General features: G+C 33.1%; 13 protein-coding genes across 14 annotated transcripts in view; 10 read left to right on the top strand and 3 right to left on the bottom strand.

Annotated features, from left to right (window-relative positions):
* Positions 1–2,611: 2,611 nt before the first annotated feature.
* LOC111709508 (histone-lysine N-methyltransferase setd3) lies at positions 2,612–5,519 on the top strand (the record flags this gene model as incomplete). Its single annotated transcript, XM_023483191.1, is given in 4 exon segments — positions 2,612–2,827; positions 3,073–3,999; positions 4,535–4,651; positions 4,958–5,519. Coding segments are annotated over 4 exon segments (1,371 nt in total), but the record flags the coding sequence as incomplete, so codon positions are not given.
* Positions 5,520–12,093: 6,574 nt separating this feature from the next.
* Positions 12,094–22,942, bottom strand: LOC111709512 (pre-mRNA-processing factor 40 homolog B-like). Its single transcript, XM_023483195.1, has 15 exons — positions 22,752–22,942; positions 22,121–22,189; positions 21,072–21,134; positions 19,746–19,901; positions 19,398–19,609; positions 18,663–18,891; positions 18,319–18,419; positions 17,797–17,871; positions 17,154–17,255; positions 16,663–16,849; positions 16,115–16,245; positions 15,555–15,674; positions 14,537–14,685; positions 12,921–13,041; positions 12,094–12,596 (listed from the first exon to the last, which is right to left on the bottom strand). Exons 1-15 carry the CDS (start codon positions 22,923–22,925, stop codon positions 12,413–12,415), a joined length of 2,073 nt encoding a protein of 690 aa, XP_023338963.1. The 5' UTR covers positions 22,926–22,942; the 3' UTR covers positions 12,094–12,412.
* Positions 22,928–26,314, bottom strand: LOC111709513 (prefoldin subunit 1-like). The gene is made up of 4 exons (XM_023483196.1): positions 26,198–26,314; positions 24,017–24,118; positions 23,643–23,803; positions 22,928–23,149 (listed from the first exon to the last, which is right to left on the bottom strand). The coding sequence occupies exons 1-4, from the start codon at positions 26,267–26,269 to the stop codon at positions 23,116–23,118; spliced, it is 369 nt and encodes a 122-aa protein (XP_023338964.1). The 5' UTR covers positions 26,270–26,314; the 3' UTR covers positions 22,928–23,115.
* Positions 26,315–27,334: 1,020 nt separating this feature from the next.
* Positions 27,335–34,092, top strand: LOC111709510 (uncharacterized). Its single transcript, XM_023483193.1, has 10 exons — positions 27,335–27,631; positions 28,194–28,314; positions 28,597–28,677; positions 29,650–29,747; positions 30,316–30,653; positions 31,003–31,539; positions 31,772–31,865; positions 32,660–32,814; positions 33,415–33,506; positions 33,754–34,092. The coding sequence occupies exons 1-10, from the start codon at positions 27,522–27,524 to the stop codon at positions 34,075–34,077; spliced, it is 1,950 nt and encodes a 649-aa protein (XP_023338961.1). The 5' UTR covers positions 27,335–27,521; the 3' UTR covers positions 34,078–34,092.
* On the top strand, positions 34,082–43,003 carry LOC111709511 (queuosine salvage protein). The gene is made up of 14 exons (XM_023483194.1): positions 34,082–34,159; positions 34,455–34,665; positions 34,940–34,993; positions 35,212–35,544; positions 36,188–36,281; positions 36,784–36,793; positions 36,874–36,941; positions 37,133–37,227; positions 39,068–39,187; positions 40,579–40,635; positions 41,165–41,204; positions 41,466–41,710; positions 42,172–42,297; positions 42,470–43,003. The coding sequence occupies exons 1-14, from the start codon at positions 34,100–34,102 to the stop codon at positions 42,556–42,558; spliced, it is 1,602 nt and encodes a 533-aa protein (XP_023338962.1). The 5' UTR covers positions 34,082–34,099; the 3' UTR covers positions 42,559–43,003.
* Positions 42,706–49,153, top strand: LOC111709502 (cytoplasmic tRNA 2-thiolation protein 2). Its single transcript, XM_023483184.1, has 9 exons — positions 42,706–42,813; positions 43,329–43,439; positions 44,776–44,885; positions 46,015–46,138; positions 47,153–47,235; positions 47,915–48,177; positions 48,430–48,542; positions 48,661–48,790; positions 48,847–49,153. Exons 1-9 carry the CDS (start codon positions 42,706–42,708, stop codon positions 49,140–49,142), a joined length of 1,338 nt encoding a protein of 445 aa, XP_023338952.1. The 3' UTR covers positions 49,143–49,153.
* Positions 49,154–49,320: 167 nt separating this feature from the next.
* LOC111709506 (leucine-zipper-like transcriptional regulator 1) lies at positions 49,321–53,849 on the top strand. The gene is made up of 4 exons (XM_023483189.1): positions 49,321–49,894; positions 50,183–51,668; positions 51,951–52,092; positions 52,597–53,849. Exons 1-4 carry the CDS (start codon positions 49,327–49,329, stop codon positions 52,729–52,731), a joined length of 2,331 nt encoding a protein of 776 aa, XP_023338957.1. The 5' UTR covers positions 49,321–49,326; the 3' UTR covers positions 52,732–53,849.
* Positions 53,850–54,085: 236 nt separating this feature from the next.
* LOC111709507 (thioredoxin-related transmembrane protein 2 homolog) lies at positions 54,086–65,633 on the top strand. 2 transcript variants are annotated; one of them, XR_002766874.1, is made up of 10 exons: positions 54,086–54,189; positions 55,151–55,230; positions 55,829–55,924; positions 60,262–60,335; positions 60,971–61,007; positions 61,972–62,067; positions 62,547–62,674; positions 63,486–63,564; positions 64,451–64,691; positions 65,507–65,633. XR_002766874.1 is itself a non-coding variant. In XM_023483190.1 (9 exons), the coding sequence occupies exons 1-9, from the start codon at positions 54,111–54,113 to the stop codon at positions 64,619–64,621; spliced, it is 840 nt and encodes a 279-aa protein (XP_023338958.1). In that variant the 5' UTR covers positions 54,086–54,110; the 3' UTR covers positions 64,622–64,899. The 2 variants fall into 2 exon arrangements, 1 of the variants encoding a protein (XP_023338958.1); XM_023483190.1 differs by lacking the exon at positions 65,507–65,633 and having other exon boundaries at positions 64,451–64,899.
* Positions 65,634–67,667: 2,034 nt separating this feature from the next.
* On the top strand, positions 67,668–88,285 carry LOC111709500 (transmembrane protein 62-like). Its single transcript, XM_023483182.1, has 9 exons — positions 67,668–68,167; positions 68,934–69,030; positions 69,333–69,408; positions 71,387–71,463; positions 72,091–72,171; positions 75,268–75,324; positions 84,005–84,057; positions 87,014–87,074; positions 88,180–88,285. Exons 1-9 carry the CDS (start codon positions 68,116–68,118, stop codon positions 88,283–88,285), a joined length of 660 nt encoding a protein of 219 aa, XP_023338950.1. The 5' UTR covers positions 67,668–68,115.
* Positions 88,267–105,767, top strand: LOC111709505 (transmembrane protein 62-like). The gene is made up of 16 exons (XM_023483188.1): positions 88,267–88,333; positions 88,799–88,845; positions 92,625–92,743; positions 93,866–93,965; positions 94,274–94,317; positions 94,741–94,790; positions 96,269–96,348; positions 97,281–97,437; positions 97,677–97,757; positions 97,860–97,931; positions 99,406–99,478; positions 99,772–99,868; positions 102,009–102,122; positions 102,641–102,686; positions 103,946–103,995; positions 105,049–105,767. The coding sequence occupies exons 2-16, from the start codon at positions 88,800–88,802 to the stop codon at positions 105,141–105,143; spliced, it is 1,224 nt and encodes a 407-aa protein (XP_023338956.1). The 5' UTR covers positions 88,267–88,333; position 88,799; the 3' UTR covers positions 105,144–105,767.
* Positions 105,768–111,088: 5,321 nt separating this feature from the next.
* Positions 111,089–114,303, top strand: LOC111709504 (nose resistant to fluoxetine protein 6). The gene is made up of 3 exons (XM_023483186.1): positions 111,089–111,328; positions 111,437–111,528; positions 112,174–114,303. The coding sequence occupies exons 1-3, from the start codon at positions 111,251–111,253 to the stop codon at positions 114,206–114,208; spliced, it is 2,205 nt and encodes a 734-aa protein (XP_023338954.1). The 5' UTR covers positions 111,089–111,250; the 3' UTR covers positions 114,209–114,303.
* Positions 114,304–118,886: 4,583 nt separating this feature from the next.
* Positions 118,887–121,305, top strand: LOC111709503 (L-threonine 3-dehydrogenase). Its single transcript, XM_023483185.1, has 2 exons — positions 118,887–119,028; positions 120,204–121,305. The coding sequence occupies exons 1-2, from the start codon at positions 118,935–118,937 to the stop codon at positions 121,166–121,168; spliced, it is 1,059 nt and encodes a 352-aa protein (XP_023338953.1). The 5' UTR covers positions 118,887–118,934; the 3' UTR covers positions 121,169–121,305.
* Positions 121,306–130,475: 9,170 nt separating this feature from the next.
* LOC111709509 (uncharacterized) overlaps positions 130,476–131,675 on the bottom strand; it is a gene marked incomplete at its 5' end in the record, with an annotated part of 4,258 nt that continues 3,058 nt past the window's right edge. Inside the window, 2 exon segments of the mRNA XM_023483192.1 lie at positions 130,476–130,688; positions 131,166–131,305. Of these exon segments, the coding sequence (XP_023338960.1) occupies positions 130,523–130,688; positions 131,166–131,305 (306 nt within the window).

The raw sequence follows: 131,675 nt of genomic DNA, 5'->3' as shown, positions 1-131,675 counted from the left end.
AACCAGGTTTGGGATCTGCTCCAGATATTACAGGAGCGGGTTGACCAGCGAACCTGTAATAATAAAGATATTAAACTGATTGACGGACTGAAGGCTTTATCAGTCATGCATGCCCGACTTGGTAAACTAACTAAAAAGGCACATAAACGTTAAGTTGGGAAACCTTGATAATAAAGGGATTCTGACTAACAATTATGTCAACAGTTTATCTTTAAGTAATATGATGTATGCATTTATAATTTTGTAAATAAATGTGTTAACATTGTATTGAATGGATTAATTACTTTGGGTGTTAATAATTGCACGAGCATATAATTGTATAAGGCTTACTCTGATAGAGATAGTCGAAGTATAATAATGCCAGGTTGCAAATATATATCAACAGCGCATGAGGGTTAGGCCCGAGTGATGGAAATAACCCGAGCTGCAATGTTGTCAGGTTGCCAAGATAATAGATTTAAAACAAGTAGAATAACTTGAATTATAATCTTATCAAAGTTTGCTAATTAAGTTTGCCAATTCATTGCACATTTTAGTAGTAAGAGAATACTACATTAACATTTTTTATCAGTCTTCGATATCTGTAAAGGGAAGTTGCAGACTTGTTTGGGTTCAGTGGCGTACCCGGGGGGGGGGCAGTAGTGCTCTCCCCCCCCCCCCCTGGAAAATACAAGATTAAGAGGAAACAAATTTAAAAAGTAACACCTGACAATGACAAAGGCTAAGGATTTGTCTAAATTCAATGTTAATACAAAATTTTAAGATACTTCAAACCAAAATTTTTGCATAAACGAGACCTCGACATATTAGATGCTTATAACATGATGGAAGATTTAATAAAGGTATTCTATTTTTCTATTTTTTCTTACATTCAATTAATAAAGGAATTGAGTCTTTGCCACAAACTCAAATATTCAAACCTTTGGAACCTGATGTTGTAAACCTTTGATATTTCAAATTCAGAATATTTGATCCAACAGAATTCATAGTTTGAGATATCTAAGGTCTACAACATTTGGTTCCAAAGATATAGTGATTAGAAAATCAGAGTTTGTGGCAAAGACTCAATTCCTTTATTTCCACAAAGAGATATTAAGCGTAATTTCAAGTTCCCCTTTATGCAATGATGACAATAACATCGAAAGAAGGAAAGAGAAGTTTTAGCCTTCATTACACAAGATGTACTATGACGGAGAGCAGACTGTAGTAAACCCCGAGATTTATTTGATTTAACTAACAGAACTCTTTCCTTTCTTATGTAATAAATTGCAATAATTAACTCTCTTTATCCCGTTTATTGATCTAAGCTTATTAATTCTTGTTTATTCAGGAGATCACTTTCGGTCTCAAGCTCCACCTTCTGTACTCCAGCAGGTCTCTTTCTATGCTGAAGAGGCGGTCTGGTACTCCCATAGGTTCCTTAACTGTTCCATGATCTTCATGAGATCCCTAAGTTGATACTGTATCTGCAGGAATCCATACACCAGGATCATCAGGGTTATCCTCGGAGGATGAGATGGTTATAACCTCCATTGCAGCTAAAGTAACTTCTGTGGTATTGTTAGAGATATTTCTAGCTTTTAGTATACTTAGATAATGAATACCTATTTATCCTTTTAGTTATAAAGAGTTAGTATCCTTTACATAGCTTTACGGAGCTATCTGTTTTATTTAGCTTTGCGGAGCTAGGTATCATATTTAGCTTTGCGGAGCTATTTACTTTATCTAGCTTTACAAGCTATTTGTCTTTTTTAGCTTTGTGTAGCTAGATATCCTATTTAGCTTTGCGTAGCTATTTACTTTATTTAGCGTTGTAAGCTATTTATCTTATTTAGCTTTGCGTAGCTAGGTATCTTATTTAGCTTTACGGAGCTATTTACTTTATTTAGCGTTGCAAGCTATTTTTCTCATTTAGCTTTGCAGAGCTATGTTTTGTATTTACCTTTGCAGAACTTTATATTCTTGTCTGTCTATACTGAGCTAGATATCTATAACTAGCTATACAGAGTTAGATCTTAGTTAGATTAATCTTATTTATCAATGAGTAAATGTTGGGAGCTGCACTGACCTCTATAAAGATAAGATTATGTTATATCTTCCTACTACTTAGGTTTTGTGTGCACTGAGGTTCCCTTTTGCTTTGATTCGTTTATATAGAGAGCGGCAGCATGTTCTATATATATATATACATATATATACGTAAATACTAAAGTATTCCTAATCCGTTCTAGATTACAACAAGACTTAACGATCTTGCACTAATGGCTCTCTACTGAGAAAATCATTGAAATGTTTGTGCAAGCAAATCCCAGAAAGATCCATGTTAAAATTGATAAGAGGGGGGGGGGGGTCCAAAAATCGTTCTCTAGGAAATTACCGGTTCAATAATTCTTTAGTTTAAAATTTAATTTTCATTTTTGTGTTTAGTATTTGACTAACTTCATATGATGCTAATGTGTTTTCAAATTTAATATATTACATCCACATGAAAACGAAGTAATCCTATCGAAATTAGAGAGTGGGGTATGGAAATTTTAGACATATCTTTTCTTAAATTTTCATTTCTTATTTCTCTGGGAATGAGAGTGATTTGTATATAGAAACATCTTAGGTTGTGGATAAGCTGTTTCAAGTTTCTAGTAATTTTGCCTCGGATCCTATTACTCCAGCTAAACAATGGGAGGAGTTCCAGGAGATTTCTGGTTTGGTGGAACGGGTTCGGGAGATCGAATCAGGGCATTCCATGTGTCGAACCCTTCCTGATAGAAGATCTGCTGTTAAACCCTTCACGGCCTGGCTAGAAGGTCTAGGAGCGGATATTAAGAAGGTTTGTAAAGTTTTTCGTAAAGTTATCGCTCATCAATGTCTCCTTCTGATGCCTCTAGATATTACAGGAAGAAACCAGGATTTGGTCATTTCGGTCAATCAAAAATTATGAACCTGGCACTGCCTAATGCATTATATTGTTTACCGTCTAATGAGTTAAACTCCTATCTTTATAGTTTATTTAGATTAACTCCATCTTATCAAGCAGTTAATTTTTTCAGAATACATTAAGTTACTCAATTACAGGTTGAGATAGCAGATTACGGAGTTCAAGGATTAGGTCTGCGTGTTACTGAAGACATGGTTGAAGGAGAAGAGGTGATCAAGATCCCCCAAAAAGCCATGATGTCCGTTGAAACAGCTAAATCTTCCTCTATCGGATCCCTCATTGAGAGAGATCCTTTACTGCAAACCATGCCAAATGTAGTTCTAGCAGTTCACCTGTTGATAGAACGGAATTCTCCTGCTTCTATCTGGGAACCTTATATCAATATCCTTCCACACTCCTACTCCACGGTTCTCTACTACTCTCCCAAACAACTGGAAGGATTAAAAGGATCTCCTGCTATGGAGGATGCTCTAAAACAATACAAGTTTGTTGCGCGTCAATATGCGTATTTTTATCGTCTGTTTGCAAACACCATGTTGAAAGATTATCTGACCTTTGACGAGTATAGGTGGGCGGTATCAACTGTGATGACGAGACAGAATGTTGTTCCCCTTAAGGAAGGTCCTGGAGAGTGTAATGCTTTAATTCCGTTCTGGGATATGGCGAACCATGACGAAGGTCAGGTCTCAACAGATTATGATATTGAAAACCATTATTCTATCTGCTACGCACAACGTAAGTTTACTAAAGGAGAACAGCTGACCATCTTCTACGGAGTTCGTGCAAACTGTGATCTTCTTATACACAACGGTTTTGTGTTTCCAGATAATCAGGAGGACTGTCTCACTCTCCGTCTTGGTGTCGCAAAAACTGACGCACTAGCCGCCGCCCGCCTCGCCTTATTGGAGAAGGTTGGGGTTGTTAGTCAGAAGTTTTATCTGAACAGGACTGAGGAACCTTTGGACGGAAAGCTAGTCGCTTTTCTCCGGGTTCTACAGATGGATCAAACCCAGCTGACAGAGTGGCAGGATAAGGAGCAGGCGGAGAATATTCTAGACTTAAAGGTATTTTTAATTCTTAGTGTAATCCGGTATTATTAATCTCCATTTTTACATAAACTAGACATTTATTAATTTGAAAGTCCCAAGCTCTCTACCCCTCCTCATTTTTATAAGAAAAATTTTAATACTTTTATGAAAATAAATGTAAATAAATATAGAAAAATAATTAAAGGCCTTCTTTATCAACAAATTTAAATATCACAAATTGTAAAACCAAGCTTTAGATTTGATCTATTATTTTCACTTCAATTCTAAAAAAATAGGGTTTTAGGGTGATTTAAACTTTTCATTTTTACTCTTTGATTCAATGATTTTTTTTCGTGGATTTTTAAAAATTGAAATTTGTTGATGCAAATTTTTTTCAATTCTAACCATTCATAAGCCTTCACTGGGATCGTGTGAGGTTAAAACATTGCTAATATTGTAGATTGAGTTAGATTTATTCAGTATATGATAAAACATTGCTAAAATTGGAGATTGAGTTAGATGTAGATAGTAAAGCTATGCAGTATATGATTAAACATTGTTAATATTGTAGATTGAGTTAGATGTAGATAGTAAAGCTATGCAGTATATGATAACTCGGTGTGCCCTTCTCCTCAGAGCTTACCCAACCACACGCGAGCAAGACGAGCTAATTATGAAGGAATTAAAGGTATATTTGAAATTTTTCACTATGCATTAGAAATTCCGATGTAGTGAGGGCCCATATATTCAGAGATGGTTGTTTTATAAGGCATTGACCCTACTAAAAAGCTATAAACTAAATTTATATATATATATCAAAATAATATTTGAAGGAAAACAATTACAGGAGATTAACAGAAAAGACTATTACCAGTGGGGTATCTAAGACAGGAGAGATTATAATACTATTTTTCTTGCAATTAAATAGGACCTGTTTTAATATGGTAAATAATGAAAGTTGACAAAATTCTGATGAAGTTTAATTTTGTTTAAGGATGATAAGGACCGATCAACCTGCCAGCTGCGTATGTGTGAGAAGGATATTCTGATTAACTGTGTGAAGTACTGCGAACAGAAACTGAAAGCTCTCAACAACAAACAATAAATCAAGATAGATTTAAGCACACAGTAAAATCAGTGGAAAGACATCTCATCGTTGAATTTGTAACTCAAAGAAAAATAGCTGATTTTGAGAAATTAATTTAAGTTTTGGATAAAAAGTATTAATAAGAAATACTGAAATAGTTTTGTCCAGGTTTACAACACCAGCAATTAACTAAAAATACTACGATGAGAATCAGAAAACTGTGGAAGCGAAAGACGACTTTAAGACTCAAGTTATGACTTGAAATAATCCATTTGACATGGGCACAGCAATTATGCAGTGTGCACAGTACACTAACATTGTTACAATGTCGTCTTCCTATTCCACAGTTTTCTGGTTCTCCTTGTACAAAATTCAAGCCCTTAAACACCTTTCTATCCTTGCAGTCAATAATTAACTAAGTTGTATATATGAAAATGAAAAAGAATTAATTCCATCCATTTAAAATCTATTTATTATTTGTATTTATAGTTTTATACTGTTTGTACATTTGTCCTACTGCTTATGTATTATGGAGCATCTTCTTTACTTCTAGTTTACAAATAAATTTTGCAATCCTTTAATGTTGTATTTCGGATTGCCCTTAATATGAGTGAACAGTCCCTTGAATTCAACGGGATGCCAGAGATCAGTACAACCCAAGCCGTAGCAGAAGACACACACAAGTCTCCTGCACTATACCGCTCCGGGTCCTGTGCTATATACACGCACAGACAGCATACAGAGGGAACTTAACAGGATGAGCTACTTAGAAGAAGATGAATCCAGCTTACATCAATGAAGCTGCTTAGATGTAGATGAAGTGGATCCTGCAGATCTTGCTCCTCTTGTCAGTGGGAATGCTTCCATTGTCACTGCTCCAGCCTCAGAGGATGAAGACGTAGCTGAGGACGCTGTAGAGGACAGGGATGATGATGAGGGGATGGAAGATGTCTCACAGATACTCCGGGACGTCGTCAGTGATCTGGAGGAACTTAATACAGAGCTGAGAAGCATTTTGTCCCCTGCTCTTGGGGACACCGGCTCCCATCAGTCTGCTGATGTCCCACAAGTTGATGTTTGGGACACAGGGAAGACTTGGGAGCAAGAATACAGACTGCACCCTGATCCGAGTATAGATGAGATCAGTAGCAGGCTGTTTAACCAGGTTTGGGATCTGCTCCAGATATTACAGGAGCGGGTTGACCAGCGAACCTGCAATAATAAAGATATTAAACTGATTGACGGACTGAAGGCTTTATCAGTCATGCATGCCCGACTTGGTAAACTAACTAAAAAGGCACATAAACGTTAAGTTGGGAAACCTTGATAATAAAGGGATTCTGACTAACAATTATGTCAACAGTTTATCTTTAAGTAATATGATGTATGCATTTATAATTTTGTAAATAAATGTGTTAACATTGTATTGAATGGATTAATTACTTTGGGTGTTAATAATTGCACGAGCATATAATTGTATAAGGCTTACTCTGATAGAGATAGTCGAAGTATAATAATGCCAGGTTGCAAATATATATCAACAGCGCATGAGGGTTAGGCCCGAGTGATGGAAATAACCCGAGCTGCAATGTTGTCAGGTTGCCAAGATAATAGATTTAAAACAAGTAGAATAACTTGAATTATAATCTTATCAAAGTTTGCTAATTAAGTTTGCCAATTCATTGCACATTTTAGTAGTAAGAGAATACTACATTAACATTTTTTATCAGTCTTCGATATCTGTAAAGGGAAGTTGCAGACTTGTTTGGGTTCAGTGGCGTACCCGGGGGGGGGGCAGTAGTGCTCTCCCCCCCCCCCCCTGGAAAATACAAGATTAAGAGGAAACAAATTTAAAAAGTAACACCTGACAATGACAAAGGCTAAGGATTTGTCTAAATTCAATGTTAATACAAAATTTTAAGATACTTCAAACCAAAATTTTTGCATAAACGAGACCTCGACATATTAGATGCTTATAACATGATGGAAGATTTAATAAAGGTATTCTATTTTTCTATTTTTTCTTACATTCAATTAATAAAGGAATTGAGTCTTTGCCACAAACTCAAATATTCAAACCTTTGGAACCTGATGTTGTAAACCTTTGATATTTCAAATTCAGAATATTTGATCCAACAGAATTCATAGTTTGAGATATCTAAGGTCTACAACATTTGGTTCCAAAGATATAGTGATTAGAAAATCAGAGTTTGTGGCAAAGACTCAATTCCTTTATTTCCACAAAGAGATATTAAGCGTAATTTCAAGTTCCCCTTTATGCAATGATGACAATAACATCGAAAGAAGGAAAGAGAAGTTTTAGCCTTCATTACACAAGATGTACTATGACGGAGAGCAGACTGTAGTAAACCCCGAGATTTATTTGATTTAACTAACAGAACTCTTTCCTTTCTTATGTAATAAATTGCAATAATTAACTCTCTTTATCCCGTTTATTGATCTAAGCTTATTAATTCTTGTTTATTCAGGAGATCACTTTCGGTCTCAAGCTCCACCTTCTGTACTCCAGCAGGTCTCTTTCTATGCTGAAGAGGCGGTCTGGTACTCCCATAGGTTCCTTAACTGTTCCATGATCTTCATGAGATCCCTAAGTTGATACTGTATCTGCAGGAATCCATACACCAGGATCATCAGGGTTATCCTCGGAGGATGAGATGGTTATAACCTCCATTGCAGCTAAAGTAACTTCTGTGGTATTGTTAGAGATATTTCTAGCTTTTAGTATACTTAGATAATGAATACCTATTTATCCTTTTAGTTATAAAGAGTTAGTATCCTTTACATAGCTTTACGGAGCTATCTGTTTTATTTAGCTTTGCGGAGCTAGGTATCATATTTAGCTTTGCGGAGCTATTTACTTTATCTAGCTTTACAAGCTATTTGTCTTTTTTAGCTTTGTGTAGCTAGATATCCTATTTAGCTTTGCGTAGCTATTTACTTTATTTAGCGTTGTAAGCTATTTATCTTATTTAGCTTTGCGTAGCTAGGTATCTTATTTAGCTTTACGGAGCTATTTACTTTATTTAGCGTTGCAAGCTATTTTTCTCATTTAGCTTTGCAGAGCTATGTTTTGTATTTACCTTTGCAGAACTTTATATTCTTGTCTGTCTATACTGAGCTAGATATCTATAACTAGCTATACAGAGTTAGATCTTAGTTAGATTAATCTTATTTATCAATGAGTAAATGTTGGGAGCTGCACTGACCTCTATAAAGATAAGATTATGTTATATCTTCCTACTACTTAGGTTTTGTGTGCACTGAGGTTCCCTTTTGCTTTGATTCGTTTATATAGAGAGCGGCAGCATGTTCTATATATATATATACATATATATACGTAAATACTAAAGTATTCCTAATCCGTTCTAGATTACAACAAGACTTAACGATCTTGCACTAATGGCTCTCTACTGAGAAAATCATTGAAATGTTTGTGCAAGCAAATCCCAGAAAGTTGAAGCTTAAAAGAGTTGGTGAATATGTAGATTGAGTAAATTCTATCTAAAAATTTCAGAAGAAATTTCGTTTATTAGTGAAAATAAAATTTTTAATGATGCTGTGATTATTGATTTAGTTAGCTGTGATGGAGTTAAGTGATAAATTCAAGTTAAAAAGTTTAAGTTGGTTTTCCGAGAAAAGGAATAATTTTTATATTCTATAAGGTTGGTAACGCCCTTGTCCCCCCCCCCCTGTCTAAAATCCTGTGTACGCGCCTGTATTGTGTTGCTTGATTTTGACAATTGAATGAAGTCTTAGACACACATTCAAATGTTCTAATCCCTATATGTGTGTGACCTAATGTTCTAAACCTTCGAACTTACATTACCTGATCTATCGCAATACATAGTTTGAGATATCTAAAGGGTCCACGACTTGGGGTTGCAAATATATGGGGATTAGAAAATCAGATTTTATGACAAAAACGCAATTTTTTATTAGCAAAAAGGTTCATTCCAAAATTGTATTGCTCGTACGTAAGGACGGGAAAATATATTTATAGTACTTTTCAACTTTCTTTCTAATTTTATATTTGTTTTCATTAATTGTGAAGTTACGGGGTGTCTAAAAAAGACAGGAACTACGGAACGAATTTAGAGACTGATAATACCAACAACTCTCCAAATTTCTAAATGTACATAATAAAATGTTATGTACCTTTAAAATTGAAAAAGTTAATTATCATGGCACAATACAACCTCAATCTACTAAATTTAGAACCTTTAACCCAAACTAAAAACATTCTATGATGCTGAGACGTCAGGAGTTTAGGAAACGTTTAGGAAAGGGTTTCATCATTCCTATTAAATGAGATTGGTTCTATAGCATTGCATAGCAGGTTTTCCAGCAGGGGAGTGCTAGACACTCCTGTATGCCGTGTCCATTGGCACCTGGTCCAATCAATGTTCAGTCATGTGTTTGTTGTCTATTCTGAACCAATAGAAATAGTATGGCGGTAACATATATCTTTCTATCTCATTAACCAATCAGAGATATGAATCCTTTAATCGGCGCTATCATGGTAAATGGAATTATTTACTTCTACTGAAACTATAGTGGAACTGGAAACTTTTCAATACATTGAATAAGATGAGCTCAGTATGCAAATATTTTTACCAAGTGTATAATCACAAACATCCCGACCTTCTAAAGCTAAATATTTAGAAGCATGATTAGTATCTATCAACCGAATCATATGAACATGTAAACATTAAACATATCTAGAATTATAAAAATATTGTAAAAGTATGATCTATTAAAGGGAGTGACTGGCAATGTATGGGAGTTGAACTGAGAACGTAATATTGTAGAGAAATTTTTTAGGATTCATTGAGACATATTCTATTTATTCGTACACAATTATAATGGTACAATTTGAAATCAACGAAGAATGAGATCTATAAAATATAAATATATAATTAATGTATAGTCGAAAACAATAAAAAATTAATTCTGTCTAAAACATTTTGATTTGACAGTGGAATTCTCCACGCATTTTCAGCCGGATTCGCGTAAATCATGTTTGACTTTACTAGAGACTTGTTCAAGGACAGTTTATCTACATAGGGTTCATTTGCAATATTAGATAAATTCTTACATAATTTTGTTCTTTGGTCATTTTTGCATAAATCAAACATTAGTTGGATGCTGAGCTTGGGACTTTTACAAATAGATTCGCAAAATGATACAAATCGGCTACACAACATAGTTTTTAAATTCGTAAATTTCATGAAAAATGCGGTACATAAAAGTCCAAATTTGGGAATCAAGATGTCTTCCAATCAAAAAACGCCTTTATTAAATTGTTCTTAGAATTAAATTTTACATAAGATGATAGGAAGCCTTTATATGATATTCATATGTTTCATACCATTTTCACTGTACCCTAATATACATTGAGACAATAACTGTTAAGCTGTTTTCACATATTTTAAATTAGGTTTAAAATTACACCAAAAATAAGCCTCGAAAATTTTATTTATTATATTATTATCAAGTTTACATATCTCCTGGACCCAGTAGATAGGTAGGATCAGGCTTATATATCTCCTGGCCCCGGTAGATAGGTAGGATCAGGTTTATATATCTCCTAAACCCAGTATGATAGATAGGATCAGGTTTATATCTCTTCTAGACCCAGTAGATAGGTAGGATCAGGTTTATATATCTCCCGGACCTATTAGATAGGTAGGATCAGGTTTAAATATCTCCTGGACCTAGAAGATCGGTAGGATCAGGTTTACATATCTCCTGTACCCAGTAGATAGGTAGGATCAGGTTTATATATCTCCTGAACCCAGTAGAGTGGAAGGATCAGGTTTAGATATCTCCTGGACCCAGTAGATAGGTAGGATCAGGTTTATATATCTCCTGGACTCTGTAGATAGGTAGGATCAGGTTTATATATCGCCAGTACCCAGAAGATAGGTAGGATCAGATTTATATATCTCCAAAACCCAGAAGATAGGTAGGATCATGTTTATATATCTCCTAGGACCCAGAAGATAGGTAGGATCAGGTTTATACATCTCCAGGACCCAGAAGAGAGGTAGGATCAGGTTTATATATCTCCAGGACCCAGAAGATAGGTAGGATAAGGTTTATATATCTCCTGGACCCAGGAGATAGGTAGGATCAGGTTTATATATCTCCAGGACCCAAAAGATCACGTTTATATATCTCCTGTACCCAGTATGATAGATAGGATCAGGTTTATATATCTCTAGGACCCAGTAGATAGGTGGGATCAGGTTTAAATATCTCCAGGACCCAGTAAATAGTTAGGATCAGGTTTATATATCTCCAGGACCCAAGAAAGGTAGGATCAAGGTTATGAACTAAATTAAAAATAATCTGAATACTTTTACAAGTGTTTAATGTTAAAGGTCTATAATTTATAAAATTATGGATTTAGAAAAATGGAAACAATCATTAAATTCAATTTTTATGTTACAACCATGATTTGATTATTTTAAGACTTAAAATTTAATTTCCGAAAAAAACTTATTTTCGAAACATTGTAGATTTTCGTTGTAGTGAAATTTTAGGATTCAAATTCAGAAAGCTAAAGGGGATGGTGGAGTTGGCATGCTTGATATAGGGGGGGCCTTCATTTTTGGTTCAAATCTTCAAATTTTTTGGCTGCACGCCTAATTAGTGTTCAAAATTCCTCAAATAAAATAAAATTTAATTTTAATGACCTCTAATGACCTCTAATGACCTCTATTGACCTCAACAAATAGAAAATATTTCAACTATGGCTTAATGTCTATCAAACGAAAGCTAGGAACCCAGGGAATACAGTAGCAGCAACAAATACAGTGTTTGACCTTCTAATGACCTCTTACGACCTCTAATGACCTAAATGACCTACAAAAATGAAAATGTTTTAACTATGGCTTTATGCATATCAAACGAAAGCTAGGAACCCCAGGGAATACAGTAGCAGCAACAAATCCAATGTTTGTCCTTTTCGATTAAGTGATTATGATGCTAAGGTTTCCATTTAGGGTTTACAAAAGAAATCGTTTTCTTGAATATCTTTATTCAATAATTAAACAATAACAAAAATAATAAAGCCTGTCAATAGTTCATTTACGGAGTAGAAGAAAATGATTTTAAACATTTTTCTAGGATCTTGAACAAACATTGCACCTAAACAATCTTAGGTTACATTTTATGCATTTTTGACAGAAATGAGAACTAATTTTGAATTGGTAACATTATTTTGAAGGTAAAATGCAGTTGTTAATATGTAACTTCTACATTGTCTGGTGGACTGCTGCCGTTATTAAAATAAGCAGCTGATCTAGTCGTCCTCCAGGAGCTGCAGAAGCAGCTGATCTAGTCATCGTCTTGTTCGAGCTGCTTCAAGAGCTGCATTCTCTTCCTCTCCAGCTCCTCCTCACTTAGCTCTCCCTCCTCCGCGCTGTCATGAGTACGGGAGCGCTTCTCACGTTTAGGAGGCGGGGACGGGGAGTCCCGCCTCCCACTGGGAGATCGAGAGGGGGTCCTTCGCTTCTTTTTCCTGGAAAAAAACATAGATTTACTAGACTTTCAAGGCGGCGTTTAACTCTTTCAATAACAACAATACATGTACTTCGTCTATCTTCTTTATCTTTTAAACCATATTTAAAGAAATGATAATGGAGTTAAATCTTTTCGGTAGAAATAAACGAGTTAATATTAATGTTCAGATAATAAAAACGACGAAGATATAACTGTCATCGTTCCTTATAATAGGGTTGAAGGGTCCCCGTCCCGTTTTCATTTTTAAATGAGGGAGAATTAAACATCGTGATGACAGTTCTAAGGAAATTATTCAAATATTTGATTGTGTTAAATGACCCACCTGGAGCGTGACTCCTCTTCACTAGACGGAGATCTGCTCTCACTCCTAGATCTAGCTCTCTTCTTCTTCTTCCTCTTCTTCTTACGTTCCTGCTCACTCTCACTTTCACTCTCACTCGAGTCTAAACATAAACAATTTAAATAATTGAACTAAAATGCGTTAAATTCACAATATTATCTATATATGTAAAGCAGTAATCTTTGTTTGTTGTTTGTTTGTATGACCTATCATAACTTAGGAACCTATTGACCGGTTTGCCTCAAATTTTGGTTGGGGAACTCGGCAGAACCACGGGAATGTTCTCAGTTTGGTTTTAAAATTCTAGGTTGAATGAGTTAACTTGTATAAAGAAATTTCAGTTTTCAGGTGATATGTTGGGTTCCAAAGCTAGTTATTAAGTAAGACAATAAATAAAAAAAAGATTAGAAGTGGAGAACAATATGAAAACCTTGAACGATCTACGTATTTTCATTTATTCGAATCTCAAAGAGGCTAACAATTTGTCAGGCTAATTTACAGGAGTTCATTTAGAGATTTTGTGGCAGATTATATGAACTACGATACTACATGTGGAAGATATTATGAACTAAGATACTAATTGTTGCAGATGTTATGGACTAATATACTATTTGTAGGAGATATTATGAACTAAGATACTAATTGTGGGAGATGTTATGGACTAATATACTATTTTTAGCAGATATTATGAACTAAGATACTAATTGTGGGAGATGTTATGGACTAATATACTATTTTTAGCAGATATTATGAACTAAGATACTAATTGTGGGAGATGTTATGGACTAATATACTATTTTTAGCAGATATTATGAACTAAGATACTAATTGTGGGAGATGTTATGGACTAATATACTATTTTTAGCAGATATTATGAACTAAGATACTAATTGTGGGAGATGTTATGGACTAATATACTATTTTTAGCAGATATTATGAACTAAGATACTAATTGTGGGAGATGTTATGGACTAATATACTATTTTTAGCAGATATTATGAACTAAGATACTAATTGTGGGAGATGTTATGGACTAATATACTATTTTTAGCAGATATTATGAACTAAGATACTAATTGTGGGAGATGTTATGGACTAATATACTATTTGTAGGAGATATTATGAACTAAGATACTAATTGTGGGAGATGTTATGGACTAATATACTATTTGTAGGAGATATTATGAACTAAGATACTAATTGTGGGAGATGTTATGGACTAATATACTATTTGTAGGAGATATTATGAACTAAGATACTAATTGTGGGAGATGTTATGGACTAATATACTATTTGTAGGAGATATTATGAACTAAGATACTAATTGTGGGAGATGTTATGGACTAATATACTATTTGTAGGAGATATTATGAACTAAGATACTAATTGTGGGAGATGTTATGGACTAATATACTATTTGTAGCAGATATTATGGACTGTTTCTTAAAAGGTTATTCAATGGCTTTTTTTGGGTGTAATGACTATGAGTATGTAATGTTCACCCAGATTTAGATAGTTAGATTTGACATAAAACCCTCCGTTACTATTTTCAGAAAGTGAATACTGGAGACTTGGATAATTTGTTTAACGAAACCGACCTGAACGTCTGTGTTTCTTTTTCCTTGAAGTTCTTCTGTCTTCGCTTTCACTGCTGCTTTCACTTGCTTTCTTCTTCTTCTTATTCTTCTTCTTAGCTTTCTTCCCGTGATTATGTTGACAAGTTTCTTCCACGTCACGGATATAATCCCTGAAGAAATTTTTTTTTTTGGAATGTTAATATTTTTTCCTTTAAACTTTTAAACGAAGTATATCAGAAGACGTTTCGAAAAACGCTTCATTATTATTATTAGATAAAAAAGAGAAAGGATCCATGCATTTTCTTGATTAATTCAGGGGTGTATATTTTAAAGAATTACATCCCCCAGGCGGGGAGGGGCTCTGGGAAGAATGGTTTTTGGTGATCTGGGGAAAAAAATGAAAAATTGGACATACGGTTTTTTCATTCTTTTATACTTTAAGTTACTTCTAGGCAAAATAAGTGATCTTTCGATAAAATATAATTAATTATTTTAAAATAACCACAGCAAAGTTAATAAATCCAATGTTTCAGTAAATAAAGAATTTAGTGAAAGAGCCAGTCACTGTGATAACAATTACGTGGCAACGACATTAATTGTTCAGGATTTGTGGATCACAATTTAATAGTTCTTTCCATAGAAACAGGTTTAAAATAAAAACAGTCAGAGCTGAAAACTTTAGAATGGGATATCCTTAATCCTGATCGGATAATTAATCTGGAGATTAAAAATGAGAGGACTGATGCATTATTATATAACTATTTTTATAACGACAACTATCTTCAGGGGTGTTTATTTTTCATAATTACAGAAATAATTTTTAATAGGGAAAAAATGATTTTTTATTCTTTTTGTGACTATTTAGCCATAATTTCATTAATTTCCCCCTAAAATCATTCATTTCCCCCAATTCAGCGAATAAACCCTTAATAAATGTTTATGAAAAAAAATTATTTAAAAAAAGGGGGGGGGGGGTGAGAAAAATTATATTCAGAGAAAATATACATCCCTGACTCTTTTAAAGTATAAATTTTCTTACTTGAAAATGGATTCTGCTTTAGCCTCGGACAATGAGTTACAAATAGATTTATCTTTAATCTTGTTCCAAACATCATCCCAGGAATTCATGTCATCTATATTCATGTCCACCAGCAGGGATCTAAAATTTATTTATTTAAATTTTAAAATTAAGTTTTCTACGTGATTTTGTTACAATCCAAGAAGAACCTTTCGATTCCATAAATTAGGCTTTATTGGTAATTCGGGCCTGATTTAGCAATCCCAATGTACAATATACAATGAGTTCAAAACTGTAGAAACGGTTGTACCATAGTTTTGCGTATTATTTTAGTGTTACTTGTTTTGCTAGAAATAGTTACTCATATGAGAAGGCAAATCAAGATTTTATATTACCAATTAGGACGCACTTATGCGGAAGCACTTAACTTCAAACCCAGTAATATTGAAGCACATGAGGACGCACAAAAAATGTGACATACATACATATTAAATACATGCATACATCATAGTTTAATATAAAAAGATATAGTTCTAAATTTCCACGAATTTTTAATCAAAGTTTGTAATCTTCCAACTGACCTTATTTCCGACTCAATTTTCTTAAATCTTTTTGCTTCCTCCTTCAACCTCTCCTTCTCCCTAGACTCGGCCTTCTCCAGCAGGGCGTTGTAGGTCAGCTTCACATTCCCGGCGTCCAGGGTAGCCGACCTCTACATTAAATCAAAGTTTGTCAACTTTTTTTACAATAGAAAATTTTCTCAATATCAATTCTTCAAGCGTATAAAATGTGAAAATTCCTAAGAAATCCAATTGTAAGCGTTTAACATAATTTAATTCCCCACATCAGCAGCATAAAAAATATTTTATTTATTGACACACCCTTCTCTTACTCTGCAATCTACTACATGGTTAAAATTGTAAATTCATAAGTTTTTAACTTTATACATTAAAGAGTTAAGTCGCCAGTGGGACTATTGAGTGCATTCAGGAATATCAAGAAATAAATCTGAAAGCCCAACTAGTTGATATACCAGATCGCCATTAGAGAAGCAATTCAACAAGCCATACCTAGTTCAACAACTTTTCCCTATTTATCAAATCTGACCTCAGTTTTACTATGCACTAACCTTATCTTCGCAGACTATTGTCGCAAAATCCTCGAAGGACGTATCCGCCGTCATATCGAAGTCCTTCTCCTTCAGAATATCCTTGATGATCTTCTTCTCGTCGTGGAACCTGGCCTTGAGGTCCTCCACGTAGAACTTAAAAAGGTCCAGGGGGGTGGAGCCAGGCTGACCAAGTAGAGAATGAAATCTGTAATAAGAAATTGTAAATCTTAACATAAGATTAGTCACTAGTCAGCTTTAGTCTTCCCAAATATTATTTTGGTATTCTAACAGAATCCATAGGAATTTGATTTTCGAACACAAAATGGGATTTGCAATTTTCCTCATTTTGATAAGTTTATCTAAACTCTGGTGAGGGGTTTGTAATGTTTCAAATATACCGCTGCACGTATTTTATTTTACAGCACACTAAACTTTGAGAAACGAAAAAGTAAAATCAAATAAGAACTTACAGAATTATAAATACCAGTCAAATATTTGCTGACACTAACCTAGAGTCCTGAGATATAACAGAGTAAAGTTCAACCCAGAGAGACATGCTGGTCAGTTTACCCTGCTCATGTAGCTCGTCAAGCAGGGATATCATTGCATCTCTAACAACCAATCATAATCAAACATTTAGAAGATAAAAAAAAAAATTAATTTGATATTCCATTTTTACTTCGTTAGCCAGAGCTGAAAACTTTAGAATGGGTTCTCCTTAATCCCGATCGGTTAATTAATCTGGAGATTAATAACAAGAGGAGAACAAGCATTATTTAATCTGGAGATTAATAACAAGAGGAGAACAAGCATTATTTAATCTGGAGATTATTAACAAGAGGAGAACAAGCATTATTTAATCTTGAGATTAAGAAAAAGTGTGGATCAAGCATTGATCCCTATATCAACCATTCAAAAGTTCCCAGCTTTTAAGCTTTAAGGAAATAAAAAAAGATTATAGACCCTCTTTTAACACTCTTGTAAATATGTCAAAAAGATTTTTTCTTCCAATTTTCATACAAGATCTATTATTCAAGCTTTCAGCGATCAAAATCAATAAAATTTTGTCAAACCATTTTGGAGGAATACATCTTTTTTGAAGTAGGAATGTATAAAAAAATGGACGACTTAATAAAAGATGATCTGTTTTTCCTGTTCTTTCTCTGCTGTCTCTTCACTCTCTTCTTTTCTTTTTCTTTCTCCAAATCCTCTTCCTTCTCCAGTTCCCTGAATCAAATAAAGATTTCAAAAATAGCTTCAAATATAGTTTTGAAATTCAAGCATAATTATCAGTATTTTAAGTGACAGGTGTAATTTTAACTACATTCGTAAAGTGCCCGATTCACAACAACTGTACCATTAATACTTTTATCTAATCAATAATTTGGAAGATTGCGTATTTTTCTAGCTTTGGAAGTGTTTAATTCTGATAATTCATTGTTTTCCGTCAACACAAATCCGCAAGTCACTCTTAAAGAGAAATCACAATTGAAAAAAACTCATTTTTCCAAATTATGACCATCGCTATATAATTCATACTTGGATCAGAAAAAGCTTTAAAGGGTACTGTTGTGAATCGATCATGCCACTCCACAAATAAAGGGCCACTTAAACTTACGCCCACAGCCCCTTCAGAGAAAGAGAACAAAATCAATAAATTAATAAATTCCAAACCTGATGTGATCTTCAAATGTTATAAGAGCATCCTCTTTGTCCATGGCAAGAAGCTCGTCGTCGTCGGCGAAAGCGGGGTTATCCAGGAGCATTTGCTGAGCCTAGATCAATCAATCAATCAATCAACTCGTGAGCTCTCAATCCAATACGAGCTATGCGAGACGTTATTTTAAAGAAATCCTATCTTGAGAAAGCATGTGAAGAAGAACAAATCCAGCACCGAAATTGAAATTGGCAAGGTAAGATAGAATTAAATAGGAAGTGATTAAGATTAAATGCTATTGCTTTGAATATAAAACTGATTTGTCTTTTGTCAAACGGTTGCTAAAAATAACTTATCCAACCTGCTCCCATGTTGACTGGAAATCGATTTTCGTCATTTTATCCAGAATATCGGCCAGACGGGTCATATTCTTTTTCCGTAGATTCTTCGCCTCCTCCTTCTCCTTCTTCGCCAGGTTGTGAACCACGTCGGAGAATATTTCTCGACGTTCAACCTCCGGCACAGATTTCCACAGAGGGAGATCGGAGAAAATTTCTTCACACTTGTAATATTTAATTGTCGAGGACATCCTAAATTAATGATTATATTGGAAAGATTCTTTAATAAGAAAATCTACGGTGGAAAATATTAGAGAAGACCGATATCACACACGGTGGTAGGCGATTATATCAATAAAACGAAAACCACTTTCAATTTTCATTTATATCAAGCTTTTAAACAGCATGGATCGTCAATTAAAAAAGCTTCTTTATGATTACATGTAAACTTGTAATTCTCAGAAAGCATGTTAACAGTTAAAACTTAAATAAAAAGTCGTTTTCTTTATATAGATATAATAGCCTTCCAGTATACAAAATTTCCAATCTGTAATTGTTGCATAAAACGTGCTGGTTAGTCTAGAATGATCGGTACGAGCGAATGCAAAAACAATACAGCTACAGCTACAGCTAGAATTGTAAGTCCTTGTGTCGGTTCGGATCATTCAACGATTGCAGCTATGTGATATAATCGTTATATTGTCGAACTATATCTCTGTTTAGACCCATTTCCGATTATAAACATTAAACATACATACCTGTCAGTTCCAAAGAGAAATCTTTCCAAGTCCTCTCGGTTCTTGATCGAGGTGAGCCTCGCCTCTTCCTTTTCGTCCTTCTGCTTCTGTATCTTATAGGAGTTGAAGGCCTGCTTTTTCTCCGAGAGTTTACTCAGGGTCTCCCAGCGGGGATCCTTCTTGATCAGGTTCAAGGCAACCTCCCAGTTCGCGGAGCTAGGTACGTTCTTATCCTACCGAACATTCAAATATTAACAACTAATTTGGGAAAACTAAATGTCTATTAACAAATTTGATCAAGAAATCAATCGATCAATTATTGAAGAAGAAAAATTAAACTTATTATTAAAATATCTTCTCAAGACTAACCTTTAATAGATCTTTCAGTGCCTCCATGGCTTCTCGTTTGTCCCTGTAAACCTGAGGTCTAGGAATATCCGGAATAGAAGGGGGGAGACGGGGTTCAGACGGTTTATAGGCAGCCAGGGTGGCGGCCATAGCTGCATCCAGTGCAGAGGATTTGTTCTAAACATATTTTAACTATTTTAATTAAATATTTTAATCAGAAAGACCCGGAATCAATCTATAATTTTTCAGATGACTTTACAATCTAATTTTACAATTATGATTGATAAAACAATAACCACAAAACAGCCCTAGTTGATCCGGCCATTACCTAAATGTGATCTGTCTTTTTGGAGCATTAAAAATTGCCAGAGATATATGTAAAATCGTCTGATAAACTTTTAATTAATTCCGGGTCTTTCGGATTATGACTGCATCATTCAGACGTTCTATATTTTTGTTTAATTAAATGGGTGAAAAATTTCCTTTCTATTTACCAGTAAAGTTGTATGATGTTTGTTAAGTTCAATTTCGTAATATCAAGAATTTTTTTTTAAACGTTTTTAACGATTTTCAAGAGAACCTATGACATGAAACTAAACTAAAAGGGGATGGTGGAGTTGGCACATTTGATGTAGGGGGGGGGGGGCCCTGCCTTCATTTTTGGTTCAAATCTTCCAATTTTTTGGATGCACGCCTAATTAGGGTTCGAAATTCCTATAATAAAATCAAATTGAACTTTAATGACCTCTAATGACCTCTAAAGACCTCTAAGACCTCCACAAATAGAAAATATTTCAACTATGGCTTAATGCANGGAAAAGGTTGAAAGGTTGAACTCGTGAAATCAATTTAAATTTCTCATTTTTAAGTTTAATTTATTGATTTTTTTAAATAAATGAAAATAAAAATACCTTGTAAGAACCATCTCGCATTTTAGCAATCAGAACAGCAGACTTCCTAGATACCAGAGGTAGAGGTAAACATATTTAAATGTTTTAAACTTATGTCCGAAAAAAGTTTTCATTTGAAATTGGATAGTGAGCAGAAAAAGCGCAGGATTGGATACTTAAGGACGTAAAGCTTGGATAAATATATGAATAAGATACCGTTGTTTATAATGTATCTATATATATAAATGAATATTCGTGTATTTTTATCGTTACTATATATTTTTTCTCATTTCTGTAGCGTTCGCAGGGCCCCCCCCCCCTACATCAAATGTGCCAACTCCACCATCCCCTTTACCTAACTGTCCCGTGCAAAAGAATCAAATAATATGATAAGCCAATGTATTATATGAAGGGGTTCCACGTCTTCGGTTAAATATTCCATGTCTCGATGTTTTACCTGCGCAGGACTATCCAAGCCAGCTGGACCACTTCCATTACTTTGCTCTTCCAGTATACGATCCTAAAATAACATCAAAATAACTCAGAGTTTTGAATTTACTAATTTATCTATTACTCCTCCTTCTTTTCGTTGATCTTTTAATATTTAACTTTTCCAAATTTTCTTCTTGCTCTTTCTCAAGATCAATATTTACATATTTCACATTTTGATCATTTTCCTTAATTATTTCCCTTTACAGTGATTTTTATTATTTCTCTTAATCACTTTACATTTCAGTGATTTCCCTTGATTTATTACACATTTTTATTATTTCTCTAATTAATTCCCATTTTAGTGATTTCTCTTGATTTATTACAAATTTTTATTATTTCTCTAATTAATTCCCATTTTAGTGATTTTTCTTGATTTATTACACATTTTAATTATTTCTCTAATTAATTCCCATTTTAGTGATTTCTCTTGATTTATTACACATTTTTATTATTTCTCTAATTAATTCCCATTTTAGTGATTTTTCTTGATTTATTACACATTTTAATTATTTCTCTAATTAATTCCCATTTTAGTGATTTCTCTTGATTTATTACACATTTTTATTATTTCTCTAATTAATTCCCATTTCAGTGATTTCTCTTGATTTATTACACATCTTTATTATTTCTCTAATTAATTCCCATTTAAGTGATCTCTTGATTTATTACACATTTTTATTATTTCTCTAATTAATTCCCATTTCAGTGATTTCTCTTGATTTATTACACATCTTTATTATTTCTCTAATTAATTCCCATTTAAGTGATTTCTCTTGATTTATTACACATTTTTCATTATTTCTCTTAATTATTTCCCATTTCAGTGATTTCTCTAGATTTATTTCACATTTTTTATTATTTCTCTTAATTATTTCCCATTTCAGTGAATTTCACTTTAATAATTTACCGTTATATATTTCCAATTTTCTTAAATATTTCCCATCTAAATATTTTGATTTGATTAAATCCCATCTGTATTATTTACCTTGAATATTTCCCATCTGTATTATTTACCTTGATATCCTGAAGTTCTCTGGGACAGGTCCATGTTGATTCCTTGGTATCGTTGTTGTGGAAGTAGGTCTAAATGGCGAGATGTTAAATTAAGTCTGTTCACATAAGCAAGTGGTGGTAGTGGTGGTGTTAGGAGGGGAAATCATATCCTAAATACCCTCTGGGGACTTTCAGATCCAAAATAAATGCAGAGGTTGGAATTTTTGTGTGAAGTTCTGTTTATCTTAAAATCTTGATCTCGACTTTATAATTTAAGGATTTCTTTTCAAGTTATCAAGTTATCAAGTTATGGTATGATCACCACGGGATAACGAAAAGGAATAAAATTAATCCGTAGATCTGCATGAGATTGAGATCAATGCTTGATCCAGAGATTCACAAAAAAAAGAGTTCCGACGTCTATTATGGTAAACAAACAACATCATTTTTACGGAACCCCGTCCCCCGGCCCCCCCCTCTTCATGCTCTTTCTAGTTCCACCCCTCCGACCCACGACGGGTGTGTACACTGTATATATTAGAAATGACAGCTTAAAAATAAATGTACAATAGAATATTAAAAAATAAAAAGAAACCGTAATAATCTATTTACACTTTTTGTTAACAGCAAGAAGCTGAAGCCGAAGGAATACCTTTCCGTTCTCCGCTTTAAACTCCTTCCAGGGACACTGAGCCAGCAACATCTCTATACTAGACTTTAAACAGTCAGGTTTCTCCCAACTACTCGCTTTGGTGGAGCTGTTGTAGAAATACGTCCGACCGTCCGGAGCTTTGTGCTCCGTCCAGTTGGTCGGCTCATCGGCCATACTTTCTGAAATTTAGAGGTTAAGACAGGAATTAATTTATTTGTTTAAAAGGATGAGTAGTTATTAATGGACTTAGTTAAGCTATCCGGCTGTTTGAACGGATTGATGGATATTTTCTTATTCCTTCATACAAGCAAACACCTCAAGAGCTGTATTAGGAACCAGAGCAAAGATCTTGAAGTTTGAAGGTTTAGTTTGAACTTTTCTTCTGGGAGATTAATTCTCTGAAAACAAAGATATTTAAAGATACTATTTAATATGATAATTATGACACCTTAAAAACCCTAAAAACACCGCGGGGGGTGAGGGGGAGGGAAGGCGGGCGCGCGTTCTTTATTTTGAAAATGTATGTCGAAACATGTTTCACATCAAGATATTTGTTTATAACAATAAAATAATTTTTTTTACAAGTTTACCCTTTTTGGGCATTTTTTAACCCTCCCTAGAGCCCAAACTATTAAAGTTATCGGTCTAATTTTTTCAATGACCTGGGCCATGAAAATGCATTTCAATCCTATTCCTATACTGTAAGGCCTTTCTCTAGGGTGTGTGGGGGGGGGGGCTTTACATAGATTCAGACCCCCCAGCCCTTATAGGGTTAACTAAGAAGCTCATATCTTAATCTTCAAAATCCTATTTACAATTTAAGAAAATTCAAGAAGGTAACAAACGTGCATAATTTTGGTAAAAAATAATTTAAACATCAAAAATGCAGACCTAAGATTATTCTCCGACTCTTTAACACTTCTCTCAAGATATTCCTTGCTGGTCTCTAGAACCTTGATCTTATCCTTGCAGACGGTTTGCTTGTTCTCCAACCCTGTCCTAACCTCAGCGATATCACTCAGCAGGAACATACGCCCTGCACTTTCATAAACCTAGATAAAATACTTCAATTGAGATGTTGACCTCTTCACAATACTCTTTGACATTTATTTTTCGGATTTTGTAACGTCAAATAATTCAATTATTTTAATCTGAAAAAAAAATCGGAGAATTTACGTTAAAAATGAAGGTTTACGGAATATTCAGGAAATACACTAAAACAGGTAAAAACGTTTAAACTCTAGGTATATGTAATGTTTACCTACCTTAGTTCCTTGGGGCAGAGTTGCAATCTCTTGATCCGTGAGCATAGAGTGAGCAATAGATCGTTTCAGGCTTTCAACTTGCATATCATTCAACTTGATCTTCTACACAAACAAAAAAGGATCAAAACGCGAGCTTGAATACATATCAAATATAACTTGCATAATACTTATTTTGCTTAATTTCTACATAATCGGAAAAAGATATTTTGAGCATCCAACTTGCATATCATTATACTTGATCTTCTACAAAAACAAAACGATAAAAATCAAAGCTTGAGACCTGATCAATTATATATATATTTTACGTAAACTAAAATATATCTGAAAAATCTATACTATTCAGGGAAGACGACTTGGTTACACGGGAGAAGTTGAAGAAGGACGCAAGATAAATCCTGGAGGACGCACAATCCTTCTATATATAATTATTAATGTCCATTCTTTTAACATAAGGTTACTTAAATATATAATCCTATTTTAACCAAAAAACCTTATTGAGCTTTATGTATAATGATTAAAAGCAAAGAATTCTTTTTTAAAATAAACACATTCCAAGTATTGTTTTCAAAAAATAATTAAAAGCAAAGAATTCTTTTTAAAAAAAACACATTCCAAGTATTGTTTTGAGCTTCAGTATTGTTTTCAAAAAAAAATAAAAGCAAAGAATTCTTTTAAAAAAAACACATTCCAAGTATTGTTTTGAGCTTTAAGTATTGTTTTAAAAAAATTATTAAAAGCACCGAATTCTTTTTATAAAAAAAAACACATTCCAAGTACTGTTTGGAATTCTTAAACATTTTAATTTCAAACCAATTTAATTTCCATGCTCGGAAATTTAAATGATAAACTTTTTATATTAAATATCTGAAGGTTTCAGATATTATGCATGGCGCGTTTAAGTACTGTAGAAACTGCGGATAGGGTGTTAACCTTCTGCAATGTTTGATCCTTAGTAAACGTAGGTACATTTTTAAACATATATGAAAAAATTGTAAAGAAGCTTGCATTATAAAAAATTAACAATTTGTAAATCTAGATCTGAAGTTATAGCAACTACTGACGATCTACACCTCTACCTGTACGTCCTTGCAGTCTTTGTGGCACTTTTAGGTGAATAAACAAATTGCCTAAAAAACACTATAAAATGAGCATAAATGAACAATGCACTTTTTATAGCGACTGAAGGAGCCTGTAGAGTGTGACCGGCTGATCGAGCTCTCAGCTTTAAGTATATAGGTATATACATATACTTTAAAATGCATTCATCTAACATTTTTCACACCTTTCAGTTAAAAGAAAAAAGACTTTAAAACCTTTTTTCTAGAACCTGAATTGCACGGAGACGAGTTTTCCCTGCAGACTCAAGTCGTACTAAACTTCGCTCAACGGATCCTGTTTATTGTGAGTCCAATACAGGTATATATCTCTCATAAGAAACATTTGAACATTTAAAGAGAGTATGTAACCTAAGCATGAAAAGAATCAGTATCTATTTAATGACTTATCAAAGTTTAATCGAGTTTTAAACTTTAGATCGCTGGGTGTGAGCGATCCTGATCTCTATAGGTTGTCATGCTAGAAAATGATCCTATAGGTAAATAATATTTATCATTCTCTAAAACTCTGTTAGATATAACTATTAATTTGTTATGTGTACTGTTGATTGATTGATTGATCATCTAAACGTCAATATTTTTAAACGTCGACAATAAACCATGAAGCAAGCTTTAAACCTGTAAACATTGACTATCTCTCTTGTAATTAAATAATGTTCGTAATGTAAGTACTCATTTATTTACCATTCATAAGCCGCGCCTTATAAATAGCTGATTTTATCTTTAAATACTTTACCTATTTTTATATATATTTACAATAATTTATACCAATCTAATTGTGATTTGTTATTATACCACGGTACAATCAAAATCTTCAGCACGTCCCTGAGACACGTGCGACCCACGAAGTGAGAGAAAATGGTCATTTAAAGATACACTTTGAAACCCTATAAACTATAAACCCTGAAGTCTCACAATATATCGGTTCAAAGGTAAAAGAGGATATCATCATTCATTTTACNGGCAATGAGGAACCCCCAGATTACCTTAGCTAGATGGTTGCAAACTTTAAATCTAAATATTAATAATCTGTCTCGTACTAAAATTTGCATATTTAAAATTAAACCTGTTTGCTCTCAACCATTTTCATCTGTAATTCCCCGAAGGCTTTCTTCAACTCTAGATCTGGCGCAGACATTTTAATTTTAAATATGGTATACCTGAAATTGAAACAAATTTAAGAAAAAATGTATCGCTTTAATAAAGATTTCATTCCAAATATCTGTCTTTAAAACGCTTTAACAATGATTCTTGAAAATCCTCGGTAATTTCCTGGAGAACGATTGGTGACCCTCCCCCCCCCATCCTATCAATTTTGTACATGCATCTCATATTGAACAGATGGATAAAGTTGGTTTAGTGCCCACAGCGCCCAGCACTCTAGCCGCAGTGCTCGGCCACCTAGTCTATCCTAGCCGCAGCGCTCGGCCCAGAAAGTGGCTTTACCTAACCTAACCCTAAATATATACTAGTTTTGTTGAAAATTGTTGAAATTTTGTCCTGAAGTAAATAATTGATGGGAGAATGTTTTAAAATTTTGCATTTGGTATTTAAATTTGCAACATCCATTACTGAATTAAATACTTTTACTCGTCTGAATTCCATACCTTAGAGAGTCAACTGCGAGAAGCATTTTATATATATAAATATATCTATATATATAAATGAATATTCGTGTATTTTTATCGTTACTATATATTTTTTCTCATTTCTGTAGCGTTCTTGTTTTAAATAAAAAGTTTGAAAGAGAGAGAGAGAATTAAATACAAGATACAACCAGAATGAAAAATAACGCAGATCCGTTTTTTATCTCCTGTCTTGAAAGGGAAATGCAACAAAATCACCTTAGAAATTTTTACTTATAAGAATTAATTTAACTTTGCATATGACGATTATCCATGAAAGCATTTATATTTTTCCAATTTTAATCGCAACCGGTAAATGCAGCTTGCGGCATTTTCCTCACAGTGGTTCAGAATAATATTTTGTCATCGAAATCAAGTTACATTCATTAGTTCTTTCTCATTAGGATTTGATCATTTCAGTGAAATAAGTGTTTTTCACATGCAATCTTTGTGATTTAAAAAAAAAAAACTGTGATCTTGTTTTTATTATAAAATGCCAATTTTTTGCCCGCTGTGGATAAATGCCGCTGTTAATTTTCAGATTTCTGGAACAATTTAGAAAATTAAATCAATTAATCAAACATTTTCTGCAGTCTGCATTCTGCTATGCAGTCTACATTTCCTACCCTTCATCAGTTTAATTGCTTACGTTTCATTGGATAGCGAAATTGTATGATTTAATTGCGAAAATTAAAGATTTTATATTGCACAAAATAAAGAATTTATAGATACTGTGAACATGTTAAATTGTTAATATGAATTAAAATGAACCTGGCACGGATATATCTTCCTTACGGACTGCGTCAAAATAAATTATATTTTCCAATAAGATCTTTTTCACACCATAATTCCGATGAGAGGTTTAATGCTATCAGGTATTGTAGATATTCAATATTATATTTGAAAAGAGGGAGGCGTTTGAGAAATATGGATAACACATGGATATAATTGTTCATGGGGCTTAGCCTGTCCTAGCCGCAGCGCTCGGCCCAGAAATTGTCTTAACCTAACCTAACCTAACCTAAAATAAAAAAATATTAATATTTTGCTGACTATAAAAAGTGGTCANGACCCCGTTTTTTGACCCTCTCATACCAATTTTATGCAACACATGGGCTTAGTGAGGCATGTGGCCGTAGGGCCTAGACCCATAGCCTGTTCTATCCGCGGTGCTCATCCCCCTAGCCTGTTCCATAGTCACAGCAATCGGCCCCCTAGCCTATTTAGGCCGCAGCGATCGTCCCAGATATTGTCTTAACCTAACTCCAAAAGAATGCAATTAACATTATTTTTTTAACAATGTTGAAATCCATTTACAAAAGTGGACTAGGGGGTGGGGGGGGGGGGGGAAAAAGTTTTCTCCAGGATAAAACCCGAGGACTAAAGTTTTTACAATATTTACTAAAACTGTATTTGACTGACGAGGTTGTTTATTAGTGAGCTGCGAATTCGGGTGTCGAAGGACCGTGATGTATGGGGGTATATGATAGAGAGCTTTATAACTAATATTAGCCTGGCAGAGAGAGCGGTGGAGAAGGATGTTGTCGACATGATGAAGGTTAATATATGAAAGAAGTTATGGATAGGATATAAAAAAAAAATTAAAAATGGTTAATCATTTTATATACATGTACAAGTTCGGCTGGTCTGTTTGTATCCAATAAACGTCAAAACTCCTTAACCAATTGAACCTAATCCAATTTTTTTGGACCTCGCATGACTACAAGGATTATTTCTGGATTATTAGAATTAAAAAATATCAGTTTAAAACAATTAGAAATCTATGTTAAGAGCGAATTTTAAAACGAGCATCTGTTTTTATAATTAATCATAATTTCAGGCGTGTAAACGAGATATCGTCGATTTATATCCAAAAGATCAAAAGATAATTACAGAAACTGCCTGGAAAACAATTAAACAGGTATAAATGGTGGACGGTTGGATCAAACCAGATAAATAATTCAAGATTTTTCTCATTTTAGTAAATAAAATATAAATCAATGAAAAAAATTCAGAAGAAGTAAAGATGAACAAAATGCACAATTTTAACAGATTGGGTAAAATTTTATGGCCCGCGCAAACTTTTAAGCATTTCTAATACTGTTTTTTTTTCTCTCTTCCCCCTTTTCCCTTCCCTCGTGCCCTTTTTCCCTTCCCTCTTCCCATTTTTTCCTTCCCTCTTCCTCTTTTCCCTCCCCTCTTCCCCTTTTCCCTTCCCTCTTTTTTCTTCCCTTTTTCCCTTCCCTCTTGCCCTTTTTCCCTTCCCTCTTCCCATTTTTTCCTTTCCTCTTCCTCTTTTCCCTCCCCTCTTCCACTTTTCCCTTCCCACTTTTCTGTTCCCTTTTTCCCTTCCCTCTTGCCCTTTTTCCCTTCCCTCTTCCCATTTTTTCCTTCCCTCTTCCTCTTTTCCCTTCCCACCTTTCTCTTCCCTTTTCCCCTTTTTCCCTTCCCTCTTCTCCCTTTTTCCCTTCCCTCATCTCCCTTTTTCCCTTCCCTCTTCTCCCATTTTCCCTTCCCTTTTCCCCTTTTCCCTTCCCTCATCCCACTTTTCTCTCCCCTTTTCCCTTTCCTCCCACCTTTTTGCTATTAACCTTTCCTTTCTCCTTTTTCCTTTTTTATTCTATTTTTCCCCAAATTCAATGTAAACTCATATTTTTTGCGTTGGTTAAAAAAGTTTCCCTTTACAGTTGTTCTAAAATCTAGTCAATAACATTTCGGATTTTTTAAATTACAACATGTTTTGATTTATTTAGTATCAAACGACACTATCCTAATGTGCTCTAATCCCTAGTGGAAATTTTTTATTTAGCGATTAAGCCTTAGAGTTTGAACTACAATAGACACGGATTAGTGCTTTCTGATCAAATTAACAATAAAAAAGTTTTGACTTTAGGTTCAGTTGGAGGAGTCTAGAGATCCATTTATTTACAACTTAGCCTTGGAGGCTTACATCTACCAGGACATGGACTTCGACCAGGAGGAGTTCCTCAGGAATATTCAAAATTTTATTCCATAATTACAATTTTAAATCTATTTAAAAATAATGTTTTGATCCTTTTTTCTAGCTCGAATTTGCAATTATAATTTCATTCGCTGAATTAGTGAAAATCAATTAAATGTATGGATAAAAAGTATAAATTAGAATGAAAAAAAGTTGTTTGATGTCCAATTTTTCATTCCTACCTCCCCCCTTTAAATTGTCATAAATCATTCAATTTTTAGTTTGGAAAGACGAAAGACGAAAATCATGAACCACCGTATTGTGTATTTGATCAGAGTCTGTGCCTAGATAACAATTTTAATTTTAAAACCAATCTATGTCTGAAATGGATCGGGACTGTTTCTAAGATGAGTTCGGTTCCGTAGCCGGCACCAAATGATGAGATCTGAATCTTTAGCATTGAATACGGAATTAAATCCGACTCCTCTGTATCTAGACTGAATACAAATATATTCTGAATTATATCCTTACGAAATAATCCGCAGCCGAAACTCATCTATTTCTGGATTATTCATAACAATTAAATAATCTGATTTGAATTTTGAATATGAATTGTAGTGATATGAAAGCGCACAAAACAGGTCCCAACTCAAGAACTCATGAGAATTTCCTGACGCAGTACGCAAAGCGCGGAGACATCGAGAGTGCGTTAAAGATGATTGAGGAGCGCAATTCTGCTGGTGTTGTTCTCAACGAGGTTGTAGCCTCGAGGTTAATCCTCTGCTACCTGGCCAGGGGGGAGGACAAGGAGGCCGAGGATATTGTTTCACTCCTGGATAAACGTCAGATTTATTACGGGAAATCCATCCCGAACTCATTTATTCTCGGTGTAGCAAAGAGAGGGGATGGAGAGAAGTTGGAACAATTAATTAAACGCTATTCTCCGGGAGAACAAGGAACAAAAACATAAAATTAAACTTCAACATAAAAATTTTAAATTTGATTTTTTTTAACTGATCAACGAGAACTGGAACCAGACTCCATTTTTCATCCGTCAACACTTAAAAAAGTGCAGGGTTATTCGTTAAAGAACAGCAATTTCAAAAAAATTTCCGCGACAGTTTTGTCGTTAAAGCTTATATTATTTGACTAAACATTGTTATTAAGAATATGAGAAAAAAATACGTAAAAAAGAACCAAAAAACTGATAAAATGCAAAAAAAAGTCCATAAAGGCATTTACTCAGCGTATTTTACTATAGAAGAAAAACCAAAATGAATTATATAATTATATGTATTTGTTAAGTTTTGGTCCAGGCTCTAGTCGAACTCTGCAAGGTTTCTCCTGATCAAGCTCCCCTCATTCTCAATCGTCTTCCAGTAAACAAACCCTTTCTTTCATCAATATGCCGGCGTCCAGTTAAACAATTGCTGGAAATGAACCTGGTGGATATAGCGGAGAAGCTGGTTTTGTGCACTGAGCTTACCCCAGAGAATAGTTCTGTTAAAGAGAATGCAATCTGTATTAGTCCTTCTGTTATTGTACTATCCCGGATACTTAGACAAGGAACCGATCTTGTGAAATCTATCGCAGCTATAAATTTAATGAAATCCGCAGACCCACAAATAATATCCCGATCAATTGTCATCTGTTTTGATCTGTGTTTTGAGTACCCGGAGAAGAAAGACTTTTATGAATCTGTGATAAAAGAATTGCTCCGAGAAAATCGGACAGCTTTAAAAGCTACAGAGGAGTTGATAAGTCAGAATATAACTAGGAAGATTCAGAAGACAAGGACGGATAATGATGTTCTTTTCATTCTAAAAACCAGTTCAGATTTAGGTTAGATATTTAATAGGAATAGCCCTCGTTTACAATTAAAATGAAAAGGTTGGGCATTAAAAGGCAAGTTTTTTCATTCATTTTGATACTTTTTACCCAACTCAACAAATAAATTATTTTACATTTAAAATTATTTATTTTCCCCATTTCAGATAAAAAAACCTTTAAAAATTGGTTTTTGAGGAGAATATATATTCTCGATGATTATTTTATTTTTATAATTATATCCTAGGTATAAAGTTGACCCATTTAAAGGAGTGGAATGCCGCTCTGTTCCGTTTGATTCCTGGTAACCAGGAATACCATACAAGAGATCTAGTTGAAAGGTTTGTTATATAAGATACTAGCTTGAATAATGCTAAGGTTAATACAAATTACTTCCGCCGTTTATCCGCAGTTGAACGATTTTACCGCGAAACAAAATTTTCGCTTTTAAAGTCGACCCACTCAAGAATCTCAAAACCAAGCTTAAGAACATTCCCGTGGGTCTCCCAGAGTTCCCCATTCAAAATTTGAGGCAAATTGAACAGGGGTTCTTGAGTTATGATCGGACAAACAAACAGACAGAGATTGCAACTTTATATATGTAGATATGTCAACATTTTAGTTTGCAATTTCTAAGCTCTGACAAATATAAAATTTCCTCGAAAATCTTCAAAACACTTCACCAATTAAAGGAATTGAGTCTTTGACACAAACCCTAATTATCTTATTTCTTTTATCTTATATCTTTGCAACCTGATAGTCCAAACCTTTGATATTTCAAACTTGTATTATTTGGATCAAACAGAATTCAAAGTTCAAAGCATCTAAGGTCCACGACGAATTAGAAAATCAAAGCATTATTTCTTCATTTTCAAACAAAAACTATCTGAAATATTATTTTGTTTTCATTTTCAAATTAAAACTATTTGAAATATTATTTTGTTTATTTTCAAATTAAAACTATTTAAAATATAATTTTTTTTTTTCAAATTAAAACTATTTGACATATTATTTTGTTTATTTTTAAATAAAAAAACTATCTGAAATATTATTTTGTTTATTTTCAAATAAAAACTATTTAAAATATAATTTTTTTTATTTTCGAATAAAAACTATTTAAGATATTAATTTGAAGGATTAAAAGTGTGAGGAACTGTTTGGATTGTATGACGGTAGGATCTGGCGGAGTATATTCAAATTCTGTTCTCTGGTCCCAGATCATGAAATATCTTCTTGTTGTTAAATCAGAAACTTTCTTCAAAGCAAGCGCCACACTAACTAAGGATTTAGGTATGTTGGTAGTTTTTTTCCTTCTCTGTTTTTAAAGATTTTTCTCTTGTTGGGGTTAAACCGTATAGGATTATGACGGTCCGGCGGAAAAAAAGCCAATTCCTTCTGGATGTCTTTAAAAAGTCTTAAAGGGACTTTAGCCAAAATTTTAAATTCACAACGGTACTTTTAAAAGCTTTGTCTGATCAAGTATGAATTAGATATCAATGTTTATCTAATTTTTCTCCTTGCTGGTTTTCTCTGCAAAATTGACTTTTGCATTTCTACTTTCCGAATTAATCAAGGAAATCAAGCTTTCACATTATTGATTATATAAAGGTTTGAAGGGAATCGTCAATTGCCCTCTTTGCATGAAGAGTCTCTTTAAGACCAATGAAAGCTTTCATCTGTTAAAAATTAATATAGAATCTGTTCTCGGTCAATGGAAGATCGCAGAAATTACAGATGTTTTCCTGGATAAAGCCATTATTCACTTTTAATTTATTCTTATTTTAATTTTAAGTTCGGTATTGGTTTCAAGTTAAGGTGCAACAAGTTTTAGAAAATTATGAAGAACTCTGGAAGGATTTTTTTTAATTGTTCTTAATTATTACTTTTTAGGGGTTGCCTACGGTCCTAAACGGTGGTTTGATAATCTTGGATATAACCTGGTTTTTCTCAAGGATGTGAACTCCTACGTGGATATCTTACAGGTTCGATTACATATGAAAACATTTAAAAGTGGTAAACGTTTATATCATTCCAATGAAGACGACTTTTCTACATTAGTTTTGATTTCTAACAAACCTTTTTTCAAATTACAAGTTTACAATTAAAAGATTTTTCATGTTTATGTGTATCCATGTTGTTTCAAAGCTTCCGTAGAAATGGAAAATTTAAATCAAAAGTCGTCTTTATTGTATTATATACGACGACAACTGTAGTAAATAAATGGTTTAGGTCGCATTTAAAAACTGCGAGAAGAGGGGCGACGGGGAGGATTACCGACAAATCTGTTTATCCCTTCTTGTCGCGCTGAACACTGCGAAGAAGAACGAGGAGAATATCGACAAACTCCTAGAGGACGTATTCGACAAGATGTGGGAGAAGAACCTCCTGCTTCACCAGGATGTAAAGGACAGAATCGTGTTTACCCTTGAGGGTGAGACAATCGGAGAAATTGCTAAAGGTTTACCCGTTCTGGAAGCCGAGAATTTTCGTAGCGCTAGACCATCGACACTCAATTATAAGAGAAAAACGAGACGGCGTTTAATTGAAGATTAAAAGGGACATTTCAGATTCTAAGATGGGACCTGATGTAGCAGAGTCAGCTGTATTTATAACAAATAATGCTAAATATATCAAGGTAAGTGCAAAGTTTTGCCATTTCTCTTTTGATCTCATTTACCTGAAATAGTGTTGATTTATTTCTTGAGAAAGATAACTGTCCAAAGTCCTTAAAATTTCTTGTTATTGCATGTAATGTTAAGATACGTTGGGTTCCCTCTCAGATTTAAACATGATTATTGACAGAGAAGGGGAAGAGAGATGTACTTTGGATTTTAACATAGTTAAAATCAGGAATAAAATTTCCAGATATCTGAGGAAGAGAGATGTACTTTGGATTTTAACATAGTTAAAATCAGGAATAATATTTCCAGATATCTGAGGAAGGGTTGGACCGATGTACTGAGGATATATCCCAGCAGGTTCTCTCCGGTCAGCTGGACCTCAAGTCCATGTTTGTCAAGACAGAGGTCCACCCCCAGGAGGCCGACGAGGCCGGATTGGACTGGGTTGTGTTCGCGGACACCTTAAACTTCTCCTTCTGGCAGCCGGAGACTGGACCTCAGTATCTTGTTACATACAATGGTAGGAACAATCTTATCTTTTACTAATGTTTCGTGTCAAATACTTCTAATTCGTCCAATCTATAATGTTGATCAATGAGGGGTCATTCATTAGAAACAAGTTACATTTAATCCCTTCACGTAAAGCTTTGGTAAAAAGTACCTAGGTTTGGTTTGGTAGCTAATTGTGTTCTTTCTAAGTTGCTAGCGGTTTAGAGATCTGCGCTCCTTGCCGTCGTGGATTTTCACTGAGAAAAATTTGTCAAATATACAATACATATATATTATTTATACAGGAACGACCTACACTGGATACTTAGCTATGTGTGCAGCTATCAATAGAGCTTTAGGTATGTTCATTGTTCAAATAATAGTGGTTAATGTAGACGTTATGGTCAGACATTTATTCGTGAAAATTGGGGCTTTCTCTTTTATCGCTCTTGGGATTCTATACGGAAAAAAATGACCTGGAAGATATTTTGACGGAAAGTGGTTGGTTTTTTTATTTTTAAAGTAAAGGTGTGGAAACAAATTACTTAGTCCGCTGAAAGTACTTTATTTCTGTCAGATGCTGGTTCTAAGCTAACATCACCAGAATTCTACCAGAGTATAGATGAGAAAACCCTCGGAGATTTACTCGTCGGAGACGACGGAGTACCAATCCCTCTTCTCCAGGATAGGGTTCGATGCCTCCAAGAGGTTGGACATGTTCTCATGGATAAATATTCCGGTAGGTTCAGCAACTTAATGAAGGAATCCGACAACTCCGCCGTCCGCCTGCTGGACCTGGTCCTGGAGAACTTCAAGTGTTTCAGGGACTGGGTGGAGTTCAAGGGGAGAGAGGTTTCGTTTAACAAGAGAGCGCAGATACTAGTCGCAGATATCTGGTGTCTTTACGAAGGTATTTCTGAAACATTTTTTTAATATTTTTGTAGAAAATATTTAGCAATGGACGCAAAAAGATTGAAGTGTTTAACAGGGGTGTGTATTTTTTAGAATTAACCCCGGGCGTTTTTCGTTAAAAAAAAATAAAAAATTAGGACATCAAAAGGCATTGAATTTTCCCTTAGGATTATTTAATTTTAGCAATTCAGACCCTAAAAAATCCGCTCCCCGCAAGCACATACAACTTTTGGGACTAAAATTCATTTTGAAAGGGGGGGGGGGAATAATTTTCGAGAAGAAATACACCCCTGGTGTTTGATCAATAGATTTAACTATGTCGTGGTGTTGGCGGTGTTGGCAGTTTTCCTGATCTTAATCGATTGATTGAACTAGGTTTAGGTGTTTGTGGTTTCGTGAAATTGATTAAACTGTTTTGTGATGTTGGTAGTTTTTCATGATTTGAGTAATTGATTGATTAAATTATTGAACTTGGTTGTGGTGTTGGTAGTTTTCCTGATTTGAGTAATTGATTGATTAAATGATTGAACTAGGTTGTGGTGTTGGTAGTTTTCCTGATATGAGTAATTGATTGATTAAATGATTGAACTAGGTTGTGGTGTTGGTAGTTTTCCTGATTTGTGTAATTCTTTGATTACTAGGTTGTGGTGTTGGTAGTTTTCCTGATATTGATCGATTGACAATGTTCGCGGATTATCGAGTTCCTCAATCTCTTCAACAATATGGAGTACTCAGGTATAGGGGGATTATCAGTTATGTTAAGAAATATTATTGCTTTTCAATGTGGGTTAAAACCACAGCGTTTTTTTTTAGTTTTCTGCCCGATTTTTTTTACCCATAGCTTACTAGTTTCTTAAATGAAATTAGAACTAGGATGTTTATTGTTTATTGTATAATGTATTCACCCTTCTACAGGTCGATGATGATGGTCGACTACAAAATTATCACTTATTTATATAAAAAATATACGAATTCACAGTACTTAAAGTTAACAACTATCTTCCCTTTAAGTTTTTAGACAGGACCACTTCTTATGAAACAAAGTAAACATAATTTTCTTTTCAAAATAGATTTTTTACCTTCAATTTTTAAGTAGTTGAATTTTAAAGGGACTTTGAACAACTAAGGGTTAATTATCTAGGTAGGATGTAGAACTAAGGGTTCATTATCTAGCTATGATGCTGAACTAAGGGTAAAATATCTAGGTATGATGCAGAACTTAGTATAGATTATCTAGGTATGATGCTGAACTTTGGGTTTATTATCTAGGTATGATGCAGAACTAAAGGTAAAATATCAAGGTATGATGCAGAACTAAGGGTCAATNGAACTCCTGGATTTCTTGAAAAAGGATGAGATTCTTCAATACGGAGATATACGGGAAATAGAAATCAGGAAAACACCTTTATCTCTTTGTTGCATCATGAAATTTGTTCTTAGAAAAAAAATGATTGACAGTTCAAAAAAAATTCCAGTTAGTCCAGGAACAACAACAGCAAAATTAATGGAATTGATTGATTGATTGATTGATTGCTTGCTTGCTTGATTTATTGATTGATTGATTGATTGATTTATGGTGTTTCCAGAGGCTGTTCAATTCATGCTGTAGAGTTGCTAACCCAGAGAATTAAACAAATATTAGAGAAGGAGAATAATAATTCAGTGGTCAACAGTATTCTAGGAAACCTTAACATTAAACAATTTAAGTTCTTGAAAATATTGAATAAAAAAATGACCTGAAAGTTATTTATAAACGGGGCTCAAGTCCCAGGGGGTAAAATAACAACCAAAACCTGCAAAATAAAAGCTATTACTCTAAAAGTACAAATCTCAGCTGATTAATAATGAAAGATGATATAAAGAATTGTTAATATCTGAAGGGTCCATTAAGTTTTAGCATAAAAATAAGCGGGGAAAAAACTAGTAAATCTTGAAGACCTCGGTCTGAATCATTTTTTTCCCGGTGTGGCGTTAATTCTGGGTAAACGTAAACGTTGAGATTGAGAATCAATCAAGTTTAGCTGAGCAACAGACAGTAAAAAATCAAATTTTAACATTAGGGATCGATGTTACAACTTACAAAAATCGTATACTAGGAAATTACCGGACCTTGTTCGGGGGCCGGGCTCTGCGGCCACATGACCAATTATATATCAATGTGTAACATATGTGAAAATGGTATATTAGGAAAATATCGAGAGAGCACTAGAATATAATTGACAATATCTTCGCCTCACTCCGTTGTTTTACACAGAATTCACACAACTTATCAGTGTATATTGATAACGGAAGAATTGATTAGTTGTGATACCAACCAGATACTGCTGTCAGCTGTGCGCATTGCCGTCTACTGCATAAATATGCGCGAATGCCGCGGAAAATTTGCTGCGTAGAATCTACTACCATTATTTAACGTTTACCCAGAATTAACGCCACACCGGGCGGATCCAGGAAAAAGAAGCGGATGTTTAGCATTGTTCTAAAATCTAAAGAAAATATGTCATGTTCAATGTGTTGTGTTGTAGTTGATCAGTATCTGTGGGGATACCGGAGGAAACATGCTGAAATTATGATTAATTTTCCATACCATAAAGTGCGAAGTATTTACTACTAAATCAATCAAAACATCTTCCATACTGCGCTGCTCCAGTGCTCAAGATAACTTAAAAATCAATTTTCTTGTTCATCTCTGCTAGTGCAAACTCAAAAATAGATTGTCAAAGAAATCTTTTAAAAACAAAAGCAGAATTGAAACATGGAAGAACGATCTTACAAAAATTCATTTAATTTAAACAATTTGGAAAAATTCTAAGTGAGGTCGGAAGTTGTAGTGTGGAGTATCGTTAATCTTGAACTCTTGATTTCGATATCCAATGTGGGCACTTAAAAATTTAAGGATCTATGCTTCATCCCTAAAATTAAAGTTATCACGGCAGAGTTTAATCACCACGGGATTAACTAATCCGTAGATCTAGATGGAGATCAATGCGTGATCCTGAAACCGAAAATTTCTGACTTTTGGTTATGTTACTTAACTGTGATTAAACTCTTATACAATTTTTGTTAAACAAATCTAATTGACATATTTTCTTTTCTTGACGTTTTTCTTTGATCTTGGAGATAAAATCTGAACCTGTTTTTTTATATTTGAATTTTTCAGATATTTCAGAGTTTTCTCTCGAGTTTAGATGAATGGGATTGGAGTTGTATTAAGGAGCAAGATCAAAGGGTTTACTCGAGGTTTCTCTTGTACTAGCCTCAATATGGTCAAATATCTAGGGATATCATTATACAATTTACAATTTGCAATATACATTTTTTCCTTTACAAAGGGTTTCCTCAAAAATATTTGCCTACAAAATTGGTCTTTGGAACCCTTGGTCAAGTAAAATTCCCTATAGCTTTCCTGTAAAGTAGTTTGATACAGAATTAATTTTATCTATGAAAATATTGTTAAAATTATAATTTTCCATTTTTTTAAATTTAAACCTTTGAAACGAAAACTAATGATTGTGTAACAGGACAGCAGGAAGCTATAGAAGTGGATGTAGAACTATTTAACGAATACAAGTTTTCTGTTGATCAGCTTATGGAATTAGCTGGGCTTGCTTGTGCTCATGCTATCGCTAAATCTTATCCAGGTAATTTTTCTAGAAATACTTCAAATTGAAAATGGATAAATGGGAACCATTTAAAAAAAACTGTTGAGACAGGAAGACGACTGTTAGACACAAGTCATGGTGATTAACATGAAATACAGCAATTGTACACTCAGTGACTGTACAGTGTACGTACACGGACCCATGGATAACGTACAGTGTACAAGGACTTATGTATAACCTAGTGTACACGGACCCATGTGTAACGTACAGTGTTTAAGGACCCTTGTATAACGTACAATGTACAAGGACCCATGTATAACGTACAATGTACACGGACCCATGTATAACGTACAGTGTACACGGACCCAAGTATAACGTACAGTGTACAAGGACCCATGTTTAACTTACACTGTACAAGGAACAATGTATAACGTACAGTGTACACGTACCCATGTGTAACATACAGTGTACAAGGACCCATGTATAACGTACAGTGTACACGGACCCATGTATTTCGTACAGTGTACACGGACCCATGTATGACGTACAGTGTACACGGACCCGTGTATAACGTACAGTGTACACGTACCCATGTGTAACATACAGTGTACAAGGACCCATGTATAACGTACAGTGTACACGGACCCATGTATTTCGTACAGTGTACACGGACCCATGTATGACGTACAGTGTACACGGACCCGTGTATAACGTACAGTGTACACGGACCCATGTATAACGTGCAGTGTACAAGGACCCATGTATAACGTACAGTGTACACGGACCCATGTATAACTTCATACCTTGAATTTAAGCGACTGGTAAAGCCTTTTGCTTTAAAACAATATCAAATGAAAATGTTACATCGTCTATACGCAACATCCCCCCTACTAAACTTCTGACCTACTAACTTTCCGACCTACTGCAATATCGGACCTACACCAGCTGTTTATTTTTGTATAAATATACAAGGCTCGGCCCCCTAGGCTAGGACAGGCTAGGGGGACGGGTGCTGCGGCCACAAGTCCATTTAGCAGCTGTAAAACCACGTGCTAGTAGGTCGGATGTGTAGTATAGCGGATTTGTCGTAAGTCAGAAGTGAAGTATAGCTGATTTGCGTAGGTCGAAAAATACACCACCTATCAAATACACATGGTTTAAATGTCGTCCTCCAATTCCACCGTACATAATTAAATGTTATTTTTAATTACTAAGATAATTTTATCAAAAACTGAATAAAATCGTAAGATGATTGATATTTGAACATTCACAGATTGAAGTTTGAGTATTTATTGTTTGATTATAACATGTTTCCAAACCCTTCCTTGGGTTTATGTAAGTCGTCAAACAGGGCTAGATCGGTTTATCGGGTTTGACGTTTATTGGAAACAGACAATCAAACCAAATTTATAAAAAATGTTTTATCCAAGGTGGTGGAAATGTTTTGGTGTGCTGTGGTCCAGGAAACAATGGTGGTGATGGATTAGGAACATTTACAAATAGAAAACATTACAATATGAGACATAAAAACACATATTTGGATTATATATACTAATATTTACTTTTCAAAAAAAATCTATTAATATTCGTTCCGCCTCTATTCTCAAGCCTTCACTCCGCGTGATGTATAATATTATTTTTTTTTAATCAAACTTGTTCTTAATTTACTGTTTTAATCAAAACAGTTCTCCTTTGTCTTATTTCATTGTGTGAAATCAAACTTGAACTCAATTTTTTTTTTTGTTTATTCAAACTTAAATATTCTAAATTGGGTTGATTTAAGTACTTGCGGATTTATGCTACAGAAAATTTAAGGAAGTTGCCAGAGTTCAACACATTTCAGTTGAAAAATAAATGATATCTTCCTCAGTGTTTCTCAGATAGAGGTTTAAAAAGGGCACCGTTGTAAAACTCTTAAAATGGTGATCCAACGAAATTACTTTTTTAAGTTCTTTTAATACTTCTTTTTTCCATTTCAAGGCCTGTATTACTATTTGTAATGTTTCGTAACTGCAGTTGCTGCCCGGCACCTTCAGCTTCTTGGATATAGTCCTAGGCAACAATTTTTAGTGAATTTTTAATATAGTTATTTTTTTTTGTGTCCTCTCTTCTTTTTTACGTAGTTTCTGTAATACCCCCCTTTCCCCTCCATCCGGCTTTAATTGAGTTGAGTAGCTTACAGAGAATTCTTTCATTTATTAAACCCCTTTCATCTAATGAAGCTAGTAATTCCCGCCATTTATAAAACAATACAAGTCTAGGAAACTTCTTTTTTACAAATACATCAGTTCTGTTTAAAGAAATTAATTGTTTTTAGTATTTTCTATCCGAAGAGAACAGATAAGGATCTTTACAAGAACCTTGTGAATCAATGTCAGATGATGGATATTAGCTTCCTGGAGACACTTCCCGAACAGTCGGTTTTAGATACGGAGTATTCCGTCCTGGTGGATGCTTTGTTCGGGTTCAGTTTCCATCCCCCGGTTCGGGAGAGCTTTCTCCCTCTTCTCGTCTCCTTGAGTCAGTCAAGGACACCCCTGGCTTCCATAGATATTCCTTCAGGAATCATTAGTTCAATATTTAATTGGGGAAACTTTCTAGCCCCCCCCCCCCCGCCCTATTATTTTCCTGATTCTTTACTACATTATTCATCAGAGACCGATAAGAAGTCCATCCTTTCTTAATATTTCTCTATAGTTCGTAGAGAAAATATCATGCCTCGAAGAACTTTTTTTTAAATGTTTTTTTATAATTATGAATGAATGGAACACACTCTTTAGCCTGCCATTTGGAACTTTTAAATAATTACAATTCCTTCCCTCTTCTCCTATTTATAAAATGGAGGAATGTGGTCTGAATTATACACACTATTCCAGGTTAGGTTAAGATAGACAGAAAGTCACTGAGTGAGGTTCCTGTTTTGTAAAAGGAGTGAGAGAGGGGGGGGGGGTCCAGACAATTTATCCAAGATCATACCGGAATTTTTTGAAGTGTTAGTACAATATTGAACAATAAGATCCTAGGTTGGAGTGTTGAGGATGGACCACCTTCTGACGGATCTACTCCATGTTTGAAGTCTGATCTTCTCATATCTCTCACTGCTCCCAAAAAATGTGCGAAATTTTTTACCGGATCCAAACATTATCTAGGTGCGCAGATCAGAAAACATTAAACAACGATTCAATTGATTTTTTTGCTAACATTTCTCAAATTTTTTGAGAAGTCAATTCCAAAAATTTATTTCATTGGACTTTATTCGAACAAGTCAAAAAAATATTTCTTTTTACTGGATATAAAAAAAAATGATCTGTAACCCAATAGGTGGAAGGTTTGTACCTAGAAGACTGTCCGCTAAGTATGGTTTAGACCTACCGGAGTATCCAGGATTAGAAACCTGTGTTAAACTCTAAGTATGAGATTGTAATTTGTGTTCAACTCCAAGCATGGATTGAATATATCAGAGTATCCAGGGATTGAAACCTGACCTGTGTTCAACTCTGAATATGATTTGGACTTACCAGAGTATCCAGGGAAGAAACCTGTGTTAAACTCTAAGTATGGTTGGAATCTACCGAAGTTTCCAGGGGTTGGAAACCTGTGTTAAACTCAAGTATGGTTTGGACCTATCGGAGTATCCAGGGTTAGAAAACCTGTTTTCAAGTATGGTTTGAATCAACCAGAGTATCCAGGGTTAGAAAACCTATGTTCAGCTCAAGATTCTATCCGGAGCAAGATCAATTTTAGAATTTGTAGAAACCGAATCTAATTTCCTTTATTCTTTTTGTTTGTAGCTAAGATTAAAGCAAGGTGTTGAGAATATACAAGTTTAACAGAATAAAAGAAACCTGCATCACGCGTATAGATTAAATATTTACAAAATTTCCACACAAAAAGGTTTTGGGGTGGACATAGAGATATCTTTCTTCAAAAATAATGTTTATGTAAAGATTGAAAAAGAACATTCAGATTGAAAATAATTATCTTAAATAATTAATAATTTTGTTTAAATTTAGTTAAAAAAAGATAACTATAGAAATTTTTATTCCTATTGATAATTAAGACTTAACAATTTTATTGTCAATTGTGAAGATTAAAAAATATGAGTTATGTGACGAAAAACATATTTTATGAGTAAAACTTTTAAGTTGGCTTTTATTTATGAAAATATTTTTATTTTCAGAGTAGAATGTGTAGTTTGACGGAGAGTGAGTTAGAACCTGAGCTGGTTAAAGCAAGGTTGGATCCTACTCAGATCCATCTCTGCAAAAAGTGCAAGGAGAACAAACCTATTGTTAATCTTAGGAAATAATTCATAACATTTTTACTATAATTTTACTCCTCACGAGTAGCCGTAGTACATTTGAATTTCCGAGCCGGGTCAACCTTTCCTGTCCCAGTTACCTAGTTCTATGGACAGGGCTAGCCGGTGCAACAAGGTTGACGCGGTCAGACTTTATGCTTCATATAGGTTGAATTCACTTTTACTAAAGAGGCAGAGGTGCGTGTCCTAAATACTTCCATTGATTGACTAATACCAAACAGACAGGGTAAGTGGCCAGGAGCTTAACCCTGGGGCTCTACGTAAGATACCTTTATAGCCTACTGGAGATGATATTTTGATTGTAGGTTGAATGATGATGATAATAATATTAGTAATAATGCTATGCATATACATATTTCATCTAAAGGAATTTATAGTTTGTGAATTCTGATATAAAAGGTCATCGAAACTAAGTTGCAAAAATATAAGAATTTGAAAATTTCTCAATGTAAAGGTTTATACATGTATTTTGTAAAAAGTGTAAGAATCAAAGACATATAATAGACAAACACAGATTTATACTACTTAATGTATATACAGAGTGTCTCTGATAAAAGTGTGTTTAGGCTTTTTAGCTTAGTAAACATCGTGGTATTGTGTTAAAAAGTTCTTCTAGCAAGTGCAATCCTCATTAATGGAAGGGTCATCGATGAAAAATGTTCTCTTAAATGCTGTTTTAATCTTAAAAAGAAGTCCTAATATTCGAAAATTTGCTCGGTCTCGTTTCCAGAGATTTTCAAACATAACAGAATTTAGGATTTTTAAAAATAAATGACTAAAGAAGGTTGAATTTTTTGAAAATCTGAAGTACAGGGACCAACTACATTTCGAGTGCATTTTCAAGGTTAAAACGGCATTTTAAAGTGAAATGTTTTAACGACAACCCCCAATTTTATGGGCATATAATTTTTTAGTGACACTTTTTAGTACAACAAAACAGCGTTTAGGGGGTGAAAAAGTAGTTAACATCTCCGGAAATGGGATCAAGCACATTTTCGAATATAAGGCATAATTTTGAAGGTTAAAACGGCATTGTAGAGAAAAAATGTTCATCGACGCCCCCACCCCCCTGCATATTCACTGTAGTGCACTTTAAGTATAAGTTGAAATCGGAAAAAAATCGAAAAATAATTGGTTTTTTTAAATAATAAAAAAAATATTAATAAAATGAAATTTTAAAAAATAGAAAAATGGAAAACATTAAAAAAATTGAAAAATTAGATTTAACCAATTTTTACGTAAAAAAAAAATAATAAAATTAATAATAATACTTAATTTGTTTAATGTGTAAATACTATATATCTAGACGGGTATTGAGAGTGATCACAAAAAACTCCTATTCCACCCTCATGTTCTTTACGTGGATGAAGGTTGTCTACTACAGTTAAACAAACAGCAGAGAATTAACAATATCAGGCAAGAACATTCTCACTAAAAACCAAGATATGCAAATCGCGCAAAAATCGAGAAGTATTTCGCCAATTACTCCTTTTAAGCTTAAGAATTCATATGTAAAGGGCTAAAAGCAGTGCTTTGGATCCGCAAGATTTTGGCTTCCTGGATCCGTATCCGGAAAAATATGCGGATCCACAGATCTGGATCCAAGGGGTAAAGTATCAACCAAAAACTCCATAAAAAACTTTTCTACTCCTGAAACCCAAATCTGAACTTATGAAAAAAGAGAGATTATAAAATTTCCTCATTTCTGAATGGTTCATCAAGTTTTAAAAATTATTTTTTTGTTTAAAAAATTCAGTAAATCTTAAAGAAATGACCTGGATCCGGATCCGGATCCATTTTTTTCAAGTGCGGATCCAGGATTCGGATCTGCTTCAAAATTAAAGCACTGCTAAAAGAAAGTATTAAGGCTAAGTGAGGTAAACCTAAAGCCCAAGCTGTTGCAACGCTTTAAAGTCGAGGCTTTCTAAATATTAGATTAATAACTTCATAGTTTTCCAGTGTTCTCTTTTCACTTTAGTAATAAATCTGAGGCCGAATTTAAAGAATTTGAACCGCGGCTTGAATTTGGGACGCCGCGGCTCAAAAATTGTTGGTTCCACTTAAAATTGTATTCAATGTTTCAAGATTTAAGCCGGCACCGATTTTTGGGGGATTTGAGACGCGGCTCAAATTCATTAAATTCTGACTGATTACCTCCAAATGAAGTTTTTTTTTCTTAAAGGGTCTGTTAACACGTAACCTCATGTGAAATCCAGTTCTAAAGTGACATGACCGATTCACAACGGTACCTTTTAAACCTATTTTTTATGAATGAATAAATGAAACAGCTCCTAGTTTTCCTGTTTTCTTCTCAAAAAGTAACTTACGGATTTATGGTGCAGAGGATAATACGAGATTTATCAGAATTTAACACTTTTCGAGTCGAGGTAGAATCGGACAAATTTTAATATTATGTTTACCAAGTACAGTCTCTTTAAAGTAATTGAAAGTATATTTAGATTTAGGATAAAAAATAAACCCTATCGATAAACCAGGTTTTAAACTCGGGTTGAAAAGAAAAATGTTGACGGTGTGTATTCTCTAGGGAACGACTCAAAGAGGCGGAGTATACAGGGTTTCCTCTTTACGTTTCCCTTCTGGAGACTCCCTCCAGGGTTTCCTTCGTCTCTTCTCCGACAGAGTTCGACTACGCAGAACTTTCTTTTAATGTAAGCTTTTTCTCTCTTTTTTCGGCTTCTCAATCTCGTAGACATGAACGATATTAAAAAGTACTTTGGGCTAATTATTCTGTTTTATTGGTGGATATTTTTTTAAAATTTTGTTCCGGAGTGAATTGCTTAAAGCTCTGCAAATCATGTTTATTCTAACACTGCTCTATTAAAGCTCCTATGTTTTAATTTGATTTTTCTTCCTTTGCTATCCACCTTCCCTTTCTTTTTAATATAGTAATGTTTTCTACTCTGTTTAATGTTACTAATTATATTTGAAGTTTTAATAAATGTATTCCTCTGCTCCCAGGCTAATTGTATTAATGCAACTGTAGCTCTTTCTCCAGTGCAGGAGATTAACAAAGTGCCTTATATTTTTCTACACCCCCTCTCCTTCCCTCCTCTCAGTAGAGATCATTTTAGCCCCTACATTTGTTCCTACATTTGTTAAAAGAAGAAAAAATTAAGAGATAATAGTTTTTTTTCTCAGTCAAATATTTTACAATTAATAATTTTTTTATTCGAAAGCAAGTAAAAAAAGAGTAGAAGACCCTGAGTTGAAAAGTAAAGACTGAGACTAGGTCGGTGCAGCTTACAAGAAACAGCTGACACCCCATGCTTTTTCTGTCCCGGACCGGTAGAGTACAATTCGTCATAACCCCCCCGGCAGACAGGTCTCCAGGGGCCTAGACAACAATTCTGTATATAATCTTAAATAGCGCGCAAAATTTCAAATTTATCGGCTTCATATATGCGACTCTGATTGGTTGAATTTTATACACTTTTTAGGATACAAGTACAAGATTAAGTTAGTCTCGATATTAAGAAAAAGAGAGGATCAAGCATTAATCTCAATATCCACCATTCTAAAGTTTTCAGCTCTGGCTTCTGAGATCTAATTTTTACCTTTTCTATTTTCATTTATCTAAACATGCATTTAATCTTGTTTAGATATTCTCTCAGGATATTCTCAAATATTTGCAGTTTTGTTTCATGTTGATTAATCCTACTCAGGATGGGTTGGGAGAGGAGTTGCTCCGAGCTGTTGAAAATATCAAAGAGAACTCGGCAAAGGAAGATTTTATTAACACTATGAGGTTTGCATTATTCTTTTACATTTACTCTTCTGTGCAGTTTTAAAAAGAAAGATTCTGAATATTTAAAACCTCAAGGAAATCCAGGATTTAATCCTTAGCAAGATTTAAAACATTTAAAATCTCAAGGAAATTCAGATTTGAAATTTTTATGTAATTTTAAAAAAGCAAGATTCAAAACATTTAAAACCTAAAGGAAATCCAGATTTTAATCTTTAATGTAATTTTAAAATAACAAAAATAAAAATATAGATAAACTTCTGGAAATTATTTTCTTTTTGTAGGAACGTTTACTGTTATATTTTTTTTAGTGAAAGTTTCCAGATATTTGAAACCTTCTGGACATCTACTTTTCAAGCAATTATAAACATTTTATAAAGTGAACAATACAAACAAATTTACAGTTTTTCAATTGCAATAAGATTTTCTTTGTAACTCAAAATGAAAAAAGAAAATACAAAACATTTTAAAACATATTTCCTGCTTATAGAAAAATAATTTTTTTTAAAAGTGTAAAAGCTTAAGGCTCTAATTTTTATAAAATTAAATAATTTTTGCATTTAAAAAAAAAATAAAATAGATTTTTAATTTTTTATATAATTTTAAGTAAATTTTTCATTTTTTATAAAAAAAATTAATTTTTCATTTTTATGAAATTAAATGAAAATATTTTGATTTTTAGACGAAGATCTATCCTTACAGGATCCAAGGAGATGGATTGCTCCAAGGTCTTTACGGGAGAGAACGGGACAAAGATCTCTATAGATCTGCTTGCTGGAGTTTCTATGGGTAAAGGTGTAAACCTATCCCATGAGACAGGGTTTAAGGATACACGGGATCCAGTAACAATCCTGAGACCGCTGCGGGACGTGTCTGGAAAAGAATTGGCTCTCTACTCCCAGTTTCATTCTTTAATGTTTTCTCCGGGTCCTAATTTAACTACAGGTTAGGACAACTAACATTGTATAAATAAAGCTTATAATTGAAATGTTCACAGTTCTAATGATGACTAGTAGAATTTTTTGAATAATTTTAGAAAGAAAAACTAAGTGCTTTGACTCTTTATTGTGTTTTCTTGTTGCAAGAATAAGGGGTTTAACGCTAATGCTGAAACTATTTTTTACCTTTGATTTAAAGTGCGTGAGGGGTGAAGAAGAATTTTCGCCGTTTATCAAGGTGACATTGTATTTTGATCAGGTAAGGACGGATTGTTCAGTATCCGGAAACTAACTGAAGAGTTCCTTGTTGGGTTACAGGCGGACTTTCCGGCTACTCTCAGCACTGTCTTCAGGACCGGAGATAAACTTCAGGTACTAAACCTAGTTCACGAGTATTCTCTCAGATTAAATTGATTGAATTTATTCAGTCAAATATTTCTAACAAGCCTTGTATATTGAGTGTTCACTTATTAATATTATCCCTGATTAGGTGGATACAGAGGAAACTGTAGAACCCTGTATCCTGTGTGAAGGACCCCTGGATACAAATGCTACTGAGCACTGTTCCCTCCAAGCTACCTACTGGTCTCAGATTGTATCTTCAAAGGGAACAACATTAGGTGCGTAAGAATTCAAAATGGTACAGTTTTCAGTCTTAAGCATCAAATTGTTTCAGGAGATGAATTTTTATCCTGTGATAACCTTGAGACCTTGAGCCTTGAAACCCTGAGGATGGAGATAGATCCGTCCTGCAGCTCTAGGACGGATTGCTGCGGAGAGGGAGACGGGTCCTGTAAGAGTAACCGAGTATTAAGGTTGAGAGATGTCCTCCCCCTGCTCTGCTACTCCTGTATGAGAACTATAACAAATTCCAAAAATCTGGAAACGTTGCCTAAAAAGGTTTTGGAGGCAATACAACTTAGAAGGAATCGGTTAGAAATGAAAAATGAAATAAGCGATTTTTTACTTTGATAAATTTTCAGGTTTAAAATGAAGGTTCGGTTCAAGCTGCAAATTTCGCAGGAACTTAGTTCAATTTAGGTAACTTTTCGCATTATTTTGGGTTGTATGTAGTGTGGACCATGGGATCCGCAACAAAAATATACTTTATTCTTAGCTAGGCTAAATTTTAACTTGCATTTTAATTCAGGAAAATATGGCGTATTCCAGACCTTTAAACACAGACTTTGATCCAAACTGGTCGGAGTCCGCAGAATGCCTTACATTAGACTTCGGACCCTTCGAGGCTGTTGATCGATGGAGGAAAATGCCGGAGTGCGACGAGTTTGTCGGTCCCAGACGATCCAAACACACCATGGTCGCGTACAAGGACGCCGTCTACGTGTTTGGCGGAGATAAGGGAAAGTCGATGCTGAACGATCTTCTGAGGTTCGACGTGAAAGAGAAGTCCTGGGGTCGGGCAGTACAGAATGGGCTACCGCCTGCACCTAGATATCACCACTCGGCGGTTGTTCACGGAGCCAGTATGTATGTATTCGGCGGTTTCTCCGGAGATATTCATTCAAACTCCAACCTGACAAATAGAAATGATTTGTGGGAGTATAAGTTCTCGATGGGACAGTGGCAGTTAGTCCCACAGTTTGGAAAGAAACCAGTTCCTCGATCCGCTCATGGTGCTGCTGTATATGAGGGCAAGCTCTGGATCTTTGCAGGATATGATGGCAATGCAAGGTTGAATGATATGTGGACTATATCCCTAATAGGTAACTGGTTTTCATTTTTAATTAATGATTCAGACAAGAATGTTTCAAAACTGAAAAGTATTTGAAATAATAACCGAATTTTAAAATTGACCTTAACCAAATAAACAAAGAAATAAGACTGTTGGCGTGATTCCAGGTGACGATTTCTTCCTCATTGTTACTCAGAAAAGAGGGGTACTGTTGTGAATCGGGCATTTAACTCTGTAATGGGATATTTACATGAAATAACGTCATCGGTCCCTTGATCGTTATGATGAATGATTTATTATTGACATTTTTTTTTATCAGGATCCGAGGTTAAATGTTGGGAGGAGGTTCTTCAGGTAGGAGAATGTCCCCCAACCTGCTGTAACTTCCCTGTAGCAGTTGCCCGGGACTCCATGTTCGTCTTTTCCGGGCAGAGTGGGCAGAGGAAGAATAATATTCTGTTCCAATTTAACTTCAAATCTCATACCTGGACTAGGATCACCACAGAGCACATATTGCGTGGGTGTCCGCCCCCACCGACATGGCGGTACGGGCATATTATGGCGGCATATGATCGTCATCTCTACGTATTTGGCGGTGCGGCGGATAACAATCTTTCAAACGATGTGCATTGCTTTGATTTGGATACTCAAGCTTGGTTTATTATTCCGCCTTCTCATGATTCACAGCTGCCGAGTGGTCGCCTCTTTCACGCCGCGGCGGTTGTAGGAGCTGCTATGTATGTATTTGGCGGAACTGTAGACAACAATATCCGGTCTGGAGAGATGTACCGATTCCAGTTGGCGGCGTATCCTAAATGCACTTTATATGACGACTTCGGTAGACTTCTTCAGTCAGGACAGTTCACAGATATCAACTTCCTTGTTGGTGAGAAGGAGGTGTGTGTCCCAGCACATATCGCCATGGTTGCGGCTCGTTCTGGCTGGCTCCGGAGTAGGATAAAGGAAGCTCGGCAGGCGAGGACCAGGCATATTGATAAACTCTTCCGGGAGACAGAGGGGCGGCCTCCAGAGCAAGATTGTCCTGTTCTAGAGGTTAAAATGCTAGAAGCTGAACCTCAAGCTTTTAGTATGGTTCTGGATTTTATCTACACGGACCAGATAGATCCGACTCGAGGCCAGAGAGAGAAACATGCCTCCAACGAGGTTGTCCTGAGTATGATGCAAGTTTACATGTTGGCAGTTCAGTTCCACATGAAACGTCTTGAAACCTTATGCATTGTATACCTGGAGAATTCAATTAATCATAGAAATGTGTTGGACGCGCTGAAACATGCATCCTCGCTTAATCTGTTCTTTATTAAAGAATTCTGTCTGCGATATATCATTAAAGAATCCAGTTATAACAAGATTGTTATGTCTAAAGAGTTCGAAACCCTTGAACAACCATTGATGGTCGAAATCATTCGTCGGAAACAGACTCCGCAGTTGAGATCTCTGCAGGAAGGAACCAACTATGACCAGGGTCCAGGTCTTATTGAAGATTTGAAAGAGTTCCTTCTTCACTCTGGAGGAGAGTTTGCTGACATAGATCTTATCCTGGATGGAACACCTATACCCAGTCACAAAGCTATCCTTGCTGCCCGGTCATCCTACTTCGAGGGTATGCTTAGATCCTTCTCCCCAGCAGACAACAGGGTTCCCATCTCTATTGGAGAAATGGTCCCGAGTAGACAGAGTTTTGATTCTCTCCTTCGATACATATATTACGGAGATGTAGAGATGCCTCCTGAGGATTCTCTGTATTTGTTCTCTGCTCCTCATTTCTACATTTTCTCTAATAACAGGTAGAGGTTTTACTACGGGGGGGGGGGGTAAGCTTTAGGTTAGGAATAAAGAATCTTACTTCATCAATGTGTTATCCTATAGATCTCTCTGTGAAATTCATCTATTTATAAATTCATCTATTTTTCAAGAAAAAGTTTTTAAAAAATGCTTCTTAAAAAAATTATTTACAATTTCTTTTAAGATATAGGCTTCTTGTTTGTTTGATTTTTACTTCTAGGAAAAAATCATAAAGTCGACTCACTTTTAAATAATCTTGAAAATACATTTTCTGTTTACCTAAGGTTGCAAGTGTACTGTAAGACCAACCTGGAGAGAAATGTAACCGTTGAGAACGTTCTTCAGATATTAGAAGCAGCGGACAGGAGCCAGGCGGCAGATATGAAGAAATATGCTCTCAACCTCATAGTTAGATACTTCTCTAAGGTATAAAGATACTCGTATACAAGGATTTAATGCAAGGAAAGTTAATTCAGAGGTGTACGCATCTTTTGTACTGCATGGCAGTGTACTGCCACTGGACGGTAATGTAAACACAAGACGGATGTCGAAGCCTGACATGGGATCCATCTTTCACATAAATAATCAATGAAATATTCCGGTCATAGGAAACTATTATCTGAATTATCAAAATTATCAAAATTTAATGCTTTTAACCTCCTCGGATACTAAACGAACACTGAGGCATCTATTCTTTATTACAAATTCCGCCCAGAGAGAACTGGTTTTAATATGTACTCAGAGTATACGCAAGTTGCAATTAACTTTCCTTGCATTACATTCTTGCTTGTATATCGTCCAAGTTAGATAAACCTCATAAACCTACACTGCAAGTTAGATTATTTGGAGAAATAATCCAAAAACTTCTTTATTTCACTTACAAAACAAAAATGAAATGATCATATTAATTTGTAATGCCAAATGTTCCAGGTGTCACAGCAGCCGAGATTGCGCCAATTATCTAGGGAGCTTCTTCTTGACATTCTCTTCTCATTGGCCGACGATTCTCATGACAGTAAAATCATTCAGGATATGTCTTGTATTAGTCTAAACTCTGATACATAATTGTATTAGTCCAAACTCGGATACATAATTGTATTGTTCTAAACTCAGATACATAATTGTATTAGTATAAACTCAGATACATAATTGTATTAGTCTAAACTCAGATACATAATTGTATTAGTCTAAACTCTGATACATAATTGTATTAGTCTAAACTCAGATACATAATTGTATTAGTCTAAACTCTGATACATAATTGTATTAGTCTAAACTCGGATAATTTACACGGAGATCGATAAATTAGGCCTTACAGAACTTTCTTTATAATATTTAATTCACCATAGGTTTAAACAATTTTCTATTCACATTTAGAAAATTATAGTCATTCGCACATACATTCTCTTCCACAATGCACAATTTTAAATAACTAGAAAAAACGAGTTTCTGTTCTTAGAATTTAAAGATTACGTCCTGTTTATAAAATAGGCTTTATCATTGCAAAATACTTCAATCCTTTTCTTTGTTTAGAAAGGCCGTACCGTACTGTACCACTCTGTGACAAAGAACAATCTATTTCGCAAGGTCTTTTGCAATCTGCGCTCAGGCTTAACTTGGCACACCTTATTTACGTATATAAGATAAGTCTTTCATTAAAAAGTCATAAAAAGACGCACATTATAATTAGGTGACGACTTAAAGACCGTCTTTTGTTTTCGTTAACTTTATTAAATTGGCAAAGTGTGTACTGTGTATCTTGAAAAACTTGCAGGTTTTAGTTTTCTAGAATTTGAATCTTAAGAAAATTTAAACGATGATTGATTTTAAAACATTTATAGTTTTATTTTATATAAAATTTATATAAAAATCAGCTAATTTTGAATACCCAAAAAAAGGCTGACTACATTTTTGAAATACAGGAAGCTGGACTAGGGGTATTTTAAAGTTCTTGTTTCAGCAGTAGTACTGATTAGGTGTTAAATTATGTTTACATATACGCCGAAATACATCTCAAAATAAGACGACATTTAATTACCTCACTTGAAGATATTTTCATGTTTAGTTGGACACCTTGTTTTTAAAGTGATTTCTCGATCTCTTGTTATTCTCGAACTCAAACATTACCCAGTTCCACTTTCCCTTTTTAATGTTGATGCTGAACCCTAAAAGATATTTTCCCACACTCTGTATTACAACAGCTGTCCTGGAATTACTTGTATATTCTTTAAACCTGTTTATACCGGATATTTTAAACTCAAGAAGAAACTTATTCTTATTTAACACTTTGAGTGTTCTACACGTGAATCCTTTCAAATGTCGTAACTATTTTTCTATATTTAATTCAACATTGTTTACATATTTATTATATATATATATATATCTAGTCTATTATTATTGATATATAAGTTTATTTGTATTCGTTTTTATTTCAGAGTTGAATAATGCCGTTTTCTATCCCCGAGCTACCAAACTCAGTGAAATCTGATATTCGACAACTCTTCAGACATCCATACTATCTAGGGATTATATATTACAAAGTTTCTGTGCATTGAAATTGAATTTTAGCCAATTTTTCTTAGCTTTTTTTCAAAAGAACTTGGTTCAGTGAGTTCAGTTGGGTGATAAGTTCAGTTTGATTTCAGCTTATTAGACCTTGATAAATTACGCTATTGTTGAATTTAAAAGGTAGAACATTTCATAGACAGGACATTTCATTGTTCAACGACATTTCATTGAAAGGACATTTCATTGAAAGGACATTTCATAGACAGGACATTTCATAGAGAAAACATTTCATTGTAAGGACATTTTAATGAAAGGACATTTCATTGAAAGGACATTTCATAGAGAGGACATTTCATTGTATTGACATTTCATTGTAATAACATTTCATTGAAAGGACATTTCATTGAAAGGACATTTCATTGAAAGGACAATTCATTGAAAGGACATTTCATTGAAAGGACATTTCAATGAAAGGACATTTCAATGAAAGGATCATTGAAAGGACATTTCATTGAAAGAACATTTCATAGACAGGACATTTCATTGTAAGCACATTTCATAGAAAGGACATTGCATTGAAAGGACATTTCATAGACAGGAAATTTCATAGAAAGACATTTCATAGACATGAAATTTTTATTTATAGGACATACCAGAGAAGACATTTCATAGACAGGACATTTCATAGAGAGGACATTTCATAGACAGGACATTTCATAAATAAGACATCTGTCTATTAAATGGCATATCTATGATTTTGTTAAACATGTCTTCCACTGAAATGTCCCAACATTCTATAAGTCAAGCTAAGTCAAGTTTTACTGTATTTTAAATTGGGTTAGGCTGAGCTTAAGTTCGACTTAATCTAGCAAAGGTAAAATGTTACCTCAGCTTAGCCTCCGAAAAATTAGGCATCAACATTTAATCATGGTTGAACGAAAATACATGTTAAAGTAATAAATAAAATTGTTCACAGTAAACATATCACTATGTTTATCCTTCATCTTCGTAAAACTCACTCACCCCTTCTGTGATTATCTCTTCCCCGTCGGTCCGGTGAGTATTTATTTACTAGAACGATACATATAAGACATCTATCTGATGTTCCCGTCTCGAGAAACTGATAAATAAAACTGTGTCAAAATTATACGAAAATTCATATATATAAAATTTAGCATAAAAGTAGTAGGTTTAAACAGATCATATTCAGCAAATATGCAACTAATCTAAAAACGATTATATCCCACAGGAGCCTGAGAATCTCGGGTTTCCTCCTATTATAATTTTTTTATTTTGCATTTTTAATAAATATAATTGATAATTTTATTTCTTTTAGTCGTGTAGTCCGTATTACGACACCATAACTTCAGCCAATGGTAGTGCAGTATACTGGTCACGTGATTTCTGCCTGTATCACGTGACATTAATACTGCACTCCCACTGCATGGCTGAAGTTCTGGTGACGTAATACAGACTATACTGACTATATGTAACAATATTATCAATTAAATATGCAAAATTAAAATTTAAAAATTGTAGAAGGAGCAAACATGAGATTCTTCGCTTGATTTCAAATGTCAAAATACTTTCTTGATTTCTTTATTTATTTTAGTAATAATTATTGCTTGCCTGTGTTCTTACTTTGATTTTATAGGAGCAATGTGAGCTTGATATGAGAGAAACGGAGATCTTATTCTTCCTACTTGTTGTTATCATGATCAGATCAAGGAAAACTGGTTCTGTTACCATGGTAGGTATCTTTTTCTTCCTACTTGTTATTATCATGATCAGATCAAGGAAAACTGGTTCTGTTACCATGGTAGGTATCTTATTCTTCCTTCTGGTTGTATTCATGATCAGATCAAGGAAAACTGGTTCTGTTACCATGGTAGGTATCTTATTCTTCCTTCTGGTTGTATTCATGATCAGATCAAGGAAAACTGGTTCTGTTACCATGGTAGGTATCTTTAGCTCCGTCCTGTACAGTCTCAGGTAACATTTAGGAAGAGATCGTAGATAAGTTGTCTTTTGTGCGGGGTGTCACAAATTAGGGGTGATTTTCATTCAGTAAGAAAAGGGTGATTAAAGTATTTTCTAAAGTTGTTAATCCCTGGATCAAGAAATTATCCGTTTTTTTGTACAAAGGATTAAATTCATTCCTCTTAGATAAACCGAGGTTTGCGCAAACGTTTTTGCTTACCACCATCTAGCACAAAAGTTTCGACTGATTAACTAAAATCCTTTCTCTCTTGTCCTATCTGATTTAACTATGAAGTAGACTTAACACGTAACGTTCGTTGAACGAGTTGTACTAAGTCATTCGTTGTGTATTTGTGATAGGTGCATTGTGCATTAATATCATGAAATGAAAAAACTAAATCATTAAAACAATAATCTTCATCAAGATTTACTATTTATTTCCTATCCTACATTACACGCATATTTTCAACAAATAAATAATTCCTTCGTATTTTTGTTGAAGTAATTTTATTTGACGGAGATATAAGTTAACCCTCTCTTTGTTTCTTGTTTTTAATTACCAGGACAAGATATTAAACTTTCATGAGGTCTTTTTACGACGCCAGTTATTCATAATTGCATTCTCCAAATCTCTAATTCTCTAACAAAAGTTTCTCAAATATTAGCTAAATGCATTAATGTTTTCATTATGGACAAACGTATACCGCATCTCCAGTCTGTTGGGATCTGTTATATTTTGATGCGGATCCGTATTGTAACAAAGGATTTGAATCCGGACCCATTTGTTAAACGTGTTTTTTTATTTTTCCTGAAATTTTGTTGGCCTTTTAGATTTGATGAGTATTCTATCGTTTTTGTAGCAAAAGCTGGAGATTTCTGTTTTTAAAGCAATTTTTGGTTGATATTTTGCTACTTGAAATAAATTGAAATATTTCCATTTACTGATAGCGCCGATTGAAGGATTCATAGCTCTAATTGGTTAATGAGATAGATAGAAAGATAGATGTTACCGCCATACTATTTCTATTGGTTCAGAATAGATAACAAACAAATGACTGAACCCTGATTGGATCAGGCGCTAATGGACGCGGCATATAGGAGTGATATAGTAATATAATGGCGTATTTCATGTTTTGGCTAAGAACGAATCAAGTTTACAATGGCAAGGAATCGTAAATATAAAAAACAGGCCGTATTTATTCCGTGCAATCGTCTCTGAAGTCTCATCCTTATCAATACAAATAATTTTTTTAAAAAGTAACTCCTCTCGGGCTTTTAAAACAGAAAGGGGACTATTAACCCTCCCCCCCCCCTCCTGTCTTTGTTATATTTTCAGAAGATTTAATTTTATCATTCTTATTCTATTGATTTCATTTTGAAATTTCTATTCTGCTGCTTCCCACTATTTAACTACAGTGCAGAGTGTCTCAATAAACCCGAGAATTAAACGTTGCTTTAATCGGCTCAGCAAACCCTTGTGACTTTTATTTCGTAGTTGAAACTATTCATTCGCTCTGATTTTCTAATCCTTATTTCTTTGCAATGTCGTAGATCTTAGATTTTTCAACTGAATTGCGTTAGATCAAATAATCTAAGTTTAAAATACCAAAGATTTACACTATCAGGTTGCAAAGATATAGGGATTTGTAAATTTGAGTTTGTCGCTATGATTCAATTCTTTTGGGAAATTTATTTTATTATATGTTGGAAAGCTTAAAGGTTTTTAAAAATTTAGTTTAAAAATTTGTTTCATAAATATATATACTGACTTGCAAAGATTTTGAATTCAATGTTTTTTTTGGGCTCCCACTGCTGCTTTTAGGATGACTTGTTAAAAATGCGAGAGTTAATTAGTAAATACATAAACCCTGGGATTAGCTCTGCAACGGATAATGTCTAGAGGGTAACTAGTTAATAGACTTTTCAGACCGCTGGGTAAGCCGCAAACATTTGCAAAACTTTTGCCTTCCATTTGATAACCGTTTTTTTATCTAATTAGGAAATCATGGCGCTTCTTGTCATTCTTTCTCTGGACTTGATTTTATCTCCCGGTCTGTGTAAATTTGTTGATATCCTGAAGTTAATGCACTCTTTTGCAGAATTTACAAAATTTATTTATTTATTTATTTATTTAAGTTTTAGTTGTTAACAAGCTTTATTCGAATTCAGTGACATGTAATAAAGAGAAGCTTTTTAAATTGATTGTTTAAAATCGTGTATTTAAATCGAAATTCGTCATCATTATGTTGATATAATCGCCTACCACCGTTTAATATTTTAAATATTAAGTACTTTCAGTGAAGCATTATCTTTTTTACAATGTTACGTACTTCGAGATTTTTTTAGAGGGGTAATAAATATCAAACTGAATCTTTTTATACTTTAATTCTCCGATCTCTTTCTTATTCTTGAAAGACCTTGCCTCATTGTTCATGAATTGTAAAGCTCTTGAATAGAATAATTCTTTCTTCATCTCAAGTTCACTTCAATGTTTGAACTTTTTGTTTTAAGTTTTGAATAGGGGCATTAAATTATCACTTAAACACAAAAACTAGGAATAAAATTTCTTCATCCCTGGAATACAAATCTGGATTTTATTTAAGAAAAGTTTTTTTTCTATGATGTTTATTTATTCTTATTTTTTTTGTTTGCCTTAAAATTTTAGAATTAAATCAAGCCAATAAAAATTATTTCGTGGTTACAGACTATGATTAAGTTTTCATCTACCGAATACAGGCTAGAATACAGGATGGATACAATCTGGGAAATAGTTATTATTTCCTGGATACAGTCTAGGATACAGTTTTCATTTCCTGGATACAGGCTAGGATACAGTTGTCATTTCTTGGATACTGGCTTGGATACAGTTTGTCTCTCTTGGACACTGGCTTGGATACAGTTTGTCTTTCTTGGATACTGGCTTGGATACAGTTTGTCTTTCTTGGATTCTGGCTTGGATACAGTTTGTCTTTCTTGGATACTGGCTTGGATACAGTTTGTCTTTCTTGGATACTGGCTTGGATAGTTTTTATTTCCGGGAAAGAAGCTAAGATACATTTTATTTTTAGATGAAAGATTCTAATAAACTTTGAGAACATGGTTTTTAAAAGAATTCTCTTGGGGGTATACACCCGTAACCTCGGGTTTATTTTTCTTCATATTAGAACAAATTGTCCAGTGAGAGCAGATGGATTTCAGGTTTCAAGGTTCTACCCTAGCTTCATGAACCTGGATATCTAAGAAATTGCCAAAATATACACTAAAAATACTTTCTTTATTCGAATCTGAAATCATATGTTTTTGGGCTGATAAGGGATGGGTAAAACCTCTAGTTTAAATAATTTATCGAGATCAGCAAAAAAATCAGGAAAATGGAGAAACATTTTCAATGTAAAGAACATTTTACAATAATTAGTGTTAGTTCGACAAACCCTGACGATATAATACAAATAAAATTTTAAACAGAAATGTTCAAAAAATTATTTCCAAGTCAGATGAAATTATTGAATATACATTTTGATGGGACTACTATAACTCCCCTGGGCAACGCTGGGTTCCCAAGCTAGTTTACAAATAAGACACCAGGCAAGATCTAAGTGCCAATACAAAGAATGTTAACTTCATACTCCTCAATGTGCAATATATTCTCCGTTTACAATTCATAAAAAAAAACATTTCTTCCGTTGTAAATGCACACTGTAGTACTGCAGACAACGTACGAGCATATTCCTTACTCTGTATAAAGTATAGCATATTCCCTACACTGTAAAAATTATAGCATATTCCCTACACTGTCAAAAGTGTAGTACTAAACCCTCAAGTGTAAAATTACAGTACATGACTTGCATTCTCTCTTTTTCAAAATCGTACATTTCGTTTCATGTACAAGTGTTTTAGATCTCTTACATGTCCTCCTGTTTCATGTACAATGTTTTAAATCTCCTACATGTCCTCCGGTTTCATGTACAATGTTTTAGATCTCCTACATTCCTACATGTCCTCCTGGTTCATGTACAACTGTTATAGATCTCCTACATGTCCTCTTGTTTCATGTACAACTGTTGTAGATCTCCTACATGTCCTCCTGTTTCATGTACAATGTTTTAGATCTCCTACATGTCCTCCGGTTTCATGTACGCGAAGGTGGCAAACCTCATTCTTTTCTTCCTTGCAGACCCCAGGTACGGTACAATGTACATACATTGCATAAAAATACACTTATTTTATTTAAAAGATGAACACTTTTCCTAGCTTACCCATAGTGGAAAAACTGGGACCACATGAGACTTCAGAGAAGACTGTATACAATACATACATTTATGGTTTTATGTAGTGCTTAGGATCCGGATCCGTTGGATCCGCAAGATTTTCGCTTCCTGGATCCGGATCCGAAAAAATATGCGGATCCACGGATCCGGATCCAAGGGGCAAAATATCTACCAAAAACTGCAAAAAAAAAAATTTAATCTCAAAACCCAAATCTGAACTATTGGAAAAAGAGAGATAATAAAAATTTCCTGATTTCTGAATGGTTCATCAAGTTTTAGCATAAAAATAAGCGAAAAAAAATGAAACAAAAAAATTGAAAATTTAGCTTTAGCTTGGTTCAAAAAATTCATCCGCATTAAAATTTAATGGATCCTAAGCACTGGTTTTATATGTAATGAAAACTTGTGGTATTCTCTGTCAAATCATTTAATATGATAAAATATATTGTTCCAAGGCAGTCAAAAATGTTTCGTTTTATGTCACAATTGAAGTCTCACTGTTTATTGTCAACCCTGATCTTATATTTTTTTTTATTTTTTTTTTTCAGACTTGGACTAGTTTACCTCATCTGCTTTCTACTCCAGGTATATTCCTGGATTATCTATAGTTTTAATTCTTTATTCATATCATATATTATTATAATTCTATAGATCATTATTTCCGAATTCATTTGTCAATCTCAGGGGCGTTGTCAGGAATTTGTTTTATATGTTTTTCTTTCTTTATAAAGGTGCTTTTCATTCATTGGGACCCTAAAATCCCCTTGAAACCATAGATTTCACTGATCCAGGGGGGCTGAGCCATCATAGCCTCCCATGAATACGCCCCTGTGCAATGTTTTCCAAGTTATTTATTAAAAAATGAAATCTGTTTTATATCAAATCGTAGTATCATCAGGTTGTAAAGATATAGTTGTAAGAAAATTCGATTTTGTTGCATAAAACAGGTGTCATTGTCTTTTCTCTCTCAAAATAATCATTTCTTATTTAGGAAAGTTATAATTTTGAAGGTACTTTTTTTGTATTCATGACACAAAATGCCAGTCTTTACGAATCAATCTTAACTACAGAAAACGCACTGTATTTCTGTCTTCTCTACCTAGGGTGTAAGCCAGGTCTATTCAACCCGAGGTTTTCCACTTAACTATGTATTGAAACAGAATGTTACAGGTCAAATAGGGTGACCGGCGTAGCGGGCACCCAACTAGGACATATTTATATTTACAAGGTTCATGAACGATAAAATTAATCTTTTATTTGGTAACGAAGTATGCATAAAACTTCAGTTGTTTTTTGAACGAGTCCTGAAATGCAATGGTGTTCAATGTTTCTAATTTTAATGTATCAAAAAATTTATTGATTTTTTATGCATGAAAACGAATTATTTTCTTTTATCTTTTATCTATGCCGGATTTGTAATTACATTTCTCTATTCTAAGAGAGATAAAGGAAAATCCTGAAGAATATTTAATTATGAATATTCTAAAATTTTATCTCGCTCAAATTGATCAAATTTTAGAGTATTGTTTAATAGTAGAATATATCCTAGGGTATGCTACTACCTGAACCTACCTACAAGGGTCCTGAGAGTATTGTTTACTTCAGAGGAAATTCTATTCATGAAGAGCTAATGAGGGATACTAAGGTAAATAATCTTGCAATTTATTGATAAAAAAGTCACAAAGACATTTAATTTTCTTCCCATAGAACTTAAAATACAATTGGGTAATGAGACTTAATATAAAAGGAAATACATGAAACTTTTCTAAAATATCTGATTTCTCTTCTCCACAGGCCATGGGAGAAAATTTTTAATATTTTTGGGGAAATTATGCTTTTTTCTCTTCCCTTAAGCAACAGGGGAAAGTAAATATATCACCACACAGAAATAAATGGAAATTATTTAGAATTTTCTCCCACAGACTGAGTATAGTTAATACAGTGATATTATTATGTTTCTTCTTCTGTTAATATAGTTTTTCTTCCCTTTCCTCCCTATTTTCTCTCTCTTTTCTTACCCTTTTTGCTTTTTCTTCTTTTCTGGACTTTCTTCCCTGGGCTGAATCCTGGGGAACCAACTAATCTCGTTATGAACGGATTAATAACTACAAGTTTTGAGCTCAGGTGACGTGGTTGATCTGTTTCTACGCTGTCTGGTCTCCTGCCTGTATAAACTTCCAACATATCTTCTCTAAACTGTCCGCCAGCTATTCTACTCAAACTCTCAAGTTCGGAAAGGTCGATGTCGGAAGGTAAGGAACAAAAAACAAAAAATACTTTATTCATTTTTTCTTTTCCATTTTTATGAAGAAAAATAGAATTTGATTTATGAGGGAAAAATCTTGCAGTTAGTTATTTAGAGAGGGGGTTTTTCTTGACACTATAAGTAATAGTCTGATTAAAACTCTAATTTGATTTTGATTTGATTTGATATCCCGACCATGATGGGATGTCAACCATTTTAGCTTGGGAACCCAGTGTTGCCCAGGTTACTCATAGTTATTCCCGCCGTTTACCCGCACTTTTTCGAAAATTACGATTTAAGCTATTTTTCCCGTTAAACGTAGACCCACGCATTAAGAATCTCAAACCCAAGGATAGGAGATTCCCGTGGCTCTCCTGAGTTCCCCGATCTAAATTCGAGACAAATCGGTCCAGGGGATTGGAGAAACAAACAAATAAAACGACAAACAGAGATAATAACTTTATATAGATCGAAATTGGAGAACTCGGGAGAACCACGGAAATGTTCTTAGCTTGGTTTTGAGATTATTTTTAAGATGAGTGGTCGGCTTTTATTTGAAAAATAGCTAGCATCGTAATTTTAGACCAAGCGCGGGTAAATGTTGTTACTATCATTGAGTTAACTGGGCAACGCTGGGGTCCCAAGAAAAATTCCGAATAATTCAGCAGACGGCAATCCTTACTGTCCTTGTAATATATCAATAGGAAATGAGATACTTGAAAGAATTGGTAATGACTGCGAACAAATTTCATTTCATTTTATTTTATTTAAATGATCAGAATTTGTTAAATATGGTTTAATTTATTTGAATTTTTAAGGTTTGCTGATTTGGCTGCAGAGTTTCACATCAATGCATCCAGTCTCTCCAGGCAGCTCCCAACTGTTATATTATTTCAAGTAAGTATCAGGCAGCTCCCAACTGTTAAATTATTTATATTAAGTATCAGGCAGCTCCCAACTGTTATATTATTTCAAGTAAGTTTCAGGCAGCTCGCAACTGTTATATTATTTATATTAAGTATCAGGCAGCTCCCAACTGTTATAATATTTCAAGTAAGTATCAGGCAGCTCCCAACTGTTATATTATTTCAAGTAAGTATCAGGCAGCTCCCAATTGTTATATTATTTCAAGTAAGTATCAGACAGCTCCCAACTGTTATATTATTTCAAGTAAGTATCAGGCAGCTCCCAACTATTATATTATTTCAAGTAAGTATCAGGCAGCTCCCAGCTGTTATATTATTTCAAGTAAGTGTCAGGCAGCTCCCAACTGTGATATTATTTCAAGTAAGTATCAGGCAGCTCCCAACTGTTATATTATTTCAAGTAAGTGTCAGGCAGCTCCCAACTGTTAAATTATTTCAAGTAAGTATCAGGCACTCAAGCCGTAGAATATATAACAAGGGGGGAGTATTTATTTTACATAAACTTCACATTAACGATTTACAACGGTACCCTTGTGACGTTATCTGAGTATATGAAGATAACGTCGTTTTTTCCCTTTTAAAAATGAGAAATTTTGATTATTTCCTTCCTTGTCTCTTTTCCATAAATTCAAAATGCCTTTTTAAACACGAATTATTAATTTTAGATAGAAATAAAATAATATCTTGATCATAATAATAAAGGGTGAAAAGGTTCCTTTGTGGATCGGACAATGTTATTGGTAGGAAATATTACAATGAGAACAATGTAATGGATGGGTTAAACTAAATTACGACGTAATCCCTGTAATCCCGTAATCCTTATATTTTGAAGCTTGATTTAATTAGATCTGTACTAGGAGGGCAAGGAGGTTGGTCGTGTCCCCCCAATCATCAACGGCAAGGTGTCCAAGTTCTTCTTCAAGGAGGAGGATATGGTCTCCGCCTTCGACCTCAATAACCTCTACGCCAAGAGTAAGGAGAAGAAGCCGACACCTGCCCCCACAGTGGAGGAGAAGAAGAAGAACTAGAAGAAAAGAAAGGAGAGGTTTATGATCTCAATACTCGGTATGGGCATCAATATTAGGGCATGACGCCAAGGAAACTAGGAACCTAATTCGTAGCTATGATAATGTAGAGGATAAGGGAGTATTGAATTTACACTCAATAATAACGTATTTGGACAATTCAGGAACTAGTAAGTCTGTGATCAAACCAAAAGAAAGAGATATTTGAACACTTCTTGTTTTTCCATCCACGTTAAATCAAAGTTGTTTACCAAGAAACTTGTTCGTGAATGGTCCAAAAACTTTACCCCAAGGCAAAGAGAATAAAATATATATTAGAGTGGAATTTACTAGAAAAAAGTGTAAAACGGCCATTTTGTTGTACTGTTTCCATACTGCAGGTGTACTTCACATATTTGCGCTATATAACCTTTTGGGCCCTGGAACATCATTTTATAGAAAATCTAAAATTAATATTAAAAGAAAACCAAATTATGAAAAAGGCTGGTTTCATAATTGACCAATGATCATTTCACATAGACACTATGCCTTTTACTTTATAAACAATGATTTTCCGTTATGCAAACTATAAATCAAATGATGTTTTTTATTTACCTTATTCATTATAAAGTTTATTTAACAGCTTTAAACAATTCGAGATTGAAATGGATAGTCTAGGGAACATACTGTATTATTTGAACTCCCTTTCAGGCTGAAAGGGACTGACAAAATTCATACCGAGGGATTGTCTAAATTCCACTCTCATATATATTCTATTCTCTTTGCCCCTAGGCTTTAAATGAGTTTGTTTAATTCTTAATAACCCTACCCATTGCCTAACAACCCCTATCACAACTTCCCTTCTTCTCTCTGACTAATAGCTGGATATTAAACTGTAGTCGAATTTAGAAACTGTTCTGTGCCGCACTCAATATACTTCATGTTATCATGTTTCATTTAATATTGGTATTATTATTCATTGCCATGTTTAAATTTACAAAATGTTTTGTTAAAGGGACTGAACACGTAATTTCAAGTGATTCTCCAAATAGAAAAGGGCTAAACCAGGGAGTATGAAATAGAAGGGAGATATAACTGACGCGGTTCGCCCTATACTATATGATTATACATGCTTTGCAGACGGGTACTTCATTTGTATAATGAAATATTCAGAATAGGTTATTGTATACGCAGTAAATGTACATCAGACAAATATTTCTTATACAAATGAAGTACCGTCTGCAAAGCATGTATAATCATATGGTAGGGCGGGCCGCGTCAGTTATATCTCCCTTCTATTCCTTCCTGGGTAAAACTACCCTCCAACGCTTTGTCTGATTTATAAAGATGGAGTTATCCGTTTTTTCAAATTGATTATTCTCAATCACATTTTCTCTATGTAAGTGATTCGCGGTTTATTTTGCTATAAAAACTACGAAATAAGTTCTAAGAATTAAACACTTTGCAAGATAGAAAAACGACAATATCTTCCAAATTATTGATCAGAAAAAGGTTTAAAGGGTGTCATCTTCAAATATAGGGTCACTTGAAATTTACAATAACAGTCCCTTAAAACTTTCCTCTGCAAAGATAAAAATTCAAATTTTCCGCTAGAGAAGGATTTGTGTCATCCTGTCTATTTAATGTATAACCCTTTAGTTCACACTAAACTTGGACATTGTTTACAGATAAGTTTTAAAAGTTTCACAAATATTTTTACCTTGGAGAATTGATTATTACACATTTTTTATAATAAGCAAAATTTGAAACTTTTTATTAAAAGTGAAAGAAAATATTTTTTTTCTTTTAAAAATGTTGTAATGTGTAATAATTAGTTGGGCACACCATTTTTATATATGAAATATTCTTGAAATTTTTTTGGAGCTTTTCACGGCTCAAATTTCAATTTTAACTTTGGACTCCGGAAATGATCAGTTTTGAGCCTTAAATTTTTGCGATCGTAATTATGTTCTATTTTTATTTTGTTTTATACATTAATATTTTTGTTACGATGTTAAAAACACAACGAGATGCAGTAAGTAGATATTTTAAATAATTCCCGCGCATTATGATCCCTGCATACAAAGTTGAAGTACTTTGTTTAAATATAACTATTAAACACGTAATACAACTTCAAATTCTGGCCTTCCTCAACATTTTAAACTTCATCCCATCTGTAAACTAAAAATAAATATTCTACCAACAATTCGGTTTTTACAAGAGCTTCCTTGTAAAACTGACAAAAGAAATATCTAAATTGAGCGCAAGTATACAAATATGTCGGTCCCATGTTTATTGTTCATAGACGCCCCCTGTCCTGTTCTTATTTGAATCTCATTCTTTCTTAAGCAAAGCCAACCCTCCTTTCCTGGAAGATAAAAATTCATCTCTCTTCTAAAATTGTAATAATTCTGAAACTTATGCAAATTCTCTTCATTTTATTATTTCAAGTTTTAATTTTCCAACATTGGGATAAATATACACCAACATCCCTCTTTCAGAATTATCAATTTGAGCGATTTTTAGAATTTAAAATGTCTACTTTTGTATTCTCGTCTTTTGTGTGTTTATTCATTATTTTACTTATCCAATTAACTTTGTTATTCAAATTTTACCATCAATTAAACAGTTTAATTAGGTGCTCAGTTGAAATAATTTAAATATTTTCAATGGAAACAGAAATAACTTTATACACACAGCTATTATATTAAAAAAATTTAATTGTTTGCGATTCTAACATTTATTTCAATTCAAGTCAAGAAAAATGTTTTTTTGTCTTGAACTTTTTGTTTTCGGCTTCATGACTTTTAACGATCCTGACTTGTAGAACTGAAGAATTTATTTTCAATTGTAAAAAAAATGAGGTTACATTTTCATTTAATGATGGTAAATGTTAAAATGTAGTAACACGACATTCTTTATAACGGGCTAAATTGGTGGTTTTTCTTTCGACCTACGCAAATCCGCTATACTACACATTTGACCTACTAGCACGTGGTTTTACAGCTGCTATATGGACTTGTGGCCGCAGCGCCCTCAAATAATACAAAAATAAACAGCTGGCGTAGGTCCAATATTGCAGTAGGTCGGAAAGTTAGTAGATCAGAAGTTCAGTAGGGGGGTGTTGCGTATAGACGATGTAACATTGCCGCTAAATTTCTCTCTGCTATTTTGTAATTTGAGGCAAAAGTCAATATTTAAAACAGTTCCCTTGCATTAATTCATAAATGATTTTACTTAAAAGATCTATGACTCATTGGCTTGGCTCAACCAGGGATTTCACTCCCCCCCCCTCCCTTTCTAATCCTCTAGTTGAATCTGATTTAGAAATCAAGCTAAAGATCTAGATTAATTTTATTGTTTTCTACTAAACTATCCCCTCCCATTATCACAATGGTGGACTGTGAATTATTTTTATTATTTTGTTATATGACATTGTAACCTGTTGTCCTTGCTTAGTTAAATAAATAAGATTAAATGTAAAACCTTGTAGATTTTGCAGAGATGAAATAAAAACAATGCTAAGTTTCCTTCTCCTCACCTCTCTTCTCTTCTCTGGAGTAATTCCAGGAACTGGTTCATTCTCAGCTCCTGATCTTGTAATTACTATTTCTGTATATATATGGGGAGGNACGTAGACTTGAAATTTTTTTATTTTGATTCTCTACCAAAAATCTTTATTTAATTTCCCCTGAAAATCCCCCCCCCCATAGAAAAACACCCATAACCCATACTCAATCCTACTGGAGGAAAACTGAATCTTGAAAGGGGAGATGTTAAAAAATACACACCCCTGGTACACAAGTCCCCTTGTCAACTATTTGTTCTTTGTATTAACTTTTCTTGTCGTGGAGGTCGAGTAAAAACCTTGTCTTATTCTTTAAAACTTTTTAAATGAAATACAAAAGAGAAGTTGGAAAATCTAGGCTTCCATGCCTCTATTTTAATTAAAGGATTTAATTTCTCGCCTCAAACATTAATGTTTCTTAAACCAACATATTTGCAACCTGACAGTGTGGTTTTATATTTCAAACTCTAGTTGATCTAGCAGAATTCATTGATAACCCCTGATTGGTTGTGAGTTATCTGAAAAAAAGGTTAGACCCGATCTTTATCTTAGATGTAGGCTAAGGTTGAAAAGATCGTATTGTTAGTATTACCTTCAGGATTTAATACAGCGTGTTCCACGACCCATAACCGTTAAAAGACGAATTAATGATTCTACCTTTGAATAATTTGCGACATTCGTTCGTCAACCTACTTTTTTTCGCCGAACGATTAGTAAGGTCTTGAGATTCAATTTTATAATTATATTCGAATGAACATGATTATCCAGAGGATGTGTCTGGATACAACAAGTTGTCCTGGTTCCTCCAGATCACTGATATTCACATCAGCACCGTTCAGGACAAGTCAAGGGCGGACCAGTTCAGGAATATAGAACTATAAACGTCAACTTGAAATTGCAATAGATTGATATTTATAAACCAATAATTATATGAATTTAAAGGAATTGTAATTTTTTTAAAAGTGTCCCGTAAACCCTTTTTTCTGATTTAAAGATTGGAAGATATCGTGTTTTTTTCCAACTTGAAAAATGTTTATTTCTAACAAACTCCTCCTTTGTCTCTAAAGTAGAAATGCACAAGTCACTTTACAGAGAAACCTCAATTTAAAATAATCAATTTCCCCTCAGAGAAGATTATTTGGTATATCTCTTAGTTCAATACTTCAGGTTATTCAGCCAGGATTATTTAAGAATTTATAATCCTGATCTTGTTATATGTTCGGGAGATTTAACAGATGCTAAGGAATTAACCTAATCAAAATGATCAATTGAAAAATCAAGAATTCTTTCAAGTTAAGAATAATTGATCTGAACACAATTTCAAATGGGCATACAGTGATAAACAGAAAACTCTGAAATAGATAGACGACTTTTGGACTCAATTATGACTTTAATTAGTCCAATATGCATGGTATACATTAATTGTGCCGTTTAACAGACTATTTCACTAAATTTGTGATTTAATAGGTGGCTCGTAAAACTATTTGCTTTGTAACAACATCAAATTCACTTAATTTTTGTGAAAAAGTCGTCTTGCTATTTCAGAGTTTTTTGGTTATCACTGTATGAAGAAGAAAAAAACGAGAGAAAAAACTAAAATTAAACGTTGTTAAATCCCATCATACAATGGGACAAAATTGGGAAAAATTTAGATTATAAAGGTTACAGGGAACATTTACAGAGGCGCATTAGGGTCAGTGACATTTATGATGATTTTATGCCGCAGCAGTTTCTGACCCCCCAACCCTCCCCTGGAAATAAAATTTGTTAAGCCACCTGGACAATTTTTTATACGCCAATTGTTGATGGTTGCCTGGTTGTTGTTTTTTACCTTTTTTGGTTATAATTTTTGCCCGGAATCCTGGTGTTTTTAAACTTTTTGAGATTTATTCTTTATTATTATTATTTATTTTTAGATTTATAGAAAATAAAATTATGAATAACATGATTTTCACAGAACAAACCTAAGAAGCAATAAAAAAATTATTGGTATCTTCTGGTATTTTTTTAAATATCAAGTTGGTATCTTTTTATTTCATGAACGCAAAATTCCTGTTATGTTTTTTTTTGGGGGGGGGGGGGATTAATAGTAAAAAATTTGGGTTTCTCATCCTTATTTACTTCACTGTTCTGTATGGAATGCGTTCTTATGAAGCGATATGCGTACACCGGGTACTGTAAAAAGTCTGAACGCGCCATGGGAGTTTGTCATTGTTAGCCCTCCGACGGGACTATGCCAAGAAAATTGACCCCTGTCGTATATTAGTCTGGTCAGGGCGACGTACTGAACCATAGGATCGGGTCAGTACACGCCGTTATCTGGCAGGCCGGTACAAACTGGGCAGGTCCTGTTCGAATTCAAATTTACTATGGCCCAGAGTGATGGAAACCATTTATTTCACAATAAAATCTGGAAGTGCTTTTTCCTGACAAAAAATACTCAGTCAGGAGCAAAAAAAATAGACTAAATATTTTACCTCGGAACTTTGCACACATAAGAACAATTTTTAAAGGGAATTTTTTTTTACTTATTAGAACACATTCGTCGGGTTTAAGTGCATTGAATTGAAAAGTTAAATATTCGACAGAAAAAGTGAAAGTTTTATTATGTTAAAATTGAAAGTTTAAACGAAGACCAAGTTCTTGAACACTATTCCAGAAAAAGTTGCGGCAATGTTACCCAATGGAATATTTAGCCCCTAAAGTAGGCTGAAAACCCCCTTTCACCTTAAAAGTCGAGAACAAGTAAAGCCTTCTTGTACAAATCACTTTATATGCCCTTATCCACCATTTTCACCCCATCTTTGTCGATAAATTAAAGTACGATGGAAGTTATGCCAAACCAAAAACCTTCACATAATGTAATCTTGATTACAGAGGGGGGGGGGGAGGTGCTCTTACTCTCTTAGAATTTCCATTTTCACAATTTAATAAGTTGATTAGTTGATAAGATAGGGATAGGGTTGCCCTCCTCCAAAAATATTAGGACATTTTACTCATGATTCAATCCCATTTAGATTGATATTTAAAGTATATTTATGAATTAGTTAATTAGTCTATGTGGGGGGGGGGGCGGAGAAAGGGCTGCCCTTTCCCCTAAAATATTTCCTTTATGCGCCCCTGACGTCCCTGTTTGGATTTTTATATTAATGATTCAATCCCACGTAAACCGATAAATAAATTGTATTTATGAATTGCTGATTAGTTGATGATATATTCAGATAAAGGGGGGTTTATCTTCTGCTCAAGTGGACGAGGAATGGAAACTATATTATGATATTGTGAGAAACAGATCAAGGAAGGATTAGCATAGGATTTATTACATTCAGATATTTATGATTCAAAACCTTGAAGAATATGATTAATTCTAACATACACAGATAAAAACTGTTCCGTTCTGTAGTACTCTTTTACGGCGGAGATATCAAAATTTGTCCAGCTAAAACTTTAGGTACACTGTGCGAACGACGTCACATGATATACCTCCTTTATCCTTGATCAGACAATGGTTTAAAGGGAGTGACATTCACAGTTCAACTAACATACATTGCCGGTCACTCCCTTTAAAGGGCACTGTTGATACTCGGAGGAAAATTAGCCTCCAACAAAATTCGATTTACATTAAATTTTGAAATTCCACGAAATTTTTTATAAAACCCGCGAATTTTGTTTTTGTTTCACAATATTTTCAAAGAGAAGAAGTTCACAATTGAAGTAGAAGATGGTCGCGAAGCGCCCTGAAAGCCTAGTAATCAATAATTTATTAATTTTCCCAGGATAGTTAAATAGAAAATAAAAAAATCTGATAATCACTACGGACTAGGGAATTTATAGATTTGTTTAATTGTAATTAATTCAATATAATATTATTGAAAATAAAACTCTTGTATCGAAGATCCTAATCTTATTGCTAATCTGTGTGTAGAGAAGTTCCCTGGTTGGATATCAGGGGTAATCATGATACTCTAAACGTTCTCTCTAGAAACAGTGAAAACAATAAGTTCAGGTTTATAGCATTCGTAACATTTAAATTGACTAAAACTCAACTTTTCTTGTAAAATTCAAGTTTTTTATCGATCTTTCCCGGTCGAAATTTTGAAAGGAACTGCAAACACCTACCACAAACTCTGATTTTCAAATCCCAATATCTTTGCAACCGCATGATAAATAACTTTGATTTTTCAAGTGTCAAAATTCTTAGTAAACAATCCCTTTAAGTAAAATCTGTGTTAATCTACTAGTTAACAGTCCCTTTAAGTAAAATCTGTGGTAATCTACTATTAAACAGTCCCTTTAAGTAAAATCTGTTTTAATCTATTAGTAAACAGTCCCTTCTGTGTTAATCTACTAGTAAACAGTCTCTTTAAGTAAAATCTGTTTTAATCTACTAGTAAACAGTCCCTTTAAGTAAAATCTGTGTTAATCTACTATAGTAAACAGTCTATTTAAGTAATATCTGTTTTAATCTACTAGTAAACAGTCCCTTTAGGTAAAATCTGTGTTAATCTACTATAGTAAACAGTGCCTTTATATAAAATCTGTGTCCATCAACTTGTAAACAGTTCCTTTATATAAAATCTGTGTTAATCTATTAGTAAACAGTCCCTTTAAGTAAAATCTGTGTTAATATACTAGTAAACAGTCCCTTTAAGTAAAATCTTTGTTAATCTATTAGTAAACAGTCCCTTTAAGTAAAATCTGTGTTAATCTACTAGTAAACAGTCTCTTTAAGTAAAATCTGTGTTAATCTACTAGTAAACAGTCCCTTTAAGTAAAATCTGTTTTAATCTACTAGTAAACAGTCCCTTTAAGTAAAATCTGTGTTAATCTACTATAGTAAACAGTCCCTTTATATAAAATCTGTGTTAATCTACTAGTAAACAGTCCCTTTAAGTAAAATCTGTGTTAATCTACTAGTAAACAGTCCCTTTAAGTAAAATCTGTGTTAATCTACTTGTAAACGTGGAAATTAATGTTAAATTCGACCCAGTTACGGTTCATATCCATGCTAGAGTAATAAGGCTAATGGCTATTAAAGGGGTTTCTCTAAAACTATTTCAGAAACAGAAGGCAATTAAATTCATATGACCAGACAGGGTGAAAACTTTGTGTTTAAACCTGTGATTTAAACGTTTCACCAGCTCCGTCGAAGGCTAAATCTTAAGTTCAGTACCGGCATTTCAGCAGGAAGGTCCTATCTCTTTCTCTCTCTTTGGTATGATACCTGTCCCCAAGGTGGCCCCNTGTCAGGCTCTACACTGGCATTCTAAAACGAAAATCTGCTTGACATATAATGATATACAAAATCTATAAAAAAAAGAAAATGTACTGAATCCTTTTAATTGATAAAAATAGTGAAAATGTTTAAAAACCAAACATAAAATGTATATGTAATCGTACAAATCTTAATCAATAATGTATGCATTTAACTTTTTACTGAATAAAAATATTTAGATCTTAAAAATAAATCTTAAACGCAGGATTCCTTAATGTTGCCTAGAATGGATAATTCACTCTCCACTAAATCCCTAAATTTCTTTGGTCAGATTACTGCATTTTACTGGATTAAGAATTTAGCTATGTTTAGGGTGAGTTTGAAAATAAGTTTACTAAATATTAGATCCTCACTGAAGTAGAATATGCGAAAAGGAACTTGGTTTATGCTATAAACTCTGGATTACTACCACCTATATCTTTGAAACTCGATGTCGTAGGTGCCCTATGACGTTTCAAACTATAATGAATTATGTTACATTAAATAGTCTTAAGTTTAAAATATTAGAGGTTTACACAAACAGTTTGCAAAGATACAGGGATTTAAAATTTTGAGTTTGTGGCAAAAACTCAGTTCCCTATTTCGGAATTGCTTCTTTTAAACCAAAGCTATAAATAAGTGCGCTCCAAAGAGTATTAAATAGAACGGAGAAACAACTGACGCGGCCCACCCTATCATATGATTATACATGCTTTGCAGACGGGTACTCCATTTGTATAAGAAATATTCAGAATAGGTTATTGTATACGCGGTTATTGTTCATCAGACAAATATTTCTTATACAAATGGAGTATCGTCTGCAAAGCATGTATAATCATATTGTAGGGCGTTATTTTATACTCCTTGGTGCGCTCCGATTCTTTTAAACTATTAGGGGCTACCAAAAAAAAGCAATTAAGTTTCCAAGGGCCATGGCCTAACGACGCTTAAAAATCTGCCCGAATCTAAGAGTTGATGCTTAGATTTCACACCTGTGTAGTTTTCTGTGTCTCCGCGATAAAAAAATGATCTATTCAGTTGATTAAATGTTAATGATCTATGCAGATCATTTTCATAATTAGGAGATTGGATGGATAGTAGAACAGTAATAAAATATTCAATATATGCTTTCCAACTTCAGATTGAGAACTTAAATATGTCATTTCAAGATATTTTGTGACCAGAACTAAATCTCATTTAGATATTGTACATCTTACATTAAAGGGGAGGGGGGGTGTCCTGGCTCCTCCGAGGGGTGGGGACTGGGGATCCCAAGGTTGAAGTAATGAAAAGTATTTGTAGCAGAAAGACACCAAGTTTAATACTTTAATAATACTTTTGCAACACTAAACTTGCTTCGGGAAAAACAAGTGTAATATCCATTGAAATAGTTTTACTATCAGCTCACTCATTTTTACTGGAATTCATTTTTATTTGAACAGAATTCAGAACTTTTGGGTTTTGAATCTCCGGATCAAATGTTGATTGCCATTACATGCAGAATTCACTGATATTCACACAAAAGTTCCGATCTCAGGAAGATTTCCCCTATTTCAGGGGATATTAGTTCCAAAACTAACACTTGGCCCATTTATAACACTAAGTGTCAGAAATGAGCCAAGTAGTAGTTTTGGAACTAATGTCCCCTGTATTTTGAAAAGAATTAAAATTCAGCCTTATAGAGCATAAACATTAAACATTATTAAAAGCGTAAAATTCGTAGACTGATTTTAAATTTGCTCGGCAATTATTATTGAAAATATAAATAAACGCCGTATCCATAAAAATAAAGAAATATAAAATTGTAATGAAGGAAAAAATCTTTAAATGGATTAATTATATATTTAGAAACTACTCAGTGATGGGAAGACAAGGATTTACACACTCTTACATTCACTCAACAAGGTATTTAAACATATAATTATACAATAGAAAGATATATATATTGTAGAGTTGCTAGACTTTAAGGGCGCTTCGCGCCCCCTTTCATGTAAATAATCTTAATTTTTAACTGTTGCTCTGAAAGTCGGCCATTTTGAATAATTTTCAAATTTTGGCGGATTGTTCTGTTATATTTTACTTTGCTTTGTTTTTGTTTATATCCAATAAACGTCAAAACGGCTAAATCGATTGGGTCCTAATTTTGTGTGGGACTTTGCATGACCCCAGGGAAGGTATATATAGACTATTAAAAATGGAAGAAAAAAAGTTGAAAAACTTCTTTTAGATATATTTAATTACTCATAACGAGGCTCTAGATTATCAAAATAGGTGTTAAATACAGATAGATAAAAAATACTGAAGAATTTTATTTTTATTAGAATTTATAGAAAATATAGTAAGCTGAAATTTCTATAGCGCATAAAGCATAATGTTGATACAATATGAGCATATTCTAGGCTTTTGTTGACTTTTTTCTCTACAAATAATAAAAAGATGTATTTTATATTTATAACATGGATGCTGAGGATTGCATCCAGAGATGCATAAAACACTGAATCTTATTTGAAACTAAGATATTTATTTCATTCGAGAAAGATATCCTGGAATATCCAATATTTTTGTTTACATAAATTGTAATTTCTGGAAGAAATAGAAACAAAGCTGAGCCTGAGCAGCAATGAGTTTGTTGAAATTTCTTCCAGGGACCGAATTTAATGAATATGAGCCACGTCGTTGAACTACCTCCTGCTGGTTCAAAGAATCATCGATTCAGGATGTAGGAAGGAAGGAATTGAATAGGTGATTCAAATTTTAACCGACTAAGCTGTCTCTCATTGGTTCGAATCAGAACCAATCCTGACTTGGGTTTTACCTGCGCTTGAGTTTTTAAACAGGCCGGGGTTTACTCGGGTGTAAGCTTTTAAAATCTCAGGGGGTACATAACAAAATCCACAAGTTCCCAAACAAACAAAGCATTTTTACAAAGTTATCTTAAAAAGATTTTATGTGATTAAAGATGTCTGATGATTAATTATATCTTACATTTTCTAGCTTAATAGAGCATATGCAAATTAGGAAAACTTCATTTTAAAACTTTTTTTTGGTAAAACTTTGTTATTAGTTTCAACATGAAATTATCCTGCACAGCTGGTTTAAAGGAAAATATGCAGTCTGAGGGAGAAACATTTGTATCTTAATGTGACTGTCGTTTTAATTTTAGCCTGACCATTCAGACATGTCTGATTCCCAACAGTACCCTTTTAAATGTTTTTTTAGGTTTGTTTACTTTTACAGATAAAACACACTTTAGAATAATCCATATTTAAAGAGAAAAACATGGATATCTTACTCAATCTTGACCAGTCAAAGCTTTTTAGATTCCATTCCAATCTATAAATGGAGAGGTCACTTCATTGGTTCCAGGGAGGACCACATTAATTCAAAAGTGTGCGCAGTGGATATAAAGTTCAGTTTCTCTCTTATAAAAAGTTTGCTCTCTGGATACTAGCAGCAGTTAAATTAAATACTGATTGTTTAAACTTAGAACAGATTAGATTAGATATTAAGAATTATGCAAATGTAAGGAGAGAGAAACGGGAAATTTAATCTAGTTTTTAAACCCCGAGTAAGTATGATGACGTTAGAATTATAAATATATTCATGAAAAAAAAACGCAAAAACTTAAAAAGAAAAAAAAACATTGAATTATCCCAAGCTGAGAATGGAGTTGAGCGGCATAGCTTAACCTCTTTAAATGTATTCCCTATATTAAAAAGATTCTAGATCTGTTCTTTTTTACTTCAACCAATCTGTAGGATTGTCACATGATTTAATTGATCTGTGTTTGATGTTATTATATTTGATAAGACAAAATACAAGTATGGCTCAGTCTTCAATAGCTCTCACAGTTAGGAGAGAATTGGTCACTTGTTCTTTAATGACTTCACTAATTGATAAAAGATTTTGAAGGGGAATTCACATAAAAAAAAAATGGTTTTAAAAACTCTAATTATAACATCATATTAAATCCAAAGGAACTGAGTATTTGCCACAAACTCAAACTTTCTGATCCCTGTATCGCAGATTGATGGTCTGAATATTTTTATTTCAAACTTGGACTATTTGATTTAAAAGAATTAATAGTTTGAAATATTAAAGTTCTACGACGTTGGGTTTAAAAAATATTAGGATTAGAAAATCACGGTACCTTTGTTAGTTTTTTATAACAAATTATGAAATTTCTATCTAGCATCTCGAAACTGCATATTAACCATCCTGGGGGGGGGGGTAGAATGAGAAAACTGAGAATAAAGATAGATGTTATAAAGTTATATTGACTTGTTGAAATATAAAATAAACTTGGAAACTTAAAACAACCTTTAGAATTCAGGTTCATTTCTCAACATGTAATTTTAGTGTTTAAGTATTTTTATTTGAAAGGAATTGAGTCCTTGTCAGAAACTCGGATTTTCTAAACCCTATATCTGATGGTGTGAACCTTTGATATTTCAAACTTAGTTTATTTAATATAACAGAATTCATAGTTGTAGTAGTAGTGGTTTGCAAAGAGATAGGGATTAGAAAATCCGCGATTGTGTCAAAGACTCAATTCCTTTCTCAAAGTTATAATTCTAAATGTAATGTATTTTTTAATCTCTACACTTTTGCATAATTCAACCTGCGAATTAAAATTAGAAATAGTTTAAGGGTTCATTTTATTTATTTATATAATATTTCAGAGTTGTTTGCTCTAAAAGTTTGTGTTTATTACATTATGCTAAATTTTAACTCAGACAGAAGATAAAATACCTAAATAAGCCTAAATTTATCTTAACACTTTTATAAAATATAAAGAGAATTTCATATATGAACAATTTAAAAAATCTAAAATTGAATTCGGTATATGAACAATTTTAAAGATCTAACAGTGAATTTGGTTTTTGAACAATTTAAAAAATCCAAAAGTGAATTTGATATATGAACAATTTAAAAAATCTAACAGTGAATTTGGTATATGAACAATTTAAAAATTCTAAAAGTGAATTTGGTATATGAACAATTTAAAAAATCTAAAAGTGAATTTGGTATATGAACAATTTAAAAAATCTAAAAGTGAATTTGGTATATGAACAATTTAAAAGGCTGTCAGATAAAGTTCTAAATGACAAAGTTGTAAATCGTTCATCCAAGTGACTGGTAACGTTATTAAAAGTGACAAAATTTTGAAAATTTGTGTTAAAAATTTTTTTTGCAAAATTTTGAAAATGAGCGAAAATTATTATGAAATGGGCAAACTTTTTTTGGTTTTGTTTTATACTGTACAAAGAGAAGATGCTCACAGATAAAGCCACAGTTAAAGTTGAAATAGAAGATGGGCGCGAAGCGCCTCAAAAGCCTATTATTCTAAAATTGTTTTTGATATTATTATTTGAATCGTGGCCAGATGTTCCATAAAATAAGTTATATTAAGAAAATGAAAATGAACTAGAAAATGTGCTGGGCTTATTTTAAAGTTAATTTTGGTGAGGTTTTGTGCATGGCTGAAGAGTTATTTTACAAGTTTATATTATTGTTACAAGTTTATATTATTGTTACAAGTTTATATTATTGTTACAAGTTTATATTATTGTTACAAGTTTATATTATTGTTACAAGTTTATTTCGCTGGAGACAAATGGATTTTTACAATTCTTGAAAGAAATGAGTTTCTGCAACAATATATCAATCCATGCATCTTTGCAACCTGATGTCGTAGGGTTTTGATATTTCCAAACTATATCTTCTATAAGCTTAAATAGTAGCTTGAAATATCAAAGGTTTACTAGGTTGCAAAGATAAAGGTATTAGAAAATTTTATTTCGTAGTTAAAACCTAATGTTTCCAATCTTCATTCACAGAAAACTTAAAATTGTTCTTTAAATTGTTTTTGTTTTTTAAAGTGATTCATAACAATAGTTTTTAAACCATAACATGATAAAAAATGGGATAGAATTTGTTTTTCATTCCTGTAATTCACTTCTGTATGCCGAGTCCATTAGCACCTAATCCAATCAGGGTTCAGTCATGTGTGTGTTGTCTATTCTGAGGCCGAATTTAAAGAATTTCAGCTGCGGTTTAAATTTAAGCGGCGGCTCAAATATGGTTGGTTCCACTTAAATTTGTATTAACTTTTTCAAGATTTAGGCCAGCGGTCAATTAAAACCGGTTTTTGGCGTATTTAATGAATTTAAGCCACTCAAATTCATTAAATTCGGACACTGAACCATTAGAGATTGTATGGCGGTAACATATATCTTTCTATCTATCTCATTATCCAATTAGAGTTATGAATCCTTCAATCGGCGCTATAACAGTAAATGGAAATATTTACTTCTACTGAAACTGTAGTGAATTGTAAAATCCCATTAATTCGTCCTAAGCTGTAATAATAAAAAATCCGCTTTTTTCTAACTTTTTGAACCAAAAAAAGAAGATGACGAACATTTCGCATTTACAACCGATTCATGCATAAATAAAGTAAATTTACTCTCACATCAATAAACATTGACAGTCTCTTTAAGTTATAGTTATAGTATTTATTCTCAAACACAAAATAAAAAATGACAATTTATGATGGTTTAGCTTAAAATAAATTACACAATAAAAATTGCCAATTGAAAATATGATGTTTAATAATTTTGTTCTGATCGTTATTTGTTGAAACAGACTATTCATATTGAAATTTCAACTGAATATACATTCATTGTGGATTTCCACCTTAATACTTAGTCAGCATTCAAATAATCAAAACATTTTCAGGAATGTATTGATTGAACTAATAAATACATATACATAGACTTTAACATCCACCATTAGCAAATGGTGTGAACCCATTCTTGTTGACAGTAAAAAGGTTATATAAGGGTTACGGCCCTAGTCCTAGTATTGCTTGTTTTTAACAATTGTATGAAAGAGTGTGAGATAGTATAATATATCTTGATATTTGATATGTTTATTCTTCCGTCCTATTGAACCAAGAATAAGAAATACAAGGAAAAGGTCTAATGAATCTTCTCATGTATCGTTGTACTTTTAGAGATGAAAAGAGGTTGGCTTTAAAGGGACATACCGGCTATGTAAGGTAGTTAAACTAAGTATGCAGTGTTGTGGTCAAGTATTTTAGGATTCATTTGAGACATATAAAACTTTTTAAAGGTCTGTAAATCCTGAGTTTGAGCGCAAAGTCGATGTTCAAAATCGTACTTTTGGGTGAAAACGTTTTCAGAATTTTTTTTTTTAATTATGAAATAACAACGACAAATAATTTAAACAAAATTCTAGAGTAAAATAATAAGTTGTTTAGGAACAGGTTGAGAAAATAAAAATTTACTGTTATAATCGAAAATAAGTAATCTTATTTAATTATTACTTTCTATAATCTCTCTTTAGTTAAGAAATGACATTTGAAGAATTTGAAGAAATCTGCGAAAAAATTCATAGAAAATAAGAAATTCATTTTAATAATGAAAAAGGAAATAATTAACTTTGATTTATTGACAAATTTCTTTCGAGAAATATGTTCCTAAACATCTATTTAGTTTACTATAAGATTTAATAATTAAAAAAACCGATTCTGTAAACGTACCCACCCAAATTCATGATTTTAAACGTCGACTTTGCGCTCAAACTCAGTGATTATACATCGTGGACACGTTCTATATGTCTCAAATGAATCCTAAAGAATCTGTCCACATCACTGCTACTCAGTTTAACTACCTTACATAGCCGGTCTGTCCCTTTAAAGGGACTTTAGGCGTTAAAAAAGAAAACTAAATTATTCTTTCATAGTCTAAATAATTTTCCTGTTGTATAATTGCGCGTATCACTTATGGAGGGAAACCACAATAATTATTTAAAATTATTAAAATTCCTAAATAGATTTCAAAATTATAAACATAACTAAGTCATTCTTGGTTAGGCGAATTGCGCATACAGACCTTTAAAGATTCTGTATCCATCTTTACATTTTTCTTATTGTTATGTTTTTCAAATTTTATACTAACTTTTTTTTTAGTGACATAGTGCCGTAAGAATGTTAAAATGGTAAAATGGTTTAATATTTACATTATATGCAGGATGTCCCCCTCCCCCCAAAAAATAAGATGAGAGCCTTTTTATGCATTTAAGAGTCAAATAACGTTTAATGCTAGAGAGGTCTTATTTATCATATTTTTTTCCAAAGCCTTATTTTTGTTGTAAAGAGGTTCAAAATATCTTTGGTTCGCACAGGTTATCTGTCAATTTGTGGTACAGTCTATACTAGGACTGCAAAGGTTGGCCCAGCGCGGAAATAATTATTAATATAAACATACAATGTGTCTATGTGTACATTGTAAATACAGGGTGGCCAAAATTGTACGGATTTTTTTTCAAATTGTACGGATTGTACGGATTTTTATCCTGGAAATACACCGTTTTTTAATTTTCACTCATTCCAGCAAGTTTTTCATGAAAATTTCAAATAAAAAATCTCGTCAAAATGAAGTTAGTTAAACTTATTTTCTGCATTCTAAATAATATTAGATTGATTAACGTTTCAATTGACAATCAAAATTCATTCATAATTTTCAAGATCCCAGAAGTGTTCATTTGAAAATATGTTTTAGAAGTGTGCATTTGAGAATATGTTTATCTATCTGTCTATCTGTCTAGCTAACTGTCTATTTATCTGTCTAGCTATCTGTCTATCTATCTGTCTATCTATCTGTCTAGCTATCAGTCTAGCTATCAGTCTAGCTATCTGCAGTCTATCCATCTGTATATCTATTTGCATGTCAGTTTATCTATATTTTTATCTATCTGTTTATATATCCTATCTGTCTCTATGTTTATCTATATGTGTATGTGTCTATCTGTTTCTCTGTCTATTCATCTGTCTATCTATCTGTCTGTCTGTTTATCTATCTATCTATCTGTCTCTTTAACAGATCTGAGAACATTCTCTCAAGTTTCCTCCGTTTATCTGTAAATCTTTTCATTTTTAGTTTAATATTAACTTTCTTTTAATTGAGTGTGCAACCCCTGTACCACGCTATTTTTAATATCTAAACAGTTTTAAAAATTAGAATCAACGCTCTTTAGTTCTCTGGTTCTCTGGTTCTCTGGTTCTCTGGTTCTCTAGTTCTCTTGTTCTGTATTATCTAGTTCTCTAGTTCTCTGGTTTTCTGGTTCTCTGGTTCTCTGGTTCTCTGGTTCTCTGGTTCTCTAGTTCTCTTTTCTCTATTCTCTAGTTCTCTAGTTCTCTAGTTCTCTAGTTCTCTAGTTCTCTAGTTCTCTTGTTCTCTTGTTCTCTATTATCTAGTTCTCTAGTTCTCTAGTTTTCTAGTTTTCTAGTTTTCTAGTTTTCTAGTTCTCTTCTTCTCTAGTTCTCTAGTTCTCTAGTTCTCTAGTTCTCTAGTTATCTAGTTATCTAGTTATCTAGTTATCTAGTTATCTAGCTCTCTAGTTATCTAGTTATCTAGCTCTTTAGTTCTCTAGCTCTCTAGTTCTCTAGCTCTCTAGTTCTCTAGCTCTCTAGTTCTCTAGCTCTCTAGTTCTCTAGCTCTCTAGTTCTCTAGTTCTCTAGTTCTCTAGTCACCTATTTCTCTAGTTCTAAGTTATCTTGTTCTCTAGTTCTCTAGTTCTCTAGTTCTCTAGTTCTCTAGTTCTCCAGCTCTCTAGTGTTTAATAGTAATGTTTAACTTTTATATCTTTGCAACCTTATGTGGTAGACTTTTGTTATTATAAGCTGTGAATTCTGCCAGATTAATTAGGCTTCGTTTCAAAAACTAAAGGTTTTCAGGTTGCAAAGATAAATGTATTTTGAAATTGAGTTTAAGTTGAGTTTTTTCAGTTGATCTTATTTTTTTTATTATTTCCGGGTTCTCATCCAAGCATTCATATACCTACCGTAGTTTTTACTACCAGGAATTGTGTTGAATAATATTTTCAAAAATGCTTTTATTTTTCTTAAATGTACGGATTGCAGGGATTTTTTTCGAAAATTGTACTGATTGTACGGATTTTTTCGAAAATTGTACGGATTTTTTTAAATGTACGGATTTTTTCCAAAAAATGTACGGATTGTACGGATTTTTTTTTGAAAATTGTACGGAATGTACGGATTTTTTTTCGAAAATTGTAAGATTGTACGGATTTCTTCTGAAAATGTACGGATTTTTGTACGGATTTTTTGGCCACCCTGTAAATATAAACATACAATGCTTCTATTTGTACATTGTAAATATAAACATACAATGCTTCTATTTGTACATTGTATATATAAACATAAATGTTTCTATATGTTCATTGTAAATATAAACATACAATGTTTCTATTTGTACATTGTAAATATAATCATACAATGTTTCTATTTGTACATTGTATATATAAACATAAATGTTTCTATATGTTCATTGTAAATATAAGCATACAATGCTTCTATTTGTACATTGTAAATATAATCATACAATGTTTCTATTTGTACATTGTAAATATAAACATACAATGTTTCTATTTGTACATTGTATATATAAACATAAATGTTTCTATATGTTCATTGTAAATATAAACATACAATGTAATTAACTGTGAATACAGTATTTAATCTTGATGTATATTGTAGGATACGTAACCAGCAGTACAATTTTGTTGGGATAGATGCTACACTTGAAACAGGAAATCAGGATACTTGTTTTAAATCTCAAAAAAGAAAATACGTTTTTTTTGTTTCTTTCAATAAAAAACAGTACTGGCATTAAGGTAAATAAAGGAATTTTAGTCCTTTTTATTCCAAAATAAATAAATATAGAACGTACATCAGATTGATAAGACATCTTTTGTATTTTAAGAATATATGAAATGCGTTGGTTTGATTGTTTATATGACCAGAGCTGAAAACTTTAGAATGGTGGATATCAATATCATTGCTTGATCTCCTCTTTTTATTAATCTCCAGATTAAATATGGCTTGTTCTCCTCTTGATATTAATCTCCAGATTTATTAACAGATCGGGATTAAGGATATCTTATTCTAAAGTTTTCAGCTCTGAACTGAAAACTTTAGAATGAGATACCCTTAATCCCGATTACTTAATCTGAGTATCCAATGGACACACTTGATTTTCTTCTTAAACCGTTCTTTCTTGGATATAGTAGAGAAAAATCAAAAACCGGTTTTTCTAAATTAGAGAGTCCCTCCCATTTCTGTAAATAATCTTAAATGGCGCGCAAAATTTCAATTTTATCGACTTTATATATGCCACTCTGATTGGTTGAATTTTATACACTTTTCAGGATACAAGTACAAGATTAGATTAGTCTCGATATTAAGAAAAAGAGAGGATCACGCATTAATCTCGATATCCACCATTCTAAAGTTTTCAGCTCTGGATACTAATGTTAAGAGGGAAAATGATTGTTTTATCTTTATGCATGTACAACTTATTCCCAGTTTTTGGGTTCATCCAACTTTTTAAATTCTCAACATTGGGTTGAATATAATATTCTTAATGGTTGGCAAACATCATTTGTTCTACATTTCTTACAGAACAGACTTTCTGCAAAATATATGAATAATTTTTCAGTTATTCAAAATTAAATAGGCCATCCATGTTACCACATCAAATCTATCATTGAAAGCAATCATGTTAGGAGGATTTTACTCCAAAAGGTTTTCATGAACAAAAATGTCTGAAATGAAGCAATTTTAATGGAGAAAATGATAAGTTATCTGTATGCCGAGTCCATTGGCGCCTGATCTAATCAGGGTTTAGTCATGTGTTTGGTGTCTATTCTGCACCAATATAAATAGTATGGCGGTTACGTCTATCTTTCTATCTATCTCATTATCCAATTAGAGTTATGAATCCTTCAATCGGCGCTATCAGTAAATGGAAATATTTACTTCCACTGAAACTATAGTGCTAAGTAAGAATGAAAAAGATATTGTTGTATTTATCCTAAAAAGAGATAAATTCTGTTTATTTCCTTCCTTGACATTGTTGCTTTAATCTGTATGTCAGTTTTATAACCCACAATTAATAATTATCAATTTTCAGATATTTTTAAAATGGTACAAGCTATACAAATCAAGTCTGGGGGTGGATAGTAGGACATCCCTAACAGACTGATTTGATTTTATCTCCCGTTCGTCGAGACTAAGGTTTAAATGTAAATCGTGGATCGAACTCCTTAAAGGGGGGGGGTTACTTGAATCATGTAACAACCTTCAACACTATAGTTCCTGTAGAAGTAAATATTTACATTTACTGTTATAGCGCCGATATAAGGATTCTTATCTCTAATTGGATAATGAGCTAGATAGAAAGATAGATGTTACCACCATACAATTTCTATTGGTTCAGAATAGACACCAAACACATGACTGAACCCTGATTGGATTAGGCGCTATTGGACTCGGCATACTTAAGTGTCAACAGGCCCTTAATTTCTCTTCTATAATTCTGTTCAATGTTTTATTAGTCTTCAAATTATTTAGGTCAGAAGGGTACAAAAGATATAATTCAGAAGGAAGGATTAAATTAAATGTTCTTGCAAGGTTTTGTTGGCATCTGTTGGTTTCCAGTGAAAGGAGAATATTTTCTTCTAACTTTAGTTTCAGTATAAACCAGCTTTACATTTTCAACGGAAAATAGAATATTTTATCTTTTTTACCAGAGCCCGCGATTTAATAAATTCGGGAAAATACGGCTCGGGTCTTAGCTGTCGTTGGGCTTTATTTACGGCTTATCTAAAGATAAGAAAATTAGAGTTTGAGGCAAAAACTCCATTCCTTTTGTCAAAAAAAATAGCTAGATACAAAACTGTTATAACTTTTTCTCATTTTATGGTTGTCCGCAAGGTACAATAAGAAGTTGATCAAATTTATCAATATATATTAAGTAGCTGATCAAATATAGCAATATATATCAATAAGAAGTTGATCAAATTTATTAATATTTATTAAGGAGCTGATCAAATAAATTCAATATATATCAATAAGAAGCTGATCAAATATAGCAATATAAATCAATAAGTAGCTAATCAAATAAAGCAATATTTATATCAATAAGAAGCTGATCAAATAAAGCAATATATATCAATAAGTAGCCAATCAATTGTAGCAATATATATCTATAAGAAGCTGATCAAATATAGCAATATATATCAAGTAGCTGATCAAATATAGCAATATATATCAATAAGAAGCTGATCAAACATATCAATATATATCAAGTAGCTGATCAAATATAGCAATATATACTAATGACAAGTTGATCAAATATAGCAATATATATAAATAAGAAGTTGATCAAATATACCAATATGTATCAAGTAGCTGATCAAATATATCAATATATATCAAGTAGCTAATCAAATATATCAATATATATCTATAAGAAGCTGATCTAATAAAGGAATATATATCAATAAGAAGCTGATCAAATATAGAAATATATATCAATAAGAAGCTGATTAAATATAGTAATATATATCAATAAGTAGCTAATCAATTATAGCAATATATATCAATAAGAAGCTGATCAAATATAGCAATATTAATCAATAATTAGATGATCAAATATATAAATATATATATATAAGTACCTGGCTGATGAAACATATCCTGTAGGACTAAGATATCCGTTTAACTTTGTTGGAGATATCCCTGAATCTGAACAAAACCTAATCAGGGACCATTCTATACACATTAGTTAATAAATAGGGGGGGGGGTAAAGGGGGTTCATCCCACCTGGAAAAATAAGGGAATAATTATAGAGAGGGGGCCAACTTTTGGTCCTTTTGATTTGATTTTGAAAATGATTTTTAAGGCCACTTTGGTAATTTTTTCATCACTCGATTTTATTTAAATATAAAGGAATTGAGTCTTTGCCACAATTTCAAATTTTCTAACTCTTGTAACTTTGCAACCTGATGGTGTAAACCCGTGATATTTCAAACTTAGATTATTTGATCTAACAGGATACATACTTTGAAATAAGGTTGCAAATGTATATAAATTAGGAATCAGAGTTTGTGGCAAAGGCTCAATTCCTTTTTAGAAAACGATATGATGTTGATTTTGGTCTAAATAAACTGGAAAAGCCTAAACTTCTTTTAAGCTAAAAATCTAAATAAATAGTTTCTTTCTTTTGAAAAATATAAATCCTTCTCAAGTTTAGAACCTGGAGTTAAAGAGAGTCAATTCAACTTTTCCATTTAGTTGTATAATTGTAATATTTACACTTCAATTCAACTCAGAAACTAATCTGATTTAATTCCAAATTAATTTTATATTCTTTTTATTTCTGTTCAAGGTTTAACTTTCTTTTGAGTGTATAATTAAATATTTCTAATAGCTTCAGGGGTATTTTTCTGCATAGTTTAAAAGAAAAAAATTCTTTAAAAGTCAAAAATGAGGATCACAATTTTTTTTGTTATATTTTCTCAAATATTCGGTTAAGAAAACCAAATAGAAATTAATAATGCCAATTAACAAAAGAACCTATTTTGTATACATTTTTTAAAATTCTATAGTCGTCCGGAGTAACATGAATAAATTTTTTTATTATTTTAAACTTAATGTGTAATTAATGGTTTCAAATGAAATCAGGGGTTTATATTTTCTTTAATAATTATCCTTTAAAATCCTTTTTTTTCCCATAGACACTTATTTGAGTTCGAAATTTCGGTTAACTAGATGCTTTTCGGTAAAAGGTTTTTCAAAAGGGTTTAAAAACCATCAATGTTGTACTTTTATGTTTTCCCAAAAATGCAAGAATGGAAAACATCTGAAGGAACTTGACGTCTAGTATAAACGCTGAGGATGTAACAATATTTTTTGGCCACTATCTTTTCTTATTATTGTTGTTATTTGTAGTTTCTGTTGGATACTGTATCTGAAGGTCTAGTGTATCTGTGTGGACATCTTCATGATCTAGCATTCTTTAGGAATAAACTCCATACATGGATATTATTCTCAATTATTTCAAATATTCAAGATCATATCTATAGTAAAAATTACTCTCTTTAGATGTCGCTTTTATGCTTTTTTTATGCACTGGTCCATAACATTCTCAAAAAAATGTAATTTCAAGTGATAATATTTATATAGTGTCTTAAATGATTCACAACGGGTAACTGAATATTTTTCGTCCAGAATTGAAATGGAGAAAATTGTAAGAATTAAACACTTTATTGGCCAGATATAGGTTTGAAGGATACCTTTGTGACTAGGCTTTATAAATGGAAGTTACTTGGAATTAGAACGGCAGCCCCGTTAAATATATGGAAAACTTATTTTCTTCTGTGCATTGAACCAATTAATGTTTATAATACAGAAAATTTAAAGTTCTTGAAACTTTTTGCAAAAATTAGAATCCCTAGTTTTCCAGCTAATGGAGATATTGTGTTTAGAATGCATACCATGTATTCACTGCACGGAGGAGACAATCTAGAACTAGGACTTGACATTTTCACAAATTGAAATCTAATTTATCTATCTTTCTAGTATGTGGGGGGGGGGGAGTAAACTATATGCATTTATGTTAATATTTTACAATTGTATATTCTCGTTATGCATAACAGTTGAGGTAAAAGTGGTCTGGGTATTCAGCTCTTCATACAGTCTACTCAACAGATTAAATTTGTAAAGGAGTTGAAACTTGTGTACCTTTACCAGGCTGTCATCTTCCCAGACTACATTTGTTGCCTAAACCGTGCTGGGTTGACTCTATACTAGGTAGTACAGACTGGACAGTAGGAGGGAATGCATATACAGTACATGTTGTGCCGGATCATGTACCGGATATGGTATTCGCTTGCAGTGCTCACTATTGAAGCTTAGCGCAATTACAATCAAAACTTTTGCCCTCAAAAAACAAAGAAACAAGGAAAACACTGAATAAAATTTTTAAACTTGCAAAGTTGCAAAAGTTGTGCTAAATCAACATTTTTCAATTACATGTTGCATTCGTCTGTTCTTTTTCATTTATCTAAACTTGCTGGTAATCCTCAGTAAAATAGACAAATTCTAAATTGATCATTCATTTATAAAACTGGGTTAAAACTGCATTTTCAGATATGTATCATGTTATATATCTCTTTTACACCGAATCCATGAATATATTTTGGTGGGCAAATATATAGAATGTTTTTTACCCATTTTAATAGGTTTAAACAAGTTAGATCACTATCAAGTTAGTTTTATGATAGAAAGCTGAATATTAAGTTGTGCAATATGGAAATTTTAAACTTTAAGATTCAACAGTTTATTAGACTAAGCTTGGTTTCCAAACTTCTGGAGAAAAGCTCTTTCAAAGTTTTCTTTTGAAGTTAAACATAACTTTAGCCAGGTGCACAATGCTGCACAGCTCTTAACCTCGGTGTACTGTACATGATTTTAAGAGTATTGCAAAGGATTGTAAGTGTACTGCAAATTAATCAGTGTAATGCAAATGATTAAAAGTGTGATGCAAATGGATGAAAGTGTACTACAAATGTTTCAAAGTGTACTGCAAATGATTTTAAGCTTACTGTTTATTACGAAAAGGTACTACTTATGAATCAAAGTGTACTGCAAATTTTTAAAGTGCAAAAAAATGATTTAAATTGTACAGCTTATGATACACAGTGTACTTCAAATGATTTTAAGCTTTCTGCTTATGATCAAAGTGTACTGCGTATGATTTAAAATGTACTGCAAATGAAACAAAGTGCAATGAAAATTATCAATGAATCAATATGTACAGTTTAATTATTTAAAGTCCACTACAAATGATTCAAAGTACTTCTAATGAGTAAGATACTGCCCTACCACTCTTATTTCTTGACATTATCACCTTGAAATTTGTTTGCTTTTAAGGAATTTTAAGTAATTTTTTGCCAAAAAAAAATTATTCATAGAGTAAAACATGTGTCACATATTTGTCTAAAACAAAAAAAATATTTTTAAAATTTTTCAGAGCTTTCTTGACATTTTTTTTCAAACCTCACCAGCAACTGAACTACATATGAAAGTTGGCGGTCTAATTTCTTTTTTTTTCAATGAGCTGCCCTTGAAAAATTGGACTATAGACAATGAACTGAACATGCAATGCAACCCTATACCTTAACTACTTTTTCCATTTTTAAAATGTCAATATAAGTTCATATTTAAAAATATTTGTTATGCTACAGTGACCGGTAGTCGATTATATTATTACAATGAAGACGACTTTCTATTTCAATTTTGATTTAAATCAAGCTGTTAAGCAGCATTGGTACACATAAACATAGAAGTCAAGAGAAGCTTACAATTTAAAAAGCTTCTCTTTGATTGTTGTAAACTTTTATTTAAAAAAAAGCTTGTTAATAATCGAAACTTTAATAAAAAAGTCGTCTTTGTCGTATTGATATAATCGCCTACCACTGTATTCAAATGGAAACAAAAGAATTACATTAGATATAAAAAGAGTTTTTATTCTTAACTGTTCCAAGCTTTAAGAACTTTTCCCCATTTTACCATAAAACCATTTCCAGAAGAGTGATTGAGAGGATCTCTCTACTTAGTAAGTTATGGGACTGATTGATTGCAAATTGCAGAAAAAAAACTTTCTTTTCTTTTACAATTGGTCGTTTTGCTTTAGCCAGGGGAGTAATTGACCAACTAACCAACATTTTTGATAAAATGTATGTTATTTTTACTGTTATGTGTAGTTTGTAAAATAGACGTAAAATCATTTATTAGATTTTATACGTGCCACGCTTCCAGAGTGCTTCTCGCCCAACGGTGACAACTTTTTAAAGGCAAATTTCTTAAATTCTGACCATCCCTGGGTATGTGAGGTTCTACAAATGTCTTTGGGTGGACCGGTTTAGCCGTTTTGACGTTTATTGAATACAAACAAACAAACAGACAAGCAAAGTATGTATTGCGTGAACATTTTTTAGCTTATTTTTTAGATACAAATCTATGTATGGCATTAACCTAAGAATCGTAAACTTTTGGTTTTAATTTATACTTTTATGCGTATGAGATAAAATTATGTCATGTTAGGTACGGTCTTAAAGTTCACATTTTATTTTCGATAATTATGAAATTGGTCCTGCTTTTCTCAAATTTTCCTATATTTACATTTAGGAGCATTGTAAATACTAAAAAGTTTGAGAAGCACTTTCCTTAATAGATTCTGCTTCAAGAATTATAAAATATTTGCTCATCACTTTAACTTATGTATGTTTGCTCAGTGAAAGTGCACAATAGCGGAGAGAAACTATATTCGACATTCCTAAATTTAACATAAAGTTTGAAGTTGTTTTGCATCTGAGGATTAGATTATAGATTTAAATATTATTCCTTCAGCAGGACAATCACAGTTGTCAAATATATATCACCTTGATCAATTTCCAACCCAAGATTACAACACGATTAAATTAATCGTCTCTTTGTAAAATAAATTAAACAGAGTAGAGGGACTGTAATTGTGACTAGGGTTTCCAGCGAAAAGGAAAAAACGTTTCGCGAAAATCAAGCATTATTCACGAAATTTTGTTTTCTCGCTTTTTCCGCGAAATTTCGCTTCAATCTGTTTCGCGAAAAAAATGCGAAGATTTCGCGATAAAAATAATGCGAAAATTTCGCGAAAATAATAATGCGAAAATATTTTCGCAAAATTTTCACGATACAAAATTGCGCAAAATTTCACTTCGTTTTCGCTTCATTTATTTTCGCGAAAAAGTTTGCGAAATGCGACCGAAAATTTTCGCATTTTTTCGCGAAACGTTTCATTCGCTGGAAACCCTAAATGTGACCCTTTTTTTAAAGAGGGATATTCCCGATTTCAACGTTCCCTTTAAACCTTTGACCGATTATTGAGGACAGAGATCTCAGTGCATGTATCTCTTAAATGCTGTGTTAAATTAGAGTGTACGCTAGTGTGTACTGTGTGACCTCAAGGTGGATGAGCTCACATTTATTCCTGGAAACTCTAGAATATCATGTGTCCAACGTAATTATCAAAAATTGAAATGTGAATACTTATATTCTGCCACTTTTAGTTAGTAAAACATACTTCACTTAAATTTAAAACAGCTTGCAAAGAAAGTGTTCAACGATATCAAGTCAGTCAACGGTTTAAAGGGTATCGTTGTGAATCGGGTATTCTCCTCTTAAAAATGTAAGGTTGCTTGAAATTACGCTTACAGTCTCTTTAATTAAAGAAAAATTCCCCTGGAAAGTTTTTGAAAGAAAATGTTCCTGTAGAATTGGTTGATTGGAAAAGTAATCGAGGTTACCGTTTGCTAGCTGTCGATCAAGGATTCATTTCATTTACCGATCTTAGATTCAATCAATGGCCAGTTGTACTTCCAACTATTCCAAAGGTAGATTCAATCAATGGCCAGTTGTACTTCCAACTATTCCAAAGGTAGATTCAATCAATGGCCAGTTGTAATTCCAACTATTCCAAAGGTAAATTCAATCAATGGCCAGTTGTACTTCCAACTATTCCAAAGGTAAATTCAATCAATGGCCAGTTGTACTTCCAACTTTTCCAAAGGTAGATTCAATCAAAGGCCAGTATAGTACTTCCAACTATTCCAAAGGTAGATTAAATCAATTGCCAGTATAATACTTCCAACTATTCCAAAGGTAGATTCAATCAATTGCCAGTATAATACTTCCAACTATTCCAAAGGTAGATTCAATCAATGGCCAGTTGTACTTCCAACTATTCCAAAGGTAGATTCAATCAATGGCCAGTATAGTACTTCCAACTATTCCAAAGGTAAATTCAATCAATGTCCAGTTGTAATTCCAACTATTCCAAAGGTAGATTTAATCAATGTCCAGTTGTACTTCCAGCTATTCCAAAGGTAAATTCAATCAATTGCCAGTATAATACTTCCAACTATTCCAAAGGTAAATTCAATCAATGGCCATAGTTAAGGATTTTACTATTCCAATGATTGATTAACTCAAATGGCCAGCTGTCCTGCTAAATATGTCACAAGTTAAATTAAATCATTTGGCCAGATTGTAATTAGCTATTTCAAAGGTAAATTTCATCAATGGCTATTTGATCTGAAACCAAAGGTGAAAAATATCAATGGCCATTTGTTCTAACACATTCAAAGGTAAAAAAATAATGGGTAATTTTTCTGTCAAATAATCCAAATGTGAATTTAATCAATGCCCAATTTCTTTCCCAATATTTACCTTGAAAATTAATTGAAAGGGTTATATTTTTTCCGTTGCATATGCTTATCAAAACAAGAAGTATTTTTAAAGAATGACTTAAATAAAAATTAAAAAAATAAAAGAAAAAACTTCTTGAAATTACTTGTTCAGACCCCGTAACCGTGGCTGTAAAATATTTCCAAAGCTGAACAAAGTAATAACTATAAGCTGACGCTTCCCTATCAAAATATACTGGCAATAAAACTGAATTGTTCAAGATATATTGAGATTAATAAACTAATATAAACTTTGTTAAATATTTTTAGAATTCGGAGTTTCTGCTGGATTCAAAGGAACTAAGTTTAAATCCAGAAATGTTTAATTCTGTTCGAGTTCTTGTATTTTCAGACGCTAGAATTAAAACAGGGACATTCTTATTCATTATGAGTCAATTTACATTAAAAATATATTGAATTTTCTCTTTTAATTAAAGTTTGTGAGGGAAGGGTGGACTCCCCACCCCCTCCTCTCTTCTCTCCACATATCTCAATTCCCCATTGAAAACTTGCGGATTAAAAAAAATTTGAAAAAAATTCCACCCTGTTACAACCCCCTTTTATAAATGTTGACCTGCATTTTGCGAATACTTCCTTAGATTGTAAAAAATTTTGCGGGGTTGCCAAAAGAAATTTCACAATTCATTTTCTTTTTTAAATATGAATGTTTTTGATTAGTGTTAACTCAGATAAACGAAGAAACACCGTCTCAAGCCCAACAGGAGAGTTTTGTTAAATATTTATTTGCCTTTTTGTTTGTAACTGAGAAACGCCTGAACCAATTGGGCTCTAATTTTTTAGTGGCGACACCGAGAGAAGAGTTATTGTCGTTTCTAATTAAATAATTTTACCTAAAAAAAATGTCAAAACTCTCGAAATTCTTTTTTTTACAATTTACATCGCGGGTTAAAAACAACATTTAAAAGCTAGAATTGTTTCTTACAAACTTGTTGCGAAGCCTAGTATTACATATTTTGATTATTATTAAAATATTTATATCACACTTTTTTATACAACTTTTTTCAAAATATCTGTTAGCATAAGGAGTATAAGAGATACCTTTACCTTCACCACCTTATTTAGTTATAATTTTACGTTAATTTTGAAGTGATTTGAAAATAATTATTAAAACTCCTGTTCTATAGGTTGAAGATGGTCCCCTTTACTCCTCTAAATGGAACCCTGAAAACTATAAGTATAAATATAATTTCTGATTTATTCTTACATTGTGGGTGTTTTTGGGACTAGTGCGTTGCCCTTTAACTAGAGGAACAAATGTAATTAAAACGTTAATTTTTGTTACATCTCTCTTTAAGTTAAATGTACATACCGTGGTTCGTTTTTTTTCCCTATTTTCTTACATTATGCCAAATTTTGACTATGACAGAAAATTTAGACAAGCATCGAAACAAAACCAGTTTATTAATAGATAATAAAAGATAATAAAAAACGATCCAAAACTAATAACAACATTGTCTATAGGTAACATTACACACATATTCTGACGCTGCTTTGTGTATAAGATATATGTAAAAAATATTACGGGGGGTTAAATTTTACAACGATTTTATTTTTAATCTTGGGAGTACATGTAATAACAGTATTTAAATCAACAATAGATATTTTACATTTTTAGAACAAAGATATTCAATATACATCATACATGACATACTATTTATAGAGTCAAGAACACATAAAAACATTGTAGTCAGAGGCGTACACAAGGGGAATTTACCCCCCCCCCCTTTGACAAATTTCTATGTGCGCCGCCCCTGATTGTAGTATCTATTACCATACAAATTGTTTCATGGATTGATGATATAAAATGCTATATAGACACTTCAAAAAGAATTAAGTCCTTACCGCAAACTCAGACTCTTTAATCTCTTTATCTATTCAGCCCAATGCATATGTCGTAGACCTTAGATATTTCAAACTATGAAATCTTTTAGATCAAATAGTTTATGATTGAAATATCAAAGGTTTACATCATAAGGTTGCAAAGCTATAGGGATTAGAAATTTTGAGTTTTTACGGCAAGAACTTCTTTGTTAGAAGACACTTAAAGGGACTGTGAGCGTAATTTCAAGTGACCCTCCGTGCAAAGAGGCGAATGCCCGATTTACATTGGTACCCTTAAAACCTTTTTGTGTTCGTTGAGTACAGAGATGTATATTTAAACGCAAGGTTATATCGCAAGGAAAGTTAATTGCAGTTGCGTATACTCTGCGTACATATTGAAACCAGTTTTCTCTGGGCGGAATTTGTAAACAAGAATAGATAAATCAGTGTTCGTTTAGTATCCGAGGAGGTTAAAAGCATTAAATTTTGATAATTCACATAATAGTTTCCTATTATCTAAAACATTTCATTGATTTTTTATGTGAAAGATGGATCCCATGTCAGGCTTCGACATCCGTCTTGTGTTTACGTTACCGCTCAGAGACAGTACACTGCAGTACAAAAGATGCGTACACTCTGTAATAACTTTCCTTGTATTATAACCTTGTTTAAACTTATCTAAATCCGCTTGTATGATCAGCTGTAAATTCTTCTGTACACTGCGTAGAGTTCAGACTGTACGCAGTGCACTGTACCCTTGTAAATCGGACATTCTCCTCATTGCTTGTAGGGTCACTTGAAATTACGCTTACAGTCCCTATATATGTTTAGGACTGGACTTCATAGATTAACAGTGACTGTAACGGATGCTAGAAATCGAACTGAAGTTGTCCAACACTCGTTTACACTAGGAATATACTTTTTTAATAAAGTTATCTTCTTTTAAAGGGACTGTAGACGTAATTTCAGGTGACTTTTTATTTTTAGAGTGGTGTGGCTGTGGCTGTGACTGAAAAGGAATTGAGTCTTAGCCACGCACAAACTCAAATTTTCTTTGCAGCCCAATGGTGTAAACCTTTGATATTTCAAACTTAAAGTATTTGATCTAACAGAATTCATAGTTTGCGACATTGGGTTGCAAAGAGTCAATTCCTTTATCATTTCTATTTAGAAGTGACATGCTAATTTATCCTGCAGAGACAATGAATTTGTCAGAATTGGTTACTTTTTATAAGATTAAAAAAATGGCAAAACCTACCGCATTGTTGATTATATAAAGAGAATTGTAGGATATCGTTGTAAATCGGACATGCCACTCGTTCTAATGGAAAGTCACTTGAAAAAAGTCCTTTAAAGTGTTGGAGTAATGTTTCCCCAGCCTAGAGATATTTGTGTAAGTGTGGAAGATAAGATTTTCTCTCTTAATGTTCCAAGTGATGATAAATTGTTATATTTTATCAGTGTTTGCACAATTTAACAAGTCCTTTTATATCCAGGGGTATATAAATTTTAAATACCCCCCTCCCACACGGGGGGGGATGATTTCGATGGTCTGTGGATAAATAATTAAAAATTTGACATCAGCTTGCAAGTTTTTCCATCAATACTTTTACCCAAAATTTCAGTTATTTCCCCCAATTGAATAAGTGAATAAAATAAAAGAAAATTTTTTGCACCGCGTAAAAATTCCTAACACCTTGGGGGCAAAAATAGTTTTAAAGTAAATATAAACCCCTACTAATATCCTTCCCTCCGCACATTGTTGGAAAAATGGTCTGACAAACTAAGTGGCGAACTTTAAAACCTTTATTTGAGTTTGGATAAATGTATGATCAACGTTCAGATAAAACTGAAACTAGGAGGTTCTCCAGGTTTTTCTCCAACCTTGTTCTCAATTCGTCCTTCTCCACCCTGTTCCAGGTTCTGTTCGTCCTCTCCGCCCTTGGAGCAGTAACCAGCCTACCTCTGGTTCGTCTCATCTCAAATCTGTTCATTCAAAGGAACTGGACAAACGATAATCTTTCAGTTTCAACCTTCTAATCAGATTTTTTATCCTTTTGAATTTTAAATGTATATTTAGCATTTTATTTTCCTTCTTTTTTTGTCAAAATATTTTAATTAACATTTATTAAAGAATTCACAACTGGGGTTGTTTCATAATTCAAGAGAATTGTTTTTCTTTTCATGTAATTAAACCAAGTGTTAAGTTATATAAAGAAGTTTGTTTGCCCGGTCCCAGGAGGTTGCCCTCACTTCTCAGCAAACTTGTCACCTCGTTAATCAAATCCTGCCTTTTCAGAAAACTTCTCTATGTTTCCAGGAAATTGTTGCTTGAAATTTTAACTTTATTTTTGTCAAGATAAATGGAAAAGTAAGAAAAACTGTGACATTATAATTTGACAAACAACAGTTGTATTCCTAGCTCTAGACTATGCTTCTACTTCTTCACCCTTTACCCAGTATATTTAGCAGTTGGACCCTGGGTGGTCGGAAGGTAAAAACAGAACAAGGAACTTTTGTTTACCAAATACTTATCTCTTTTTAAAATTTACAAATGACAAATGTTTGCTAATTTATATCGTTATTTTTAGTTATTCTTTTTTGCTTTTAAAGTTGAAGTTAAGGTCTGATAGATTGATTAATAAGATTTTTGAAAGGATTTCAGGATTATAGGATTAAAGTTTTGCCAATATGGGAGGATTATAATGTGGGAAGTTGACGAGTATTATAGGATTAAAGTTGTGCCAATATGGGAGGATTATAATGTGGGAAGTTGACGAGTATTATAGGATTTAAGTTGTGCCAATATGGGAGGATTATAATGTGAGGAGTTGACGAGTATTATAGGATTAAAGTTGTGCCAATATGGGAGGATTATAATGTGGGAAGTTGACGAGTATTATAGGTTTTAAGTTGTGCCAATATGGGAGGATTATAATGTGGGAAGTATACAAGGATTATATGATTAGATGTGTTCCAGGAGTATGGTATGTGGATTAACCCTATCCCCGCTGGGGTACTTGAAAACCAGGATACGCTGGGGTCAATTTGACCCCCCCCCCCTCTAAATCCCATGTTTTATGTCCAAATATGACAAATGATACATCATTAGAAAGCTCTTGTGCTCTACTTTTAGAATCTGCAAAAACATTGAATTTTTTAGCGCAAAATCCAGTTTTATAGTAAAAATGTTTGCAAAAAAAAATTTGTCCAAAAAATGACAAATTATACATTTTTGAAAAGCCCTTGACCATGCCATTTCAAATATGCAAAAATTTTTGCAAAATTTTAAATAACCTGATTTTTAATCAAGAAAAACTAAAAATGTGCAAATTTCCTTTGACAGGTTTTTTGCAAAAAAATTGCAATTTTTTTTTCGCAAAACTTGTGCAATCCGTTTCCTTATGTCATAGGCTTTCCAAAAAGCTAAATTTTATCAAAATCTGACAAGTGAAAGTGGGTCAAAACAAAGATTTAGTTTGCTACAGGCAAAAGCAGTCATTCAGGCAGTGTGCCTGAGGACTCAGGCAGTTAGTATTAAAGCCCGGTTTTAGGCCTAAAGGGAGGGCTTTGGGTATGTAAGAAAAGTCAGAAATTTTCAACAGCCTCAGACCAATACTTTTTGAGTTATGTAGAAAAAACTACAGGGGGGGGGGTCAAATTGACCCCCCCCCCCAGCGGGAATAGGGTTAATTATACTCGGGGAGGAATACGACAACTAGAGGATTAGGATTCAGGATTAGAACACGGGCCCCACTCTCTACTAAACGGTCAATGTACTGCAGAACCTACAGAAAGCGTAGATTTGTTGAGGGTTGCCCAGGATGAGTGGATTGAATTAAGGAAGTTGGATAAAAAGAATGGATGAGAGGACATAATAAATGCCAGGATTAGATGATAGGAGGGTTTAGATTTTTGGAGGCTGATTTGAACAATACAGGGATGAATTATATTAAAATTATTTTTAGTATTATTGAGAGTGAATATGGAGCAATATTTGCCTGGGGGGCTCTAGTAGAAGATAAATTTGTACCAGCCCAGGTATACTTATTCTATTCTAGTTTTTCAAAATTTTCAATTCACAAAGATACCCTATCAGGTCTAATATCCAATGTAAACTGTTTATTTATGGGTGCCTGCGCATTTCTAGCTATAGAAACAATAGAGAAAATGTCAAAATTTCTTCAAATTATTGATTAGATTCAGGAAAAGAAACACTCTTTTTTTGAATTAACATCATTATAGTAAAAGTCTGGCTGTTGTTAGGTTAAAGCATTGCTTCAAAATTGAATTCATAATAATAATTCACAAATTTCTGCAACCTTGTATTCCAGGTTGGATTTTTGTATTATTTTCTTCAATTCTTGATAATACATCCTGGAGCAGTACTGGCTTGTGGCCATATTATTGACTCGAGAAACAGGTTGGCAGGTAAGAAGTATAAAATAGAAGGGAGATACAAGTGACGCGGCCCGCCCTACCATATGATTATTCATTATACACGATTTGCAGACGGTACTCCATTTGTATCAGAAATATTTGTCTGATGTACAATTACCGCGTATACAATAACCTATTCTAAATTCTAAGGCGGGCTGCGTCAGTTGTATCTCCCTTCTATTCCATACTCCTTGGTTTCAGAGAAACACATCTCGTGAATGTAAGTTTTGAAAAGCAGGACTTGTTTGTTAAGGACTTAAGAAGGGTGAATTTGGGAATTTTTTTTATAAAAATGTTCTTATTCACCCTGCACCATTTCTAGATTTTTTGATACCAAGATATAAACGAAGATTTGAGACTATTTTATTCTCAAACTCATTCAGATATTTGCTTTTTTTTTGGTAAAATTAAATCACTAAAGGAATCCAGAAAATAAGGTAAAAATATCCGTGTTGAAACACTGAGTTCAGAAACGTTAAAATTGGAAAAATTCTTCAGAAAATTAATGAAAAGCAAAAAATCATTTTTTTTGTTACACCATCAAAAATCTATTTGTTTTGGTATTAAATCAAATAATTTACAAGATATCGAAAAAATGACAAATGGATTGTATTCAGCAATTGAAGACCCATCTACCCTTTTTAAATACGATAATTACTAATATAAGTTATTTTTATTTTTTTATTTTTTTTTAACATAAATGTTGCCTCTAATTTGCTACTTAAAATTATTTTCGATGAAATAGTTTTTTTACCTTTTAATATACCGCACACATTTGTTTTGAAGATATTACGGAACTAAATTTACAAAAATATTTTTATGTCTTATAACATGTCGTATCTACGATATGTCGTGTCTATAAGTTTTGTCCCAACACAAGGGAATTATTAAAATTCTGCAAGTAGAATAATACGTACTCTACCTTTCCCTTTCATATAAAACGATGACATTTGGTTATGAATAAAATATTGGAAAAACAAAAGATATTGGTGACCAAAGAAGTAAAAACGCCAAAAATACATTTTATCTTAACATTAAATTGAACAAAAAATGTAAGAAAAAGAGTATCAACATAAAAAAATATGTCAAAAGGAAATCGAACCAAATATTCTTTTATTAACATTAATATATTTAAACAGTTCAGTTTTTTTATCAAACAATTTGAAATGCTACAGGGTGTCCCAATAAACATGGGAATTCCGTGACGAACTCGATATCGTCTTTTTAAATAATTCTTTGATTTAGTACAGTGATACCTACTGAGAAAGCTGCAATCTGTAAGAGATTCGTCTGCTATGTTCACATTTTGTTTGTTTATGTTTTGACTGCATACGGTTGTACTTAGTAAAACAAGAAAATTACAGTATACAAACAGAGTAAACTTGTCTGTCTTCACTGTTCATCTATCATCTATCTTCATTATAGACAGATCTTTACAGTCTTTTACTCTTTTCATAAAATAAACTCTAGCAGACATAATAATATTATGGCTTTTGAAATTAGGTAACACAATGCTAATTCTTAACAAAAACGATATCGAATTCTTCACTGAATTCCCATGTTTTTTGGGGCACCCTGTAGTTTAATCTCAACAGTTGGGGGTTTTTCCAGGTTACAGGGAAACGTTTTTAAAAATTTCTTTCAAGAGAAAGATTGATTAAATAGTGAAGTTTTTTCAAGTGACCCAGTATGAAAAGATGACAATGCCCGATTTTCAACGGAACCCTTGAAACCCGATCAAAAATGTGGAAGATATTGTCGTTTTTCAGTCAGTTTCTCCATTGCAGGAAATGTGCAAATTACTTTCGCAGACAAAGAGTTTAAAGAAACAAAGACATGGATATCTAATTTTTACTCGATCTGGCAAAGCTTTCAAGGACCATTTTTGCATGGAGGAAATTACGTTTATAGTCTCTTTACACTTTACACTCTTTCATTTTTCGTGAACGCTCTCTTTAAGTAAACCTGTATATATAGTTTGTGTATAATTCCCTGTAAGCTCCTACAGCATATAATTCATAATGTTTTAAATGTTAATGCATACTTTAAAAGAGAAGAATTTTAAATCTTTCTGAATCTATTGTTGACTATGACAAAGAAATATATAATAAAACAGAACACTTACTTTCAGACTCTCGCTGCTGGTTCGGATTCCAACATTGTTCAGTATTCTCTATTCTCCTGGTAGCCGGAGCACTTTCTATTCTCTTCTCCATCTCATTCTGGTTACAGTTCGGTCCATTAGGTGGGATACAGCTATAAACAAATATAATAAACAGGGTTTACTTTATCATTTCGTTACATTGCTTAGCTTTATTTCTATACCGTTCTTCAGAAGTGTATACTGTATACTGTATACTGTACGTTGATAAAAATTCGACAGATTTAGACTTTGAAAAAAATTGAATGATGAATGACTTTACTTTATTTAAGAAAATAGCGGAATTGAGCATTTGCCACAAACTCTGACTTTCTAATCCCAATATGTCTGCATTCCAAAGTCGTAAACCTCAGATATTTCAAACTATGAATTATGTTAGAGAAAATAATCTAAGTTTGAAATATCAAAGGTTGCACAGATTTAGGAATTAGAAAATCAGAGCTTTCAAAAAATCTATTCTGTTAAATCAACGATTTTTTTAGTTATTTATATTAATAAAAATCAAATTGAAGAAATTTGAAAATTAAACCGTAAGGGGATTTACCTTTAAGGTTTGTTCACCTTTTTTATATTTTCTGGATTGTCAATCCTTGAAATTCTAGGTTTCTTCGTTGGTCCTCTTTGTACCTGGTCTTATCCATTGTACGGGTAAGTTTTATAAACTTGTAATTACAACGACGACATTAATGATTAGTTAGAAATTAATACAGTTAACCATTCTTTTAATAGGCAAAGGAATTGAGTTTTTGCCATAAAATCAAATTTTGTTAATCACTATATCTTTGAAACCCCAAATCGTAGACTTTTGATATTTCAAACTACGAATTCTGTTAGATCAAATGAACTAAGTTTGAAATATCAAAGGTTTAAAATTTCAGATTCCAATAATGAAGGGATTTGAAAATTGGCAAAAACTTAATTCCTTTATGCCCGGTGAGAAATGTTACAATCTTGTTTTGTTGAATGGACCGTTGAAGTAATTTCTAGTGACAGTTTGACACGTACTTTATAGTGTGCTATGCCCGATTAACATAACAGTACCTTGTAAACCTATAGATATAGATGTACCTGAAGATTGATTGTTTTTCGTTGCGGTTTCTTATCATAATTTGTTTGCGGATTTATTAAGCCGAGATAAGGAACGAAGTTGACCGAATTTATCTCTTTTTAAGAATCCTTGACTGATCAAAGAATCCTTGACTAATCATAGAATCCTTGACTGATCAAAGAATCCTTGACTGATCATAGAATCCTTGACTGATCAAAAAATTCTTGACTGATCATAGAATCCTTGACTGATCTAAGAATCCTTGACTGATAATAGAATCCTTGGCTGATCAAAGCATTCTTGACTGATCATAAAATCCTTGACTGATCATAGAATCCTTGACTGATCATAGAATCCTTGACTGATCATAGAATCCTTGACTGATCATAGAATCCTTGACTGATCAAATAATCCTTGACTGATCATAGAATCCTTGAATGGTCATAGAATTCTTGACTGATCATAAAATCCTTGACTGATCAAAGAATCCTTGACTGATCATAGAATCCTTGACTGATCAAAGAATCCTTGACTGGTCAAAGAATCCTTGACTGATCATAGAATCCTTGACTGATCATAAAATCCTTGACTGATCATAGAATCCTTGACTAATCATAGAATCCTTGACTGATCATAGAATCCTAGACTGATCATAGAATCCTTGACTAATCAAAGAATCCTTGACTGATCATAGAATCCTTGACTTATTAAAGAATCCTTGACTGATCAAAGAATCCTTGACTGATCATAGAATCCTTGACTAATCAAAGAATCCTTGACTGATAAAAGAATCCTTGACTGATGAATAAAGTAATTAAATTAGGAAAACGTACATCTGAAATTTATCCTTTAATTTCAGGCTAATGATATTCCTCTCCTTTCGTGTAGAGGTTCCTAGTAAATACTCAGGTAATCAGAGATTTTAACGGATATGTTAATTTACAATAATTCTCAAAAGAAATACTCGCATCAAAATCTAATTTCTAATCTTTTACTTTTGCAACTTGAGGTTATACCAAGGAGGTCATAGTGTATAGAGGGATGATGTACGCTAATCCTTTACTTTTGCAACTTGAGGTTATACCAACGAGGTTATAGTGTATAGAGTGATGATGTACGCTAATCATTTACTAATTTTATAGGCCATAAACTATACCGAGAGCGTACTGCATATTTGTTTATTATAAGGAGATTCTGGCCTAACTTATAGTATATCTATATTAGTAGACAGTTGTAAGTGTACAGTACAGCTAACTGAGCACACAGGTAGAGAACTATCATCCACCTGGGTTATACTACCTTTAATATTGTGAACTGTGAATTCTGCTTGATCAAAAAGTCAAAGTTTGAAATATCAAAGATATTGAAATTAGAAAACTAGAGTTTGAGGCAACTAAATAGGAAGTTGATAGATGGGACAATATATTACCTCTTGAGTTTTGCATAACCACCGAGAGCACATTGCCTTCTGCTAACCAACATCACGCCGACTCCATCGTTCGCTTGTAGGTTAATGTCGTTATTCTACAATTCTATCATGAACACAATAACAATTCAAAACGTAAGTTAGGCGAAATTATTGGATGGAGCAATTTGTGCCTAGAAAAGTTTTACTCTGTTTTAAATCTTGATTTTATATCGTGTGAAATTTAGTCCCTGAAACCTTTTTTTTTATTTATAAAACCCCACAAAAAAATTATTGAACTGATTGATTAATGAATCAATATTTCTCTGTACACTGTACGGTGTACAGCCAATTAATGATTGTCGTCTGATTTTTCTATAAATTATAAATGTATTCTGTAATTTGTATCTCTGTATTTCTCTGAAAATAAGTCCATTTTTTGGGAGGAGTAAGATCAGTTTTACGTTAAAAATCAAATGTAAAAATCCTCAGCGACAAAAAGAGCGAATACGACAATTTTTTCGCTATTACCGTATAATTGATATATTATTGTGTAGGTCTGTATTTGACTGACCCTGGTAAGAAGACGGATGATATCTGTCTGGAGGAAGAGGAGGAAGATGAAGAGGGACATCTACGCCGGGATCCTTAGTATTTAAAAACTGAAGTGACGTAACGTAGAACGCGACTCTTTGAAGTTCATGTTTCTATGAAGAACAAGTAAAATGTGGATAATGTTTACTCGTCTGTAGAAATCTGGTCACATGTTTTTTGGGGGGAAAAACAAGATGGCCGTTGTCCGCCATTTTCCTGCATCAGTTTAAAAGCGATCTTAAACCATTTACCGAATGTATTTTAGATTCCTAAAACATTTTTAGATAAAAGTTTAAAAGATATCTTTCTCAGTAATCCTTTTTTATTTGAATACTTTTAGTATTGATTAGGCGAGCATACATATTTCAGATGACTCTCCATTACACTTGATTCATTTTATGATTGCTATTGCATTCCCCATTTCAGTATTGTTAAAAAAAAACATACTTATTGATTTATTTTTTCATTGTGCGTGCATTATAAAAAAAACAAGAGCTGTATCACTCCATTTAACATAAATTAAACAAGTTTGATTATTTTTTCAAGCTTATCCTGACATTTGCTTGTTTATAAAATATTAAATTGTTCTATTAAACTGTGATCTTTAGTTAGTATTATTATTTCTTCATTGATTTGCCTTAATTTAAACTCAGTATTCTAAGTAAATAAAGATGTACTTCTCTTTATTAGATTAACCTCAGTGAGTCAAGATTAGTTATGGTTAAAAGTAGGGTTTCCAACGCAAGTGGATTTTACTTCCACGCAAGTGCAAGCCCTTCCACGCAAGTGAATTTAATTATGCGCAATTCAGTTCAACAAAAAAAAATCAATTTAAACTTTGATGATAGAGGCATAAAACATAAACTGAACTTCACTAACATTTCAATCCTAAATGCTAGGAAAAATGAATTTAGACTTTATCTTATATTTTATAATATTCTTGTGCAGCATGAAAGCCAGAAATTCTGGCATAGGAAGACGACATTTTAGACTCAAGCAGACCCATTTAATTGAATAGGTGATTTTATAAGTTAATAATTAAAATTTGTTGCTTTGTAACGACATCAAATACACTGTAACGTTGTCTTTCTGTACTGTAGTTTTCTGGTTCTCACTGTAGCAAAATATCTAATTTTGATTGTATGAACCTTTCAATTGTAACAAAAAAAGTTGCTCTCGATAACCCTCCGGCCTCGATTATTTTTAAATCTATAGAGATATTTGCATTCTTGTATCTGCTGCATAAATTTACAAGTCACAGTTAAAATTATTGATTTCTAGATGGAAATGCAATTCCGTTGCACGCACTTCCACCCAATTTCGCGCAATTCTGCGAGTATTTAATTGCTTCCTTGTTCGCAATTATAGTGCAATTCCGTGCAATGAAATGGCGGAAGCAATCATCGCGTGCAATGGAATTCCGTTTGGAAAACTTAGTTAAAAGATGAAATAAAAGAGAATTACTGAGGTTCTAGGTTTATATTTTTAACACCTAGGAGTTGAGTCTTTACCTCTATTTCTGATTTTCTAATCTCTATAACTTTGCAACATATTGTTGTAGACCTTAGATATTTTAAACTAAGAATTCTCTTACATCAAATAATATAAGTTTGAGATATCAAAGATTTACATCATCCGGTTGATAAAGGAATTAGAAAGTTTGTGTTACAAAGACTCAATTTTTTAACTGGAACCGTATTTTTGCCTGACTCTTCATCCATAGAGTGCACATGTCCTATTCATGCACAAAGCTTTTGCAGATCAGAAATGTATCGAGATATCCATGTTAATCAGTTTGAAATTTCAGTATTTTCAATTGAAATTTCTTATAAAAGTGACTTGCGCATTTCTCCTACAGCAAAAAATAAGAGGCAATTGTAGGATTCAACACTTTCAAGCTAGACAAATTACAAAATCTGATCGTTAAAATTATAAAAATGTACTGGTTACCGTTGTAAATCGGACATGTCCCTCTTTAACTGGAGAATCACTGGAAAATACAATGACTGCTGAATCCCGTAAGCTAATCTACAAAATCGAAATCTTTAAGTGAAATATTTGGATTTAAGGATTTAAATGAAATTCCAATCCATTTAAATTCTAAAAATACTAACTTCTGCTTGCATATTGGTCGTAATTTGGCATCGCTACTTGAATACCTTAATACAAAAACACATCCAAATTTTTTATGCTCAGCAGTTTGGAACCCTCTAGCTACAAATCTCTAAAAATCCGTACTGCATTGCTCTCTTAACCGTACTGCATTGTTGGGGGTTGTATTCAAGTAGCGATGCATGTAATTTGGAAATATTGTATTGGCCTACTCCACGAACTCTTAACAAACATGGACGCTAGAAAGTGGAGACATTTCGACGTTAAGGACCATTAAATGACGCGGCAATTTAAAATGAATTAATAATTCGGTCGGGTTTCTTTAGCTCCTGTAGCACCCGTATAACTGAAGTACATATTTTCTAAGGATGGGACTGGGTTTAGAATTTCATGTGAATTGATTACGCTGGTTGGTTTAGAACAAAGCTCAGTATCATTATCTTGGTCTGTGTACTGTTCATGGTTTGCTTATGAATATTCATCTTGCATAAATTAAATAAAGAAAATGTATCATTTTGTAGGAAGAATTCTTGTTTCTATATCTAAGTGTAAGCCAAGGCTGTTTCGTGTTTTTACAGCTCGCATATTCATCATATTCTTTATCGTTTTTCACGTGATAATTCACATAAAATGTTTTTATATTTCTCTTTTCTTGGAGAAACCAAGAATGCTAACGGAATTCTAGAAATATTAAAGGGACAGTGACAGACCGGCTATGTACGTTGGTAAAACTAAGTGTGCAGTGTTGTGGACAAATTCTTTAGGGTTCATTTGAGACATAAAACTTTTTAAATATCTTTAACTCCTGAGTTTGAGCGCAAAGTCGACGTGCAAAATCGTACTTTTGGGTGGATACATTTTCAGAATTGTTTTTTTATCATTAAATAACGACCAAAAAAATGTAAACAAAATTCTACAGTAAACTAATAAGTTGTTCAGGAACAAGTTCAGAAAATAAAATATTAACTCTTATAATCGAAAATAAGTAATCTTATTCAATTATTAGTTTCTATAATCTCTCTTTAATCACAAAGATTTTCTGCAGATTTTCTGGAATTTTATTAAAAGACGACATTTGAAGAATTTGAAGAAATCTGCGAACAACGTCATAGAAAATAAGAATTTTTACTATATTTTTCGTCGTCGTTATTTAATGATTTTAAAAAACGATTCTGAAAACGTACCTACCCAAATTCATGATTTTCAACCTCGACTTTGCGCTCAAACTCAGTGATTATACAAAAACATTTTATATGTCTCAAATGAATCCTGAAGAATTTGTCCACAACACTGCATACTCAGTTTAACTACCTTACATGGCCGGCCTGTCCCTTAAAAAAAATGGATTTAATAGAATTACAAAATGTTTAGAGTTTTTGAGAAATCTAGGAAAAGGCAAAAATTCAAAGAATAACTTCGATCTTTGGAAATAGGATTCTTTAAATCCTCTAAAATCAAAAATTCTAAAAATGCTCTAAAATTCAAAATAAACATTTTTAAACATTTTGTTAGGTTTAGGCCAAATAGTCATTTTTAAACACTTTATTAGGTTTAGGCCAAATAGACATTTCAAACATTTTGTTAGGTTTAGGCCAAATAGACATTTTCAAACATTTTGTAAGGTTTAGGCTAAATAGACATTTTCAAACATTTTGTTAGGTTTAGGCCAAATAGACATTTCAAACATTTTGTTAGGTTTAGCCCAAAAAGACATTTTTAAACACTTTATTAGGTTTAAGCCAAATAGACATTTCAAACATTTGTTAATTTTAGGCCAAATAGACATTTTCAAACATTTTGTTAGGTTTAGGCCAAAAAGACATTTTCAAACATTTTGTTAGGTTTAGGCCAAATAGACATTTTCAAACATTTGTTAGGTTTAGGCCAAATAGACATTTTCAAACATTTTGTTAGGTTTAGGCCAAATAGACATTTCAAACATTTTGTTAGGTTTAGGCCAAATAGACCTTTTCAAACATTTTGTAAGGTTTAGGCTAAATAGACATTTTCAAACATTTGTTAGGTTTAGGCCAAATAGACATTTTCAAACATTTTGTAAGGTTTAGGCCAAATAGACATTTTCAAACATTTTGTTAGGTTTAGGCCAAATGGACATTTTCAAACATTTTGTAAGGTTTAGGCCAAATAGACATTTTCAAACATTTTGTTAGGTTTAGGCCAAATAGACATTTTCAAACATTTTGTAAGGTTTAGGCTAAATAGACATTTTTAAACATTTGTTAGGTTTAGGCCAAATAGACATTTTCAAACATTTTGTTAGGTTTAGGCCAAATAGACATTTTCAAACATTTTGTTAGGTTTAGGCCAAATTTAGACATTTTCAAACATTTTGTTAGGTTTAGGCCAAATGCACATTTTCAACCATTTCCTTAGGTTTAGGCCAAATAGACATTTTCAACCATTTTGTTAGTGCTTGCTATAGCTGGCCAAAAGGATTAACCAAATTGGCTTTATTTTTTTGAGGGAACCATGGTTACCCAAGGGTGACATGGGCTAAAAATATAGGTTTTTTTAAATCCCACGGGCAACCCCGGGCACTGCTAAAATCATGATTTGAGAGACCAAGAACGTGTATACGGCAGGAGTAACTAGGAGTAACTGGGCAACGCCTGGCAATTCAGCTAGTCCTTTATATGACAGGATGTTTCATTTTCCACTTCTATACTTGCCTGATCTGTCTGGTTGATTGTTTAATCCAATAAACATTAAAACGGCTGAACCGGTTTAACCCAACAAATTGCGTGGCCCCCAGGGGGACGGCCGTTTTTTTATTATGGAAATCTGCCAATGAAAGCAGGTATTTCTGCAAAAATTTTATTTTTGCAAACATTAGTAATAATAATATTATCTATTCATTTTCCTAATTAAGACATGGCGAAAAGTTCTAGATAACGTCATCATAAAAAAAACAAACTTTTATTTAAAATATTTTTTACTTTAAAAAATAATTTATGATTTTGACAAATAATATTATCTATTCGTCTTCATAATTAAGACATGGCGAAATATTCTAAATAACGTCATCATAAAAAACAAACCTTTATTTAAAATATTTTTACTTTGAAAAAAAGTCATACTTTTCCATGTGTAGTTAATGTTGGTTGAGAAATGATAACCCCTGAATATTAAGTTTGTTGAGAAGATAAGACTATATGAAGGATGATACACCTGACAATAATATTCATCCTCAGATCATCAGCCTCAGGAATACAGTGATTACACATTTAATTATAATAAAAAACACTTATTTGGTTTTATCAAAGAGAGTTTTTGCTTAACTTTAAAATTTTTGTCTTTTCTACAATTAAATATTCAATAAGAGGGTTATATTATTAATTTCCTAAATCTTCACATATTTTCCGTTAAGATTCAAAAGACATTAGTTCCGTACACACTTTTTTCAAACCTGAAGCCTGCTCAGGCTATGTGTGTGGTTTACATGTTTACTGAAGAACTTTACTTCTTGACACAAACTCAAATTTTTTAATCCCTAATCTTTGCAACCTGAGAGTGTAAACCTCTGATATTTCAATCTTAGACTATCATGATTTGAAATATTAAAGGTCTACGGCATCGGACTGCAAAGACATAGGGTTTAAAAAATCTGTGTTTGTGGCAAAAGATTAGTTTCTTATCTGTTTTTTTTTTACTGAATTAAATCGGAATTATTTACCATTCAGAAATCACTAATTACTAAATGGTTTTTTGCTATTGAGTTTTTTTATTTATCATTTTGATAAATATTGCTTAGCGAGATTCGATTTTTTTTAAATGCAGTGGTAGGCATTTTCATCAATACAATGAAAGTTATGATTGCTAACAAACTTTTTTCGAATTAAAAGTTTACAAGTAATGAAAGAAGAGCCTTTTTAATTAACAGCTTCTCTTGACTTCTTTGTTTCTGTGTATCCAATTTCCATGCTGTTTAACAGATTTGTAAAAATCAAAATTAGAATCAAAAGTCATATTTATTGTATTAATATAATCGCCTACCACTGTAGATAAATTTTCACTTTAATCCTGTGGAAGGAAATGTTGTGGTGTCTGGGTCTGCTGTTGATCAGGGTGGATGGAGCTCTTCTATCCAACAATCAGAATCAACTACATCAGGCAGAGATTAATAGCAATACAGATAGAACACTAGAACGAATAACTTCTAAATCTTTAAAAGACGACATCTAGTTTTCTATCTGTATTTTTATTAATTCATGACATTAGGAGTCTAACAAACAATTGAGCAACCTTCCGCTCAAAACTTATATTGGAAAGGAGGAAAACTCATATTTGGAGACTCTTTCAAGAGAAAACAGGAAAATATTCTCATTTTTTTTCTTAATTTTATTAATAAGGACATAAATTGATCTGAGACCGAATTTAAAGAATTTGAACCACGTCGCTGAACCTTTAATAACCGTCTCTCAATTGAGCACCGGCTTAAATCTCAAAACACTGATTATAACTTAAATGTAACCAACCATGTTTGAACCGTGTCTCATATTTGAACCGCGTCTAGACGCAGTTTCAAATCTTTAAATTCGGCCTCTGAAGTCATAACTTGTGTGTTATGAATCTAGGGATCAAGAACTGATCTCCATCTACCTACAGATTAATTTATTTCCTCTTCTGTATCAAGTGGTGTTCATACCTTAATTGACAACTAAAATTGAAGGATCAAGCATTGATTCTCAAATTCAAAAGTGCCCGCATTGGATATCAAGATCGTGCGTTCAGGATTAACAATCTCTGTATAATAGCTCCGATCTCAGAGGTCAAAACGCTTGATCTTGATATCAATTGTGCCAATTTTTAGAGTTGAGAGATATAAGTGATTTTTTCCTTGATTTTAATTTGTAGGACTACATAGATATACGGATCCAGAAATTAAGACCTCAACAGTTTTGACCTCTGTTTACCATAAGGCTAAAAGATTTGAAAAAATTGAGATTATTTGTCAGTGGACAGAAAGCTGAAGATGTACAATTGTTGAAGAAACTGTTGTCTTTCTATGATTTAAGCATAGTTAAAGACATGAGTCCGTCCTGCAAAGATGATTTAGAAACTGTACAAACTGGAATAACGAACAATGAAACATGGACTTTAGCGCTAATAGATGCCAATGATTTGTTTCCAAGAGCAGGAGTTCTTCTATCTCTTCCAGTTTTTCATTATCCTGGATCAATGGACGAATGTCTGAATGTAGTTTCAGGAAATGTGACTGGCAGGTATTGGATGATAACTACAGTATCTGAGAAACCTGAGAATCCCCTATTAAGCTTGGGGTTATTAAGGATTGGAAGATGTTTTCCAAGTGGTTGTGATAAGCTAGATGTTATTACTGCAGTAAATATGTATCTTGACAATATAACCAATACTAAAGGAACTTACAAAGGAGTTATTCTTGACGACCATGAGCGTGGTGAAAAGTATGAGTTTACTGGCGGTGACATAACAATGATCATAATCATCTCTATTGTTGGTGCTATTGTAGTGCTATCGACAATATTGGATGCGTCTTTAACGAGTTTAAACATTGGGCTTAAATCCTCAGGTATATGGCAAGGATTCTCCATCTATAACAACCTAATCAAGCTTTTCAATACCAACAGTGGACCCAGTGATGGGGGTAATCTTGCCTGTATAAATGGTATTAGAGCCATATCTATATCCTGGGTGGTTCTGGGACATACCTTCTTTGAGATGACAAGCCTAGGAGTTCTCACTGGAAATGGATTTATGATGAATAACTACGGGATTTATGGTCGGGAAGATGGCCCTGTTGACAACATGGCAACTGCAGCTATTTGGAATGGAATGTTTTCAGTTGATTCATTCTTTATGATTGGAGCAATTCTGCTAGCGTTTCATACGCTTAAAGAAATGGATAAAAACAAGGGAAAATCAACTAAACAATGGGCAATGTTCTGGGCTACTTTCTATGTTCATAGATACATTAGACTTACAGCTGTTTACGCCATTGTTATCGGATTACACGCTACACTACTCAAATACTTTGCTAATGGCCCCTTGTCATATTTAGTAACTAAACAAGTGACAAAATGCCAAAATGGATGGTATCTCAATCTCCTGTATATAAATAACTTTGCAAATAATATTGGCACAGATATGAACTGCATGGGATGGTCCTGGTATATGGCAAATGATATGCAGTTCTTCATCATAACTCCTGTAATATTGTATTTACTATGGAAATGGTTTCCAATAGGTATAACTGTGTCTGTTGTGTTACTAGTAGTGGCAACCATTATACCCTTTACATTAACATGGACGGATGAAACCCAGTTCTTTCACGGAGATGTTACAGACTTTTATCAGAAACCATGGAACAGATTTCAGCCTTACGTCATGGGACTCCTTCTAGGATATCTTTTACATAACATGAGACATCAAAGCAAACTAAAGATACCAGGATGGGTTTGTTTACTCATCTGGGTTGTAGCCGCAGTCCTAGCCTGTCTTCCTGTCTATGGAGTATCCACCTACAATATGATTAAGGACCCAGCTCTACAGATGCCCGGATCTCCGAATTATCCGAGTCAGGTGGAGAGATCATTCTTCAATGGATTGAGTAAAATATCCTGGTGTTTAGCTCTGGGTTGGGTCATTCTCTCCAGTGTGAAGGGACGCGGTGGAGTAGTGAACTCATTTTTATCCTGGGGTCTCTGGGTACCCCTAGCCCGGCTCAGCTACTGTATATACCTGATACAGTACACTGTAGTGTACTGGCAGAATAGCCAGCTAAGCTATCCGGTCAACTACAGTAATCTTTACCTCACCTACACTACTATTAGCAATTTTTCAATGTGCACGGCGTGTGCTCTGGTGCTTGTGTTACTGTTTGAAGCGCCATTTTTTCATCTGGAAAAACTCCTGTTTGGGGTTCTTGGCATAGGTAGGATGCCAGCGCCGAGAAAGGAAAAACAGAAAGGTTCTGCTGAAAAAGTAAAAGAGGAAAAACAAACAAAACTGTGATAGTTTGATTATGGATTAATGCAAATTGCAAAAACGTTGAATATATAAGTTTTATTAAAAAAAATATGTTCGAAAAATATATTTTAAAATCCAGACATTCATGTACATAAATCATTATAAATATTACATTGAATCCCGGTGTAATTTCGATTGACCTTCCAGAATAAATTAACCTTTAAAACTCTGTTGATCCATTAGCGGGCTATAAACAATCTTTAAACTTACGGATTTGCTTATTTTATAATTTTTCATTTAAATGTATATGCCGACAAAAAAGTACTTCAGAACACAATTATGTATATTGGGTCAAATTGTGATCGAAAGTCACAGCTTTCTGAAATATTGAAAGAACCGTTAAATCCTTGTGAGCGCTTGTATCACTTTAACTTTGAGTGTTAGTTTAAATTACACCGACACTCGGACAGTTCCTGTAAAGGGAGTGAGCGGCTAGACCAGGTACATGGTGTCCCAATAAACATGGGAATTTAGTGAGGAATTCAAAATCGTCTTTGTTATGAATTAGCATTGTAATACCTAATTTCAAAAGCCATATTATTATTATGTCTGCTAGAGTTTATTTTATGAAAACGGTAAAATACTGTAAAGATGTGTCTATACCGTATGCAGTCAAAACATAAACAAACAAATTGGAAACATAGCAGACGAAAATTTTACAGATTACAGCTTTCTCAGTAGGTATCACGATACTAAATATAAGAATTATTTGAAAGACGATATCGAATTCGTCACTGAATTCCCATGTTTATTGGGACACCCTGTAGTTGAGCTGAGAGTGCAGAATTACAGAGAAAAAGTTTAGGATTCATTTGATACGAATACTGCACTCTAATCTCAACTACCATATCTAGCCGGTCACTCCCTTACAAGTCGGGCCGGTGAAGGAGCAAAGAGTCTGTTTCCACCGAAGTGGACTTAGGAGGATTTAAGGTTTATTATTTCTTATAGTTTTAAAATGGAATAATGACAGATTTTTACATTAAATGTATCTATAATTTTTCTTATTGCCACAAACTCTGATTTTCTATAATCTTTGCACCCAAAGTCTTAGATATTTCAAACTATGAATTGTATTAGATCAAACAATCTATATTTTGAAATTTCAAAGGTTTACACCATAAGGTTTCAAAGATACAGGGATTAAAAATATAAGTTTGTGGCGAATGTACTATTCTTTTTCTTCAATTTTTCAATTATACCATTAACTTTAGATGTTCAAATGTTTTTGATTTTAGATTTTTGAGTTGATTAAATACTTGCTACTTAAGATTGCTGCAAGGCATGAAGCATTATGTGCAGTACAATTCTTTATATAAAATTTAATGTAGGATATATCAAGTTAAATACATAAATATATATATTTCTATATATAAATTTAGCTTGTCTGTCTGTCTGGGTGTCTGTTTGTTTGTATCCAATAAACGTCAAAACGGTTCAGGCCCAAATTTTGTGTGGGATCTCACGTGGCCCCAAGAATGGTTTATGGCTAATCAGACTTTAAATATGTTATCTTAAAATATTTTTATCTTAAATTATTTAATTTAGTAAATTTTTGAAAATGCTCGAAAAAAAATTATGAAATCCAAAAAAATTTTATATTGTACAAAGAGAAGATGCTCATAGATAAAGCCACAGTTAAAAGTTGAAAAAAAAGATGGGCACGAAGCGCCCTAAAAGCCTAATTTATTTATGAACTACTAAAGATTAATCTTAAAGCCATGAAACAATTTATATAATTATTACCCGAATTATACTATAGTATAATTCGGGTACAATGTTTTTAAGTTTTGCTGAAACTTTGAATGTATATAATTTTTAACTATTCACGAATATGAAGATGGATGCAGTTTTCATCCCACAATCGAAAAAAATGCTTCTTACACTTTTTTACACATAAAAAATTGAATAAAAAGAAATGCTCAATGTTTTTGAAACTTAAAATCTAAAAAAAACCTTTATAGCATACCCTAAAAATATTTTTTTTCAAAAAAAAATTTTGATCCTTAAAACCTATTCAAAAATTATCGAAAAAAAAAACATTATGCGATGAACTTTATATTTTTTCTCTACGGAAACATTAATGTAGTTTGGTTTTGACTATGTGACTATATATATGCAAGCCACATGTAAAAAGCCTGACGGGTGTAAAAAGGGTTTTTGTTATTTTGTCCCTCTTTATCTATCTATATATATACTTTGCTTGTCTGTTCGTTTGTATCCATTAAACTTTAAAACGGCTTAACCGATTAGGCCCACATTTTTTTGGGACCTCGCGAGACCCCAGGTAATGTTTATGGATAATCGAATTTTCAAAAATTTGCCTCTAACAAAATTTGATTTTAGAATTAAAATTTATATCATAACATTATTTGAGTCACTCTTTTTTTGGACACCCTCCACACCAAAAAGCCATTTATTTAAAAAAGTGTTGGCTCTTAAAAACTAAAACTATCAGATTCATTTAAATTTACGAATATTATGTGAGTGAAAGGGCGATAGAGTAGAGAGGGTAAACCAAAGATATTTGGAGATCTATATAGATGATCTTTATTATGATCTATCTATGCATGATCTATTTGGAGATCTATCTATGGATGATCTACTTAAAGATCTATCTATGGATGATCTATTTGAAGGTCTATCTATGGATGATCTATTTGGACATCTATCTGTGGATGATCTATTTGAAGTTCTATCTATCTATGGTTGATCTATTTGAAGATCTATCTATGGATTATATATTTGAAGATCTATCTATGGATTATCTATTTGGATATATACCTATGGATGATCTATTTGAAGATCTATTTCAAGTTCTATTTATCTATGGATGATCTGTTTGGAGATCGATCTATCTTTGAATGATTTATTTGGAGATCTATTAGAAGTTCTATCTATTTATGGATGATCTATTTGGAAATCGATCTATCTTTGAATGATCTATTTGGAGATCTATTTGAAGTTATATCAATCTATGGATGATCTATTTGGAGATCTATTTGAAGTTCTGTCTATCTATGGATGATCTATTTTTTCATTTTAAACAAATATATATTTTTTTTATATCAAAGCGGAGATTGTCTAAAATTCCACAAAAAAAGTTTATAATTTCTAAATCTTCAGATCTTCAGTTACTGAAGGTTTGTACAGTGATAATCAGAAAACTCTGGACTAGGAAGACGACCTTTAGACTAAAAGTATCATTGTAAATAGTTAAATGAACAAAAACACAGCAATTGGTAAGTGTAAACAGACACATTTCACTCAATAATTGATTTAACAAGTGTCTAGTAAACCTATTTGCTGTGTAACAACTTCAAATACACTTAAACATTACTCTAATGTCGTCTTCCTATTCTACGGTTTTCTGGTTTACACTATGAGCCTGCAAATGAACTCAAATTTTCTAATTCCTGAATTATCTAATAGAACCGGATTTATTTATACTTTGAGGTCAATTTCAATTGCATTCCACAATGTTCACAATTTTAGCTTAATTTTTGGGAACTTGATTAGAATTAACACTTTCAAATTTGATTTAACGTACAGAGAATCCATCAGCTTAAATATCAAAGATCTACAACATCGGATTGCAAAGATAAAGTGTGTATAAAGATCTCATTTCCTTTAGTTTATATCTAAATACCAGGGAATAAGAATAAAGGGAAGGGAAATGGCTCTGGTCTGGCATGCGAAAGCCAGTCGCACTGCTTTATAGACGAGTTCGTTGTCACACACGCACACTCTTTTGGTTCAGACACGAAACATGACTAAAGTCAAGGAAATTGCAGAACAATGTCGTCAATTATAATTAAGCTTGAATAACGAGTAGTTTATTGTAAACTTCAATCAAATTTTATTCTTTGCATCAAAATTTGGCTTAAAGTGTTGACATAAATTTATGTATAAATAATATACTACATGTATATTCAACTTACTTTTAAGTAAACAATTAACAATAAACAAATGTACTCTCCTTGACTGTACACATACCTAGATTCTTATTTACTGTATATACCAACAGCACACGCCTTCGGTTCGTTATCACTTACACACACTCTTTTGGTACAGACACACATACGTGACTTTTCCGGTAAATACGTACATATCTTTATATGAAAAGAACGTATTTATTTCCGGTAAATACGTACATATCTTTATATGAAAAGAACGTATTTTTTTGTTTATGATTATATTTAATGATAAAGAAAATAAGAAATTAAACTACATCTAACCGAATTCAAAAAGTTCAATTATAATTGTTTAAACAGGTTAATTCTGTTAGATAAACTATTTAGTGTATACAGCTTAGTAACGCATTTTCTGATTATAACCTTGACTCAAGGTAAATCAATTCACCAGGAACCCACCAATTTCTTTGTTTACATTGAATATGTACTGTTTTTTCGGGAGGAACGAAAACAAACTCAATGCTGTTCAGCGCGACAATTGTTTATATTTCTCCCAGAAACTTCAGTACTCTTATTTTGTAAACAAATATATGAGGGTTCCGGTTCATATCCCTTGGTGTCATTTGAAAAAAATATTTATAAAAAAATTTTAACTAAAAATTACTTTATTAACTTGACATCATGGAAAAGCTGTGTGACGCATTTACATATCTATATTTCTCCGGGTGCGGTTTTTAACTTTGTTATCTAGGTACAAGGTTCAGTACTGTCTGATCCTCCTCCTCCTCCTCCTCCTGATGAGTATCCTGGGACGATGTATCGTATTCCAGGGTTTGGACGAGGATAAGAACCCTCTCCTCTCTAAAACCAGTTTTCCCGTCCCAACATTAGGTTTGTTTAACTAAAAAAACATTTCGCACCAAATAGATAATCAAGTAGAATAGGTGGCAACAGTAAAATTGACCAATTATACATGACGTCACAAGTGTCAAATATAACAAAGAAAACAAAATTTTCTCACATTATTTGACATGTTTTCCAAAATTAAGCAAAAAAAAGTGTAAAAAACAGAAAATAAAGAACACATAAAATTGCACTTAATTTACTGCAAGATAAGCACTTTTTTCTAAAATTATCACTTTTATTAATAATTTTGTTGGACACAAAAACTGAATACAGCTGTACTGAGAGTGTACAAATTCTACGTTGCCATCTGTTGTATACTAGAATCTATTTGTTTCGCACAAATTATTATTTTTTATCGATAGAAGATTTCCGAGTATGGTTGCGGGTTAATTGAATTAAGTCCTCTGACTCAGCTTAAAGATTGGGTTGCACACATTTTGGGATTAGGAAATCATGGTTTGTGGCAAGAACTCAGTTCTTTTAACTATTTGTAATATGTATGAGTACTTGTATTACGCATAATTAATACGAATGGATTAAGTAGTGGATTAAGTATTGAGGTCAATGAACCCATTTTTGTAAAGTTTTCAAGGAGCAAAATTATTCTCTGTTGTTCACATGGTTCATGTTTATTAAAGAACTGTCTTCGATTTTAGTACCAACAGAGTTAGATAAAATTCAGAATTACCCAGTTTTTTTGGCGCAATGAAATCCTACTTTACCATCATAATCAAGAATAATTTTAATGAATTTTTGACGCATTTGCACTTCTGCGTGTAAGATAAAAATAAATATTTGCCTATAGATTATAGTGGACTTTGCACCAGATAAATTTTATCTTTTTTTTGAGATTTATTTACTTTATTTACTTTATTGAAACTTTTACAAATTTACAAATGGGATATTTATTATTTTTTTTTACAGAAAAATTACTAATACTGTTATTCAAGAAATTGAGTACACAAACTCTGATTTTCTAATCCCATATTTTTGCAACCCAATGTCGTATACATTAGATATTTTTAACTATTTATTCTGTTAGATCAAATAATCTAAGTTTAAAATATGAAACGTTCAACCATTGGGTTGCAAAATATAGAGTTTCAAAAAATTTAAGATTGTGGCAAAAAATCATGATTCTTGTATTATAATATCTCTAGATGATCTTGGTCCTGGAGAAATCCTGATATTGATGATCCGAGGAGCAATCTGTAACTCAGATATACACACGCTACAAGGACGAAGGCAAGAACCTGTTCCAAGCGTCCTAGGACACGAAGGATGCGGTTCCGTCCTGCTGTCAAGACGGGACGGAGTTAACCCTGGAGATAGAGTAACCTTCTCCGTGACGGATATCTGTGGAACCTGCCTGTATTGTGTTCAGGGACCAGAGCAGAAGTGTGTACAAGTGTATAAGTACGGTCATGTACAGTACGTGAAATATCCCCAGGGATGTTACTCTACTCACCTACTCCTCCGAGCAGGAACTCTTGTTGTACAACTTCCTGATATACTTAGCTTTGATTCAGCTGCGTCCGCAAACTGTGCTTTAGCAACTATGGTTGCAGCTAGACGAACAGCACTAAACATCCTGGGAGATCGGAGTACAGAAGGGAGCTGTTTAATCTACGGAGCTGGAATTTTAGGAATATATGGAGCGGTTCTGATGAAAGATTCCGGGTTTGAAGTAAGTATATCTGATCCTTCTCCAGGTAGGATTCAAACAGCAGAGAAGTATGGAGCAAAAGGTGTATCTGGAGAAGAAATTGATTCATCTTACTTCGATCTGATTATAGAAGCATGTGGAGTGGGACGAATAGTTGAAACTGCTCTACCTCGACTTAAACCCGGAGGAGTTCTAGTTCTTGTTGGAACTGTTACACCGGAGACTAGGTTCACTCTCTCCGGAGAGAGTCTAGTCCGTCAGTGTGGAAGTATTGTTGGAGTACATAACTATAAGCAATCTGATCTCCAGGTTGGGGTTAGGTTCCTTGAGAGAACATCACAGGTTTATGACTACTCCTTCCTCTCTAGTCAACCTATCCCTCTCTCCAGGTTCAACTCTGCATTAGAGCTCGCCAAACAGAATACATATCACAGGGTGCTTCTAGACCTCACCAAATAGAAGACATGTAAGTTCTCACAGAGGCTTTTGAAGGGGTTGAGAGATAATAAATAGAATATTCCCCCCACCAAACTAATGTAAATAAACTCTGTTTACTATCTTTAATATATTTCTTTCAATAAAACTTGCGTCTTTTTGATGTTTGTTAATATTACATAAATCTTGGAATATTGTAAACGTGAACGAAATTGGGATTTTCTGAATGGATTTTTCAACTTTTAAACCTGTTATATCAATACAATAAAAAACATTAAAATTATATGAATGGAATTGAGCCTCTGCCACAAACTCTAATTTTCTAATCCTTATATCTTAAGACTCAATGTAGTGAACCTTTAATATTTCAAACTATGAATTCTGTTAGATCAAATAATTTAAGTTTGAACATCAAAATTTTACACCATTAGGTTGTGATAAAGAATCAATTCAAGATGCTTTAAAGTTTATTCGTGTAAAATAGAGTAAAAAAATAGAATGAAATTAGTTTAAAGATTCTAGATGAACTAGTTAGAAATTTACACTTAAGAAGAAGATTTTTAAGATCTGAAACTGTGAAAATAATGGCTAAACTTATACTTTTAAAAATTCGGCAACAAACTAGAAAATTATTAAATTCTATGGAACCATACGTAGAGTCAACAGTTATCTCTGTAGTCTCATCTTTCTGCTTTCGCCGTACGTTTTCTACCATCATTAAAGGGACAGACCGGCTAGTAAGGTAGTTAAACTGAGTATGCAGTGTTGTGGACAAATTCTTTATGATTCATCTTTAAAAAATAAAATCTCATCCTTAGAAAAGAGATTTAAAACTAAGGAAGAAGATACTTTATATGTACTTTTTATAAATGAACAATATTGTTAAGAACTTAAGACCTCAATAAAGTTTTACTGAGGCTTTACTGGTACAACTTTGTGACCTCGCAGCTCCTTTAGTTTTGATTTTGCGCAAAACTATGAGAAAGCAAAGGAGTTGAGTTTTTGCCACAAACTCTGATTTTCTATCTCTATATCTTTGTAACCCAATGTCGTAGACCTTCGATATTTCAAACTATTAATATTTAAAGATAAAATAATCTAAGTTTGAGATATCAAAGTTTTGCACCATCAGGTTGCAAAGATATTGGAATCAGTAGATTTGAGTTTGTGGCAAAAACTCAATTCCTTTTACCGGTTACATATTAGAAATTCAAAACATGTTTGTTATGATTAAAAACATGTAAGATTTCAACTTAACGTGCAATCTACTGTAGTTTAACATGTGTAGAGGTTTTACTTTTTACACCCTTGAGAAGTCAAGTGAAGAAGAGAGAAGGAAGAATGAAGGATTGGATGATTAGTCAGTAAAAAGAGTGGAGGAAGAGGACATATTGTCCAGAACAAAGCATTAGTTTAGAAATAGTTCTTGGAAGCAATATTTCATTTATTTAGAAAGAGATATAGAAAAGCTAAAACTGAGCTGGGAACTTTAGAATGGAGAACCTTTAATCCCAACTACTTAATCCGAATATCCACTGTGGAAACTTTTAATCTTAGTCCTTAATCCACTCTTTTTCTCTCTCTTTGGAAATCCATACATCGTTTTCTCCAATGAGAGTAGGAATATACGTAAATTGTATTGACCAATGACAGCCTTGAAAATAAATTCTATCCCATGAGAGAAATCCGCAATTTCTAACAAATAAAGAAATTGTTGTCGGCCATTTTGTAAATTAATCGGTGAAAAAAATATTTGATAACAGGTTTTTGTGACCATTTTTAACTAATGTATTAATAAATAAATGGGTGAGAAATGGGTGAGAAAGGGCCCTTTCAGTCAAGAAAACGAACCGAGGTGGCATTCTTAGAATCCAATTAAAAAAAAAACATAATCTCGAGATTATGTTAGTCTCGAGATTAGCAAAAACAGGGGATTAAGCATTAATCTTGATATACACCATTCTAAAGTTCCCAGCTCTGGAAACTGTAAAAATGAGACCAAATACTGGGTTAATTTGGAAAACTGAAATCAAAGTGAGTTTAGATATACATCACCCAGGGCGATTTTTATGTGGGTTCTTCATTTTGAATTCGATCCCGTTTTGGGGTCTAAACTCTTAATCAACAATTTTTAAACTTTAACTAAGCAGTCTTTTTATACTTTTCATTTAAAACGCATCTTCAGACGAAAAAAAAATATAAAAGAGAGAAAGCAAAAAACAGGTAAAATTAAGATTGAAAATTGCTGGATTTTAGGTACTTTCCCAAAAACTTTTCCAAAACGGCAAGTTCCTAAAGGTATTTTCCCAAGTTGCCACTTCCCAAATATCCTATTTCCTAAGCGCCAACTTCCCAACTCTGTCCTAGTCGCAGTGTTCAGCTCCCTAGCCCATCCCAACCGCAGGGCTCGGCCCTCATTGCAGCCTGCGGCGCCTCAGAAAGCCTAACTTAACCTTGGGAAAGTTGCCACTTTGGAAATTGTACATTTGGGTAACTTTCTCTTGGGCACTGTGGTTTAAAGGTCTCAAGCTCTCAAGCAAATATCGATAAGAATTTTGCCAATATATCATAATTGAATACGACATTATACTGTTTTTTTTAAATTTTATCACAAACCTGTTTATTTTTATTTCTATAATTATTAATAAATTATGTTTAATTACAAACTGGAGTAAAAAAGATTCTACTTAAGAAAATATATTATAAGGAGAATTTTTATCCCTGAAATGGCTTAAACCAATGGTTTACCTGACTACGCTATCTATCTATCTACCCCTTACTCTACCTATCTATCTTTCTATATATCTATCTATCTATCTTTGCCTACTGCCTATCGCCTGGGTATGCCTTGCAGCTACCTGTACACTGTTTATAAAATACTTCATGCAGTGACAAACCCAAAACAATACTAATATTGAAACTACAATCTTTAAAATGAAGAATTTGAAGAATACTGTTTTCATCTTTGTTCTTTTACTCACAACAGTCCTAGGTTAGAACATTGACACAGACAATATATATATTTTGACCGAACTGGTGAAATTTTTTGAGGAAACTCATGGGTATCCCGGGGGGACAAAAATTGATTTTTTTTTGTTCAATATAATTAAACAAGATATTCATATATATATTCCCTCTGGCCGGCCAAACGGCTGGACTGAATGGGCTGACATTTTTTGTGGACACTCATGGGTAGCCTGGGAGTGCCATAGGCTAAAAAAATCGAATTTTATCAATAGAATTCAAATTCTACAGGTTATCAATGGCAATCATGTTCTAATATTCTAGGTTATCAATGGAATCCAAATTCTGAAGATTATCAATGGCGACCATGTTCTGCACATGAAGCAACTAAAAAGAACTGCCCTAGAGGAGAACCTTGTTTAGCAGATACAAGGTACCATGATTGATGAAACCCCCTGGAAAAAAGTATAAATGGACTTTTTAAAGTGTTAGCGGGCATTTTGATTCTGAGACACCCATAAAAGATCACTCTGCAGAGCTGAAAACTTTAGAATGGTGGATATTGAGATTAATGCTTTATCCTCTCTTTTTCTTAATATCGAGACTGACCTAATCTTGTACTTTATCCTGAAAAGTGTATAAAATTCAACCAATCAGAGTCGCATATATAAAGCCGATAAATTTGAAATTTTGCGCGCCATTTAAGATTATATACAGAAACGGGAAGGACTCCCTAAATTTACAAAACCAGTTTTTGATTTTTTCTACTACATCCAAGAAAGAACGGTTTAAGAAGATTAACATCAAAAGTGTGTCCATTGGATACTCCGATTAAGTTATTGGGATTAAGGATATTTCATTCTAAAGTTTTCAGCTCTGATTTACCAGTTTGGTCCTTATTCCAGCAAGGTCTGATAATCGATTTCAAATTTGACTCTTTAACATAATTTTTTTCTCATTTTCTCTTATAAATTTTTTTGTCGGCGCATGCATGCTGTAAGTTTAAAGATTGTTAAGTTAGTTAGTCCATAGCGAGGTGGGGGGGGGGGGGGGGGGGGGGTAGGCAGATTATTTTCTAATTGTTTTTTTATTTCAGTTATCGTGGTTATGTTCCAAATCATGGTCTGAAGTGTCTTCATACTCGAGACTTCCTGCTGAATGAAGATTCAGCGTACAATTAGATGAAACAACAAACTTTATACGAAAACCCCGGTTCATTAGATCTACCGGGCCCGAGTGTGCACAGTACACAGTACACACAGTCTGCCGACGGGACGGTACACCAAATGAACCATTCAATAATTCAAACATGTGACTCAATATTTTATACTTCTCCATGAAGAAGTAATAATTCAAACATTTGAATTAAACGTTTTTACTTCTCCATGAAGAAGTAATAATTCAAACATTTGAATTATACGTTTTTACTTCTCCATGAAGAAGTAATAATTCAAACATGTGAATTAAACGTTTTTACTTCTCCATGAAGAAGTAATAATTCAAACATGTGAATAAAACTTTTTACTTCTCCATGAAGAAGTAATAATTCAAAAACATGTAACTCAAACTTTTATACTTTTCCATGATGAAGTAATAATTCAAACATGTGAATTTTAAAACTCTGTAAGATGCAGTGAAAAATCATTTTGTTTATCTTAAATAAAATATACTTCAGTGAAATATCTTGTACTTTGATGTATAACCAAAACAATTTATTCATTTTTGCAAATTAGTTTTCTGTGCCAAAATCGGTCAGAATTTTTTTTCCTTCACTTTTTACTTTCGCGCGGTAATATTTGAATTATACAGATTAGACGATTTGAAAGGAAAAAACTTTTAATTAGAATTAAAGAAAATAAGAAAGAAATGAAGAATATAAAGATCAAAGATGAAAAGAAAATTTCAGTGAATTTCTGTTTTTTGGATTTCACTTGCTTTTACATTTACGCCTATAAGGTAAAATTTGAATAAAGAATAGACTTAGATAGCACTGAGCCAAATAAGTTGAAGAAATGAAATAAAAGATGAAAGGGATGAACAAAAGATTGCAGTGAAGTCTGGTGTAGTTCATGCCCAGAATAATTAGTAGATATCCTGTGGGGGGAGAAAGGGTTTCTTCTACCTTATAGAACCCGGATCCTGATAAATAATTCAATCACTAGGATTAAGAACACTATAAAAGAAAGCACTGAAACTGTGTAAACTGTTTTTAATGCAGAGCTTAAGACGTTACTTTTCAAAACTCTTAAATATAGCAATCTAGAATTTGAATCTAGTTTTGTGTCTTAGGCAATAAACATACTTTTTAACTGATTTGAGTAAGAAAGAAACAACATTATAGCTGCAGAGGAAACCTGGAACGTGAAAACGTACAGTCGTCTCTGAAATCTCTTTATTTATGGTAACCCTGCATAATGTTAAAAAATTTTAACAAAATAATTATTTTAAATGATTTTGGTCAAAAAATTTAGTCAAATTTTTAATCAATTAATAATTTTGATAATAAAGGAGTTTGTAATTTTAGTATTTTGAATCTTTGTAATTTGCGTTTTGACCCTTTGTTCTATACATATATAGATAAAACCAAAGATTAATGACAATACAGATGAACACTAGATGTCGTCTTTTCAAGATTTAGGGGTTTTTGAATGCTAGGTTTTAGTTTGAACTACTGCCGTTTGAACCATTGCACGTGGTATTATGTTTAGTAGTTTTGACGACTAATAGTTCAAACGATAACTATTGCTTTTGCACATTTGAACTATTTTTTGGTTCAAATGATCAAAAAAAAAAGTTTAAATGAACCAAAAAATAGTTTAAATGAGCAAAACAATAGCTAATAGGAGCAAAAAAAAGCTAAAATGTGCAAAAAAAGTTCAAATGTGCCAAAAAATATTAAATTAGCCAAAAAATAGTTGACACAACACTCGAGCTTCTCATATTTAACACATAGATAAAGTTGGTCATGTAGCCGCAGCGCCCAGCCCCCTAGCCTGTCCTCCTAGCCGAGGCGCTCGGTCCCCTAGCCTGTCCTAGCCCATGCGCTCGACCCCTTGGCCTGTTCTAGCCACAGCGCTCAGCCCAGAAAGTGTCTTAACCTAACCTTAAATATATATTAATTTTGTTGAAAGTTGTTAAAATTCTTTTGCTCCTAATTGGACTATTGTTTTGCTCATTGGATTTTTTTTGCCCATTTGAAGCATTAAATGCTTCGTTTGAAATATTTATTTTAACTATTTTTTTGGTCATTTTAATTATTTTTATGTCCATGGGGAAATATTTTTTGATTATTTAAACTATTTTGTGATGATTGTTTACCGATATGAAATATAAAATTTTTTAATTACATATTTAATAGTTCAAATGCGTAAATAATGTATTGTTTGAACTACAGGAAATGACGTCATTATCAGTAGTTATCAGATTAGGTCGCATTTTTTTTAATTAAAAAAATGAATGTAAAAAACTTCTAATTCTGTTCAATCATATAATATCTCTCTCCATGGACAGATCCTTCAATAATACATAATTCTCTCTTTTCTCTAGATTTACAAATGAAAAATTACTCCATTTATATAATCACATGGTCTTCCATCAATCCATGCTTCCTTTATTCCTGTCTTCCATCAATCCATACTTCCTTTATTCCTGTCTTCCATCAATCCATACTTCCTTTATTCCTGTCTTCCTTCAATCCATACTTCCTTTATTCCTGTCTTCCATCAATCCATACTTCCTTTATTCCTGTCTTCCATCAATCCATACTTTCTTTATTCCTGTCTTCCATTCATACTTAAATTCCTATATTCCTGTCTTCCATCAATCCATACTTTCTTTATTCCAGTCTTCCATCCATAATTCAATTCCTTTATTCCTGTCTTCCATCAATCCATACTTCCTTTATTCCTGTCTTCCATCAACCCATACTTCCTTTATTTCTGTCTTCCATCAATGCTTTACTTCCTATATTCTTGTCTTCCATCCATACTTCACTTCCTGTATTCCTGGCTTCCATCCATACGTCTCTTTCTATATTCATGTCTTCCATACTACAATTCCTATATTCATGTCTTTAATACTACACTTCCTTAATTCTTGTCTTCCATCCATACTTTCTACACTTCCTTTATTCCTATCTCCCATCCATGCTTCACTTCCTTTATTCCTTCCATTCATACTCCACTTCCTTTATTTCTGTCTTCCATCAATGTTTTACTTCCTATATTCCTGTCTTCCATCGATACTTCACTTCTTATATTCCTTTCTTCCAAATTTCACTTCCTATATTCCTGTCTTCCATCCATATTCCATACTCCTATTTCCCGTTTTTGAGGAAGGACAGGATTAAGGTTGAAAAAAACAAGTTATCTAAAATCATGCAAAAATTAACGAACATATTCATGCAATGAGCTTTATAACCTCAGATTGCCACCACTTCCCAAACCAAATGCTGCCAGAAATGATTCTATGACATCAGATTCTAAGATTCTGACACACAATTTTGAAATATTGATATCCAGGGAAAAAAACCGGAGACATCAGGTCAATGCCCAAAGTCGGAGCTTTTGCTTGAAAATATTGTTATCCTTAAACGCTTGATCTAGATATCCAATTTTAAATTCAAGGATCAATGCATGTTCCGCTTAATGTTTGTTATCCCTTTAGGGCCTGACCACCGCGGGATATAGATTAGGAACTAAAATAATCCACAAGTCTGCTTGAGATCTCAATACCTGGCCCTGGCATTATTAGATAGTCAAGTCAAGTCAATTCAATTCAAGTCATGCCAATTCAAGAAGCTAGGGAGTTCCCGTGGACTCTTTGATCTAACCGGGGTATGCTATCACGATCACTTTTAGATCAAGGCGTTTCAGTCAGACATAGTTAAGATCAAACGTCGGGTTTCACGACCAAGTTTGAGCCATGATTCCGGAATATACTCCTTCTACCAGAGTATTACCAAACAAACTATTTTCAGTATTGTGGGAGATGTTATAAAGTGATTTTTTTGTGTTGTAAATAGTTTGTGGGGGGAATATATACCCCGATCTCCTAAAGGGGCCCAAGCCTGTTTGGAAATTCTGATCGGGAATCCAGGTGGAAAACTCAAGACCAGGGTTCAAGGAACTGCACTACATGGTCGGGGAGAGAAAGATAGAATAGTTAGTCGTGGACGAACAGGCTTGAGAGGAAGTGGAGCTGATCGTGTTATATTTATTAAGTTCGTAAAAAAGTCCATCATCATGGATTTTAGTAAATACTGTTTTCGGTATATTTAACAGTATTTATCAAATGCTGGTAAATTGACTAGATTAAGTTTCCCTTCCGGGTTTTCGGATTACACGTGTTTACTGATTTGATATGCTTTTATATGATATTATATTATATGATATGATATTATATGCTTTTATATGATATTATATGATTAGATATGTTAATAATTGGGTACAATTGTAAACCGATGATGGAACTGGATAAACGAGAGTTACTTGAAATTACATTGTCAATCCCTTTAAGAATTTTGTTTATAAATATAATCCCTTGAAAAACCAAGTTTAGAAGGATATAATGAAGAATGATAGTCTCCTAAGAAATGAAGAACTATTTACATAAATTTGAATTGTAGATGAGCTTCTGCCTTGTTTTAGGGAAATGAAAATAAAGAAAATATGATTTGGAAAATTATGAAACTCTGGGAGATTATTAATTCACTGTTTTTATCTTTCAAAATTTAGAAAAGCATAATTTCTCTAACTTAAGATACAATCACAGAATATTCTTCAGCAATTTTCCTTGTTAGAGGAATAGTTCACCACTTCAGAATACTCAATAACACATACGACTTAGAACTACAATTGAGCCAATATTACTACACTTAAATATGGCTCTGAGGACTAACAGCATCCTTTATTTATGACAAAAACTATTTTCAGACACTGAAGGAATTGAAGGAATCGAAGGAATTGAAGGAATTGAAGGAATTGAAGGAATTGAAGAAACTGAAGGAATTGAAGGAATTGAAGGAATTGAAGGAATTGAAGGAATTGAAGGAATGAAAGGAATGGAAGAAATGGAAGGAACTGAAGGAATTAAAGGAATTGAAGGACTTGAAGGACTTGAAGGAATTGAAAAAAAAGTCGGATCATTCTGTCTGCACAGGAACTTATTTTTGTGATAAGATAAAGGCAAAATCGTGTTCTAATTGAAAATGTTAACGTTTTATTTGCAATTTTAATAGATGCACCCCATAATAAACTAATTGAATCTTCAGACGATTTTCTATTACCGTTTCATTTAAAAAACAATTCACCATAAACTAGGGAGAAGTGGGGGGAGGGTATTAATATTATACAAAAATAAAATGGTATAAAATTTAAAAAAATATATTTGAAAGTACATATTGATATAAAAGCTCTATTTAATAGTTGCATAGAGAGGTATTTGGGACCAGAACTCTTTACTCAGGGTCCTACTGGCATCAGAGGTTCGGCCTATATGGAGGGGAACGTGGAGAAGTATTCCATCGTGCTGAGACGAGTAAACAGGGACGGATACAAAATCATCCCGAATCCGCTGTCGTCTAAAACAAAAATCTTTTAATAATTTTAAAATAACAAATTTAATGGCTAGATAATAGAGTTTAAAAATGCAAAATCTTGCATCCCTTATTTTGAAAGAAAATCTGATTATTTTCTAAATTATTCTAAAATCTTGAAAGTGTAGAAAGTATGAAGTTATTTAAAATATGTTCGCAAAATGCCGAGTAATTCAAATATAATCTAAACATTTCACAACTGTTTCCATATAAACTTTATAACCCACTTTTCATCTTTCAAAGTAACTTTATTTTTTGGAAAAGAAAGACTTCAGACTTCAAATAAAATGTTGAATGTTCTTTTGTAGAAAATATTATGATTATCAACGAACTAGACAATACTGTAAGAGAGTAAAGTTCAAACCGTGATTTGTACTAAACCTGACACTTAGTGTTTTGTTTGGATTTTGTTTGAAATAGATACAGATCATAATTTTCAATGAAAATGACATATATCCGAACCTGTTATCTCCCGGTCTACCAAATATGGTTCCAATGGTTCCTTGTCTTGTCTCCAGGTCTGGGTTCCAAACCAAACATTTCTTCTCCTCGTCCCAACCCGCTCCATGTACAACTAGACTCTCTAATCGGATATTCTCAACCTAGTTTGGAATACATTGGTAGGTGACTATATCAATACAATGAAGACGACTTTTAAAAGTTTTGATTGTTAACACGATTTATTTCGGATACAAGTTTACAAGTAATCAATGAAAAGCTTTTTCAATTGACAGCTTCTCTTGAGTTCTTTGTTTCTGTGTATCCATGCTGTTTAACAGCTTTATATAAATCAAAATAGAAATCGAAAGTAGTCTTCTTTGTATTGATATAGTCGCCTATCACTGTAACATGTAAAAAATATTATTTAGTAATTCACAATTTAAAACCCTTTTCCTTTAGCCGGAGTAAAAATAGAATTTTTACTTATTTGCCTATGAAACCGTGGAATAGACTTAAGTAATATTTAAGCAG

This window comes from Eurytemora carolleeae, unplaced genomic scaffold, assembly GCF_000591075.1.
Source record: "Eurytemora carolleeae unplaced genomic scaffold, Eaff_2.0 scaffold975, whole genome shotgun sequence".
In the NCBI taxonomy this organism is placed as follows: domain Eukaryota; kingdom Metazoa; phylum Arthropoda; class Copepoda; order Calanoida; family Temoridae; genus Eurytemora; species Eurytemora carolleeae.
Note: the sequence above shows the minus strand (reverse complement) of the source record. Positions and strands in the feature narration are given on the sequence as shown.

Coding starts and splice junctions, on each gene's coding strand:
- LOC111709513 (XM_023483196.1), bottom strand. CDS start 26,269: ATGTCTGCGCCAGATCTAGAGTTGAAGAAAGCCTTCGGGGAATTACAG. Junction 24,119..26,197: donor AAATGGTTGAGAGCAAACAG/GTTTAATTTTAA, acceptor TTGTTTGTGTAG/AAGATCAAGTTGAATGATAT. Junction 23,804..24,016: donor CTCTGCCCCAAGGAACTAAG/GTAGGTAAACAT, acceptor TATTTTATCTAG/GTTTATGAAAGTGCAGGGCG.
- LOC111709500 (XM_023483182.1), top strand. CDS start 68,116: ATGCTAAGTTTCCTTCTCCTCACCTCTCTTCTCTTCTCTGGAGTAATT. Junction 69,031..69,332: donor TCAAGGGCGGACCAGTTCAG/GAATATAGAACT, acceptor TCAATACTTCAG/GTTATTCAGCCAGGATTATT. Junction 75,325..84,004: donor TCTTACATTCACTCAACAAG/GTATTTAAACAT, acceptor TGTATATTGTAG/GATACGTAACCAGCAGTACA.
- LOC111709505 (XM_023483188.1), top strand. CDS start 88,800: ATGCATACCATGTATTCACTGCACGGAGGAGACAATCTAGAACTAG. Junction 94,318..94,740: donor CACCGTCTCAAGCCCAACAG/GAGAGTTTTGTT, acceptor CCTGTTCTATAG/GTTGAAGATGGTCCCCTTTA. Junction 103,996..105,048: donor GGTTCCTAGTAAATACTCAG/GTAATCAGAGAT, acceptor ATTATTGTGTAG/GTCTGTATTTGACTGACCCT.
- LOC111709504 (XM_023483186.1), top strand. CDS start 111,251: ATGTTGTGGTGTCTGGGTCTGCTGTTGATCAGGGTGGATGGAGCTCTT. Junction 111,329..111,436: donor ATCAGAATCAACTACATCAG/GCAGAGATTAAT, acceptor TCATGACATTAG/GAGTCTAACAAACAATTGAG. Junction 111,529..112,173: donor ACTCTTTCAAGAGAAAACAG/GAAAATATTCTC, acceptor ATTATTTGTCAG/TGGACAGAAAGCTGAAGATG.
- LOC111709506 (XM_023483189.1), top strand. CDS start 49,327: ATGGCGTATTCCAGACCTTTAAACACAGACTTTGATCCAAACTGGTCG. Junction 49,895..50,182: donor GTGGACTATATCCCTAATAG/GTAACTGGTTTT, acceptor TTTTTTTATCAG/GATCCGAGGTTAAATGTTGG. Junction 52,093..52,596: donor TAGTTAGATACTTCTCTAAG/GTATAAAGATAC, acceptor CAAATGTTCCAG/GTGTCACAGCAGCCGAGATT.
- LOC111709510 (XM_023483193.1), top strand. CDS start 27,522: ATGAACCTGGCACGGATATATCTTCCTTACGGACTGCGTCAAAATAAA. Junction 28,678..29,649: donor CCTGGAAAACAATTAAACAG/GTATAAATGGTG, acceptor TTTTGACTTTAG/GTTCAGTTGGAGGAGTCTAG. Junction 29,748..30,315: donor GACCAGGAGGAGTTCCTCAG/GAATATTCAAAA, acceptor TATGAATTGTAG/TGATATGAAAGCGCACAAAA.
- LOC111709512 (XM_023483195.1), bottom strand. CDS start 22,925: ATGGCCGATGAGCCGACCAACTGGACGGAGCACAAAGCTCCGGACGGT. Junction 21,135..22,120: donor GAGAACTTCAGGATATCAAG/GTAAATAATACA, acceptor ATGTTATTTTAG/GATCGTATACTGGAAGAGCA. Junction 16,246..16,662: donor CAATAGTCTGCGAAGATAAG/GTTAGTGCATAG, acceptor GATTTAATGTAG/AGGTCGGCTACCCTGGACGC.
- LOC111709503 (XM_023483185.1), top strand. CDS start 118,935: ATGAGTATCCTGGGACGATGTATCGTATTCCAGGGTTTGGACGAGGAT. Junction 119,029..120,203: donor TTTTCCCGTCCCAACATTAG/GTTTGTTTAACT, acceptor TAATATCTCTAG/ATGATCTTGGTCCTGGAGAA.
- LOC111709511 (XM_023483194.1), top strand. CDS start 34,100: ATGGGACCTGATGTAGCAGAGTCAGCTGTATTTATAACAAATAATGCT. Junction 34,994..35,211: donor AGCTATCAATAGAGCTTTAG/GTATGTTCATTG, acceptor TATTTCTGTCAG/ATGCTGGTTCTAAGCTAACA. Junction 39,188..40,578: donor TATCGCTAAATCTTATCCAG/GTAATTTTTCTA, acceptor GTTTTATCCAAG/GTGGTGGAAATGTTTTGGTG.
- LOC111709502 (XM_023483184.1), top strand. CDS start 42,706: ATGGTTGGAATCTACCGAAGTTTCCAGGGGTTGGAAACCTGTGTTAAA. Junction 44,886..46,014: donor CAGAGAATTAACAATATCAG/GCAAGAACATTC, acceptor TGTATTCTCTAG/GGAACGACTCAAAGAGGCGG. Junction 47,236..47,914: donor GATTTTATTAACACTATGAG/GTTTGCATTATT, acceptor TTTGATTTTTAG/ACGAAGATCTATCCTTACAG.
- LOC111709507 (XM_023483190.1), top strand. CDS start 54,111: ATGCCGTTTTCTATCCCCGAGCTACCAAACTCAGTGAAATCTGATATT. Junction 62,675..63,485: donor GGAAAGGTCGATGTCGGAAG/GTAAGGAACAAA, acceptor TGAATTTTTAAG/GTTTGCTGATTTGGCTGCAG. Junction 63,565..64,450: donor CAACTGTTATATTATTTCAA/GTAAGTATCAGG, acceptor GATCTGTACTAG/GAGGGCAAGGAGGTTGGTCG.